The sequence below is a fragment of the Muntiacus reevesi genome, chromosome 19 (assembly GCF_963930625.1).
Source record: "Muntiacus reevesi chromosome 19, mMunRee1.1, whole genome shotgun sequence".
In the NCBI taxonomy this organism is placed as follows: domain Eukaryota; kingdom Metazoa; phylum Chordata; class Mammalia; order Artiodactyla; family Cervidae; genus Muntiacus; species Muntiacus reevesi.
In genome coordinates this window covers 30,255,946-30,387,864 of record NC_089267.1, presented here as the reverse complement: position 1 = coordinate 30,387,864, position 131,919 = coordinate 30,255,946, and the positions used below count along the sequence as shown (strand labels likewise).

Below are 131,919 nucleotides of genomic sequence, written 5' to 3'. Positions count from 1 at the left end.
GAAAGGTAAGTTGAGTAGCTGTTGTGAGTTTAATGTTGCTCTCACCAGGGGGGTGTCAGCTTCCCGGCTGTCTTTCCTCTTTCCTTGTTCCCGTCAAAGCAAGCAACAGGCCAGGGTGTGATGGGGCACGCCCTGAGTTCTGCAGGGCAGCGACTGCCTCTGTACACCAACCACTCCGCAATCCATGAATCTCTGTTTCTTACAACAGTTTTGAAAGTTAGGAACTGTGCCTGAACTGAAGCTGAGAAGGGTTAAGAAACTTGCCCACATGGTATTAGTGGTAAAGAACCCACCTGCCAATGCAAGAGATGCAGAGGACGCAGGTGCAATCCCTGGGTCGGGAAGATCCCCTGGAGGAGGAAATGGCAACTCACTCTAGAATTCTTGCCTGGAGAATCCCATGGGTAGAGGAGCCTGGCAGGCTGCAGTCCACGGGGTCACAAAGAGTCGGGCATGACTGAAGTGACTTATCACAGCCCAGTGATAGAGGCAGGGTGCCTACCTGTATTCCTACCCTTATGTCCCTGATGCTGTGATGGATTCCCTGATTATAAGAAAATATAGACAAGAATTATCTTCCCACAGGTGTTTTCAGTCTACTTAGAGAGGAGAGATTATGTAAACTGAAAGGTAAAGGGGCCCTCCCAGATTAAGAATTAAACAGTAGCAGAGCCAGGCAGTGACGTTCCCACTGCTGGGTGCAGTGAGCCATCCTGTGAGAGGCACACGGTCAGCAGGGTTAGGCTGGAGGAGCCCCGTGTCAGCTGGGACTGGACTCTGTGGCCTCCGGCACATCACAGAGCTCGATGATGTCCACACATCACCACCTCCACTCACTTCCTCTCGACATTTCCCCCTCCTTCTGTTGTCACTTTATTGTCTTCAGCAAGGCTGGTAGCAAAGTTCACATTCCTCCCACCACAACGCCTGCTGCCTCCGTGATGCAAATGAAGTTTCCAGGGAAAACAGAAAATGCTGCAGAGGTGATGTCGGCCAGTCTGCTTAACTTCCTCTCCTCAAGTGAATGCCACTACCCCATTTCCTGATTTGCCGCCCTATTTTATTTGACCTGTATTATTGCCAATCCATGGGCTTCCCGGGTGGTGCAATGGTAAAGAATTTGCCTGCCAGTGCAGGAGACACAGGAGATGCAGATTCGATCCCTGGGTCAAGAAATCCCCTGGAGTAGGACATAGCAACCCACTCCAGTATCCTTGCCTGGGAAATCCCATAGACAGAAGAGCCTGGTGGGCTACAGTCCATGGGGCCAAAAAGAGTTGGACGCAAGTTAGCGCAGGCACGCGAGCGTGCGCGCACACACACACACACACTCTGCCAATCCACAGCAGTTCCTTCGCCTTTTCCCATTAGCATCTCTTCTTGAATGTAGAGTTATTGACAGTATTTCTTCACAACTGACTTAGAAATCTCTGTGCGTAAATGGGCTGAGAAGGACTGAGTCATGCATGATCTAAGACAACAATGACAGGAAGTATAAGTTGAGCTGACCTTTGACAGCAATGAGAAAGTAATCCATGACCTCAGCTTCCAGTCTGAGGTGTTTAATATGCATCCACCGGAAGCCCCAGCTCACGTCTCTGCATCTTCTCCATGGGGGCTCATTCGAGGGATGGCAGCAGTCCAGCCCTGCGTTTCCAGGAAATGAGACTTTGATTCCTTACGGTGTTAATTTAAAGGAAAGGAATGTTGATGGTTCTTGAAAGGGGAAGAGCGTTTGGGGAAAAAAAAAAGCTGAATGAAAAGAGAGAAAAATCCATAACCCATTTTTATTTTTAGTCCTCTGGTACCCACCACTGCAAAACCAAAGCTGTGAAATTCTGTGTTCTTTGAGTGGGTGGCAGAACATCTATATTTCCGAGCTCCTCTGTTTCTCTTGAGTTCACCAAACTCTTTGGCCCTGGAAATGCCTTCAGGGCACAGATTTGAAAACAAAAGTGTGTTTACAAATTCACCCTCACCAGCAGTTGTATATTACTGTATTTTCCCAGGAGAATTTTTATTCATCGCTGCCTTTGGGATAGTGCCAAGGACAAACACACTCTAAAATGTATCGGGGTTCAGTAGCTTCCTGTTAATTTGAACTATCATCAGAGTAGAGTTGGAGAAAATTATATAGTTAAGCCATCTGGAGAGACAAGAGATGCAAAAGACCAAAGAATATAAGAAGAACAGAGAGATGGTTCTAAACGTTGGGAGAATGACAAGTATTGCTACATGGGAATAACTGGATTGATCCTAAGCATGGAGGCTAACCAGGAAGCCCTAGTGCTGGACAAGAAATTTGAAAATTCTTTTCTTTCTACTGCGATGTTTCTTCTTATTCAACTGTCCTCATTCTGTTCAGGATATGTAGCCTGGGTCTTTTGAAGAGTGAGGGAGTAAAACAAAGAGCAATGATGAGACGAAAGACAGGGGACAGGCTTGGTCAGGGAGGAGGCTCCTAAAATGAGAGAAGGAAAGTCAAGAATGAAGACATCTTAGAGTCTGTTTACCAATAGCCTTTGACTAATTCTGCTGCTGCTGCTAAGTCACTTCAATCATGTCCGACTCTGTGCGACCCAACAGATGGCAGCCCACCAGACTCCGTCGTCCCTGGGATTCTCCAGGCAAAAACAGTGGAGTGGGTTGCCATTTCCTTCTCCAATGCATGAAAGTGAAAAGTGAAAGGGAAGTCGCTCAGTGGTGTCTGACTCTTACCGACCCCATGGACCACAGCCTACCAGGCTCCTCCATCCATGGGATTTTCCAGGCAAGAGTACTGGAGTGGGGTGCCATTGCCTTCTCCGTTGGCTAATTCTAGAAATAGTCGAACCAACCACAGTTTGCAGCCGGTCAGCCCAGCCTGCTGCTGACCATGGTTTGGGCTGATGTTAATCACTACGATTGCACACCTCCTCTCTCTGAATGACTCTACTGAGTTGTACCCCTGGCAGAGTAGGAGATGATTTCAATATCCAAACTTGCCAAGTTTGTGTGCATGTGTGTGTGTGTGTGTGTGTGTGTGTGTGTGCACATGCACAGGCTCACATGTGGCAAAAACTGTAGGGGGGAGAAATTTTCAGCCCAGTCAGATTTGGCCTTCAGTATTATTCTATTTTGGCTTGTGGAACAAGCTTTATTTCTAGTTTATGTTTTAAATTCTTAAAAAAATATTTTTTTTTCCATTTTAATGTGGAAAATGTGACACACCCTTAAAGTAATAGTATCTTAAGATGAAGGAGGAGATGTCATGAAAGTTGCATATGATTTCAAAGGGATTCTGTGTAGTAACAGTACTAGTGTTAGTCGCTCAGCTCTGTCTGACTCTTTGAGACCTTATGGACTGTAGCCCGCCAGGCTTCTCTGTCCATGAGATTCTTCAGGCAGCAGTACTGGAGTGGGTAGCCATTTCCTTCTCCAGGGGCTCTTCCCGACCTAGGGACTGAACCTGGGTCTCCAGCATTGTAGGGAGATTCTTTACTGTTTAAGTCACCAGGGAAGCCCATGACTCTATGTATTAATTCTAATATGAGTCCTTCTGCCTGTGTCTCGGGCCTGGGCACAACTTTCTCTGCTTCTGTCCCTATATCACTTCCTTTAAACTGCCTATTTGTCTATTTCCATGTCTCCTCTGTTTTAGCCTGCTTTCCCACACTTTCCTTTTTTCCCATTCACTTTTTTTCAAAGTTAGATGGAACATCAACCACTGTGTTGTACTGTTTCTAAGAATTATAAAATTCTTCCTTCTCCCTGAATCCAGTAGTTTTTCATGCAGGCATTTCAGTTGAACTCTGAAATTTCAGGGCCCTTGAGAAAAAAAAAATGTGCTTGACTATTTCGCCATTCCAGATGAGTTTCCCAGAAATGTCCAACAGGTCACCCCTACATTCATCTACAGAAAATATTGATGCCCTTCAATGTTCAAGGCTAGAAAGAAAAAGTCAGTAAAAGGAGACTCCAGACTCTCAGGCGCATAGAGATATGAGACAATACTTAACAAAAAAATGAAACATTTCATTAAACTACTTGATTTTAAACCTTTCAAAACTAGAAAAATATGGCTCTGTAAAGTATGAATGGTTCAGCTGGTAAAGAATCTGCCTGCAACGTGGGAGACCAGCATTCCATCCCTGGGTTGGGAAGATCCCCTGGAGAAGGGAAAGGCTACCCACTCCAATATTCTGGCCTGGAGAATTCCATGGACTGTGTAGTCCATGGGGTCGTAAAGAGTCGGACCCTACTGAGCGACATTCACTTACTTACTTATTTACATGAAGTAGCAATGGAAAATGTGACAACTTGGTCAAAGTTTGAAAAATTTTCAAATCTACAAACAGAGTTTTTCAATCTTAAAACAATTTGGACCTTTGACTAGGATGCTTCCTAATTTATTTCTCAGAAAACATACCCCCGAAGAGCCTCAGGCTACACATTTTCCAGAATCCTGAACACAGTGAAACCACCAGAGCCGCCAGCTCACAGGTAGTCAGTACTAAATACATGTGGGTTGAAATTCATTAGAGAAAAAGTAAGTATGCTGGAAATTAGTTTTCCCTTGGAATGTACTATTACACTTTCTAAGAATCTCTCGATGGCCTATAATTGCTGGAAGGCCTCATGTTTCACACCAATAATTCCAGTATTAGTGGGAAACTCAGAAGACATGAGGAAAGACGGAATTCATTATTAATGAAGGACTGTCGCCCTCTAAGGAAACGCTGTGCACTTAACGCCCTGCTTACCTCATCGTCCATCAATAAATCCATGCTCTCTGTTTATGGCTCCCCTCCGTAGCCTCACTGGAGGGGATGACAGCCAATTAGCAAGCGCGCTTCGGCCTTAATTAAGCTGCCCTTCCCTGTCTGTGACACTACCTAATATGAATGGAGGCTGTGGCTGCTTTATTTTACTCCCATTATGAGAACGCCCATTTATTAACTTAATAAAATTACTTACTTTAAAACATGATCCAATTAAAGCTTTTCTTATCTAATGAAATGCATGTTCACTTAGAAGAGTTCCATTTTGCCTCCCCCTTCTCTCGCTTCTTTTTTTAAAAATTTTATTTATCCGTTTATTTTTGGCTGCGCTGGGTCCTTGTTGCTGCTCACGGGCTTTTCTCCAGCTGTGGTGAGCGGGGACTACTCCCTGTCACGGTGCGTGAGCTTCTCCACGCGGAGGCTCCTCCAGCTGGGAGCATGAGCTCCAGGCACGCGGCCTTCAGCAGTCGTGGCTCCCGGGCCCCGGAGCACAGGGTCAGTAGCTGCACGGGCTCTGTGGCATGTGGATCTTCCGGATCAGGGGTCGCATTCATGTCTCCTGCACTGGCAGGCCGATTCCTTATCACTCAGCCACCAGGGAAGCCCCTGAGCATCTTCTTACTCATGGTCTATGAGGGTGTTATTTGGCCAGGGCGGCTCTAAGGAGGGGAAGGCAATGGCACCCCACTCCAGTGTTCTTGCCTGGAAAATCCCATGGGCGGAGGAGCCTGGTGGGCTGCAGTCCATGGGGTCGCCAAGAGTCGGACACGACTGAAGCGACTTAGCAGCAGCAGCAGCAGCAGTAAGGAAGTGCCACCGACTGGGTGGCTGAAACCACAGAAATGCATTTTATTAAAATTCTGGGGACTAGAAATTTGAGATCGAGGTGTTGGTAGGATTGGTTTCCTCTAAGAGCTCTCGCCTCAGCTTTTAGATGGCGGTTGTCTCCCTGTGTCTTCATCCATGTGACCTCCGTGGTGGTGTCAGATTGCCCCCTTCTTAGGAGGACACCTGTCAGACTGGATTAGGGCCCACCCTAATGGACTCATCTTAGCATAATCACCTCTTAAAAGGCCCTTTTTCCAAATACCGTCACATTCCGAGGTACTCAGGGTTAGGACTTCGACATATAAAATTTGAGGGGACGCAATTCAGTCCCTGACTGTGAGGATGTGGTGACATTTGCGGGGAGAAGCATAGAGTGTATGGTTAAGGACACTGCTTCCAGAGCCAGACCATCTGGGTTCAGATTTTAGCTTTTCTACTTCCCCCTGTGTGACTTTGGGCAAGTCACTGAAATTCTCTGACCTTTAGTTCCTCTGTCTGTAAAATGGGCTAATAATGATGCCTACCTCAGGAGGCTGTCTATGAAGAGTAAATAGATGCTTTATACATAAGAAGCTCTTTATAAATGTTTGCTATAATTATTTCAAGCCTTTTCCTTAAAATGCTTAAAGACTGCTTGTATGTTTTTCTCATAAGGGAAATGAATGCTGGATAAACATACTATAAAGATGTGAAGAACATTTTGATCCCCACAGTGTCATGAATGGAGATGATTATTTTTTTTTAAATCACTTCTTGCTTCCAAGGTAACCCAGCTTGGAGATGGAAGAGGCCAGGAATCTCTCACCAGGAGAGTGGTGAGTGAGTGCCTGGCTATCCAGCTGTGCTGGATGCTGCTAAAGAAAATCTCCCCAGAGCAGCACCCGGAGTCCTGAGGCAGGAGCACCATGATCGGGGTGAGGCAGAGGGGTAAGGTTGGGAAAGAGGCAGATAAGAGTATCAGAGGGCGTTAAAGGGGCACGGTTCCTACTATGTTCTAGACTCTAGCAGGAAGCCTGCTCATGAGCTACCTTACCGGAGGCTCCCCCAACTGGCCTGCAAGCACTCCTAATACCCTGAGTGCTAAACCTATACCTACGGTAAAACTCCTACAAGAAAAGATTGGGCTTGGGCTTCCCAGTGGTAAAGAATATACCTGCTAATGCAGGAGACGCAAGAGATGCAGGTTCGATCCCTGGGTGGGGAAGATCCCCTGGAGGAGGAAATGGCAACCCATTCCAGTATTTTTGCCTGGAGAATTCCATGGACAGAGGAGATTGATGGGCTACAGTCCATGGGGTCACAAAGAGCTGGACACGACTGAGCGACTGAGCAAGCTTCTTGACATAGGCCTCTGTGATGATTATTTTTGGATTTGACACCAAAAGCAATAGCAACAAAATCAAAAATAAGCAAGCGGGACCACATCAAACTAAAGAGCTTCCACACAGCAAAAGAAACCATCAACAAAATGAAAAGGCCACCTGCCAAATGGGTAAAAATATTTGTAAGTCATATTCCAGATAAGGGATTAATATCCAAACTATATAAAGAATTCATACAACTCAATAGAAAAAAACAATTTGATTTAAAAATGGAGAAGCTGAATACACATTTCTCTAAAGAAGATATACAGATGGCCAGTAGGTACACGAACAGGTGCTCAACATCACCACTCATTAGGAAAATGCAAATCAAAACCACAGTGAACTATCACTTCACATCTATTTGAATGGCTATCATTAATTAAAACAAGAGATTAACAAGTGTTAATAGGGATTTGGAGAAAAAGGAACCAACTGTTGTGCACCATTGGTGGGAATGTAAATTGGTGCTGTCACAATGGAAAACAGTATGGAGTTTCCTCAAAACACTAAACATGGAACTACTGTATGATCCAGCAATTCCACTACTGGGTATATATCCAAAGGAAGTAAAAACAGGACCTGTACCACCATGTTCAAGGCAGCATTATTCACCGTGACTAAGATATGGAAAAAACTAGCATTTATCCATGGAAGAATAAAGATGTATACATATACAATGGAATATTATTCATCCAAGAGAAAAGACATCCTGCTGTTTCTGATTAACATGGATGAAACTCAAGGGTCTTATGCTAAGTGAAATAAGCCAGACTGAGAAAGACGAACATTGTAATGATATCACTTACATGTGGAATCTAAAAAAGCTGAACTCATAAAAAGAGAGTAGAAAGGTGGTTACCAGGGGCTGGGGAATCTAGGAAATGGGGAGATATTGGAGAAAGAAAAGAAGATGAACAAGCTCTGGAGAAGGCACAGCATAGTGACTACAATTAATAATATTGTTTTATGATCTATACAATGGAATATCACTCAGCCATAAAAATGAATGAAATAACACTATCTGCAGCACCATGGATGGACCTAGGGATTGTCATCCTGAGTGAAGTAAGACAAAGAAAGACAAATATCATATGATATCACTTATATGTGAGATCTAATAACAGGGTATAAAGGAACTTATCTATAAAACAGAGTTACAGATATATAAAACAAACTTATGGTTACAGAGGGTAAATTGAGGGAGGAATAAATTGGGAGACTGGAACTGACATATACATACTACTGTATATAAAACAGATAACTAACAATGACCTACTATATAGCACAGGGAACGCTACTCAGTACTCTGCACTGACCTATATGGGAAAAGGATCTAAAAAAGAGTGGATGTATGTTTCACTTTGCTGTACCCTTGAAACTAACACAACATTGTAAATCAACGATACTCCAATAAAAATATAATACAGTATTATATACTTGACAGATGTTAAGAGATTAGATCTTAATTGTTCTCACCACAAAAATAAAATAATTACGTGTCCAGCACAATGGTGGTAATCACACACTATATAAATGTATCAAGGCAACATTCTGTACACCTTAAACTAACCAGTATGCTATATGTTAATTATACCTCAACAATAAAAAAAATAATGCAGGCAATGGCTTGGGAGATTCTTGGTGTTTTTTTTTTAAGCTTCAGATTAACAAAAATCTGAGACCCTCTTGGATTAGAATCTGCCTGCCTGTCCCCACCTCCCAAAGGTAACACAGCAACAAACGTATATTCTTTCAGAGTATACACTTCTATAACATGAACTCTGACCTCATGGCTCGGCGGGTTTCAAAGCCCTGCTGTACCTCTTCAGGTTCATTTTTTCAGAAAATGGATCCTGTTCCATAATGATTGAATGGGGTGCACCCTGAGGCGCCCCCGTCCACTCTGGCCCACCTTTCAGCTGGGCTGTGCGTCGGCTGGAAGTGCCCGAGGAGGCTGATTTTGGAAGAGATGTTTTCATCAGGAGAGTTAAATGCAGGCAGGTCTCCGGCTTCTGCGGTTGAGTTTAGCATTCCAGCCTTTTTGGTTCCTCTGTCAGAGACTTCATGCCCCCTAGCGGTGAGAGCAGCGGAGAAAACCGACTGGCCTACATTCCCTTTCCAGGGGACTAGGCCTTGTCAGGGGCTTCCCTCTTAGCTCAGTGAGAGTTCTCACTGAAGCAAAAGAAGTGGGAGCTAAAGAATCTGCCTGCAATACAGGAGACCTGGGTTCGATCCCTGGGTTGGAAAGATCCCCCGGAGAAGGGAATGGCAACCCACCGCAGTATTCTTGCCTGAAGAATCCCATGGGCAGAGGAGCCTGGAAGGCTACAGGTCAGACATGGCTGAAGTAACTAACACACAGGGCTTGTCAGAGTCACCTTTGTTCAAAGCAAATAAGCACAGGAACAGATAAACAGTAACCCCTTGCGGATGGTTATCTAGGGTTGGGCGACTGGATTTGATGGAAAACAAAAAGGGACCTTTGGCCGGGCTGCACCTAACTGTCCTCCACGGCAGCTTCCTCGGCGCGTTCTCTGTGGCCCAGAGCCCAGCAACGTGTGGCCCCCTGGTTGTGCAGCCGCCCGCACTGTTCCTGCACTGCCTTGGGTGCTGACCGGGGCCGAGGCGTGGAGGAGTCCCCTGCCTTGGATATGGAGCAGCTGCCCAGGCCTGTCGGCTGAGGAAAGGACCTGCCCTCAGCCCAGCACTGCAGCCCTGGATCACCGCCCACAGAAGAGAGCTGCTGCTGCTGCTGCTAAGTCGCTTCAGTCATCTCCGCCTCTGTGCGACCCCATAGACGGCAGCCCACCAGGCTCCTCTGTCCCTGGGATTCTCCAGGCAAGAACACTGCAGTGGGTTGCCATTTCCTTCTCCAATGCGTGAAAGTGAAAAGTGAAAGTGAAATCACTCAGTCGTGTCCAACTCTCAGCAATCCCATGGACTGCAGCCCACAAGGCTCCCCTGTCCCTGGGATTCTCCAGGCAAGAACACTGGAGTGGGTTGCCACCTCCTTCTCCAATGCATGAAAGTGAAAAGTAAAAGTGAAGTCACTCAGTCGTGTCCGACTCGTAGCAACCCCATGGACTGCAGCCCACCAGGCTCCCCCGTCCCTGGGATTCTCCAGGCAAGAACACTGGAGTGGGGTCCCATTGCCTTCTCTGAGAAGAGGGTGGCCCACACTCTTTTTTCTGAAAGCCCGTGATGACTAAATGTGAAATGAACTAGACCCTTGTGACTGGCCTTGCCCTGATACAGTTACATTTCTTTGGGGAGCAGTCATGATACAGTTGATGGGACACAGGTTTTGAAATCAAACAGTTCCTCCCCCAGAAGCCATCTGTTGGCTGTGTGACCCTGAAAAATTAACACAGTCCCTCTGATCATGTCTATCTATAAATAGGGTTAATGACAGGGTCTACCCTCATGAGAATGTAAGGTGCATAAAGGCAAGGGTTTCTGTTTGTTTTCCTTACTGATGTACCCTCAGTTCCTAGAAGAGTTCCTGGCACATAGCTGATGCTCAATAAACATTTGTTGACTGAGATAAGACATCTGAGGGAAGGACGGCCATTTGTCCATCCTCCCCCATCTCTCTCTTCTTTTCTCAGTGGTTCTCAGTGACTTGACCAGACACAAAAGGCTGCTTCTCCTCAGAGCCTAGAGCCTTGGAGCGAGCTACGTGCCATGTGGGGAAAACCCAGAGCTCCTGGCAGCATTGCCCACATCCTCTTTCAGCATCATGGGCAAATACACTGCCCTCTGGGCCACACCTGGAAGGCAATCCCTCCATGTGCTGACATCAACCTGAGCGCTCCCCTCGGGATAATCATACATCTCAAGGACATAAAAAACGGGGGAGGAGAGCAGCCTGGTGACCTTTACACTCTCCACTTGGCATCAAGGTTTGCTGTTTCCCTTTTGACCCTGGAACAATTGAAACAGATAATACTTGGAAGTTGCCAGAACACCCACATATCCACGGTGGTTCCTTGGCCTGTGAATAAAAAGTGGGGGAGGGGGCTTCCCTGGAGGTCTAGTGGTGAAGAATCCACCTTGCAATGCAGGGGCCACAGGTGTGACCCCTGATCGGGGAGGATCTCACGTGCCACAGAGCAACTCAGCCTGCGTGCCACAGCTCCTGAGCCCCCAGAGCCCGTAAACCACAGCTGCTGACGCCTGGGTGCCTAGACCCAGTGCTCTGCATCGAGAGAGGGGCCCCCACTCGCTGCAACCAGAGAAAAGCCTGTACGCAGCAACAAACACTCAGCACGGCCAAAAACAAAAAAACATAATTTTTTAAAAAGTGGGGAAGGGTAAGCAAGTGTCTCTGGTGCTGCACTTCTACTCTGCCCCTAAGCCAGACTGCAAATTACAACCATCCCGAGGCAACAGCAGAAACTAGCGACAACCTTGAAGGCCTAAAGGAAGCAGAGTGGTGACCCCCGTTAATTTCCATCTCATTCATCCGTCTGGCCTCCACAAAAAAAAGAGGTCCGGGAGGATGTCAGCAGAGCACCCCAAGTCCATCAACCTTGGGGTAGCTGTTGTGCCAGATGTGGTACAAGCCACAGCCGCCCTCCACCCGCCCACCAGCTGGTCTGCAGGTAACAGATGATACTCACCGGCTTTCTCCTCTGCTCTCCATTCTTGATTGCCTTCCTCTGAGGTTAGCACCTGTGACAGACAGTAAATGAAACGAGCAAATGTCATGGTGGGTTAGAGGATAAAAACGCTATGGAAAAATCAAGGAAGGGGAAGCATGTTTTTGCAATGTGAACAGGTGGGTTTCACTGAAGTGGCATCTGAGCAGAATCCTGAATGAAGTGAGGAGTGAGTTCCTTCAGAGCAAAAGCACTCTGCAGAGAGAGGAGCAAGTGAAAAGGCCCTGGAGCTGCTTCATGTCTGGAAAATTACAGGAACCAGCAAGGTCAGTGACCCAATGTCGAAAAGGCAGCACGTGGCCAGGTGTGCAGGGCCTTAGAGGTCATTATTGTATTATAAACAGCTTGGCTTTTATCTGGGATGGGATGAGAGCTGCTGGAGGGTTTGAGATAAGTAATAGTATCTGACAGGTTCACTCTGGTTGCTGTGCTGAGGATAGCCTGTAGGGAGGCAGAGTGACAGAGTGGCTTGGGACTGGTGTGACAGCAGCCAATGTGGTGAGAAGTGTAGAGATTCTGATATGTATTTACAATAGATTGCATAGGATTTGCAACTGGATAAGCAACTGGAAGGATGGAGTCTCTAACTTACCAAGATGAATAAATCTGGGAAATGACCAAGTATGATGGGGACAAGATCAGGAGTATTATTGGAACTATATTGAGGTGGAGATACACTTACTAGGAGTTGGGTAGAGGAGTCTGGAGTTCAGGGAAGGAATCATTGGCTAATGGATAGGCATGGGGAGCCCTGACTCAATGAGGGTAACACAAGGGGTGGGGTGCAGATAGAAAAGAGCTCTGGGTCCCTTGAGCATTAAAAGTCGGAGTGAGAAGGAGAAATTAGGTAAGGAGCACAAAATTGAGGAGACCTGAAGAGGTTAGTAAGGAAAACCACAGGCATGTGATGTCCTGGCGGCCAAGTGACAAAGGATCTCAGGGAGGGGAGGCGAGTCAGCTATGACAAATCACGTGAGATAACTGCTGCTTAATGACCATTCAGTCCAAGAACCCAATTCACCAGATTCCCAATTTTGCTATGCAACCAGTCTCCTTGATGTATCAGCAGGCACTGAAAACTTAGACCTGAAATATTAAGCAGCCTTTCAACACAGGTTTATTATGGATGTCTTAAATTAAAACAAGTTTGTCCCCACACAGAAGTGTGCCTGATGCAAATACTTGCTTTCTGGTGGTTCAATTCAGTCAACTTAAGGTGTCAACCAAACATAAAATTGTTGTTGTTCAGTAGCTCAGTCATGTATGATTCTTTGCGACCCTATGGACTATAGACCTCCAGGCTCCTCTGTCCATGGGATTCTCCAGGAGAGAATATTGGAGTGGGTTGCCATTCCCTCTTCCAGGGGATCTTCCCGACCCAGGGATCAAAACTGCATCTCTTATGTCTCCTGCATTGGCAGGTGGGTTCTTTACGATTAGCACTGTCAGGTAAGACCAAAACATTAAAAAGAGTGGCCCAAAAAGTATTCACATTCAGAAGATAAGTGACTTACACCCCACTCCTTAGTGAGATCAGGCTGAGTGTGTATATCCTACGTCTGTCTCTTCTTGGTCGATATTTTGCATCTGGGTATTTACATAGACACATGAACTATTTATTAATACTTGAGTTTTTCTGTCAAGTTCACTTTTACAAATATTACTTTTAGATGCATTTTTAAGCCTCTAAGAGAGAAGAAAGACAGTGGAACTGATGTAAGAACAAGAGAAGAATGTGTCATGGGGGACAGTTATCACAGCTTCCCGTGTGTGTCCCCTGAGGACAGTGAAGGGAATGAATGGGGGTAACGCTCCCCAGTACACCCGGTGGGGGGGCGGGTCTTCACCATTTGCAAGATGGAACCTAGGCAGTGAAATCTCCACCAGAGAGAGAGTATTTAATGTGAATCAGTAGTCGTCTTTCACCTTTCTTGAATGTTAACAATATGGAAAGCAGACACGGAAAACGTAATTCTGAACACTGAGGAGTATGCACTGGTCTTGCCGTCCACATTTGGAGTTTTTTAGATTTGAAACTAGGGTGTCTGACAGGCTGCATCGGAAAGGTCAGCTTGGTCCCAGGTGGTCCCTATAGACTTAGACCTTTGGGTCGGTAGGTTCTGAACATCTGAATGCTGTGGATTGGCTAAAAGTGAGCTGTAGGGATCTTCCTTGTGGCTGACCTAAGATTTTTCTGTAGAATTGGTCTTCCAGCAATTCCACCAGCAGCTTGGCACTAGAAGAAGGCAGAGAAATCAAATACAGTAAACACATAAAGACGTGCGTGTGGTTCAACCGCTTCAGTCGTGTCCAACTCTTGGTGACCCTACGGACTGTAGCCTGCCAGGCTCCTCTGTCCATGGGATTTCCCAGGCAAGAAATACTGGGGTGGGTTGCCATGTCTTTCTCCAGATCTTCCCAATCCAGGGAATGAACTGGTGTCTCCTGCATCTCCTGCACTGCAGGCAGCTTCTTTATCACTGAGCCACCTGGGAAGCCCCAAAGAATACGTCAGAATTAACATTTGACAATCAAGAGTACATCTCTACTATTAAAGTTTGGCTATACCTTCAAAAAAAAGTGTAATGTTTCACTGAATTAAGCCGAAGAGTTAAATATACCAGAATAATATGCTTGTTTTGTCTATATTTCTAAGAAATGCTAAAAATTATAATAATGAAGTCCCTATTATAAATCTTAGAATACAACATACACACTGAAAAGTGCATCTTTAATATGTCAGAAAACTCATTCCTTTTATATAGTTATGATAGAATTAAGATTCTGGGTTAGTCTTCTCATAAAGAAAATTAGGTACAGCTTTTATTGTGTTTAAATAATTTTATATTATTAAAAATCTTTCTAAAGCGTCCACTGGCCTGAAAAAAAAATATAGCCTGACATATTGATCAGAATTAAAGGTTATTTTTACACTTTCCTTTATTTCCTTTATTGACTACAAATATGATTTTTGAGACTGTACATATTTCCCCAGAGACACCTATGTTTTTCCTTGGTACACACGTTAAATACCATATAAGAAAAAATATCATAGTTGTCGTGAAATCACACAGTATAAAAGAAGTAGGACACAGCAGCATAAAACATGGCCTCAGGACACTAAACATTTTCAGCTCTGAAACTAAAGGATCCCAGAGCAGTGGTAGTACTGAGTTCCCCATGCATCCCTGAAGCCCTGGGTTCGGCATTTAATATCCCTGGTCTCTAAGGAATAGTGCCTTGGGGCAGCAGATTCTATGAGCTGAGGTGGGAAAAGAACTAACGTGGGTCTGGAACACGCTGTTCTTTTCAAATAGCATAGATGCTTTTAGGAAAGTCAGAGTCCTAAAAGGACCTCAGGGTCAACATACAGGGACTTCCCATTGACCACGTTGTGAAGATCATAACACAAAAGTCAGCTGTGACAGAGTTAATTTTTTAATAAGTAGGGGAGCATTCATATTGAGTAGTTTATTTTTTCTAATAATAATGTCTGTTTGTAATATTTACATATATAGTTACTACTTTCTGCATAAGCACTGAAGAATAAACAATGGAACTTGTAACTAGACCAAATGTTCCCAGCAGAAGAAGGTACTAAAAAGAAGTAGGTTGGATTTATTATCACAAATAAGAGGATATATGGTGAGTACAGATAATAATCAGGCAGAAGATGGCATAGATGGTCATATACAGTAACTAAGGAAGACAGACAATTCAACACTGCATTTTAAAATAAGAATGACTGTGTCCTGAAGAGACAAGTTAACTACATGAAACTAAGTCCTCTAGAATCAAGACAGAAATGAAAGCTCTAGGATACAACCACATTAAATGACAAAAACAGAACAGATCAAAATACCCTAATGGCAGATCAATAGGTTAGGTACTATCAGTCATGTCCAGCTTAATACATTATTACTGCAAGAGATACCGTCTCAAAGACAAAAATTTATAAGAAAGGGACTTAAAAGTTTACCAAGAAAAAAACACGTCAGCTCATCATTATGGCTCGGGTTTGAATTGCCCTGTTTTCACAATCAGACCATGTCCTGGCTAAGAATCAACTACTTAACAACCCAGATCCTTTCCTTTTCCTTTAGTTCTAGTAAGAATGCTAAAGCCCAAAAAAGTACTAATACCGAGAGATGAGGAAGATATCACATTAAGAATCATACTACAAAAAAAAAAAAAAAAAAGAATCATACTACACTAGGAAGTCAGTAAAAGTACAGAAATAAGAAATTACCTAAACCATAGTCTTGATGTTTTAGGATAGGTTTAAGTGAATGTGCAATAACAACTTTTATAATCACTACTTAGGTATGTCTTTTATCAGCTGCTTAAGTTGTCTGATGATGTCAAAAGACTCACCCATACTAAATTTGCAGTCATTTTTAAAGTCTTTCAGAAAATTTAATTAGCCCATTTTGGAATTAATATTTAAATACTCAAGAAAAATTGAGATTCTTAAATTTTTTTCTCTATGAATTTAATGAAATGATCATTAAACTAAGTACATATAGCTTTCAGTACTCCTCATGCCGAAAGTCCCTCAGACAATGAAAGAATCTATTATCATTTTCCAAATTCAAACTCCAGGACAGAAAGCTTGTAATTATGGAATCCTTGCTAGAATCTAAAGCAAGAAGTTATTCTAAAAGCATTTAAGAAAGACAAAGCTTGAGTTGTCTGTTCCTACCAAACAGTCATTGCTTGGGTTTAAAGACAAATGAATCATAACTTAGTAGGAATCACGTTTCCATATTAACCACTTGGATGGGTGCCATGATATATGACTGAGATTACCATACTCCCTCTTCTTCCAACCGCAGGATTTAAATTGTGTTGAAGGTAAGTCCCCAAGACATAAAAAAGAATCTGAAGCATAAATTGTTGGCTCAAGAGAGAAAGGAAAACTCAGGTCAATATCCCAAGAAAGTGTCTCTTTGACCAGCTGCCAGATCTTTAAGTCTACCATGGAATTGTGAGAAGGCCTCTTGGAGAAACAAGAGCTTTAATAATATTTAATATGACACATGAGAATAAACATCAAAAAAAAATTCAGAAAAATCACATGATTCTGGCAAATCATAATAAATACTTGCCATACTCATCACATCTTGGGTGAAAAACAAAAAAAAACAACAGAAAAAGAGTTCATCGGACTTGTTAGCTTTATGAGCGTTACCTTCGTGGCATTTGTTCCTGAGGGAATGAAAGAAGGGGTCTCAGGAAAACCTACTCCCTTAAAAAAAATATATCAAACCCAAACAAAACAAACAAACATTTTAGGAGTACAAGTACAATGTTTGCAAAATCAAGGCACAGTTGTTAATTAATACAATTCATGTGCTGGTATCACCGTGACCTACAATAACTGTACAGCTTTTCACGTCATGAGGATAAACCTGAATTTACAAAACCTGATGGCGGGGGCGGGGGTGGCATTCAGCATGGTGTCCACATCTATAAATGCCACACTGACATCCTCGAGGCGCTGGCTTTGGTGGGGGAGGGTGAAACTTGACCAGAAACCTTTTCACGATTACGACTTTTTTCTCATTTCCTCATCCCAATCAAAATCCAGCGGTTCATCATCTAGTTCTGGTAAAGTGAAGAGAGATGTTTTGGAAAGACTTAGTTTCTGGGTGGATGTGTCCAGCTGAAAAGTTTTCCTCTTCCTGCCAAGCGCTGTGGCTGTGGCCCCACAGCTGGGGCCGCCCTCAGCCGGGTTCTTACTTACAGGAGGAGGGGGGGATTCTGATTTGGATTCAGAGGGGGAAGTAAAGGAGAAGTTTGCCAATCTGGCTAACGTGCAAGCATGAACCTTGCTGCTTTTATTACTGCACGAAACCTCTTCCTTTCTGACCCTTTCACTAGCAAGACGGAAACTCCCCGAGTGGTCACCAAGCTCTAACTCAGGGTGGACGGTGCCCTTTGCAGCGGCGCGTTCCCTCTTCTCTCCTGGTCTGTCTTTGTAGGGTGGCTGCCGTGACACCCCCCCTGTCTCATCCTGCGGCTGAGCTGAGCTTCCAATTCTGGAGGGGGAGGCCGGCTTTTCTGGACCCTTCCCAGGCAGGGCTGCTGCTCCTTTTGCCCTGCGCTGGGGAGTTTCAGGACTCTGAACTGCTGGTTTACTGGTGCCAGGAGACCCAGGGCCACGGTCCTCAGGGGAATGGGTCAGTTTTGACTTCTGTTTGAAAGTGAATTTTGCCAATTTGGCCACAGGGGCACCCAGACTGTCAGCACTTTCATGGTGGGGCTCTTGAGACTGAGCGCGTGACTTCTGCCTCTTCCTTTTGGGAGTTTCCAGCGCGCTCTCTGGGCTCTGGATAGGAGTGGGCTGAGGATGGGAAGGGCTTGTGGGCTGCGAGGGCGGCCTGGCGGGATTCCTGCACAACTCCCGGGCCCGCGCCCTGTGCAGCTTGTGCAGTTTCCTGGGGACGTGATGAGTCAGCACCAAGTCGGGTTCATCAGCACACACGGCCGACTCGGAAACCGTGGCGGCCTTTCTTGCCCTTTCACCCTCATGGCTGTCTGGCCTCAATGGAACTTCTGTCTCTCCTGCTGCTGGAGGTGGTTCAGTCTCCAATTTGCTCCTTTGGCCTGCCTCCCTTTCCTCCTTACCCTGAGATCTGTTGTTGCAGATTTTCAACCCCCTACTTGTTTTGGGACTAGGAGACACCGGAGCAGTGCTATTAGGTTCAATCGGATGAGTTGCCACAGAGTCAAACCAATTCAAACTATCATCCTGGCTATTTCTGTCCTCCTCTGAATGCTTTCTACTTGTTGGTCTTTTAGGCCCCAGATGGGAAGGGGGACCGAGAAGTGGGCTTCCCCCGAGACTGCCTCCAATAGAGAACTGAAGGGCGCTACAGTTTCCTTCCTGCTGCGTCGATGTTCTGAAGTTTGATTCTTTCTGGGTATCACCTCCCAGGGACCCTGGAGTCATCTCTGCTTCCACAGCCTGCGGCTGGAATTGATCCACACTCCGATTCTGTAACCTGCAGCATATAAGGAAAACATGTATTGCTTTAATCTTTTCCTTTCTTTATTCTCCGAGATGCCATCTAAGGGTTTAAGTCCACCATAATTCCAGGCCAATACCACATACCATCTCTTAGAGCAGCAGGAGGAAATTATCCTTTTTCATCAGGATAGAATACAAGTGCTCTGATAATCATACTAATTTAACCTAAAACTGTAGTAAAATAAAGAAAATGAAAGAGCAGGTTTGTCTATATTTTCAGATCTCTCTGGAAGTCTGTTTCCTTCATCAGATTGCTGGAAGGTCAGTCTTTTCTCCAGTGTTAAATGTTCACCTACAAGACAGCCTGGTGGCTACCTGAACAGTAGCTGACTACTGACTAAGAGAAGTGGCGCGAGCTATTTCGCAGCCAGTCTGCAGAGCTGAACCAAAGGGAAAGAACCAAAGGGAAAGAACCAAAGATTATGACCTCCTCAAACCTCTTTAATTAAATGAGGTACTGAATTTTAGTGCATCTAAAAAATGACCCTCCTCAAGAGTAAAGAGACTATGATTCCTCTGTGCTTGGCACCCCCTGCCCCCTCCAGCAGTCACCCTCGTGGCAGGCCTCCCCCAGGCAGCCATGACCTCTTTCCTGCCAAGCCTAGCACGTTTCAGCATCTGTTCTGGGCAGCCACTCTCCATCAGACTGACACAGAGTTGAAACCTACTGACCTACCGAGAATGACGGAGTTAACCTTGTGACATTCATTTTAAACCTTGGGCATATTAGAAACTGAAATATTGCCAGAGGACCGATTTCTAACAGGGATTACAGCAGCTTTTCAAAAAGACATCCCTTAGAAAGCTCTTCCTAACAACCTAAAAATGCCTTTTCAGTATAAGGAGCAATATGTCTCTGCTTCCAGGCACTAAATCTGAAAAGAACTACACCAAAAAGCTGATAAGTAAATTTTTCTGAAAATCATGTGTTATCATAGAAAAAGGAACAGAAGATATCAAAATTAAATGGATTTAAATTTAAATGTATTTAAATACATTAACACATTAATGATAGCTCTCTCTGGGAAATAACATTATGAGTGATTTTTTTTTCCCCTTATTAATTCATTATTGTTACTTTCAAAATACTTTATAAAGAATGTGTATTGGAACTTCCCTGGTGGTCCAGTGGCTAAGACTCTGTGCTCTCAAAGCAGGGGAGCAGAGTTCAATCCTTGGTCAGAGAACTAGATCTAATATGCAGCAAGCAACTAAAAATCCTATGTGCCGCAACGAAGACCTGGCACAGCCAAATAAATAGATAAATAATGACTTTTTTTTTTTTTTAAAAAGAATGTATTATTGATTACAACCAGGAAAAAAACACTAAAAATTTACTTTTAAAATTTGGGCTACAGTCACTCATAGTAGACTTGGGAACAATACAGAAAATCTGAATTCACTGTAATCACAGTCAGACCAAAAAAGACAAAAACAAAAACAAACCCAAATAGCTTTCAAAATTACTACTATCTAGTATGCTTTCGGTATCAAATTGAGGTCAGGGATACTCATAACTGTTAACACTCCACAACTTGAATAATTTATGGGAATTTTAAAGGTACTGCTATTTAAACTCTATACTTTACTATACCACCTAAAAGACATCTTCACACTCCATTTTGAGATGGGTAGGACAGCTGCCATTTGAGGCTGGCTGTCACTAGTAGAGGGGCTTCTCCAGTGGCTCAGGGGTAAAGAATCTGCCTGCAAAGTAGGAGGCACAGGAGATGCCCCCCTTTGCGGGGCGCCCGGTTTTGTTGCTGTGAGGATCAGCTCAGGAACTCTTGCATTACAAAGAAATATCAGAAGGGAAAAAAAAATTTTTTTTTTAAAGGCAGAATCCTATCTTTCAGACCATCACTTACTCTTTCTGTGTTTTCCTTCCTTCCCTCCAGGAGGGTCATCTTGAATCGGGTAAGTCCAATTGCCCTTTTTCTATCATACAACAGTGCTCTGAGACTCACAGTCCTTCCTTTCCTGAATCTGACATGTGTCAGCTTGGGGCACTCAAATGAGTTTCTGCTCACTCAAAATGTGAGAACCCTCTCCAAATGTAAAGCCAAGCCCAGGACAGGACTGAAAAGGATAGGCTACCTCAACCCATAAAAGAACCAAAGGAAGAGTACTGATCTTAACACTACGCTCTGGATCATGAAAAGGCCAGGAGACCAGAAGATAAAGAGGCTGATTTTAGACAAAGTGCAAGTTTACCGGGTATCAGCAGGACAAAACCATCTCCCACTTTTCCCCAGAAAGCTGTGCTTGGATTTTATAAATAGAACAAGAACACTGCTGGATGAAGGGAGTGAGCAAAATAGGAGAGAAATGCCAGGAAAAGAATTCTCAAGGTTTTGCTTCAACAGCTAATCATTCAGATGTGCACCCCAAATTCTCCCTGTGTAGCCACCAGGCTCTCACATGCTCTCTATTTCCCAGCGCCCAGCTTTGAGATCAACACCGCTAACACGCTCAGGTCAACGATTAACCCACATGCATCAGCAGGAAGAGGCCTGAGGACACACTTGCCATCCTTCACGCCCTCAACACAGGCACAGACTCAAAGTCTAGCTCTGTAATAGAAGCTCACGTATTTAGGGAGCAAGCAGGGCTCAGATGATAAAGAATCTGCCTGCAATACGGGAGACCCGGGTTCCATCCCTGGCTTGGGAAGATTCCCCTGGAGGAGGGCATGGCAACCCATTCCAGTATTCTTGCCTGGAAAATCCCAAAGACAGAGGTGCCTGGCGGGTTGCAAAGAATCGGACATGACTGAGCGGCTCTTTCTTTCAAGTGTAAAAGTTCAGGCAAAAATTCTTGAGGTGATGCGTGTGACATGTTCCTTCCCACATGTCCACAGTAACAAGTCACTAGAAAAGAGGGTTTTGAAACACTGTCATTCCTGCGTTGTTCCCCTGTAGGATGAAAAACAGATTTACCTCTTTAACATAAAATGTCATTCTTACTGAGAAATTTTTTCAGTCTGGCTGTTAAATTGTAAATTTTAAGTCACAGATTTGGAAGTGTAGTAGGGAAGGAAATCATGATGCTGAGGGAGGGTCAGAGCAGCTGCTAACAGACCAGAAGGGCCTTTTCCGGGTCAAGCCGTTGCTGTACTCTTCTCTCTGCTTCCAGAACCGTCCCGGCATTCTGGCACAGGGCTGGCCTGAAAGCAGCTTGTGCAGCTTGTGCCTCGGTCTCTACCTGCGATTTTCTTCCACCTGGGTCACATAAAGACTGTGTGTGTTCTTAGTCACTTAGTTCTCAGCCTGCGGAATTCTCCAGGCAAGAATACTGGAGTGGGTTGCCATTCCCTTCTCCAGGGGATCTTCCTGACCCAGGGGTTGAATCCAGGTCTCCTGCATTGTAGGCAAATTCTTTACCGTCTAAGCTACTAGGGAAGCTGCCATATAAAGACTAAAGATCAAGTATTTATTATGTTTGGAGGAAAGCTTCAGACAATAAGAAGTGAATTAAAACATTAATAAACATGAAGATTCTTTATGCAAATACCCTTGCACATGTCCTCTCCTGTGACACATGCTACAGCCCAGCTTATAAAAGACTTTGTGTCTGGGTCTGGCCTAGGATGAGAGAGACCACTCTCCTGGCGGCCAATTTCCTCCTCCTCAACAGCAGCCCCAGCCACCTCTCTGACAGCACCACCTCTTACACCAAGCCAAAGAAAGAGAAGAGGAAAAAAGCGGTGGTAGCAAACAGGATCCAGCCCATTCACCAAGGTTTCTCAGTGGAAACTGTGCGTTATACTGGGTGTAAACTGTAGGTGGCATACCTTGGTCCTTCTCATATAATCAGGACCCAGGTGATTATACACAGTAAAGGACCAGTCCATGTTCTCCATAAGGCTCACTAAACTAGCCAGCCAAGGGAACACAGCTGTGGAAGGTGGTCCCCCCAGAGGCTGCCATCAGTCCCCTCCTTTCCATATGTCTACACCACTTCTCCCATCAAGAGGTGGTGTCCATGTCCCTTCACCTTGCATGTGGGCTGACCCTGTGACTTGCTCTGACCTGTAAAATGTGGCAGAAGTGATGCCATGTCCGCTCTGGCCCAGCCCACGAGAGGCTAGCGGCTTCCACTTTTGCTCAGCTACTTGCGTCCTAAGCTACCATCTCAGAATTCCTACTACCTTACGGTAGAGACAGCTCCTGGCCAAGTAAGTCGCCCCAGCAAAGGCACCACACATGTGACGGAAGCTCCCTTCGAAGTTCCAATCCCAGCTGAGCTCCCAGCTAAATGCAGGTGTATGAGTGACCCCAGCTGGCACTATGTGAAACAGAAATAAACATCCCCACTGAACGCCCCTGAATCTGACTCCCAGAAAGTGAGCACTAAAAGGGTATGGCGGGTTTTTTTAATAAGCCACTGAGCTTTGATGGAGTAGATTATGTAGCACCAAGTAACTGCAATCTCCTACACAGATTTTCCACTTACTTTACACTTCTTTCGTTCCACTAAATGCCAAACAAGCACTTTCCATTACATGCCTTTCTTGGTTTTCTTTTCTCACCTTTCGAGTCTTCTCAGTTCTTCACTCAAGAGGTTGGGCAGCTCCAGCTTTTCCAGAATAAGTTCACACTGCCTCTGGTACTGCCCCAGAGGGTTTTCAGGAAAGGAAGTGTGGAGTGCGTTCACACCTCCTAGCAGCGCACCTCCCTGACAGGGCGAGAACACGGGAGACACCAGCAGAGTCACCAGGCCTGCACACAGAAGTGCACGCCGGGGACCACTGACCCCAGGCGGTAAGACCACCCCCTACGCCCCCGTCACGGCCATCAGAGCCACCTGGGAGCCCTGATTCAACTCTCAGGAGTCCTCTTCCCCACTGCCCAGCGGCACGCACTGCTCTGGGGAGCCACACTGTCTCAAGTAGAACCATGAGCATCTCAGGTGTGTTGAGGAGAAAAAGGATTAAGACCCACTACTTTACACCAGTGGGTAAAACAGTTCAGACTGTTTCCATGACAAATTTTTTCGCTTCTTTTAAATGATTCCCTTTGGATAAATTTCCAGGAATGAATAGGTCGAAAACATGGCCATTTTTATAACTCCAGATATGTTATAAACTGTCTTTTTTAAACAGTGCTTGCAATTAGGGTTCGAATATTAGGTACAAGATATGCTTACCTGCATGGAGGACTCCATTACTGACACCACTGTGACAGCATCTTCCAGAGTCACTCTATCACGGAACATCAGGCGAGCGTGAGCTATGGAAGGTGCATTTGAAATGATGAGGAAATTATTTTTATGAATATCTGAGGTGACAGATGTAATACTCTCTTTGGTGCTCCCTACTCCAAAACTGTATATTATTAATGTGCTTCTAATAACAAATACATTTTACTAGAACAAGCACAGAAGTCTAAGTTCAAGTAGCTTTAAGGTTCTTTCTCTAGTAGGGGGCCTAATTCTTCTGCACAGCCCATGACAATTCTGTGTATTCACATGAAAAAGTACTCTGGGCTCCAGCAAAGAAAGGGGCTATATAAGCATATACTTGATGTTTAGTAACTTTTAACTCTTACTCTCTAATTTATTATAATCTAAACAAAACTAAAATTCATTTCTCATTTCTGGTACATTTCTTTATCTGTCAGCTTTTCAAAACTACCAAACTTCCAAGTCTGAATCTTGGGTATTTCTTGCCTTAATATTAATTATAAATCCTTGACAAAGTGAAGCAGTTTTGTTTTATGGAACTTTTTAGTTAAGCATATATCATATCATACAGTTAACTCACGTGAAAAAAAAATTTTAGGATTATTTAAGTAAGTGCTAAATGTAAAAGCCAGTATTAAGGGAAAAAAAGTCTGGGGATGCACACGAGCTGCAAGCATGCATGCAAGTCTCATACGTCAGGGATGGGACAGAGGACGGCATTGTTAATTCAACGTTACTGTGTTAGTGGTGGCTGTGAGTGGCAACTGCTGAGAAATAACCCAGGATGCTATACAGAAAACAGTTCCCAACAAAGGCATATTCAAATAGAGGCCATCGATAAAGAAAACATACAGTAAATAAGACTTTCTAAATGAATGAGGTCTCAAGTTACAGGAAGTTATGAGATGTCACAAAGATTCCTTTTCCTTAATGCCACTACATTCCACTCAACATCTATAATCTGTGTAGGTTTCATAGCTTCAAGCTTTTACTTTTTAACCAATTGGGAGCAAGCATCTCAGAGATCATCCTTACTCATCTCTGAAGTCATGGTGCCAAGTCCCAAGCCTTGCTCACACTGTGTGTTTAGTCTCTTAGTCGTGTCGGACTCGTTGCGACTCCATGGACTGTAGCCCGCCAGGCTCCTCTGTCCATGGAATTCTCCAGGCAAGAATACTGGAGTGAGTTGTCATTCCCTTCTCCAGGGGATTTTCCCAACCCAGGAATCGAACCCAGGCTTTCTGCATTGCAGGTGGATTCTTTACAGGCGAAGGCACCAGGAAAGCCCTAGCTCACACTGGGCACCCAATACAAGTATTTGTTGAGTGAAATTAACCTTCTGCTAGTCGTATCAAGCTCTCCAGCAGGCGGATGGTGGTTCGGGCAGCGTTCCGGGAGTCACTCTGCCTTTGCATCTGATAGTACCGGAGCAGAACTTGATTACCCTCATCAGACAGTGTGGGCTGTAGTTTCCTAATGAGGCAGAAGTAGGATTTCATCTTTTCCATGCTCCAGAGCTTCTCTGACTTGTTCGGGTAACCTGTATATATCAGGTATTGGGTCAGTAGTTTCTAAAAACAGGCAAATATCTCATATTGAGGGTTTTGATAAAGTTCTTGTACTCGTTTTTAAAAGGATAACCTTCCGAGTTTCTGGCCACTGAAATCTAGACCTGTCTCTGCATATAGTTCTATAATAAACAGTCTTAGGCTCTAAGCTTAATAAAGGTAAGCCTCCTACAGGGGTTTAAATTATTCAGAATAATTGTTCTGCCATATAGAGTATAACTAGTACTTGATAAGCCTAATTTTTTGACAAAAGCTCCACGTTTAGAATTCTGTTTCATAAATTCAGTCCAGTTTTCTTTGTGTATAGGAGGTGAGCCACGTGGTCATTATACATAAAGCTGCCCCCTTTCACCACAAAGGACCTATGGCGAGCAAGCAAAGACCCGTTTCCTTCTGCGCACTGTTCTAGGCTCACTAACTAGGCTCACTGCTTTCGGTCTAAGCATCTCTCTATAGACTCTTGGGTGTGGGACCTTGGGTATTTATTTGATTTTCCTCAAGGAAAATTTCATTTATGTCTACTCTGTCAATTTGAATGATTTGATCGTTTCCACATACCTTTGTTTTCTAAGATAAAAGAGGAAATGATACGATCCCAGTCTTCATTCTTGGTATCAAGCAGAACCAGGATCAGGTCGAATCGACTTAAGAGCGGGCTGCTAAGGGCGATGTTCACTGACACAGACTCATGGGTGTCGTACTGGCCTTTGGGGTTAGTTGCTGCGAGGACGGTGGTCCTTGTGTTCAGTTTGCACACGAGGCTACCAAAAGAGAAGGCATAGTTCACTGACTGTTGAGATTCAAATGAAAAACAATATTAAAGTTATTAACAGAAAGGGGCTATTCCTGTACCTTAAAAATCTAGAGATGATCATGTCAAAGAGAATGTGGAATGATACAAACACCAAGTTCAAATGAAGGACATATTTATACTAGCCTATCTTGAAGAAAAGCAAGTGCTCAATACACATTTCTTATGCCCTGACTCTGAGCAGACCCCTCTAAGAGGTATACGAAGTTAAACCATACGTGGATACTGCTCTTAAGGAGCTTGCAATCCATTTGCTATAATGGTGAGACATGGCAGAAGACAGTAAGTTCTAGAAGCATAAACTTCCCAGGGGAAATAAAGATGGTGTGTATTCATCTATGTGGATGGAAGAGACACTCAGAGAAACATTATGAAGTGCTTTCTGAGCAAGGCCTTTTGTGACACATGGACTTGTTCCCTGAGTTCACTTACTTGTTTTGGTTCTTCTAAAAGTGAAAGAAACAGGCAGAAGGGAAAGGAAAGGAAGGAGCAAGGGACGGAGGGGAGGAGGGATAGAAAAAGAAGAAATCAGGAAAACTGAAGGTTGATTAGTATGGTGTTTTTGAGGAGCAACAGTGAAGGGAAGGCTGAAAAGGTCAGGGCATGGTGGACTGGTTAGACGGGGAAGGACCACAGATGGGACACGTTGGGGAGACGAGGGCAGTGGCCGAGGAAGAGGCACGCAAGTCCTCGGCAGGGCAGTGGTGGGACAGATGTGGAGATGACATAACTCAGATGTTGTTTTTAGACTTGTTTATGATGGGCATGTCCTCAAAATAATACGGCACATTCACTGACAGTAACAAGTATGGAATTCCTTCTCTGTAAAAGCTGTCCGCTCTCTAGTGATGGTGGTTTTCAGCCATAGCGCATAGCCCTGGGACTTCGGTGAACATGTGCTACATGTGTTAATCCTTGGTCTATTTCCAGTTGGCGTCAGCAGTGACCTCATGCCCGAGGACTGAAAAAGTCTGAGAATCTGTATTTGTGGTAAGTGGCACAAGCAGACACAGAAGAGAACAACAAACAAGGTACTTTCACTGAAAACTAAATCCTCTTTTAAAAAAATCACTGACAAGGAAAAATTCTGAACACAGAGTCCATGTCTTATTCATATACCAAAATGACTTTGTAAAGGCAGCTGTTTAGCACTCAGAATCAACTTGCCATAAAACCAATGTAATAAATGGTTCCTAACTAATCCCACAAAAAGCACATTTAATCTCATACCAAAGAGGCTATTTGCACTTATCAGAAAAAAATGAATATTGCTTCAATACTTCAACACAATACAAAACTGTTTATGAAATAATTGTTTAAAAATGATTTTCTGAGAGATAAAATTGGTTGTTCTTCCTCTCTCTGCTCAAGAGCTATTTACAAGTCACTTCCTGTGGGCAAAGGACTGTACTGAAAATTGAGAAAGGTACATAGCTGGTCCCCGCCTTCGATGAGTTCACAACAGAGCTGCTGGAGGATGGGGAGGCGCCCCACGGCGCCCACCAGATGGGACGTGTGCAACGGATGCTGGTGGCAGTCACCAGCGTTTGTGTCTGCAAAGAGAGAAGGACAATGGACATGCAGAGACAGAAAGAAGGTGGTGAGTTATTCCGAGGTAACTGGGGAAAAATGCAAAGCTGCAGCTTTGGGAAGAGAGCTAAGGAAGAACAGTCTTCCTGGGGGCGAGGGGGCAGCTTGTGGAGATTCGAGCAATGAAGTGAGAGCAGGAGGCAGGGGAAGAGGCGACGGTGTGGGACAGTAAGTCAGGCTGTGACCAGCAGCCAAGAGGAAGGTGGGGCGGCGCAGGGGGACAGAGTGGCCTCGGTCACTTGAAAGAGGGGAAGACAGCATGTAAAGCCGGTGGCTGCAAACCTGTGACACAAACATGACGCACATTATCACCTGAAGGGGGCTTTAGAGAACAAAGGCGCTCACACGCCTCATCCTAAGTACCATGTACGCAGCAGCAGCTCACTGCACACGACTGAACAAGGAACTCATGAATGCGTGTGAGGTCAGGGCCATTCCACCAACCCAGTGTGAGCTCCACCCTCCTAATAACAAGAGGACAACTATCACACATGTAGTACCAAGCACTGAGCCAGGCTTTATGTACACGTTACCCCGATCTTCACAACCACCTGAAAGGTAGACACTATCAGCAACTTGGAAATAAGGAAATTAGATGGTTCCAGATGGTAATAACGACAGTTAAGGTTACGAGCAGAGCAGAAGAACTGCGATTCAAATCCAGGTCAGCTTCACTCCAAAACCAACACTCCTGTACCTCCAGACTGTTACCCTGATGGTGAAATGTTTTAAGTGCTTCCCGTGGTCTTAAAGATTGGGCCTGAGGTTTTAGGTATTTATTTCCTTGCCTTATGTCTTTCCTACTTAATTTGACTCCCATTGGGGGCCTGTGACTTACTGTTATAGTGCTCATGCTACCTGTCACAAATTTAAATGCTCAATGAATAAGGGATAAATACAAAATCTTTATTTAGATCAGTATTGCTCAAATTCAGAGTCATTTTATACTCACAGGCTTCACCAGATATAAAATAATCACACTAAAGACTTTTTTTTTCTGCACTAACTTCAAAGAGTGACAACATTCCAGTTTCTGAAAAACCTGCTTCTCCATTGTTTAATCCACATGCTTAAACTTTCCTACATAAATTACATAAGTGATTTTTACCCTGGCAGTCCCTCCAGAAAGCACTCTTGTTTTGTGGCAGTCTTAATAGTCTCATCACATCTGTATGGGTGATCCCCATCTTTGCTGACGGCTTTAATCACTACCTACAGGCTGGCACTTCCAAATTTAGCTCCGGCTGGTGGCAACGGCTGCTCTGTGTGCAAACATGGTTTTCCTTTCTCCCTGGGGGCAGGGCAAGATTAAATTCCCATCTTCCTTTACAGTTACGCAGGGCCTCCCTGGTAGCTCAGTTGGTAAAGAATCTGCCTGCAATGCGGGAGACCTGGGTTCGATCCCCGTGTTGGGAAGATCCCCTGGAGAAGGGCATGGTAACCCACTCCAGTGTTCTTGCCTGGAGAATCCCATGGACAGAGGAGCCTGGTGGGCTACAGTCCACGGGGTCACAAAGGGTCACGACTTAAGCACAGCACAGCGGAGCAGCGCGGAGCTGTAAACACAAGTCCCGCCGGTGGGGCGGGGGAGAACATTTCTACTTCCAGGTCAGGCTCCTAAGAACCTTCCTGGGCAGCCTTCCCTGCTTTCCTCCCTCTCTGCTGGAACAGGTGAGGATAAGAGGCCCTGGAGTCAGACAGCCACCTGAGGGACTACACGGAGCAGAGCACCCCACCTTCCACCCACATCACACTGTGACTAAAGCAAGAAACACCCCCTCTGGCCAAACACTGCAGGGAAGACATGAGCACAGGAGTGATGAAAGAGCAGACAGCTCAGAAACCTGAGGCTTTGCAGGGCTGGAGAAAACAACTGCCTCTAGACCTCAGAGAGTAAAGGGGAAGACTGAAACAGGCTCTGAACAACAAAGGCCCAGTCAACTGTCTCAGCTGTAAAATGTGACCCAGATGAAGGGTGAAGCCGTCAGCTTAGATGGTCTTTTTATCAAGTTGAACAAAAGTGGTACGGAGACCCTCCAATGTTCGCAGCATGCTATTCATAATAGCCAAGAGGAGGGAGCAATACAAGTGTCCATGGGTGAATAAATGGATGAAGAATACACACACTCATACAATGAAATATTATTTAGCCTAAAATAAAGGAAATCAAGGGCTTCACTTGGGGCTCAGCTGGTAAAGAATCCGTCTGCAATGGGGGAAACCTGGGTTCGATCCCTGGGTTAGGAAGATGCCCTGGAGAAGGGAAAGGCTACCCACTCCAGTATTCTGGCCTGGAGAATTCCATGAACTGTATAGTCCATGGGGTCGCAAAGAGTCGGACACAACTGAGCAACTTTCACTTCACTTTAGTCCAAAGGAAATCTTGCCACATAATACAGTATGGATGAACCTTGAGGGCATTATGCTAATTAATTTCACAAAAGACAGATGTGGAACAGTCTTACCCTGGAGATCTGGTTCCCAAGCCTGGCTAGTCAGTGAGAATGCAGGTGGGTGTTAATAATACAGATTCCCAGGTCCCACCTCTGAGACTCTGACTGAGGACAGGTATGGGCTGGAAGACTGAAAATTAGCTCAGTGCGGACTGATGCCATGGCTCTTCTACGACTGTTAGAATCACAGTGTACAATAAATGGTTACTTGTCTGTCTTGCTGCAAGGCTGTGAGCATCTTGAGAACAAAAGCCTTGTCTTTTCCTTTTCCTGGTATTAGTAGCAATCAGAGACCATAACGCTTCTGAGCGTTCAAGACATGCTTACTGAGCAGAACAATCAACTGTCATTTTGTTGTTTTTAAGTTTCAGACTGTACTTCTACCCAGGTATGTGAGTATAATTTAGTAGCAGCAAATATATAATGGCAATGTCAAATTTTTTCCTAAAATGTGTCCTCAGCCAATAGTGAGGGCACCTTCTATTATTTAAGAATCAGATACTCTGCCCTTGAGGAGATGCTATCCTAGTTAAGATTGAAAAGAACCTGGAAAATACATGAAACGCTATCTTTCTCATAATTATTTTGTTGAGCATTCTACAGACTTAAAGATCATCACCATATAAAGCACTCTCAAATGACTTCACACAGCCGTGTGGCTCTGTACTGCTATTTGCAGGCGCAGAGACTGACTGGCACCGTTTCACAAGGTAAAGTACAGTACTGACACCCCTTTTATCTCATACTGCATCCTTTTCTTCGTGGCCTCCTCTTCCACTTCATTTAGCAGCCAGGACAAAATGTAAGATGTTAAACTCCCCAACTTTAACATTTTCAGATTTAAGTAACGTAAGCAGAGCACAATAAAACTACTGGTCTTTTCAACCACATATGGATTCAATCAGACTGATATCTTGGTTACTGACACTGTAAGTTACATCCTTAGTAGACATCCTGAGGGCTTCAGCATTTTTTTTTCCTATTCTGACTGCCTCTAACAAGTTTTTTATTGGAGAAGGCAATGGCACCCCACTCCAGTACTCTTGCCTGGAAAATCCCATGGACGGAGGAGCCTGGTAGGCTGCAGTCCATGTGGTCACAAAGAGTCCAACACGACAGAGCAACTTCACTTTCACTTTTCACTTTCATGCATTGGAGAAGAAAATGGCAACCCACTCCAGTGTTCTTGCCTGGAGAATCCCAGGGACGGGGGACCCTGGTGGGCTGCCATCTATGGGGTCACACAGAGTTGGACACAACTGAAGCGACTTAGCAGCAGCAGCAGCAACAAGCTTTTATACTGAAAAATCACACTGACTGGTTCTCTCCCAGGCCCTTGTACATATGAATACTGTGTGAACGGCTTATGATACACCTTTGCAGGTATCTGCCTACCACATGGAGAAACTTCAACCTCAACTCAAAAAACAGTTTGTAGAATTGGCACAGCTACATGAAACAATTAAGAATGTGATTCTTATTTTTTAGAACTCTTCACCTCTGTGCAGTGTATATAAAGTCACACACACACACACACACACACACACACACACACACACACACACACACACATTTCTGAGATTCCCTGAAGCCTTGGCAGCCAGCGAGACATTCTGATTCTGAGGTTCACATTAATACCCTTAAGAGAGATTAAAATTCAAATAGAAATTCCTTCACAAGTCAATCAGACTTTAGTCACTTGATATGTGAGAGAGACGACAGAGAAAAAACAAAAGCAGACCCATCCGAGTTCCCAAAAAGGATGTAGCAAAGTATCAAATATCTCAAAGAACATCTTTGGGCCCAGAGAATGGGCCCAAAAATTTGGATGATGATGGCTCAGTGAGGACTCCTACACTAAGGGACAAAAACCAGAGGATGAAAAGTCTTTGAGCTGGAGAGGGAAGAGTAGTAAGGTGTTTCAAAAGTAAAATTCAGAGTATCCTTATTTTATTTTAGTTGAATACATGATTAAGTACCTCCTTTTCATACTTATCTCATCTTACCTGCTTACTGATGAACAACATGACATGCTTTATGTCTCTAGAGACATTTTCTGAAAAAGTCCACATTTGGCAATTAACGTATACGTTCCATCAGGAGAATTAATGGGCTTCTAATGAGGGAGAGTGAACTTAAGGCTCTGAAAACTTCTGGCCAAAAAATTAGATGACCTACTGTTGGAGGGTGATCCGACTTTTTCATAAGTCATTGAGTGACCCAGAGTTAGTGCTATGAAAAATGAACACACACGCTAAGATGGAACTTGAAGAGTGTTTTCCTTTGTTCCTACCACCAAGGAGATGACGGATGGACAGTGGTGACTGAGGGCACACTTAACTACCAGGCCAAGAGTGAAGCCAACATTTGGCACATTCTTACACTTTTCTGTTGGGTGATAGTAATAGCTATTACAGTGATATCAAAATAAATGTAAAAAAAAAAAAAACCCTACAAGGACAACTTGAATGCAGGAAGAAAGATCACATAACTGGTGGTAACTATGATCTGGGGCGGAAAAGGCAATGGCACCCCACTCCAGTACTCTTGCCTGGGCTGGAGAATCCCATGGACGGAGGAGCTGCAGGGAATCCCTGGTAGGCTACAAACTATGGGGTCGCTGAGAGTCGGACATGACTGAGCGACTTCACTGTCACTTTCCACTTTCATGCATTGGAGAAGGAAATGGCAACCCACTCCAGTGTTCTTGCCTGGAGAATCCCAGGGGCAGGGGGAGCCTGGTGGGATGCTGTCTACGGGGTCGCACAGAGTTGGCCACGACTGAAGTGACTTAGCAGCAGCAGCATGATCTGGGGAGAAATTGTAAGAACTACAAAATACAGAGTTTGACCAAGAGTTTACAACTGACTAGGTACTTGTGACTAAGTAATGTCTTTTAAAACCCTGCCATTCTTTTCGTCCATCTCTTTGAAATCCTCTGAGTTCAAGACTTTTCTCAGAAAGAGCCACCTCCTATTTAAATCTATACAAAAAAGATAACCTGGATAACCACGATGGTGTGATCACTCACCTAGAGCCAGACATCCTGGAGTGCAAAGTCAAATGGGCCTTAGGAAGCATCACTATGAACAAAGCTAGTAGAGATGATAGAATTCCAGCTGAATTATTTCAAACCCTAAAAGATGAAGCTGTGAAAGTGCTGCACTTAATATGCCAGCAAATTTGGAAAACTCAACAGTGGCCACAGGACTTGAAAAAGTCAGTTTTTATTCCAATCCCAGAGAAGGGCAATGCCAAAGAATGTTCAAACTACTGCACAATTGCACTCATTTCACATGCTAGCAAGGTAACACTCAAAATCCTTCAGGCTAGGCTTAAACAGTACATGAACCGAGAACTTCCAGATGTATAAGCAGGATTTAGAAAAGGCAGAGGAACCAGAGATCAAATTGCCAACATCCACTGAATCACAGAAAAAACAAGAGAATTCCAGAAAAACATCTACTTCTGCTTCATTGACTACACTAAAGCCTTCTGACTTTGTGGATCACAACAAACTGTGAAAAATTCTGAAAGAGATGGGAATATCAGACCACCTTACCTGCCTCCTGAGAGATCAGTATGCAGGGCAAGAGCAACAGTTTGAACCAGACATGGAATGACAGACTTGTTCAAAACTGGGAAAGGAAAAGGTCAAGGTTGTATATTGTCACCCTGCTTATTTAACTTATTTACAGAATACATCATGTGAAATGCCAGGCTGGATGAAGCACAAATCAGGACTGGAATCAAGATTGCCAGGAGAAATATCAATAACCTCAGATATGCAGATGACGCCAGCTTTATGGTAGAAAACAAAGAGGAACTAAAGAGTTCTTGATGAAGGTGAAAGAGGAGAGTAAAAAAGCTCACTTAAAACTCAGCATTCCAAAAAACTAAGATCATGGCATCTGGTCCCATCATTTCATGGCAAATAGATGGGGAAACAGTGGAAACAGTGACAGACTACTTTCTTGGGCTTCACAATCACTGTGGATGGTGACTGCAGCCATGAAATTAAAAGATGCTTGCTCCTTGGAAGAAAAGCTATGACAAACCTAGACAGTGTATTAAAAAGCAGAGACATTACTTTGCCAAAATAAACTTTGGTCCATATAGTCAAAACTATGATCTTTCCAGTAGTCATGTACAGATGTGAGACCAAAAAGAAGGACCATAAAGAAGGCTGAGTGCCTAAGAATTGATGCTTTTGAACTGTGTTGTTGGAGAACACTCTTGAGAGGCCCTTGGACAACAAGGAAATCAAACCAGTCAATCCTAAAGGAATTCAGTCCTGAATATTCATTGGAAGGACTGATGCTGAAGCTGAAGCTCCAATATTTGGGCCACCTGAAGTGAAGAGCCAACTCACTGAAAAAGACTCTGATGCTAGGAAAGAGTAAAGGCAGGAGGAGAAGTGGATGACAGTGGATGAGATGGTTGAATGGCATCAGTGACTCAATGGACATGTGTTTGAGCAAACTCTGGAAGATGGTGAAAGACAGGGAAACTTGGCGTGCTATAGTCCATGGGGTCACAAAGAGATGGATACAACTGAACAACTGAATGACAACCTATTTAGATTGATTCACCAGGCTACTCTGGCTGCCTGTCTAAGTTATTGTTTCCCAGCTCAACAAATCTACTAGTACTTACAACTGAGGCATGACTTGTTCTTTGGTGTATTTCTTAAGTGATTCTTTTGTCCTCATTAGCCTGGACAGGCTAAGCACTAGAATGCCCACCAAGCACATAACTCCACAACCCCTTCTACAGAAACGGCCATAACATGGACAACTGGCTGGACCAGATATTGACCCAACAGTAGTCAAGCAATAAACTGCTTAACTAGCAATAAACTGGCCAGAGGCCTCTGAGCTGGTTTTGCACCAAGCTTCTAATAGGGATGATAATGTCTACCTGAGCCTCTCTTGAGGTTTGTTTGAAATGGACACAAGAGGGAGAGCCAAACTACTAAAGAGAGGTGGAAAAGCCTAAAAAATGCACAAACGCATAAACAAATCAAAGACAGAGGAAGCAGACCTTATAGATAAATAAGAGCAGCAGATAAGAGACACAGAAAACCAAAAACCGTGAAAGCGAGCTGAGGGAGAGAATACTACAAACTTCAACCTCCATGTAAACGGACATTAGAAACCAGCAAAGCTCATCGAGAGCCCATACTGGAATAGGAAGATCAGTGGAGACTGAATGAAAAGGGGGAGAGGGCAGTGGGTTCCTCATGATGGAGGAACACAGACAAAAACCATCCTCACAAAAAGGGAGCCCCCACAGAGCGGGGAAATACTGGGAACAGGGTTTCAGACCTCATCAAAGCAGGGACTCCTAGGGAATAGACAGAAGACCCTGAATGTTCCTGGGACCAGAGGAGGCAGGCCTGGAGTAGATGGAGGTGACTTGTAAGGGACAGGAGTCCCTTGGAGGCTTGAAGGAGACAAGCTGCAGATATTAAAGATCCTACAACACGAGAAACAAAATCAGAAGACACACCAACCTACACACATTGCCCCCTCTCACACCTTAGGAAAATACTCTATTAAGTAAAACGGACTGAGCTGAGATTACTCTGAACTAAAAACTAGTACACCATCCAAACCTCCGACTACCACCTTAGCAGAATAACTACTACTACTGATTCAGGAAAAGATAAGACATTTTAAAACGAATTGGAGTAATATTTATATAAGATGTAATAAGATTTATATAAGATGTAATAAGATGTAATAAGACTACCACAAGAATCAAAATACCTTAGTTGATAAAACCCCATTCCACCATTCCCTTAAAAAATCCACAGAAGAAATAAATCTGTATTTAATACCCTCACTTGAACATTCCTAAACAAACATTTGTACATATGAAAAATCATTCCAAATCAGAAATCAAAAACTCAGAACAGAAAAATATAAAAAAGAGGAAGATGAATATCCAGAAATGACTCAGGGAAGAAAATGGGTGAAGAGAGGGAGACAGTAATTTTAGAAATGAACATTTAAATCTAGGGTGCCAGAGAGAGGACAGACAGGAATGAAAGTATAAAAAAAGGGTGCTAAGGGGAGGAATTAAAATGCCAAGGCAATAAAAGTGAAATACAAAAGAGCTAAAAAGTCTAAGAAAAATATTGGTTGCTATAGAATCTAGGCAAAAAAGACCTAACATACGTAATTAGGATTTCTGAAAAATAAAAAACAAAACAAAGTATAGAATATGTGAAACTATAATTCAAGAAAAATTTCCAAAAAGAAATGAAGCCTTTTACATTTCAAAGAGCTCACCAACATCTAAAAAAAAAAATGACCAAGAATAATCAACTGAGACATAGCCTGGTAAAAGTATTATGCTTAAACCATAAAGACAAAAAATCCTTCTGGGCCTTCAATTGCCTACAAAGTAAAGGATATCAGAATGGCACTCGACCTGTCAATACAACATGCAAAGCAAGACTACAGGAAAGAAAGTGTAGTGCTACATCTTTATAACCAGTCATGTTGTTTTTCAAGTATCAAACCTATAAAAAATAGTTTTAAATATGCACGAAGTCAGTACAGAACTCAGGAACTCCTCCCAAGGAATCTGTTTGAGGAGAGCTTCATTCAACCAAGAGATGATGGTGCTACTCTGGCAAAAGGACTGATGGTGAGTCTTCAATATATTTAATTTTAGGTCTAAGAAAAAAACGAAGGCATAAAAGTAGAAGAGTATATATATATATATATATATACAAGTGTTATTTATCCTGACAAAGTATAAAGAATATAACCATTTTTTAACAGTAAAGAGAAGGGAGAAAAGGGAAAGTAGAACATGCTCAGAGGTTATCACATGGGTAATGAAGTACAGTCAAAGGATATTATTTAAAGCTCCCAAGGGAAGACAAAGGGGATGCAGGTATTATAAAAAGTATTAATAGGTAAGTCCTAGAATAGGTGTTGTCAACTACAGGTGGTGTCAAACTACAGCCAGCAGGTCAAATCTAGGTCTCCATTTATTTTTGTAAGTAAAATTCCACTGGAAAACAACTATACCTATTCATATACATATTGTCTACAGCTTCTTTATTCTGTATACAATATAGACATATTGATGCAGTCATATTGTCTGCATTAGCAAAGGTGAGTAAGACAGACAAGAGATAATATATAGCCCACAAAAGCCTAAAATAGTTTTCATCTGGACCTTTACACAAAAAATTTCCCAACCCCTAATGTATAACAAAAATACAAACCTTCCTAAATGTCAAACAAATAAAAAAAGAGAAACATAGCCAAGTTTTTTAAAAAATGAAGTACTTGCCATCAAGAATATTGCTAATACCAATATATGTAAATGTACTTAACTCATCTATTAAAAGATTTTCCAGTTACTTGTAAAACAAAGCAAAACACAATAAAATGAAACCAACTTTATGGTGTATACAAGAGAACAAATTACAATCAAAAGGCTAAACATGAAGAAGCAAAGATATATTCAGTTCAGTTCAGTCACTCAGTCGTGTCCGACTCTTTGCAACCCCATGAATCGCAGCATGCCAGGCCTCCCTGTCCATTACCAACTCCCGGAGTTTACTCAAACTCATGCCCATCAAGTCGGTGATGCCATCCAGCCATCTCATCCTCTATCGTCCCCTTCTCCTCCTGCCCGCAATCCCTCCCAGCATTAAGGTCTCTTCTAATGAGTCAGCTCTTCGCATGAGGTGGCCAGAGTATTGGGGTTTCAGCTTCAGCATCATTCTTTCATTAGGTAAATGTAAATAATATGAAATCAAGAGCTGTGATCTTGATATGAGGCAAAAAAGGTAAAATTCAGACCACACAGCATTAACACGAAGTGCAAAGCTAAAGCAACTACCTTGATAAAGCAGAATGTTATGCAAAATTTCTGATGTGAGAAATGCAAAGAGAAAACAACAGACATACAGTTATGGCAAGAGACCTTAACAAACCACTTTCAGCCTAAGACACATCAGGCAGACAAAAGATTAAGTAAAGATATAGAAGATCTTACAAGGTGCAGTTTAGATGTGTATTTATGTGTATTACATTCTGATAATAAAGAATACAACTTCTCAAGCACAGATGGGCCAGTCATGAAACTGTTCTAGCGTCAGGCCACAGAGAAAAAAGCCTCATGAAGTTCCTTAAAGTAGAAATAATACAAGTAGCTGTCTGACCAGAATGCAATGAAACCAGAAATTAATAGCACTATAAAAAAACAAGTAATTTTCCGAAGGTCCTTCTACATGGAGGTTAAAAAACTGTTTAAAACAAATCTTGAGAGAAAGGGGATGTAGAAACCAAAATTGCAGAATTTCTTAAAAAATATGAGAGATGATAATAAGCACACCACATATAATAATGCTCACTAAAGCAGGGCCAAAGCGCATTTATATTATGACAAGTTTTGCACAATAAGAGGGGAAATGCGCATGTGCACAGATTCATGTTTTTGCTTCTTCTTGCAAAAAAAAAAAAAAAGAAAGGATAAATCAGAAACCAGTGCAAAAGGTTTATGTAAAGGACAGGAGAAAATAGAATGGAAGAGGTAGGGACATGAGCGTAACCTCTTTGATATAAAAGTTTTGTTTCTGACTGCATCTCAAGGCATGTGGGATCTTAGTTCCCTGACCAGGGATCGAATCCATTCCTCATGCAATGGAAGCGCCAAGTTCTAGCCACTGGACCACCAGGGAGTTCCCTGATATAATAGTTTCGATTTTTGAAATATATTTTACAAATTCAGAAAACAAAATTAAACCAAAAAGAAGGAGGCAAACTCTAAAAGTGAATGCAAACATAGGTTTAAAAACACATTTCCTAACTGTATATCAAATCAGCAATGTGACCACACAAAGAAAAGAACTCAACTAACTTTTGAACATGTACCCTGATCACATATAACCATAGTGGAATATATTCTAAACTCAAAAAGACCACAAAGAAGGCCTGAATATTACTTACTTTCTTTGTGGTTGGTGTTATCGACAATGGTGTTGGTGTAGTAATTCTGAAACTAGCTTGGAGACTCCACTGAGTTCATAAACACAAGGTACCCCATGAACGCTTTATATACAAACGAAATAAAATAATTTTGGACAGTTGTAGGTGTCTTCTCGCCCTAACCTTGATGATATTGGCTAGAAAACTCTTTTTTAAAAGTACATAAATGAAAAAAAAAAAAAGTACATAAACGGTTGTATAACAATGTGAATGGGTGGTATTTTTTTTAAACTTGCATATTACATTTTATTGTGGCAAAAAATGCATATCATAAAATTCACCATCTTAACCATTTCTAAGGGTACATTCAATAGTGTTAAATACATTCACACTGTTGTGTGACAAGTCTTTGGAATTTTATCTTGCAAAACTGAAAATGAATTACAAAACCATTTTCCATAGTAGCTACACCATTCTATAATATATTTCATATTTCCATAATCCACAAGGGTTCCAATCGCTCCCCACCCTCACTAACACTTGTCCTTTTCTGTGTTTTTTACGATTGCCATCTGAACATTTCATTGTGTTTGACTTGCATTTTCCTAATGATCAATGATGCTGAGCATCTTCTCACGTGCTTGCCGGCCATGTATATATCATCTTTGGCTAAATGTGTATTCAAGTCCTTTGTCCAGTTTTTAACTTGATTGGTTTGTGCTGCTGAGTTGTAGGAATTCTTTATATATTCTGGTTATCAACTCCTTTTCAGATTTGCAAATATTTTCTCCAACTCAACGTATTAACTTTTCACTCTGTTGCATCCTTTCATACTCAGAAGTTTAGAATTTTGATGCAATCCAAGTAAATAAATAAGTCAATCTATCATCTTGCTAATTTGCTTTGTCTCATCTATTCCTGGTTCCCTTTTTCTTCTCCCCCCATCTTCTTTTGAATTATTTATGATGTCATTTCATCTCTACAACTCACTCATTAGTTTTAGTTTTCATCTCTTTTATTTTCCAGTGGTTGCTCTAGTGTTTGTATCTTTAATTGACTGTGGTCCACCCTGAATAATACCACCCCCTGCATGTATGGTGTAAGGCTGGCACAGCTGCTCTGAGCACTGGCACTGCGGCTACAATCTTTGCCCTCAGCGCACCACAGACTTCCAGTTCTTTCGCTGTTGAATTACTGCAGCTATTACTCTGCTTACCGTGGAGGCTGTGGTGCAAATCTGGAAGATTATTCTCTGAGTTTCTTCTCTGCTTTCCGCTTCCAGGAGTCACTGCACATCTGCACCAGAGGGGTCTCTTTCCTCACTTCCTCACTGGGGACGGCCCCTTCCCCAGCGGCAGACTGCTCCTGCTCGTTACTGGTGTTAGACTTATTTGGAGGCCAGCTGCTTCCCGGTCTCCGGGTCTTTGGCAGGCGCTGTGTACCTGCTCTTGGAGGGGACAGGCGGGGCAGTGGTAAGGCCTCCTGTCTGTCCCACTGCGGCAGCTCAACCCTGCCATGTATCTGTGATGCTTCTCGAGCAGAAGGGGTCTTTCTCTCCTTTCCCAGTGGTCAGACCTCCCTGCTGTGTATTGGGTGAGAATCCTCCGAGCGGTACACACCTCTGCTTTGTACTGGGTAAGAATCCTGGACCCGAGAGATCTGCCTGCCCTCCCCTTAAGGAGAAGATGGCTTATGCTTCTGCCCTTCTCCCCAAAGCAGCATCTTTTTGCCCGGTTCCTTTGAGAGTGAAGGAAGGAAGAGTCTCTAAACTCCTCCCGAGGCAGAAGGGGTTTTTGCTTCTAGCCCTCCTCCAGGGGCCCCGGCGATGAGAGGGTTTGTTGCCCCGGCCTCAGTGAGTTAAAGGCTTTGGTTTATATGAGAGGTGTGCCTGGGTAAGCAGCAGGGCTCCGTGCCTAGTCCCCGGCAACAAGCAGGCCTGCTGAGTGATGAGCAAAGGGGAGGGTCTCTGCAGTCTCTGCCCTGTTCGGTTTTTCCTGGGAGCATCTGTGGAGTCCTGTGGAGAAGGGCTTACACGTGAGAACTCCCCTTGGCTTGGGGCCCAGAGTTATTCTAAACTGATACGCTATGCCACACTTGGACTTCAGGACATTTAAAATTTTGTAGCTATTTCTTCTTATTTGCTTCTATGGCCGCCACCAGTTTCTCTCCTGCTCTGTCAAAGGTGATCTCAGTCTGTGTGCCTCAGCTCTCCTAGGAGGAGCTTATCCCATTTTGGAATTGAGTTTCCATGATTTCCTTGTAAATCAGCTCTCAGGTATGGTTGGAAAGTCACGAGTTTTGTGGGCTATCTGGATTTTTCTCGTTAAGAGCAGAGTGATATAGCTTTCCATAGAAGTGGAAGAAGAACTTAGGTTTATGTTTTGTAAGTCTCTGCAAAAATAATTTTATTGCATTTTATAAAAATATTGCTCTGTGATAGACTGAAAAATAAACAATAAAACCAGTCCGTCAACCACAAATAGTGTGAAAAGCACTGTCCCGGTGCATGAAGTAGTTCTGCTTATGATAAGACTGTCCAATCTGTGGGGGTACTAATGAGTTACAAGAACTTACAATGTACTTATGGAGATAGCACAAAAAGTTCATACTAATTCACACTTAGCAGAGGTAAGGCAGTAGGAGTGGGTAATAAAACACTTTCTCTTCCACAGATTTTTTTCTGTGGCCTATCCTAGAGCACTGCTAATTTTCTCCCTTTGTAAAACAGTTTCATAGCACTTGTTCCAACTTTCCCTGATGGTAGGAGTTAATTGTGGCTTCCCTGGTGGCTCAGATGGTAAAGAATCTGCCTGCTATGCAGGAGACCTGGGTTCAAACCCTGGGTCGGGAAGATCCCCTAGAGAAGGGAATGGCAACCCACTCCAGTATTCTTGCCTGGAGAATTCCATGGACAGAGAAGCCTGGCAGGCTACAGGAATCTTTCAAAATATGCCAGATTGACTCTGGAAAAGGCATATCAAAACAAACCACAGATTCCATCAACCAGCAAACATGCTAACTAAAGAGAGGCATAATGAGAAAAGAAAGGAGTCTTGAAGACACTTAGTAAACTCTATCTCGAATTTCCCTGATAAAGAGTTTGGAAACAATAATTCTTCTACAGTATCTCCCTTATAGCACTTTCATTACGGACTTACCCCTTTGCTGCTCTTCCACCCTTCCCAACAAAACAGTGAGTGCCTCAAGGATGGTGTCGTAGTCATCTCTGTGCTTCTCAGTGTCTAGCCCGGTGCCCGGCAAACGGCAGGCTCTGAATGATCATTCATTGAATGAAGCAAATAGATTTGGTAATGGTTCTGCCTAGCTTTTTCCTGAATCTTTTTCTTTTGAGCACATCTTTCTCTTGCCCCCCTTCCCCTTTCCTCTTCTGTGAGTGTATATGAATCGGTTTCACAGAATCCCTACCCACCAGGGTCTGTCTGGCTCCCAAGTACCCACTACTGTTTGAAGACTGTGCTGCCGGCCCTCCCTGCCTGGTCAGCTGGCCTCACATCTCTAATAGGGCTGAGATGGTTCTGGCTCTGTTCTTTGCTTGGATGACCTGGCAGCCTGCTTGATGGTCAGCCTTTGTAGCCAGATGTGTTTCCTACAACCACCTCAGGGCCTGGGCAAATGGATCCTATCTGAACCTGCCTATTATCTTCCTCATTGGTCACGTGCAGTCAGGGGCTTACATACCTCAACCTCTGAGCCTCCTTGAGTCATAGTAGGTATTTCATCTTATGCTAATATACATTATTAGTTTTCCATACGCTGTGATAAATCTTCCATTTGGATATATAAGGAGAATGCCATCAAAAGCAGAAATTACAGTTTCTTCCCCCCTTTTTGAACCTTTCAAAATTCCTAACATAGTACTGTGCCCAGAGTAGACAGACACACAATTATTGAAAGACAGAATGAGTTGAATGCTGCATTGGAAGTTCTTCATAGGCTCCCTCCAAGAATTAAGTCAATTTACATTTACAGTGGTCCCTTTCTTTTTGTCAACAGCTCGTCTTTACTTCTTCACATATCACAGGGAAAACTACTGTGGCTGTTAACTGATAAATCTCTAACAGGACCAAACATATACCTTGCAGTTCAATATGGTTCACATTTTCCCATAATCATGTATGAACTAATCTCACTATTCCCATAAATTCTAGAGAAAAGAAACACTTACCCAGCCTTAGCAACACTAATGGTTTGCTGCTCCATTGCTTCGTGGATACTAGTTCTGTCATGCTCCTTAAGGCTATTAAATTCATCAATACAGCAGAGGCCGGCATCTGCAAGGACTAATGCTCCCGCCTCCAAATTCCATTCTCCTGAGTCTTTTACAGCAGTTACTGTCAGACCTAAGGAAATGAGCAAGCGATGTTAGCTTTTATTTGGAAAGCATGTCTTATAACTATGAAGCTTATATCCTATAAACTTTTTCATGATTATTACATTTCTTATGGTGATGTATGATCAGTGATCTTTGCTGTTACTATTGTAACTGCAGATATGGTGGAAATAGTAAGAAAACTACAATTAGAACAGAGCCTGGAGATGTGCCTGAATTGCTACAATCTGATGATAAAACTTTATGAAGAGTTGCTTCTTATGATGGGCAAAGAGAGTGGTTTCTTGGGATGGAATCTACTGCTGAAGATGCTATGAAGATTACTGAAAGAACAACAAAGGATTTAGAATATTACATAGACTTAATTGATAAACAGCAGCAAGGATTTCAGAGGATTGACCCCAATTTGAACGAAGCCCTAGTGTGGGCAGATATTATTGCCTGCTACAAAAAAATCACAGGTGAAAGGAAGAGCCAACTGGTGCGGCAAACTTCATCAATGTCTTATTTAAGACATTGGCATAGCCACCGCAGCCTTCAGCAACCATTACTCAGATCAGGCAGCAGCCATCAACATCAAGACAAGAGCCTCCACCAGCAAAAAGATCATGACTTACTCAAGATCATGACTTACTCAGATGATCTGCATGTTTTAGCAATAAAGTACTTTATTTCTAAAAGTACTTTAGCAATAAAGTATTCTAGTTAAGTATGTACGTTTTTTCACATGTAATGCTACTGTATATCTAATAGACTACATTATAGTATAAATATAACTTTTATATGAATTGGGAACGCAAAAAATTTCCTGTAGACTTGCTTTACTGCAGTGGTATAGAACTTGCAGTATCTCTGAGGTCTCAGTTTACTTATCTACAAAAAAAAGGGTATATTATTTATTCAGGCCTCAGTTTACTTATCAATAAAAAAAAGGATAGTGATAGAAATGTTACTTAAAGATTCTTGGATATTCAAATAGAATACAAATAAAGCTTTTTAAAAGATGTAAGATACACAGTGAGTAATTATAATAATTATTGTTGATAAAAATTGATAAACCTCTGGCTAGACTGATGGAGGGAAAAGAAGAAAAGTTATAAATAGAAGACACAGTTATAAGTATCAGGAATGAAAGAGGGGACATCACTATAGACGCTAAGGACATTAATATTAAGAAAATACAATGAACAACTCTATGTTCTAACTTAGATGAAATAGACACATTCTCTGAAATACACAAAATGACAAAGTTTATCTAAAAAGGAATAGATATCTTGCAAAATCCTGTATCTACTTTGAAAACTGACTCTGTAGTTAAAAATGGTGCAACATACAGGCTGAGATGACTTCAGGGTGTATCCTACCATACATTTATGAAAGAAATAACACCGATTCTACACAAAACTTTCAAAAATATACAGAAACAAGGAACATTTCCTAACTCATTTAATGAAGCTGGCATTATCATGATTACTAAGAACAGATAAAGATACACTAAATCTACACATCAGTATCCCTCATTAACACAGATGCAAAAAACCCTTAAAAAATAAAAGCAAATAAAAGGATATATAAAATGATAACAAATCATAACTAAGTGAAGTTTATCTTGAGAATGCAAGGCTAACACAACATTCAACTATTAATCATAGCAATTTATTGGCAAACTAAGGAAGAAAAAGCAAACAACAACCTCAATGATACAGAAAAAAAACATTTGATAAAACTCAACAAACAATTGTTCATAAATTTTTTAAAAAGTGCTCAGAAACAAAGGAACAGAGGTAATTTCTTCAGCCTGATAATGAGTATTTATAAAAAATAAAGAGTATTTATAAAAAAAATCCTACAGCTAACATACTGAATGTTTACCCCAGCCCAACCCTTGCCCCCAAGATCAGAACATGGCATGGAGATTTGCTCTCATCACTTATTTAAAATCATACTGGAGGTTCTTGCCAGTGAATTAAAGCAAATGTCCCCTCCCTCCTGAACCTCCCTCCTACCCCAAATATGGTTTTCTCAGGGTGTATGCCCAGTAGTGGGTTGTTGGATCTTATGGTAGTTTTAGTCCTAGTTTTTAAAGAAATCTCCATACTGTTCTTCACAGTGGCTGTATCAATTTACGTTCCCACCAACAGTGCAAGACAGTTCCCTTTTCTCCACATCCTCGCCAGCATTTATTGTTTGTAGATTTTTTGATGATGGCCATTCTGACTGGTGTGAGGTGATACCTCATTGTAGTTTTGATTTATATTTCTCTAATTAGTGATGTTGTGCATTTTTTCAAGGGTTTGTTGGTCATCTGTATGTCTTCTTTGGAGAAATGCCTGTTTAAGTCTTCTGTCCAGTGTTTGACTGGGTTGTTTGTTTTTCTGATATTGAGCTGTATGAGCTGCTTATACATTTTGGAGATGAAGCCTTTGTCAGTTGCTTCATTTGCAATTAATTTCTCCCATTCCGAGAGCTGTCTTTTCATCTTGTTTATGATTTCCTTTGCCATGCAAAAGCTTTTAATTTTAATTAGGTCCCATTTATTTTTGTTTTTGTTTCCACTACTCTAGGAGGTGGGTCATAAATCTTGCTGTGATTTATGTCAGTGTTCTGTCTATGCTCTCCTCTAAAAGGAGTTTTATAGTTTCTGGTCTTATACTTAGGTCTTTAATCCATTTTGAGCTTATCCTTATGTATGGTGTTAGCAAGTGTTTTTAATTTCATTCTTTTACTTGGAGCTGTCCAGTTTTTCCAGCACTACTTATTGAAGAGGGTGTCTTTCTCCATTGTGTATCACTGCCTCCTTTGTCAAAGATAAGGTGCCCACAGGTGTGTGGCTTTATCTCTGGGCTTTCTGTCTTGTTCCATTGGTCTATATTTCTGTTTTTGTGCCAGCAGTATGACTGTCTTAATGACTGTGGTTTTGTGGTGTAGTGTGAAGTCAGGAAGGTTGATTCCTCCAGCTCCATTCTTCTTTCTCAAGTTGCTTTGGCTATTTGGGGTCTCTTGTGTTTCCACAGAAATTTTTTGTTCTGGTTCTGTGGAAAATGCCATTGATAATTTGATAGGGGTTGCACTGAATCTATAAATGGCTTTGGGCAGTAGTGTGATTCCAATATGGAATCATTTTCGCAACACTGATTCTTCTGATCTAAGAACATGGTATAATCTATCTGTTTATATTGTTTTTGGTTTCTTTCATCAGTGTCTTATAGTTTTCTTACAGTGTCTTACAGTTTTTTGTATATATCTCTCATTTCTTTTTTGTATATAGTTCTCTTTTGTCTCCTTAGGTTTATTTCTAGGTATTTTACTCTTTTTGTTGCAATGGTGAATGTGATTGATTCCTTAATTTCTCTTTGTGATTTTTCATTGTTAATGCATACGAATGCAAGGGATTTCTGTGTATTGATTTTGTATTTTGTGACTTTATTAAATTCACTGATTAGCTCTAGTAACTTTCTGATAGAATCTTTAGGGCTTTTTTCTGTAGTATCAAGTAATTTACAAACAGTGAGAGTTTTACTTCTTTTCCAACATGGGTTCCTTTCATTTCTTTTTCTTCCCTAATTGCTGTGGCTAGAACTTCTAAAACTACGTTGAACAATAGTGCCAAGAGTGGGCACTCCTGTCTTATTTCTGATCTCACAGGAAATGCTTTCAATTTTTCACCATTGAGAATAATGTTTGCTGTGGGTTTATCATATATGGGCTTTATTATGTTGAGGTAGGTTCCTTCTGTGCCAATTTCTGGAGAGTTTGTATCATAAATGGGTCTTGAATTTTGTCTAAAGTTTTTTCTACATATATTGAGACTATCATGATCTTTATTTTTTGTTAATATGGTGTATCACATTGACTTTGCATATATTGAAGAATCTTTGCATTCCTTAGATAAACCTGACTTGATCATGGTATATGATCCTTTTAACGTGTTGTTGGATTCCGTTTGTTAGAATTTTGTTGAGGATTTTTGTGTCTATATTCATCAGTAACACTGGCCCATAATTTTCTTTTTATGTGATGTCTTTGCCTGGCTTTGGAATCAGGGTGACGATGGCCTTGTAGAATGAAAATCTCAATACTTTTAAGATGTTTCTCCAAACTGCTCTATAGATTCAATGTAAGTCCAAACAAAATTCCAGTGGGGTTTTTCTCATTATAGAAATTGAAAAGGTGATTCTAAAATTTATATAGAGAAGAAAATAGAAGACTCAAACAAGAAACTAAGTAGGAAGTCTCACATGACTCAATTTCCAGATTTATTACAAAGCTGCAGTAATCAGTTATGTGTGGTACTGGACAAAAGATATACACAGAACAGTGGACCAGAACAGAGTCCAAAGACAGCCCCACGATGGATGGTCAAGTGATTTCTGATAAAAATGGAAAAGCAATTTGATGGAGGAAGGATAATCTGATATCCTTGTGTTACAGAAAAACAGAAAAACACTAAATGAAACTCCCTGGTGGCTCAGATGGTAAAGAATCTGCCTGCAATGCAGGAGACGGGTGTTTGATTCCTAGGTTGGGAGTATCCCCTGGAGGAGGAAATGGCAACCCACTCCAGTAATCTTGCCTGAAGAAGCCCGTGTACAGAGGAGCCTGGTGGGCTACAGTCCACGGGATTGCAAAGAGTCGGACACGACTAAGCTACTAACACTTCGTGCTACAGAAAAACAGGAAAACACTAAATGAACCTATATCCAAGCATACAATTTAAACTTAAGAAAATCAAAAGTAAAGAAAAAAAATCTTGAAAAAAAGCCATAGGGGAAATAAACCACCTTACCTATGGTGCTGTAACAACTGGATATCCTTATGCAAAAAGAAAAAAAGAAACCAGTATTTCTCAATACTTCATATTTAATACAAAATTTAACTCATAATGAATGAAAGACCTAAATAAAAAAAATATAAAACTTATGGAAGAAAACATAGGGAAAAAAGCTATGTGAGCTCCTCCAATTTCTGGCCCAGTACTTAAGGGGCTTAGAAATTGCTAATCTACTCTAATAAGTGAAAACCTAAGCAAACTGAAAAATCAACAACTGTTCTATGATCCATCAAAGGAATGAAGTCAAGGGGCAAACTGCTGCCCCCGAAATTGGAAAGATGGAGAACTTCCCAGAGCAGAAGCTTCCATGGGCACCAGTGCTGGAATAGAAAACCCTGAACTGACAAACTTCTGGAGGTTCAATGAGACCAACTCTGAAAATTAAAAATTCCTTAGGAACCCAGTCATGGAGGGCATGGGTACACATACTTTTGTGAATTTTACCTCCAGGAGCTCTACCAAGCTCTCACATTGAACATCGAGTTTGTCTCTGACATTGTAAATAGAAAGGTTAAAAGTCTAAGAAAAAATGAAAGTGAAATTCTAGAGATCAAAATCACTAGAGATGAAGAATGCCTTTGATGGGCTCATTTGTAGAAGGGACATGGCTAAGGAAAAAACCTCTGAGAACAAGAAGGACCTTATGTGTGTGTGTGTGCGCGCACACTCAGTCTTGTCTGACTCTTTGCAACCTCAAGGACTGTAGCCTGCCAGGCTCCTATGGTCATGGAATTTTCCAGGTAAGAATACAGGAGTGGGTTGCCATTTCCTACTCCAGGGGATCTCCCTGACCCAGAGAGAGTCAACAGAAATTTCTAAAACTGAAAAGTAAAGGAAAAAATTTGGAAAATAACAGAACAGAATATCCAAGAAGTATGGAACAGCTACAGAATGTGTAACATACATGTAATGGATAGAGTGGGAATATTATAAGAAAGAGAGAAATTACAGAAGCAACATTTGAAGCAATAATGAAAAATTCTCTAATGTCAGACACCACACTATGGATCCAAAAAAACTCAGCGACATAAAGCAGGAAAAACACTAAACTAAACTATACCTAGGCATATGACTTAAACTTTAGAAAATCAAAGGTAAAGAAAAAACTGCTGAAAAAAGTAGAGGAAACAAACCGCCTTACCTATGTGTGTGCGCATGCTAAATCACTCAGTTGGGTTCAACTCTTCGCGACCCCATGGACTGTAGCCCGCCAGGCTCCTCTGTCCATGGGATTCTCCAGCCAAGGATACTGGAGTGGGTTGCCATTCCCTTCTCCAGGGGATCTTCTCAACCCAGGGATCAAACCCGGGTCTCCCGCATTGTGGACCGGTTCTTTACTGAGCCATTAGGGAAGTCCCCACTTTACCTTGGAGGAGCATAAATGAAAATTATATCCAACTTTCCCTCAGAATATTTCAATACTGTCTAAAAAATGCATTAAGGCAAGACTAGCATTTAAAAATGAAGATAAAATCACACCAAGTTCTGCACTGGTTAGATAATATCCAGAGAGGAGTCAGCAAACTATGATCTGTGGGCAAGATCTGGCCCAACCACCTGTTTTTGCAAAAACAGGTTTTTGGAACACAGTCACGTTCATCATTTACATACTGTCTATGGCTGCTTTCACACTACAATGGCAGAGTCAAATAATTATGACAGACACTGAATGGCCTTCAAAAATCTAAAATATTTATACCTAGACCTTTACAGAAAAAAAGTTGCTGACTCCTGATGTAGAGTATTAATATCTACTTTGAGATATCAAATTTTAAAAGAAATATTAAAAAAAAAGTAAACAAATAATGAAGGACATGGAAAATAATGCCACTGAAAGAACAGTTTGTAGCAAAGGTCTGCTGGTTAGCCAGAAACAAAGATTTAGAGAAGACAAGGTAATTATTAAGTACTTAAAGACCTATCCTATGGAAGATCAATTAGACTAAATTAGGGTGACTTCAAAAGAATTAACAGACCAATACGTAGAATTTTACAGGGAAGTGCTGGAAATCTCAAGTGTTTAAAAAGGAATGAGCTACCTTGTGAAGTAAGAAATCAAAATAATCTTTAAGCAAAAGTGGAAAGTCCACTTGTCAGAGATAACATAGAAAGGTATTCATGCAACGAATAGGTGGCTGGACAACAAGAAATCAGAAAAAACTGAGATGAAGGAAAATGAAGACACAACAGTTACTAATAGGATGCAGCTAAAGCAGTGTTTACAAAGTAACTTACAGCTATAAATGTCCACATTAAAAAAGAAGAAAGAGCTCAAGTCAAAAATCTGTGCTGCCACCTTAAGACACTGGAAAAAAGGAAGAGCAAACTAAACCCAAATTTAGCAGAAGGAAGGAGGTAATGTATACTGTAACAGAAATCACTGAAACAGAATATAAAAATAGAAAAAATTCATGAATCCCAAAATTGATACATTTTAGCTACATTGGCCAAGCCAAAAAGAGAGGAAGAAAATTATACTAAAATCAGGAATCAAAGATGGGACATCATCAATGACTTTACAGAAATAAAAAGGATTACAAAGAGAAACAACAAATAACTTTATGTTAACCAATCAGATAATTTAGGTGAAATTAACAAATTTCTAAATAGACACTACCAAAACTGACTCAAGAAGAAAAAGAAAATCTGAACAGATGTATAGTAAGGAGGGATTGAATTAGTAATTTAAAAACTACCCACAAAGAAAAACCCACACACAGATGGCTTCAACACTAGAAGAATCTAGTATGAATTCTTCACAAACTCTTTACAAGTAGAAAAAGAGGAAATACTTCCTAACTTGTTCTATGAGAACAGTATTACCTATGTACCAAAAATCAAAACCATCACAAGAATATTAAAGACCAATATTTCTTACGACTATATATATACGAAAATCCTCAACTACGGAACCAAATCCAACAATATATAAAAAGGACTATATAACCATGATCCAGTGAGATAAATCTCTGGAATTCAAGATTGGTAGTACAACATCTAGAAATCAATTAATGTAATATTCTCACATTAACAGAATAAGGGACAAAAAACATATGATCATATCAGTAGAGGCAGAAAAAGTATTTGACAAAATTCAACAACACTTCATGAAAAAATGCTCAAACCAGGAACAGAAGAGAACTTCAATCTGATAAGGACATCTACAAAAAACCCGGAACTAACATCGTTCTTGATGTAAGACTGAATGTATTCGTATTAAGATCAGAAACAAGACAGGGATGTTCACTCTCATTACTTCTGTTCAACACTGTACTGGAGGTTCTTGGAAGGGCAATTAGACAAAAAATGAAATAACAGGCATCCAGAAGGGAAAGCAAACAGTAAAAATATCCTTGTGTGCAGATGGCATGATCTTACAGATAGAAAATCCTAAGAATTACAATTAAATTACAGCTAACTAATGAGTTCATCAAGGTTGAAGGATACAAAATAAAATTTTTAAAATACATTGTGTCTATATACTTGCAAGGTGAAGAATATGAAAATATAACTAATAAAGTAATTCCATTTATAATAGCATTAAAAAGAATAAAATACTTAGAAATAAATTTAACAAAAGAAGTATATAAAACTTATGCTGTAAAAAGTACAGAATGTTGTTAAAAGAAATTAAAGATGCCTTAGGTAAATGAAAAAACACCTCACGTACATCCAATGACTTTTTCTGCTTGTGTTTTTTTATCATTTCTCAAAAAAACACTGCCTAATCAAAGGCCAGAAGATTGATGCCTTTGATGTGTTTTCTTCTAAGAGTTTTATACTTTTAGCACCTTACACTTAAGTCTTTGATTCAGTTTAAATTATTATTTGCATATTGTGTGAATAGGGGTCCAAACTTGTATTTTTGCATTTGGATGTCCAATTTCCCAGCAGGGAGTTTTGAAAAGACAATTTCTTCCCCTAATGAAGTGTTCTGGAACCCTTATAAAAAATGAATTGACCATAAATGTATGGATTTATTTCTGGACAATCAATTCTGTTCTATTGGTTTATATCTTTATGCCACTACCACACTGGACTTTATCAAAAAGCTTTTGTAGTGCAAAAGACACCCACAAGAAAATGAAAAGATAATTCACACGATGGGAGAAAATTTTTCCAAACCTGGTAAGTACAAGTCTCTGATAAGTCTCAGATAAGAGACTTGTATTTAGAATATATAAAGAACTCACAACCCAATAATAAAGAAAATTCAGTTTTTTTAAATGGCCAAAAGAGCTGAACAGACATTTCTCTACAGTAGATACACAAATGGCCAACAAGCAAATGAAAAATGTTCAACTCCTCTTTAGCCATCAGAGAAATGTAAATCAAAACCACAATGAGATACCACTTTGCACATCACCCACAGCTATAATCAGAAAGACAAAATAACAGGGAAAAAAAGAAAGACAGACATAATAAGAAGTGTTAGTGGGAATGTGGAGAATTGGAAAGCTTATACATTGCTGGTGGGAACATAAAATAGTGCAGATACTTTGGAAAACAGTCTAGTAGTTCCTCATAAGGAGTTATCGTATGACTTAACAACTCCACTCTTTAAGTATATACCCAGAAAAATGAAATTTGTATATAAATGTTGACAGCAATATAGTTTTTATTAAAAAGATCACTGGGGTTATCCTGCTGGTCCAGTGGATAGGACTCTGTGCTCCCAATGTAGGTGGGAGGAGAGCGAATGGGGGGCAGTGAGGGCATGAATTCGATCCCTGGTCAGGGAACTGGATCTCACATATCACAACCAAAGATTCGCATGCTGCAACGAAGACCTGGTGCAGCGAAATAAATAAGTAAATAGTTTTTTAAAAATCACTGTGTAATCATACTGGGGATACATGGAGATACATTCTATGTATGCTGGATGCAAGGCCTTAACAAGCACAAGTTCTACTGATAAAATCTACCAATTAATCACCTATTGGTTCATTTGTGAAACCTTTCCCCTTCCTATCCTTTCTAGTCTTCTACCTTTTCAAACAACCCCGTGTATAAGGTCTCCAATCTCAGGAAGAGTACTTGCCTAGATTACTTCTGTCAAGCGTGACTCCATCTTATGTCATTTGTCTCTATAGTAACCAACTAAAAAAGCTGCTATGCTGAGCAGTGGCTTTGTGCAAACGGTGGTCTAGTGTGAAGATGTTTTAAAGATTTGAGTCCTCTCTCTACTTATCACCGAATTCTTCCTGGTACCAGGAAAAGGAGAAAGCTTCTAACAAATGGGAGAGGTGGAGAGTGAAAGAGAAAAGGATGAAATGCAAAACATGAAGGACAGTGGACTCCAAGTAGAGACTGAGTTTAGAAGGAAATGAGTTTAGGAGCTTCATTTACAGAAGGACTAAGAACACAAGGTTATAAACGAGATACAAGAAACAAGAAAATTATCAAGCATTTCCATCCATATTCTTCTGGTCAGAAACAATACCATGATGTTAGCATCAAAAGATTGTCCACAAGAAACGTAACTATGGTGCTTCAGAAAGCTGACTAATATGGATGAGCTCCAAAAGGCATTTAACAGTATAGCCCAGCTTGGGTAAGGGGCCAGACACAGCTTCTCTCTTCAACAAACTTGTAACCTAATGGTGGGTAGCACTGAATACAAAACAGGGAAACTGTTGTTAATGAGGTGGAGCAGAGAATGGAGGAAGGGGATGTACTTTATGAAACGAACATGAAAACCTTATTAAAAGCATAAAGATGTAATCCGGGATCCATCGTCCCCCACCTCCCAGTCACTCCTGCAACAGGAAGCCTGGCATCTGCAGCTTCAATGGGGCGCTCCCACAGCTCTGCCTCAGCTGCAGCCTCCTTTCATTCCCAGTATCTACCTGGGCAAACCTCATTCATGGAGCTTCGTTCCTCAAGAGTTCATTAATCAAGTCATTACTACAGTGTCTGCCAGCCTGTGGGTTCTTCCAGGAAATTATACCAATTGCTTTTCTACCCATACAGTCCACTTTAAACATTATCCAACACAGTGGAGAGAAAATAGAGAAACACTAAGTCAGCAATTAAGGGAGCAGGATCCTGAGTGGCAGAGTCCTCATTTGTTATATGGGGCTAATCTTACCTTGCTACCATACCAGAGTGTTGCCAAGAATCAAAACGGGTTATTTAAAAGCTTTTTACAAATAGTAAAGAAAACATCACACCATATCTATATACATATGTACCACATATCTGTATACATATCACACACACACACACACACACACACACACACACATAGCCTTTCTTGTGACATCAAAATTTAGTTCCCATACAACTTTAACCATTACTGTTTAAGGTGCATCTAATGCTTTCTAGTCTATACCACACTTATGTGATTACATAGTCACCTTTCCTACTGGACCAAACGATCTTTGAGGATAATATCCATGTACATTTTTGTCTTTGAATATTCCACAGTGTAGCACAATAATTTCACATAATAAATGTGAAATTTATTTCTCTCTCTACATGTATAATGAGTTACTATTATTCAAATCATTACTGTAGGAGCTATTCCTTCTAGAAACATCTGTAAACTACAGAAAATCTCTACATTCTACATTCATAGAGAAATTTCTCTTTAAAACTATCGTTAGTGCTTCCTCAGTGGCCTAGTGGTTAAGAATTCACCTGCTAATTAATGCAGGTGACATGGTTTTGACCCCTGGTCTGGGAAGATCCCACATGCAACTAAGTCAGTGAGCCATTAACTACTAAGTCAGCGCGCTAGAGCCCGATAGCCACAACTACTGAAGCCCCCCGCCCGAGAGGCCATGCTCCGCAACACGAGAAGGCACTGCATTGACAAACCTCTGTGCCACAGCTAGAGAGGAGCCCCCACTCACCGCAGCTAGAGGAAGCCTGCACACAGCAATGATGATCCCGGGCTGCCAAAATAAATATACCTTAAAAAAAATCATTAAATTGTGACATCCTAAGACCCTGATGCTGGGAGGGATTGGGGGCAGGAGGAGAAGGGGACGAAAGAGATAGCTGGATGGCATCACTGACTCACTTGGACATGAGTTTGGGTAAACTCCGGGAGTTGGTAATGGACAGAGAGGCCTGGCATGCTGCGGTTCATGGGGTCACAAAGAGTCAGACACGACGGAGCGACTGAACTGAACTGAAATAATAAAAGGGAGCTCTTTTAACTAAAGATCATATTACAACCAGCCTTAAATGAGAATTTTTTTTAAAAGATGGGGACAATAACACAAATGTGTTCTCAAAGAGAATTCAGTACAGTGACAAATAATTACCACTTATATTAATTGATATTAATATACCAATATATAGAGAGAAATCATTTATTATGACAAATCATTGTGCCAGGTGAAATTTAGGAATTAAACAAAGGCAAAAGGTCAACATTTCCATACCTATGATAACTTCTGCAGCAGGCAGCATCTGAGATTTGACTTAATTCTCAGTTCTAATACATTTTAATTCAGGGTATTTTAACTTTGCAGATCATAACAAACTGTGGAAAGCTGTTAAAGAGATGGGAATACCAGACCACCTTATCTGTCTCCTGAGAATCCAGTATGCAGGTCAAGAAGCAACAGTTACAATCCTGGTTGACTGGTTCAAGACTGAGAAAGGAGTATGACAGGGCTGTCTACTGTGATCTTGTTTGTTTAGTCTATACTCTGAGCACATCATGAGAAATACCGGGCTGGATGAGTTACAAGCTGGAATCAAGACAGGCGGGAGAAACATCAACAACTGAGATATGTGGATGATACCACTCTAATGGCAGAAAGCGAATAGGAACTAAAGAGCTTGTTGATGAGGGTGAAGGAGGAGAGTGAAAGAGCTGGTTTAAAGCTAAATATTGAAAAAAATTAAGATCATGGCATCCAGTCCCATTACCGCATGGCAAATAGAAGGGAAAAAGGTGGAAGCAGTGACAGATTTCTTCTTCTTGGACTTCACAATCACTGTGGATGGTGACTGCAGTCATGAAATCAGAAGATGTTTGCTTCTTCACAGGAAAGCTATGACAAACCTAGACAGTGTTTTGAAAAGCAGAGACATTACTCTGCCAACAAAGGTCTGTATAGTCAAGGCTATGGTTTTCCCAGTGGTCACATATGGTTGTGAGAGCTGGACCATAAAGAAGGCAGAATGCCAAAGAACTGATGTCTTCAAACTGGTGCTGGAGAAGACTCCTGAAAGTCCCTTGGACAGCAAGGAGATTAAACCAGTCAATCTTAAGGGAAATCAACCCTGAAAACTCTTTGGAGCTGAAACTCCAGTATTCTGGTCATCTGATGCGAACAGCCGATTCATTGGAAAAGTCCCTGATGCTGGGAAAGATTGAGGGCAGAAGGAGAAGAGGGCATCAGAGGATGAGATGGGTTGAATGGCATCACGGATGCAATGTACAAAAACTTGGGCAAACTTCAGGAGATAGTGAGGGACAGGGAGTCCTGGAGTGCTGCAGTCCATGGGGTCGCAAGAGTCGGACACCACTGGGTGACTGAACAACAATCTCAATTCAGTTTGATTCTAGTACATTTAACTCACTCTTCCAAGTAGCTTTGTGTGGGACCTCAATTAACTAACAGTCTGAAAAGCCCTCTGTACATGAGCTTTGAAACTCAGAAGCAAGCTGCATCTAGTCTGTTCAGAATTTAAGGTGTGTATGCACAACAGCAGGTACTTCCTCTGAGAAATGTCTGCAGCACACACCCCACACTACAACCTACAACCTAAATGACCACATCATTTCACTCCATAGAACCCCCTTGTTAAATGAACAACAAGCGGATTACATACATAGATTGCTAGGGCTGCCACAACAAAACACCAGACTAGGTGGCTTAAACAATAGAAACCTGTTTTTTCACAGTTCTGTTCTGAAGGTTAAAAGTAAAGGATCAGATGTCAGCAAGGTTGGTTTCATTTGACCTACAAATGGCCACTTTCTTGTGTCCTCAAGTGGTCCTTCTTCTGCACATGAGTGTCCCTGGCGTCTCTTTATGTCCAAACTTCCTCCTCGTATAAAGAAGCCAGTTAGAATGGATTAGGGCCCACTCTAACGGACTCACTTTAACTTAAACACCTCTTTTTAAGGACCTGTCAGCAACTACAGTCAGTCTGAGGTACTGGGGGCATACACATAAATTTGGGGGTAGAGAGAACGGCACAATTCAGCCCATAGCAATAGCTAACTAGGTTCATTTATCTCTGTCCTAGGCATTAACCTAGTCTTTGCTCGTTTTAGAGCCAGAGCAACCTTTTTCAGCCGTCCTTGCCCCAAGCCGGCTATACAGAGAGACATGATTGAGGGTTACACTGCATGTAGCCCTCTAAGTGTCACGTGGGTCCCCGTGGGTACTTCACATATGACAGCATTCATGGCAACCCATCTGCCGCAATGTGGTGAACTGTTTGAGTCACCAAAAAGTTGTTCAGCAACAAATCTTACAGACTGCCTCTGAAACCAGAATAACGCTTTTACAATCTTTCCCCCATAAGGCATGCCATTTAATTGAGAAGTACACAAGGGCACATCAGGAAATCCCTATGGTCTTCCTGGAAGGTATTCTCATTGGTGAGCAAACTACCAGAGCCAGTACCCAAAGGCTCTTTAATACTTTTGAGGACCAGTAACAATGCGAGTTAAGATAGGAAAGGCAACAGTAAAGGCCTGGAGCCAATGCTTGAGGCTTCCAGTGAGCTATTAGGAAGGGCTTCCCCCGCCCCTTAAATACTCTTATATATGACATGTTATACAAAAGAGTTTAAGAAAATAAGCCAAAAATACTGGGTTGGCAAAAAGGGTTTTGGGTTTTTCCATAACACCTTACGGAAAAACTCCAACAAACTTCTCAGCCAACCCAGTAGTACTATCCAGGTAAATCTCATTCTTGACACTGAGAACAAATCTTACACGCTTTATAATGACACACCTGTGAGCCGTGGACAGAGGAGCCTGGCGGGATACAATCCATAGGGTCGCAAGGAGTCAGATATGCTAAAGGGACTTAGAGCATGAGCAGATTAAAAATGCACTTGATTTTTACCAAGCTTATAAAGTAATTTTTATACAGCAAATGGACTTCAGTCTCCTCATAACAATGCCTGCAATAATGAGGAAACCGTGTATATACCAGTCTCAGGGGAACCTTGTTTTCTACTTCAAATGGTTCTCTTCTAGGTTCTGTGCGTCTTAGGGCAATTTACACTTCATCTGAGGCAGCCTGAGGCCCACACTAATAACAATGAAGAGAATACAGTTCATCAGTGAACGTGATTTGCACCTGTCACCACAGTATGACTCTTGCTCTCTAATTTGTACAGGTAACTGGGCTTGAGGAAACCCTTTCCAGTAGATTGTGGTATTTGTTAATCCATCTATGATAAAATGGGACCCTCACTCTAAGTAGTTTCCCTAAATGTAGGAGGCCTGGGATTCACTGTCCCCGTTGTTGCTCTGTAGCTGAATTGTGTCTGACTTTTTGTGACTCCATGGACTGCAGCATGCCAGGCCTCCCTAGCTGTCTCTTATCAACTTTCAAAAGACCATCAGATGCAGAAGTCTCATTAAAAGCAACCTGCAATGAACAATGTCCAAAGAATGTTAACTGAAAAATTCTCAGCACCATACTAAGAGAAAACTTTCAGCATAGACGACACTTAAATAATTTTCTGAATTTAATTAGCCAAGTTTAGTGGTTTCATTCAAAATACTTTAAAAAATGATGCTTTATGCAGCACGAAAAAAATCCCTTTATATTGCTCTCATTTAGAAAATAGAAACAGCTCAACAACCTTACAAATGTGTTACAAGCTCTCCCTTTCCCTACAAGGGTAGTCAAGCAGAACAAATAAAGTGACACTGAATATGGAATAATAAAGTAAAGATTCCTTTGAACTTGTTCGTGGTGCCATACATTTTTACTTACTAACGGTTTAGGCCATGAATTTTTGGAAAATCGCATGTCTTTGTATGCTTTCGTGTTATCTACTCGCCTTTTCCCTTTTCTGCTTGTATCTGTTGCCTTTTGGTCTTCTGACACTTGGATTTCCTCCTTTTTATGTTCCTGCTGTGTCCACCGAACAGGAGAAATATGGGGTGTAAGTGATCCAACCTCAAGTCATCTTTTTATTCTAGACTTTCCAGATTGGAACGGGAGGAAGAAGACCCTTGGGCAGCCCGAATATTACCTATTCCACAAAGTGTGGATGGAAAAGCGTTTCCTCGCCCTTCCTTTTCTATCTATTTAACTAACGGCGCTGTCGGGCCCAAACGTAGATATTGGCCAAGAACCAGATTTCCAAAATGGCTTTGTTCCTTTTGAGCTGACATCAGTCTATAAAATGCAATTTACTTCCACTGCAACCAATCCTTCCCTCTAACCCAAATATTACCCAGTATACAGACAACTGAACCTAACCTAGTGTAGACAACGGATTCGCATCTCCTAAATTCAGTAGAGAGACGACACAGCCGTCGGACTGATGTGAAGAAAGCGTCAGAAGGAGGAAAAAAAAAGAGACACAAAACCAACCCACTACACAAACCCGAGGGGCGGGCGTCGCCAGGATCGCGCCCTCCCGCCGCCGTGCCCACGGCGAGCACGCCTCCCCGCCGTGGCCACGCCTCCTGCCGCCTAGCCGTGGCCACGCCCCCGCGACCCCGCCCCGCTGCGGCCACGCCCGACGTGAGGCGCGGGAGCCGCCGGGCCGGGGGCGGGGCTTGCGCCGCCCCTCCCCCCGCCGCCACTGCCGCCGCCGCCGCCGGCGGCCTCCGCGCGGGCCTCCCAGCCCGTATTCCACTCACTTTGTTCTCCGCCTTTGTCCTAATCCACACCAGCAGGTGGAGCCGCAGTTAAAGTTTCCGAGTCCATTCCGGGAGCGGGAGCCCATCTTGCTCGCCGCGGAGGCCCTCGCTGGAGGAGGAGGGTCAGAGCTCGGGTGCAGCCAATCGCGGGCAACGCTGCTAGTTATCAGAGCAGAATGGGCTGTAGTTTAGTGAAATAGGAAAGCTGCAAAACACTGTGGAGTGTTCCCGTGTAAATAAAAAGAGGAAAAAAAAGTTTCTCAAGTCGCCGCTGCACGACGTCGGGCCAGCGCCGGGGCGGGGGTCTGCGCTCTCCCGAGCGGCCGCGCGCTGGACTTTATTGTGCCGCAACGAGCCCCCCGTCCCCATTGTTTGTGTTTTTTTCAAAATATGGCAAAGGTTCAGGTGAACAATGTAGTGGTGCTGGATAACCCTTCTCCTTTCTACAACCCATTCCAGTTCGAGATCACCTTCGAGTGCATCGAGGACCTGTCTGAAGGTGAGTCGGGCGCCCGCCCGCCGCCGGGCTGTCAGTTGCGGGCTGCAGACGTTGAAAGTTTCCCGGGCCCGGCCTCGCGCGGGCGGCCGGGGCTCGGCGCCGAGCGGGCTGCGGGCTCGGCTCTGCGGAGGGAAACTTGAAGTTGATGGACGACGGCCGGCCAGGCGCGCGCGGCGTTTGGCCGCCGCCGGGGCTCTTGCCGCGGCTCAACTTGCGAGGAACTTGTTCGAGCGGAGGTAGCCATGTTGTCAGCTTTGTCTGGCGGGCGGGCGCTTTGCGAGACCCGCACTCGCGCCCGCGGCGCCGGCCGGGGGTCGCGCCGGGCTGGCCCCGGGCACCCAACAGCCTCCGCGGCCCCGGCGAGGAGGTGGGAAGGCAGAGGCATGTGTGTGGTCGGCGCCGGCGAGTTCGCAGCGGAGCCATCTTACCGAGAGTAGAGAATTGGGCCACCGACCCCGGCGTCACGACGCCTCCTCTCCGCGGGTGACGAGCGCGGCGCCCCGCCTGCCCACCTTCCTGCCCCCGAGCAAGAGGCACATCCATTTTTAGCGCTTACGCTGGAGTTACCGGACTCCGGGGTGGCCATGCCCGGCCGCTTCGGGGAGGGGAGCGAGGCTGTCCTCGCGCTGATTTCTGGCTCCCTGGACCAACCAGCGGGGGAGGCGGGCGCAGGCTCGGCCCCTCGGCGCTCTCCGGGGGCCGCGGGTGCTCCCGGGCCGGCGCTCCCCGGCCGGCACCCAGGATGCTCGGGGCGCCCGGGGATGCTGGCGCGCAGGCTCGCCCCGAGTAACGTGGGCTCCTCACCCTTAGTTACTGAAATCTTCTCTCCTCTCTCTCAGGAAGAAACATATTGCTAAGCTAGCAAGTTACATTTAACCTAAGAGGAGAAATAAGTAAAATATTTAAATAATTTCCAGGACTTAATCACTGGCTTCTAAGTCTGAGAGACTTCTTTCAAGAACATGTTGAAATCCAATTACAGCAACTCCACATCCAAATACCCTGAACATAAAACACAAAAGTGGGCTAGGAAATAAAGCCCTGATGGCAACGCAAAATTTAGTATTTTTTTTGTAAGTACGTTTTACGGTCCTGAGAAAGACATAACAGCATCTGCAGTAAAAAATTTAGAAAGCTAAAATTTGCCAAGGTCTTTACGATTTTATTAAAACCATCCAGAGCTCCATTTTCAAAATTTCAAGGGGAAAAAAAAAGTTTAACTTCACCGATGGTAATTTTACAGCTAAATAGGGGACAGACTTTTTTTGAACTTACAATTATGTTTAGCAAAATGCATCTTAAATTACATGCTAATCAAAGCATGTAAAAGCATTTTCACTTTAAAAATTAGCCTTTAATTCCTGTATAATGTATTTTAGGTAGCGTGTAAACTATTTCAATTACAAAACCAACATATGCTCATTATAATAAACTTTTTAAAAGTTGTTCATACATATATAAAGTAACAGTCTTCTGTACTCAATACCTTCCACCGCCATGTCATTCAGAAGTAACATAATTAGCACTTTAGTGTGTGCTGTTCCGCACATTGCAGTTTTACTACAAATATAAAGCACATATGCACATACAAAAGTAGGCACATTTTGAAAGACGATTCATTTATTAAACTAATTCTTAAATGGGCCGTTGCTAATAAAAATTAAAGGGGATTTTCCTTATTACTGAACTTTGAAACTATTTGGTTACTAAAGTACTGCCATAAGCATTTCAGCCACTAGGTCCATTTTCATGCCCATTAGACTACTTTTTTTAGTTTTACTATCAGTTGCATATAAAAATGGACAAATGCAAGAGAAATAAAATAAGTGAGTCCCTTCCAGTTTATACTACAGTGTTTTAGGCATTAGAACTTCTTGAAATTACTGGTATTTCTCAAGTGGTATCTTCCATTTTAGGAGCCAGTTCTCAACAAGGAAGTTAAGATGATTCAGGATGTTGTTACAGGGCTTTGACAATGGATGGTTGAAACCTGCCATTGATGTGTTCCATTGTAATGGGATCGTTTCAGAACCAAGCTGAATCCTATCAGAATTTTTACAGTACTAATGTCAGGAATACACCTTACTTTGACATGTCTGCTTCACTTCCCAGGGCACTTATACTGGGCATTTATTTAGTACTTTTGTAAGAGTTTAAGCTGAGTCATACTGAAGCTGCAAAGGAATCTTTCAAAAAGCTGCCATGCTTATGTACTCCACCTAGAGGCTGTGTGGATTAAGGAAACCGAGTTTACTTAGCAAAGGCTTCTTATAGTCCCATCTTTTATGCTACAGTTCTTTAAAATATTTGTTACTGAAAGTGAACTATAGAATATTCCGATGAGAAATTTTCACTGTATAATTTTGTTTCAAGTCCCAAAGCTTGGCCGCCATTTTTCATACTTTAAATTGTCAATAGCCCTCACATATTTTGACTTTCCTTTAAAAGCTGCCCTGTAGCTTTGCTTCAGAAAAAGTCTGAGTACTTAAGAGAATTTAGTTGTTTCTACTATAAGACCTATGCAGGGGTAGGAGAGCAATCCACAGATGTAAGGAGAGGTTCTCCTGTTAAGTCCGAGAGAGAGGAGACCTTGGGTGTGTGTGATCTGATGGTCACCAAGCCTGTACACATTTTCATTGACTTGACTGCTGACTTTGTTACACCTTCTGTGGATTTCTGATTTCTCTGCTGCTTTACTGAATGGAGCCTTTTTAAAAAAATGTTGATCAATATCAATACTTAGAGCTGCCAGTTGAATACATACTTAAAACATATCAGAACTGAATGAAGCTTCATACTTTAAAACCTCAGGTTTGTACTATTTCACAAAGACTACATACTTTCCCCTAGATCACAGGTCTTCCCAAATAGTGTAATTAGTTTGAAATTTACTTGGTGACTTCCCTCACTCCCACCTCAAATGGAGACACTTGCAGACTCAAGTTACCATGATTAAATGAAACAGTTAACTTAAACTCCTTCACACTATCACCTGTGTAAAGCATTTCATCCTATCCCTTCTTGTTTCAAATACAGGGGGCAAGGGAATGAAGCTGGGTTCAAAAAAAAGATTAAGAACAAAACAACTGAGGCTAATTTATAAATAAGTATTGAGCGTTTTTAAACTCAGTAGCTATAGCAAGCGTCCATAGCATAAAAATTAAGGTACCCTGAGTTACAGCCTATACTTCTTAAGGCTAGATTATCTCCCCCCCTGGCCTCTGCCCTCAGCCATGCCTTCCCACCTCCTGCAGTTAAATTCCTTTATTTGACTGTTCATTTGAGAGCTAAAAAGGGAAGAATTTATCTCCCTTAGATTTTTGGAAAGAGCCCAGGCTTTGGAGTCACAGAGACAGAGCTTGGATTCTGATTTTTCCATTTACTAGCTGTGTGAATTTGGGCATATTACTTGACCTATCAAGAGTCTCAACTTTCTTATTTGTGTAACAGGTATAATTAAATCCATGTGATACCTACAAAGCTGTTGAGGTTTTGAATAACAGGTGTGAGGTGGCAAGACCAATGCCCAGGTATTTTATAAAGGGAGGTTTATAAGTCATAACCACGTTCCTGCACCTGACCACAAATGCCAGCTTATACCAATTAAGGCAAGAGCACGATCCATAGTAGTACAAATACTTATGAAATGAACACAGAATTATGGAAACCTTTGTGTGACAATTCCCAGTCTTCTCTTTACTCAGCTAGTTGAGTAGGTTCCATACCCCTTTCTTCTTAAAACCATTTCTCCACTTGACTTTTGGGTTACCTGCTTCACTGGCCCCTAACTGGTAACTTTAATTGATGCTGTCTCCCTGACTTCTTAACTTTGGAGAGCCCCCTGGGCTCACTCCCTTGGAATCCCACCTATTTTCAAAGTTTCACATATGGACAGTTTCTAAATTTTTACCAGACATATGATCTCCACTTACTCACTACCTTCTTTATCCCTGGAACTCCTGATAGTTTCCCTTCCCTGCCCCGGGAAAAATAAGTGGCTCTTGCTGGCTCTACCTTCAGGATATATCCACAATGTTACTACTTCTCCCTTCTATGGCTATATGTGTTCCAAGACACCATAATTTCTTGCCTCAATTGAACTATCCTCCTGTTTCTTCCCTTGCCATCTTACAATCTGTACTAAACACAGCAACTAAAATGATTCTCCTAAAATGAAAGTCACCCACTCCAGTATTCTTGCCTGGAAAATTCCATGGACAGAGGAGCCTGGTGGGCTACAGTCCACAGGGTCGCAAAGAGTCAGGCATGACTGAGCGACATGCTTTTTCTCAAGCATGTGCCTGCCGTCTGGCCTTAGTACTTGCTGTTCCTTCTGACTAGATACTCATACTGCTTGGTCCCTCTCTTAATCTTCATCAGCAAATAGATAATCTCACGAGATGTCAGATGTAGGACCCTGCATCTAGAGATGTACTAGAAACTGAAGATAAAGTGGCCGAGGTCTGGGACAGAACCATAACATAGTAAGAAAAAGAAGAAACCTAAAGGATCTTTCACTTCAGTAAACTGCAGTTTATAACACACTGTGAATAAGTAGTACCTAGCCTACTCCTGTTACCTATTTAAGGAACAAAAAGAGCTACAACGTTACACCAGAATGACAACACATGATGGAGTCAGATTCTCCACAGGTGACCCAGAAACATCGCACCCCCACCCCCCCACCCCACAAGTGCTGCCTTGGCCTCTGTGGAATGGATCCAAGAGGCAGGCCACACAGTGCCGAACATCCTGAGGACCGGGAGGTCTCAGAGCTCATCTGTATTTGTAGAATGGTGTTCCTCCCCTACTGACGAGGAGGCCTCTTGCAGAGAGCAGTCACTGTACTTATCTGGGTTCTTCTCACAAACACACTGTAAAGGGTGCTCAGTAAAGACTGAATGACATAGAGCGACTTGGGTTGTACTTTATTCTTTCTTGTTCCTCATGCCTGTTCCCACCGTATATACTCTGACATATCCAGTGGTATAAGGAACCTTTGTTTCCTCTTCCCAGTGGAAAGAATGGATGACAGGAAGGGGTGCCATGAGGGAGAAACCCCACTGTGAACCTTTAACAGTTGAGTTGAAGCCCTAAGGGGCTTCTGAGCCACAGAAGAAGTTAGCAAATAGTGGTTTTTCCACTTTGGAGCTCTTTGATCTGGATCTATGCATAATATGGGGTAGCCCTTCCAAAGTGGGTTTAGCAGGTTGTTAAATGATGACAAACAAAAAGGGTGAGGGATTCCTTAGCCAAATAAATTTAGGAAACACTGGATTAATAGTACTGGTGTTCTTTACTGAAGGATTTCTCAGACCCTTTGCTCTGCCAGTGTGCTTTATAAATCCTCAAGAGACGGTTGTAGCATTTCCTAAGCTTTTGGCCATGTTGTTTCATTCGTGAGAAGCCTTGCCCAGGAACCAGTATTTCACACAACAGCATTGTGAGAAACTGGTATGAAATGTATGAATTTTATAAGGAGCACTTAGGTGTGTTTCTGGATTTTCTGCTATGAAAAGCCAATTTTAGCAGCCAGTAAATGGTATAAGTGGACATTCAAAGGGTCTTTGATGTCATCTTGTAATTACTGAATATGAAATAATATTTTGGTTTTTTAATCCTAGACCTGGAATGGAAAATTATCTATGTGGGCTCTGCAGAAAGTGAAGAATACGATCAAGTTTTAGACTCTGTTTTAGTGGGCCCTGTTCCTGCAGGAAGGCATATGTTTGTATTTCAGGTAAGATTATTCTTGGTATATTTGTATGCCAAATACATTTCTAAATGGTCCTTAGCCCTTTCCTTTTGGGCTACATCATTCTGGTTCTGCTGCATTCACTTTTTATCTGCTTCTTTCATGTTTTAACAAGTTTAGGTGTCATGAAGGAATGCCACCTCCTGGTTACTTCTGCTGAGAGTGTTACTGTGATTTTTACTTCAGGGTTTGCCCAGCATGCAGTTAACTTTATAATGTGTCAGCACACACGTGATGGTTAATTTTGCACTCTTCCTGTGAATAGCGCCTTAGTATGAAAACTTTAGGGTGACTAGCTGTCCAGCAGCCCAAAACAGGGTTCAAAATGGTTACTACTAACTGGGATTGTCAGTAACATGCATTTTCAGATTATAGTTTCAGACACTAGGAATGATATAACAAAACAACTTTATTTCAGCATTATCAGTAATTCAGCTAGGTTACCAGGTATGTTAGAAGATGAGAGATCTGTGAGATCTTAGGTCACTGGAACTACATGAAGCCCAGTGGTCTACTAAAGCATCTACCCTCACTTGGTAAAGAGGATTAGTACTACACATCCACAGCTCTAGCATTTATAAGGAGAAACTCTACTCATAGATAACTATGGTCTCAGATCCCACTGATAGTATTTAGGTCTGTGCCAAGGTTTCAGACATTGTCTTCTGTGTGGAAAAATATCACTCCTTTCAGTGCCCATCAAATTGTTGTATACAGCTATCTAGTCACTTCTCGAAAGTTATCCATGTTTATTAGAGGAAGATGTTTATAATAGTCCAAAGAGTAACTAGCCATAGTTTTTTTTTAAAAAAAAAACTATTATTAATTTTGTTACAAGTTTTGCTACCCAACAGAGTTCTATTATTTAAGTAGAACTCACTGAAAAAGACGTCAACCAGAAAAAAAGCTAATTCTTCTATCCCTGAGCGCTCACTTCTTTCACTTCACAGAGGAGGCCAATTTAAATGAACACTGTTGGTCAAATAATCCCAGCAGACATGGGCTAAGAATCACTCACACATCTCTCGAGCCACCACTGCTCCCTCCTTTTTCCTCAGTTTGAATTCAGAATCTTGGTCTTCTAGCCTTAGTGCTTTTTATTAAAAAGCAACAAGTATTGTATCTAAATAAATGGTTAAGAAAAGCTTAAATATACTGATTGAAAGGCTCAAATATATTAGTTAAAAGTACTGTTAGGGACTTCCCTGGTAGTCCTGTGGTTAGGACTTTGACTTCCAATGCAGGGAGTACAGGTTCAATCCCTGGTCAGGGAACTACATGCCCACAAGCCTCCTGGCCAAAAAAAGAACCAGAACATAAAACAGAAGCAATTTTGCAACAAATTCACTAAAGACTTTAAAAATGGTTCACATAAAAAAAAAATCTTAAAAAAAAAAAAAGTGCTGTTAAGCTGAGTTCAGTGACTGATCATCTTGGTGGAGGACGAGGGTATCAGAGATGCCTGTGTGGGGAACCCCTGCATTGAAAACTTGGTTTGGTCCCACTCTGCTGCTTATAGCCATGTGTGACTTCATTCCGGCTCCTAGCCTCTCCTGGTCATGCCAGTCATCTCTGAAGTGTGAATAATAGCCTGCCTCATAAGAATATCATGAGGAGTAACGCAGTTTAATCACTGACAGACCATGCCCTATTTCTGTAATGAGAACTAAGTTTTTATTCTCTTAGCTTCTTGAAATTGTTATATAAAGAAGCAGTATTTGCTTTGATCCACAAGCCTGGAGAACCTATACTTCAAATATGTGCTGTGCTTAGTCATGTCTGACTCTTCTGCGACCCCATGGACTGTAGCCCGCCAGGCTCCTCTGTCCATGGAATTTCTCAGGCCAGAATACTGGAGTGGGTTGCCATTCCCTTCTCCAGGGGATCTTCCCAACCCAGGGATCGAACCCAGGTCTTCTGCATTGCAGGCAGATTCTTTACCCTCTGAACCACCAGGGAGGACTGCTTCAAAGATGATAATTCGTAATTCAAATCAAGAAACGTGAGGTGTAGTGATAGACCTTTCAATGCTGATTAAAAAAAAAAAAAAAAACTTGCAAATAAATGCCATAGTTTTGAAACAAACTTTTAAAAATTTACTTTTCTATGTGTTTATGTTGGTTAAGAATATCCCTCAACTTTGGGCTTTAAGTGCTATAGAAAAAGTTATTAAAAACTACTTCCCTCTAGTGATTTTCACTTTGGTATGTGTGCACGTTGCCAAAAGTACAAAGGAAGTACAGTGTGACTTAGATCATGTGTTCAGGCTGTGCATTTTGTCGAATTCACTGTTATCAGCAGGAAGGTACTAAAATAGTTTTGTGTTTTATGTTTGAGACAAGTTACCGTAGTATTCTCCTGGCCGGCCATGATTTTGCCTCTTTGAATAAACATGCCTTCCTCTTAAGTGTGTCAAAGGCTAGCAGGAAGGTGCCCAGACATCTGCCTCCTATTGCTTGTTGGAGTCAAAGATCTCTGCTTATCACTTCTCCATCCTAAATCACCTGAGAGGCCTGCAGGCTTCTCTCATTGATTTTGCTCAAGCTGAATCCTTTAGCAAACAAATTTTAAAACACAAACATGCCTAGAACCAATTTGCTAAGGGGATGGGAAGCAGTAGTGGGAGAGGTTCCCATAGTTCTGAACCACCTCTCTTTCCCATCTCCACCCAAAGGCAAACAGCATATTCTCAGGACTGGCCCCCTGTTCCTATTCTGGTATTTCTCCAAAGAGACCATGAACCACGTCAGGGCAGGAACTGAGTTTTGAATAAATTTCAAAATACTCAGTATATACTGTGCCTAGAACCATGCCAGATTTGAGATCACAAAGATGAGTTGGATGGGACTCCTGCCTAAGATAAAGCTTAGAATCTCAGGGAAGGTTGAAGGGTAAACATATTTAGATTGTTGGAATACATTAATAGAGACATTGTGTCAAATAATATGAGTGCATAAAGAGTGCTATTAATTATATGTTTGGATTAGAATGTGCTTTACTAAGAAGGATACATTTGACACAAGCTTCAAAGATGAATTTTTCAGCAAGTTAGGGAAGGAATATATGCAAGGCACAAAGGCATGACGAATTATTACTATTTTTTAAAGAAACTACATTTCTAGATCAAGAGGTAGGGTTAAAGAGATTGTAATGTTGATTGAGACCAATTTGAAAGGCCTTGTAAAGTGAGTGTTTTTTTTTTCTTCATGTCAGAAATTAGGGTAATCACCTGAGGTTTTTAAAACCCAGTGAAGGGATAGGAATAGATCTGCGCTTAGATAGCATGAGCATGTTGGCCACAGTGCAAATAGACTACCACTGGGGGAGACCAGTAGGGGAGTTTTAGCAATATTCCAGATGAGAGATGAAGACCTGAAGACCTTCTGCTTTCAGACATGGTAGACATTGAGACTGACTAGATGTGGGAGGTAGGGAAGCTGAGGGTGACAGGTTTCTAGTCTAGGTGACGAGGTGCGTCCTCTGTGCCTTTCTGTGTCACCTACATGTGGCAGGTATAGAGTAATCGTGAGTCTTCTATGATAAGGGCCTGAGAACACCAGTCAGCAGTCCTCCCAAGCTGAGGCATGAGCTGAAGTTTCACACAGGCCCAGGGATGGTCCTTCATGTCATAGCAAGAGTAAGCCAATCTGTGGGACTTCATGTACTTCATACCGCTCAGAATGGCTGCTTTCGGTCATGCTCACTGCCTGTCACTGCCTGTCCCCAGCTGTGATTCCTTCCAGCTAAGTCCTTCCTGTCTTCCACGTGGCTGTGGACAGGGCCCGAGCCTTCACTCATGCTCTCAGCCCCCTCTAGCTCACCTGCCTCGGGTTTCAGCTTACAGCAGTTTGATTCAAAGCCTCAGACAATCTCTGCCTTCACTAAATTTCCATAGTATGTGGGACTATTTGTATTTTTTGAAATTCTGCTATAAAACTTATTTCCATTCCACTTTCAGTTTTATATTAATTTCCTATTAGGATATCTGTGAAGGGGGGGGTGACTGGATATGAGAATATGGGTCCTAGGAAACTGGATAATAAACATTTGCTGCCAAAAGGCTGTATGGGATAATTAAATGTTTACTAATTTTTAAGGTCTGAAATTATGACTTGGGAAGGTTGGACTCAGTAAGACTATTGATTTGTTTACTCTGTTTTATAAAAGGTTTTATAATTGGATATTGCATAATCCGTCATGAACCAGCACATGCGGTAGCCACATGTATTTTCCTCTGTAGATGCGGTATGTTTTCAGGTACCCAGGGTACTTAGGCATGCCGTGGAGAAACATATGAACTATATTTTCTGGCTATAAATCAGTTGCAAAAATGAGCATTTGCCTTCCCAGTATGATTTCCAAGTTTTGGTTGCTGTGCCCTTGACTGAAGGTGCTCAGTGTAACCAAAACTCCGGTTTTGCTTATGGTTAACAACACTTTGTGCTGTTTCTTTTTTTTACATGATTCTAGGCGGATGCACCTAACCCGGGACTCATTCCAGATGCAGATGCCGTAGGTGTAACAGTTGTGCTAATTACGTGCACCTATCGAGGTCAAGAGTTTATTAGAGTTGGTTATTATGTAAATAATGAATATACCGAGACAGAATTAAGGGAAAATCCGCCAGTAAAACCAGACTTTTCTAAGGTAATACTCCTTTTCATTATTCCTTTTTCATTCATTTTACTATACAATTTCTTAAGCAGTTGCCATTTCATAGTACACTATGAAAGTGTCTTTGAGACAAAATAAATTTGAGGTCCTTGTGCCAACTAAGCAAGCCAGTCATTGTTCCCTTACCATGGATGACTTCAAAGCTACCTCCAGGTTAGTTATTAGAGGTTAATGTTGGTCAGACACCTTGAGAGTCTGATGATTTAGAAAACTGAAAGTGCCTCCAACAGGTCTCTGTTAATGGCTCCCTGTATGGCATTCCCTATATATCATGATTCTATCTATTTCCGTCTTTAGGACATTCAAATTCCTGTTTGTTGTACTGATTATTCCATAGTATTTTTGTCTGTAACTTCTCAAAATTGTAGGGGGACATCTTGTTTTTCATAGGAACATTGTTATCTCAAAATTTCCATATGCCTTGCTTCATCAGCTATTCTCAGAGGTTAAACTACAGGTCTTAAATATTATCTGGTGGTGAAAACAGCTTAGCTTCTGAGTGAGAACCTGCAATCTGTGATTTTATATTCTCAGAAATACCAAGTACTTTATGATTTTCCATTGGGAACTATATTAGTTTAGTAACTAGTGATTTTTGTGAGATTAAACATAACACTATCTGACAGACCATGCAAGAAACATGACATGGGAGTGGAATGGAATGTTCTTTCTGATAATAAGGCTAGAATGTCTTATTCTGATGTGGAACCTTCCCTTTCTAATTTATTAGTTACCTGTATGGCTACTTGTATAGCAAAATGAGGAGGAACTAGAACATTGATCTAAGAATGAGCAATAATAATTAAAAAATAGGGAACCATTAATAATGAGAGGTCCTATTTGGGGATACTTTGCATTTTACTTGAAAATATTACTGAAGAAAGACCACATCAAAATCTAGAAAGCACGTTAATTTGTTAAATGAAGCATCCTCTGATGCATTCAAGAGATTCCCTTTTAGGAAATAAGGATAGAGTTAGATGTTTTGGATAGTAAAAGATCTCAATGATTCCCTCAGGCTCCCCACATCTTGTTTCCATTAGGCTAAAATAATTTCTTTACTGAGGCCCTGTTGTTTATTAGTTATGTTTAGTGTATTTTATTTGACTTATACCTTTGTATATGAATTAGCCCTTTAGGGAGTGCAAATATAAAGAACCATTCTATTAAGGTCTATCTGTATACAGTGATCGAACTTTCTTAGTGTTTACCATTTATATATTTCCTTTATCCTCTAGCTTCAAAGGAATATTTTGGCATCCAATCCCAGAGTCACAAGATTCCACATTAATTGGGAAGATAACACAGAAAAACTGGAAGATGCAGAGAGCAGTAATCCAAATCTACAGTCACTTCTTTCAACAGATGCATTACCTTCGGCATCAAAGGGATGGTCCACATCAGAAAACTCACTAAATGTCATGTTAGAATCCCACATGGACTGCATGTGACCACCTGCCATCCCTTTAGTACAAATTAAGCTATAAAAACACACAGAACTATTTCCCTGAAATTCCGTAAGTACATAGTCAAGATACAATGTGAAGAATTTGTTTAAAAAACATCCTGTAGAAAGTTTATAAGAAAACCAGTATTTGAGCAAATTGTGGAATATAAATACAACTATTTTTAAGTAAGTTTTTCTCTAATGTGTTATTTTATTTGTTCTGAAACTAATCTGATTAAAACATATATATTATTTTCTTCTCCTCTATATGTAATTAAAGCACTTAAAAAGAAAAATGAATCATTAGACCAGGTTGTAAAGATGTCTTAGCCTCCTGGATAATAATCTTTGGACCACTATCTTAACCTTTGAAAGAACAAAGTGCACTTCAACTAAATGTGTCTTCCTGTGATAACATATAATTTGGTTTGATTTAAGGGGCAAATTTCCATTCTTTTCCCGGCATACCCTTAAAGAAGGGATTTGAAGTAAACTATATGTCACCAAGAATTTCAGGATCTAGTTTTCCAGGCCACTTTGAAGCCTCTTATGTCTACTATTCAGTTCATATAATGTTAGACAGCATTCAGTTTGGTTCTAAGATAACAAATGTGGTTAATTGTTTATAAGGTCCTCTGGCTATGATTCTTGTTTTTATAACAGTTTAGGACATCACAACACTTCCTGAATCATACATCATCATTACCCAGTGAATTCAACATGTCAGAAGCAGATACAAACTCCCTAAGTTTAAGAATGGGAGAGTATAATGACTTTGTTCTGTTCATTAGATTTGTAAAAAATACTATGAACATAACCCTTTAAAACTGTTTTGACAAGTCATCTGTTGTTGGCAGCATTTATATAAAAACAGCAGATTTGGAAAGATATATTTAGCTTTATCATATGAAACTATATATATTTCCACATAAAGTACTTTTCTCCATATCTGACACTCATGTACAATATTTGTGGTAGACATACTCCAGATAGCTTTTTCAGATGAGGTTTTTTAAAAGCAATCTTGAAAAGGAATGCATTAAATGGGTCAAAAGGTTCTTTTTCTTTGATGAGAGCTAAGTCCTTCCTCAGAAAGTTTCTTATGTTCCAGTAAATTAAATGTAGAACACCCTCATCACTCTTGCTGCTAATCAAGACATTAGCCATATAATACAGAATTATGCAGTGCCTTCATAGCTAAAACTTTTATACTGCACTTTTTAAAAGCATTTATTTTGAGGAAGGGAAAGGGGCATTTGTCTGAATATGGATTCGAAGCTGTATCTATTTCCTGTCATTCTACAAAGTGACTTTGTGAAGCAAAATTTTGCTAAATGTTAAACTTGAAAGTTTAGTATACCAGATAATTAAAATACTGTCCACTAACTAGTTCATAGACTTTAAAAGTAAAATACGTTAAAACTGTTAAAACAACATGAAGAAAATTTCATTTTTGTCTAATTGCAATTAAAAGAAAATGTTAAAATATTAAAATGAAAATAAAACTAATACTTTCCAACCAAGAGCTCAGTGATTAATATAACAGGAACACAATACATGCTTATTAGAAATAAAGCATATATAAGCCAAATTACCAAATCAATTCACAGCCAAGTTTTTATCCTGATTAATTATGATTGATTTGTACTGACATCAAACAGTTAGGTTTTTACATCAATTTGTAAACTGACAGCCAATTTTCACAGAAATTTGAGACTTAAAAACTATTATCTCTTATTTAACATGTTGATGGTTCTATAATTTTAAAAATTAAAGACTGAGTATTCAAACATTAGGAACTAAGAAACTAGAATGCATAGGTTGTTTTTTATTTTTTCTTTTTAGCTAGACACTGCCTGAAATAACAGCTAGAAAGTTTGGAAATGTTTTTTCCCTTTCTGTTCATAGTGAATAGCTGTGTCCTGAGAAGATAAACATGAACAAATTACTTATGCCACAAAGGAAATGGGCGAGTAGGCCAGAGGGAGGGCGGCTATCATTGGAGCTGAGAGAACAAGCCGAAGTCTGAGAAACATGCATGCATTCGTTCATTTATAATCTTATACAGCCTTAGGCTTTCATTTGGTCTTAACCGTCAGGTTTGAGGTTTTCTAGTTACCAAGAAAGTGGCAACAGTTTTCAAAACATTTTACTGTAATCTATGGTAAAAAAAGAAATTTCAGTATGACCCGCATAACACAAGTATGTACATTAACAATTTCACATAGTACACCCGGAATAGTGCACCTTTACTCTGGGCACTAGTGTCCTGTAGCAGCTGTTACTGTATTTTGTTTTGAAAGTGCTGGTTCTGACCCATGAATAACTTTCTATGACCCTCTAATGGGTTGTGATACAGTTTAAATAAAGGGTAGTCTGGCCCTTTGGGTGGATTAGAAGTAGCAATAACTTATCTACAGTTCTAAAATTTATATTCCTTCTACCTGCCATTTCTTTCATATCTGGATTATGACCTTGGCAATAAGACAGAAAAGTGCTAATTCAGTGAATTCAGCAGCCATTCAGTTTAAAACTGTCCGAAGACGCTGAAATTACTAGTAGTCCACAAATTAGCCTGGTCTTGTTTCTTGACACTCCATATAATTAACTTAGGAAACATTCCCCATCATTACTCGGGAAACTCTTTTATTCGTTCATTGTTAATATCATTTAATACAGAACTCTAGAATACTGAGCCATAAGATTTTGAAATGCACATGAAGTGTTCTTCATATATTCCCGCCTTCTTCCCTTCCACTACCCTAAAGCTTGTCTACTCTTCTCAATCCATAGATCCCTTCTTGCCAGTGCTTAATACACTGTTCAGTTATATTTCAAAGCTGAGATCCCTTAAAACAGGGACCTTGTTACCAGGGACCATTAATGGAGCACTTCCTGTTTTAAGCTTCTAAGAAATCTGAGGACAGGCCATGGATAGTAGACATCCCTAACAAGGAACAACATTTGTAAAATGTATGAAACCAAAGGCCTACTATAGGAGAACAGGAGAAATATTTTCCCAGTCAAAACAGTTTAGAAATTTTAAATGGCATCAAAAGGTGTTTTAAAATAATTTTTTCCTAAAGTCACTTTATTATCAAATCTTAACATTCTATCAGCAAAGGCTTTAAATATACTGTACTTATTGAAGAATCATTGCAATGTATGAATGAAGCTCCACGTTTCAGTGATAAAATTACACTTTCCACATACTAAGACACATTTTCTACCTAAGAATTTTTAGCAGGAATCACTGTTGCCTGTGAGATCCATAAGCATGAAAATGCCTTAAGCTTTACGCCATCTGTTTACTTTGTAAAGTTGAGATTTTACCCCTATTTAGTTAGTTTCAGCACTGTTTGCTGGGTCTTCACAGAATTACAGACGCTGCCTAGGCATGTACAAAGGTAATCACTAGAGAATGAGAAATTGAACACAATCATTCAAAACTAAGATACAAAAAAGACACATGGAGTAAGCTTTTGGAAAATAAGTGAAGGTGGAGCTTTTGAAATATTTTCTTAGAGCTACAAAAGTAATGCTGAATATTTACTTAAGTTTTTGGCAGTAACTCAAAAATCTTGAAATATATCCTATTATAGGTACTTTTTCACAAGAAAATAACCATTGTGTTAGAGTCTGAAGTAACATTAAACTAATTGAAATTATCACATAAAATACCTGCGCTAGTAGATCCAATTCCTGTGGTGAGCACAGATCTTGGTGTAATCTTTGCTGCATATTTGAGGAATTGAGACTTCCCTGTGCCAGGATCCCCAACCAATAAAAGATGAGATTCACCTAGAAAAGCGTAAATAAAGTTACTAATTGCTATGAAAAGACTCATAAGTGTAATTAGTCAAAAATGGTCCATTTGAAATGCTCACACAATTTTTATTTTATATAGTATTTTAGTTTAAAGTCATTCAAGGAAGACTTTATCCAGAATGTCCTTAGAAAAGTTAACTTTTAAAATAAATAATAATCTTTGCATTTCTGAATACAGCATTTAAAATTAAAAACTTGTAAGAGATTTTTGTTCTAGTTCCAGATGTTTAGGGACTGTATTTAACATTTAAAAAACTTTTGGCTTATAGAGTTTCCAATTTTATTTAATTTATTTAAATGACTGATTAATTCTTTCCATCCATCCATACAAGTATTTTTATTTAAGTACTTTCAAGTGTTTGCAACTTTGTACATGCTTTATAAACACCAAATCACTTATGATTCTAACAGTTAAGTGAAAATCTTTTCATTCTACGAAAATTTTAGTAGTTTAATGAAACATCTATCTTAAAAGTTCTTTTCAAATGTAACAGAAAAACATGTGAATATCCTGTGGCAGATGTTATCTCACTGACCAAGCAAATTTATTCAGTCATATTCAAGAATTTTCTGAAAATATTAATAAGGAAATACTATTTAAGTTCAACATTTAGCAGTATGCCTTGCAACAGTAGGTAATCAAAACATACAATATGCATAAACCTTATTATACTTACTATTCTATACTGTACAGTATGGTTTTTGAGTCCTTACTAACACCTGGCTTATAACAATGTCCTTTTAGTCTTTTGGTTAAGACTTTGGTTATTATGGCCCTACCTATATGAGGGCCATAATAAACCTAATTTATGCCATTCAGGTCAGTTAAGTGTGTTAACCACAAAAGAGCTCCCTGCCATTTGGAAATGACTTAAGAGTCATTTTGGCTTGAATGCCTGACCTGGAGCAACACCTCTCAGCAGATGGCATATTTGCTATCACCAGCAGAAGGGGAACCAGCAGGCAGAGGATTGAGAGCCGCAGTCTAAGAGAAACACTTTGACAGTCACAGATGGAGAGACACTGACCTGGAGACATTGAAAAGCACTATTTCTAATCTTTTCTTCTTGGAGAAAGACTGGAAAGCCAATGAAAAACACAGACAGTAAAAGAAACAGATTTTATATTGTGGCTCCCTTATAGGAGCGAAAATAACATACTCATTGAAAAAGTCTTTGGAAAGACTGGAATTCTACAAAGTAGTTCCTGATGTTGGACTGAGTATCAGTGAACAACTGTCAGTTTTTAAAAAGGTTGCATTTGGAAAATAAAGCTCAACAAGCAATTTTTTATTGAGCAAAGGGAAATCGTAGCTTGTCTTCTTACTGTATGTGTTAGTATTTCTCAGAAATCTTAATGGGTACCAACCTCTGACCCGTGTTCCTGCAGCATCGGTTCTTTGAATCCCACCAGCCAGCACCATGGCCACAGCAAGCTTTACTAGGTACATTCCAAAAACTTGAGGGCACAAGCTGGCCAGTATTTCATTCCTTCCTGGGAAAGGCAGAAAGATGAGTTATGTAATTTTTCAAGAAATACTTAACTGAAATTTCCCTCTCTATCCTATCTTCTTATAAACACTCTAAAATGATCTAACTAAAAGGAGTGAATAATGTTGTTTTGTTCCTAAAAGTCCTTTTCTTATTAATGCCTTGAGATGAAAAGCTCTGGCTGCCACCTGTTTTAAGTTTCTATAAATTTAGCATATTTACAAGGGACAGAAAAAAATCTCTTTTCTCCCTTATGGGCCAACATTATCTCTTAAAAATAATACCAGCTGCACTTCCTGTGCAATAATTTCAGTAAAATACTCCACTGCCTAAATAATAGGGAGGTGTTTGATCTCAGAAACAATGAGTCAGACTGTAGAAAACTAAGTAAGGTACTTGGAGCTTCTTCAGGGGTATAGGAGGTAAAATCAACCCATCCTGTGAGTCAATTCAACATTTGCTCTGAGCAGTGTGGTAAATTCTGTTTTATCTAGACCGAGTATCGGTGTTATCAGGATATTTAGAAGATCATTACAAACAACAACTCTAGCAGTCCAAGCTGGAGTTCTTAGATTCTTCCAATCACATGCTTTAAATAAGAAGCTATCATTGTCTTAGGTTCTGTTTCTAGAAAGGTCAGACACTAAATCTGAGAATCTGCCTCTCCCATCCATGAATAATTTAGATATTTCATTCTGTCATTGGCCAGTCAACCAATGAGACTCATAGATTCTAACAAGCCTTTTCCTGCGGTCGTCTTATTTGGAATTCACTACTGTGATGGCACTCTCTGTCTACATTCATGTTAGCAGAAATTAATGTCCGTATGTGTGTGCCTAGTCACTCAGTCATGTCCGACTTTTTGTGACCCCATGGACTGCAGCCTGCCAGGCTCCTCTGCCCATGGGATTCTCCAGGCAAGAATACTGGAGTGGGTTGCCATGCCCTCCTCCAGGGGACCCTTTCAACCCAGGGATTGAACTCAGGCCTCCGGCATTGCATACAGATTCCTTATCTGAGCCACCAGGGAAACCCAATGTCCTCGTGCTGGTAACTAATTTGCACATCTGAGGGCTTTTATAGTTAACTGAGTTTGTACACGTTTCAGTGGTAACTCTTTTGAGGAGGAAGATAATCATACAAGTACTGCTTTAGCTGATGACACCAGTCCCAGAAGCTTTTCCACCAAGATAAAGGAAAGCGGTTCCTCCATAATTTATGGCTCTATGCACAAGGGCTACTCTTGTTAATGAATCAAAATTGACTCAGTGGCAATTAAGCTCTGGTGATGTGACCTGGGATGGCAGAAGTGGCGAAGAAAGAAAAGATTCTAGTATAAATAAAATGGGAACCAAAAAAAGAATTAGTCAACCCTGGAAGGAATTTCATTAACTACTAAAGGGAATCCCTCCCTTTTCCAAGGTAGAAAGCCCAGAGAAAAAGACGAAATGTCTGAGATCTACATAGTTAAGACCTGACAGCAGGTACATAAATTCTGACCAGAATCTAAAAATTACACATACAAAAAAAATAATAGCTTCAGTAAGCAGGGAACAAGTAGACAAATTGGCCTGGGAGACACTCAAGTCAAAGCTGTGAAAGAGCCTCTGAGTAAAGGATTCCCTGACTGACGTGCTGACAGGAAGCACCTCCTCTGGGCGCTCAGGTCAGAGCCCCGTGTTACTTACTAGCTGGTGACCTCGGACAGGGTTCTTACTCTCTCCGCCTCCCATCTCCTCATCTGTGCGATGGAGATGATAATGGTATTGCACAGAGAGCTCTTTGGGAGTTAATTATTGCACAGCGCACAGAACAGTACCTGGCACATAGGAGCCACTGAAACTATTATACCTGTATTACTTGCCTCTATTTCTTATCTCACCATTTCCTCACACTGTGGTCAACATAAAAGATAAACTGAAGTCAGGTCTGAGGTACCAGGGAAAGGCAAAGGGGAAGGTCCATTCCCTAAATTTGTATCTAAAGTTGAAAAACTTAATTCCTTAGGTCATGGCAATAGAAGCTCTCATGACTGTACCACAGAAGAGAATTCATTAGGGAGAATAATACCTCAACACTTTCCTTCCTCTCCCCACCCTGGGCAAATTTCTGGTTCTAGACCGTGTTAATAGTGTGCCCATGTAATCCACTCTTGTGGCATGGCCATCATTTACCCCAATGAAGAGAACTTAGGTCTAAGATGACAAGTCACCCTGGAGTGGGTTCAGATGGCCCAACAGAACCCAACCCCTTTGGGTTTCTAGCCACCCTCTAAGCATCAGGGTCAGGGGATTCCTGAGATCACAAGAAAATCTTCAGCTCCTTGTCAGCACTCACAGTATCAGATCTTAATGAAGCAAGCCAGCCTCCTAGAGCTAGCAGTAATGTAGTAATGTAGCGTAGTAATGTCTTTACACAAGCAAAATGAAGACACACTTTGGATATAGCTCCCCACCTCCACACCCCTCCCCCTGCATCCCCCCCACACACTGAAACGGTAAGATATGGCTGATAATAGGTACTCGGGAAACTAACAAAGCAGAATCTTCATACTGAAAAGAAAAATGTTGCCTCATTTACTCCCTGTCTTCCTACTTATATTTCTCACAGGTTATTATCTTTATTTCTTCATATGGTAAAAAAGATGTATAGCTCTAGCCTTCTATTTAGAACAAGATAGACTCTTTGATCAGCACTTCTGATAGCCCTGTATGATGCCCTTCCTAACACTGTTACAGATTTTTGTAGGGAATTGATCTGGAGAAACTGTTAAGTAAAAAAACTTATTTAAAAATATATATGGTTCATAGAGTCAAAGCACTTAAAAATTGATGCTATCGAATTGTGCTGGACAAGACTCTTGCATGTCCCCTGGACAGCAAGAAGATCAAACCAATCAATCCTAAAGGAAGTCAACTCTGAATATTCACTGGAAGGACTGATGTTGAAGCTCCAATACTTTGGCCACCTGATGCGAAGGGCCAACTCACATGAAAAGACCCTGATGCTGGGAAAGATGGAAGGCAGGAGAAGGAGGGGGCAACAGCAGGTGAGATGGTTGGATGGCATCACTGACTTAACGGACTTGACTTTGAGCAAACTCCAGGAGATGAAGGGCAGGGAAGCCAGGTGTGCTGTAGTCCATGGGGTCGTAAAATCAGAGACGACTTAGGCAAATGAACAACAAGATGATTTGTAAAAGGTTTGCTTAATGAAGCTATAATATAGAGAACTTTGGTTCTTTCTGTATGGATCAGATAAAAGAATGATTGATAACCACTATATATGTGTTACACACATAAGCAAAAGAAAAAAAAAATCCAACAAAATAAAAGCCAACTGCTTGTATTTAAAGCAAATTAAAGTCTTATTTTGTGGAATGATATCTGTCCAATTCAATACATGATTTAAGATACATAATCACTACGTATTAGATGTGAGGTGAAGCTTCTCAGAAATAAGTCTATTTACTGGGTTCCATTAATTTTTCTCAGAAGATGCCTCCAAGAAAGAATGAAAACAGACACTAGAAGATTTAATTGGTGTTTTATATAGTTGGGGTTTTTTAATAAAAAATACTCTAGAAACCCAAAGGTTATAATGTTTTCATCTGTGTAATTATATCTTAAGTGTCACAGTCAGAAATTTTTGCTGTGATGACAAAGATTTTTTGCATCTCTCTTATCATCTTTCTTACCATTCCATATTTTTAAATCTTCAGCAAGAGTGTGAAGCTGTCTTAATGATACAAGATGAATCAGAAGAGAAATTAACAGAATAAAGTTTCATAACAGAATGAATTTTACTTGTTTAAGGAAGAACTATATGTTTAATTGGTAAAGAAGGTAGAAAACTCTGAAACTATTTTGGCAAGATAAGAGATATTAAAATAATAGTTGGAAATGGAGAATCTCTTGGGATTTCCAGTAAGATCAGTAAACAGAGAGGATTACGCCAGAAAAGGGCTTTAAAGGGAAGACTACAGCTAGAGGCACTGGCTAAAGCTACTCCCTCAGAACACAGCCACTGATGCACAGCATGTAAATCACAAACATCACGAATGAAATGCCATTAATAAATATCAGCTCCATACCCTGAATCACAAACCTGCAAAAGGATCGCTCTTATAGTGTTCCCAAAAGTCTTCAAATTCTTTTCGGACCTCCCCATCCATGTTGACCCCTGCAGACTGTTCATTATTTACTTGGACATAATTGGCCTTCAGGACTATCTCCACTTCACAGCGCACATCTTGCTTAAAGGGCTTCCACCGCTGCATTACAACTCCATAAATAGTGATGTTATCACCTGGAAAAAAGCACTGAGTGAATCCGCAGTAGCATCCTGCCTGCTTGGGCACAAACTCAACAAAGGACCAGAACCAAGAAGTCAGCCACTGCCCACCAGGGTTTACAGTGGCATCAGTCAGTCAGTTCAGCCGCTCAGGCGTGTCCAACTCTTTGCGACCCCATGAACCACAGCACGCCAGGCCTCCCTGTCCATCACCAACTCCTGGAGTCCAGCCATACCCATGTCCATTGAGTTGGTGATGCCATCCAACCATCTCATCCTGTTGTCCCCTTCTCCTCCTGCCCTCAATCTTTCCCAGCATCAGGGTCTTTTCCAATGAGTCAGCTCTTTGCATCAGGTGGCCAAAGTATTGGAATTTCAGCTTCAACATCACTCCTTGCAATGAATACCCAGGACTGATCTCCTTTAGGATGGACTGGTTGGATCTCCTTGCAGTCCAAGGGACTCTCAAGAGTCCTCTCCAAAAGCATCAATTCTTCGGTGCTCAGCTTTCTTTATAGTCCCAACTCTCACATCCGTACATGACCACTGGAAAAACCATAGCCTTGACTAAATGGACCTTTGCTGACAAAGTCATGTCTCTGCTTTATAATATGCTGTCTAGGTTGGTCACAACTTTCCTTTCAAGGAGTAAGCGTCTTTTAATTTCATGGCTGACACTCCTCTAGAAACCATTTGGGCAAAAAAACACAGTGTCCCGATTTATTTATTTTTTTAATCAGGCACTTGTATTTGCACAGCTAAAAGCTAAAGCCAGCATTTTAATTTTTATTAATCTGCCATATGATAATCACACCAAATTCTAACCTGTCCCTGGGAAAATACTGGATGATATATTCACTGTGATTCTACTGCGTGAAATGTTCATCCTCTCAGAATCAGTAACCATGTAGTTCTCACTTTATCAAGAGGTGGGGACTGCAGCCAGAAGGATAAAGTGCAGTCTGTCCTTCAATATTCCCAGGGGATTGGTTCCGGAATCAACCTCATATATCAAAATCCGGGGATGCTCAAGTCCCACAGTCAGCCCTCCAAATCTGCGGTTCCACATCTGTGGATTCAACCAACCATGCGTCATGTAGTACTCTAGTATTTACTATTGAAAAAAATGTGTGTATATGTGGACCCATGTTGTTCAAAGCCCTGTTGTTCAAGGGTCAGCTGCACAATCAACCGGTGTCAGGAAAGGAGACAATACTGCGATGATGGGTACAATGATACGACTACTAGTTCCCAGTGTATTCATTTTTACTCAAGTACACTTATTAACATTCACTCACCTTTTTTGCTTTTTAAAGGACAAAAGAATGAGTGCACCAAGAAATGAATGAATACTTGTTTATTTCAAAGCTCCTCTCCACAAGCTATGAAAGTAAAAATCCCATTTGATTCTTCTTGGTTGGTTCCTTCCCACCTAAGGACACTCTCCCATTCTTGATTAATGAGTAGAATATTAAACTTCTACAGATTTTTCCTAAGAGGCCTTGGATAGTTTATAGGAATATTCTCCAAATATCAACATATTTTTTATCATTACATACAATTCAATAAACCCATTAACAAGTATAGGTGAATGCTTGGCATTCAATATTTTGGTGCTACAGAAAAGGGGGCCAAAAGAAAAAAAAAATAATAATCCTAGTCCCCAAGATTTCAATCTTGTTGCACACAGGATGCTGGACATACCTTAAGCCAATACTGGAATTTATACTTCGCAAAATAAACTTAACTGACAAGTCTTCATTTCCAAGCCTGTGTCAAATATTAATGTTTGATATTTGTTGATGCAAAATGCCTTTCACTCTCTTAACATCAGTGTGTGATTTGTAGTCTGGAGTGATTTTGCTTTCTTAAAGAGAAGTCTTCTGTGAATGCTAAGTTAATGGAACTGGTGCTAGCAATTCACCGAGTAGAAGGCATATTTCTAGCCTTGGGCAACTTGATAGTAAATGGTGACAAAGACATTAAATAGGTTCTTCATACACTTTCAAGATCCTTCCTAAACCACTGCTGGATGGTTTTCAAATCCCATCAGGAAGAGTGATCATTTACTATATTGACTGTATCCAATTTTTTTTTTTAGATGAACATAACCAGGGCAACATTATATGAGCACTTTGATGAGTTCTCTACTATGGTCAATTAAATGGGTCATTTTATAGATGCTGTTTCTCTGTTAAGCCAAATGAGAAACTTATGTTTCAGATATTGTACCCACTAGAAATACCCTGACTCCACTAAGAGGCAACAATGTGTAAAATGTGGAGTACTCCAACTGTGAGGTTTCTGAGATAGTCCAAGGCAATAAGAAACTTACGTGATTTTCTATAGTAAATTACTGGAAACCATAATATTTTCAGGAAACTAAAATTCTCACTTTTACACAATCCCATCTCTCTGTGCCCCTCTCTCTTCTGCAGCATATTTACCACTGCAACCACCTGTGGTCAGACCTATCTTTGATCTCCTGCCACAATGACAGTTATCAGTACATAACCTTCAACCTCACTACTCTGCGGCGTCAGACTGGAGTTCCTAACTAGACTGTGAATTCCCGAAGGGCAAGGATTATGCTACTTATGTCTTCTGATTCTCAAAAAGGTTTGTAGCAGTGGATAAATGAAAAAATAGCTGTTGACAGACTGCTGCCATCCATTCTTTATTGTAAAGACATGTGAAGAAAAATATATCTTAAGATTTTTTTTTTTAAGTGCAGAAAGAATTCAGTTCAGACAAACTGGATGAAAACATCTTAATCTCTATCAAAAGACAGTTTCATGTTCTAGCTAAGCTCATACAAGCACTGCTTTGCTGATCCAGGCATTAAAGATTCTGGTTAAAATCTAGAGTCTTATATGAACAAGGTACTCTGACATAGTCTTGTCCATTTAGTAGGCAATCCATGATCAAAGCTATTATTTACTTCAAATATTATTTGGAGAACTATAAACTGTTACTATATTTGATATAAATGTCAAAGAATGAGTTGGTGATTCTTGGTGGAAGGGGAAAGCCTTTAAACAAGGAATCATTCTTAACTCTAGATACTGAACTCATGTTTTCATAGAGCCTTTGCCTCATCATTTTAATGAAATGTCAGCTCAGTAAATATTTTTTAAATAAGGCATTTGGAGAAGTCAAGGGTTAAGAAAAGGGAAATGATGGAATTTAGAGGAATGAAACATTCTTGATTTGTCCAAGTAGGGGAGCACTGGGATATGAAATAAGAGATCAAACATACCTGTTACACCTCAGGGGTCACACTGGTACTATTTGTCTTTTATAGAGATTAAGGTCTTTTATGTGAGGGATGGGAAATATTTAAAGCAGGAAATGTTGAAATAAATTGAAAGGCAGTCATCGATAATAATCATTTCCATTTTCTGACCCAACTTCAATTCAAATTAAATGTTAAACAGCCAGTGAAAATCACTAAGCAAACATATAGAACCAAGTTTTTAAGGTTTTTGGAATAAGAAAAACAGAAAGATTACGCTCTCATGGGCAAGTCAGGTTCTTCATCTATTAAACAAACAGCTAGACTAGATCACTAAACTCCAGCCCAGCTTCTTTCCTGCTATCACCTCCCACCTCATGCTGGTCTCTGTTCTCAAGTTCCCCACACTCACTTGCAGTTGATCTCAGGAAAATAAAAAGTGGTTTTTCCTAATCAATACTTTTGTTGTTGTTGTTTAGTCACTAAGTCATGTCTTGACTCTTTTGGGACCCCATGGACTGTAGCATGCGAGGCTCATCTGTCCATGGGATTTCCTAGGCAAGAATGCAGGAGTGGGTTGCCATTTCCTTCTCCAGGGGATTTTCCCCACTCAGGGATCGAACACACATCTCCTGCATTGGCAGGTTCTTTACAACTGTGCCACCTGGGAAGCCCAATCAATACTTTAGGACCTACTATATAAACTAACAAAATTTCATTCTTACCAGATTTGCAACTGTCTACTAAATCATCTTCCAGGACAACCTGCATCGATCGTGGAATACTTCCAACAGAGAGCCTTTGAACCTAGCAAGGAAAAGAAAGCAGATATTGAGTACATGTAGATATATACTAAGTATTCAGAAGCCTAGCAGTTCTTGAAATTACTGTCTCTGTTTCTCTGGTATTATCATGGGGATTTATGGAATTTTCTTGAAACTTGTGCCTACTATCAACAGAAGAATTTACTAAAACTAGAATAAAATAAAAACATCCAGATGGAAATAGCTCAACATACAGTCTACCTGGTGCATGGTCAAAATAAAACATGCTCCAACTACTAAACACAATAATAAAGTTACTTAACTAGAAAAGAGAGGCAGTTCTTCCCTGATCTCTATTCATAAGACCTGGGACAAATCACTCAGTTCCTTTGATTATTCGTTAGTAAGAGAACTCTAGCTTTATTCTTATTATATTTGTGTCTTTATTCCTTCCTTTATAGAAGACTAATTTCTCAGGTTCCCTTGCAGCTAAGTATGGTCATATGACTAAGTTCTGACCAATGAGATACAAGTAAACTTGTTGCAGAAGACTTTGAGGGAGTCTGTTTAAATGGATACTTGGTTTAGATGACAGGTGCTTTTGCTTCCTTTTTCCTATTCCTTGACTGGGATACAGATGTTACAGAATTGTAGCCACCATTCTAAACCATCCACCACCATAAGAATAGAAGCCATTTATTAAGAATGGTGTAGATATTAAGAATGGTGTAGAAAGACAGAAGGGGTCTGAGTCTTTGACAATGAATAAAGCCTTTGTGTTTAAGTTGCAAGTAAAGGAAACTAAGGCTCATGCACACATGTTTAAAAATGTTTATGTATGCCTCATTTGGCACAGCAAGTAAATTGCACCTAAACCCCAAATCCTGCCCACTCCGGTGTTTAACCACCAATTAAACCTATTTAATTTTTTCCTATCACTTAGGTAAACTTCTGAAAAATTCACTTTTTCAATTTAAAATAATTATTAAGTCACTTCATAACCTTCCTGCCAACGCTCACTATAAAAAGATGACCATTTTATGGTCTCTAAATTCTATACTCTATGGGAAAAAATTTCCTGCTTGATCTTCTACTAAGTGATGACCCAAGTTCCATATGTAATCCGTTACATGTTCCTAGTCCTGGCAATTTACCCAAAGCTGAAGAACACATCTTCAAATTAATTTTTCTCATGTATTTGATCATTTACCTGTTCCTGAATTTTGATTTCCTGATAATCTCTACACCTAGTTGGAGATGACAAGTCTGAGAGGCAAGTGAATTTTGAAGAATCACAGTTCTCCAAGCTGGGACATGAGGATGGCCGGAAGAAAGTATAATACTGCTCAAAGTCGGCCTGGACCACAAATACATGCTTGCACTTGTTACACATGTAATCCCGCTCAAACTCCAGGATCTTCACCAGACTTGTTCGAATTACTGTCCCAGTGACAGACAAGAAGTGTCCCACATCCTTGGTTTTAGGGATGTGCTCCCTCACCAGCTCAGGACAAACAGGCAATCCTGATGGAGAAACAAAACAAAAACACATCAACTTATATCTTGAGATATGATTCCATGCAATATATTTTTCTTGTATTTCCTAAAGGAGTATAATTTCAGGAAAAAAGAAAAAACTTCTGTGTTTTACTTAAGAAAAAGGTCAAATCAACTCAATTAAGAAAATAGAAAAGACACAACAGTCAGAATGGCCATCATCAGAAAATCTACAAATGATAAAGGCTGGAGAGGATATGGAGAGAAGAAAACCCTCCTACACTGTTGATGGTAATGTAAATTGGCACAGTCACTATGGAGAACAGTATGGAGATTCCTTAAAAAACTAAAACTACAGCTTCCATATGTTCCAGCAATCCCATTCCTGGGAGAAAAACATGGTTGGAAAGAATACATGCAGCCCAATGTGAACTGCAGGGCTGTTTACAACAGCCAAGATATGGAAGCAACCTAAATATCCATCAACAGAGGAGTGGATAAAGAAGATATACATATATACAATGGGATATTACTCAGTCACTAAAAAGAATGAAATAATGCCATTTGCAGCAATAGGGATGGACCTAGAAACTGTCATACGGAGTGAAGCAAGTCAGAGGAGGAGAAACATCATGTGATATCCCTTACATGTGAAATCTGAAAAGAAATGATACAAATGAATTTACTTACAAGAGAGTAAGAAAGTAAGAAAGAGACTCACAGGCTTAGAGAACAAACCTCTGGTTGCCGGGGGAGTAGAGGAAAGGATGAGGGGAAGGGTTAGGGAGGTTGAGATGGACAGATACACACCGCTATATTTAAAAGAGATAATCAACAAAGATCTACCGTATAGCACATGGAAATTTGCTCAATGTTATGTGGCAACCTGGTTGAAAGGGGAGTTTGAGGGAGAATGGATATATGTATATGTATGGCTGAGTCCCTTTGCTGATAGTTTCCCTGAAACTATCACAACATTGTTAATTGGCTATACCCCAATATATAAAAAAAAGAAGATGCAGCACATATACTTTAATACAATGGAATATTACTCAGTCATTAAAATGAATAAAATAATGCCATTTACAACAACATGGATGAACCTGGAGATTATCATACTAAGTGAAATAAGTCAGATATAGACAAATATCATATGATACTGCTTACACGTGGAATCTAAAAAAAAAAAAAATGATGTACACACTACTATATTTAAAATAGATAACCAGTAAGGACCTACTACATAGCACAGGGAACTCTGCTCAATATTCTGTAATAATTTAAATGGGAAAAGAACTTGAAAAAGAACAGATACACATGTATGTGTAACTGAATCACTTTATTGTATGCCTGAAACTAACATGACATTGCTAATCAACTATGCTCCAATATATAATAAACATTTTTAAAAAAACTAGAAAAGAATTATTCCAAATAACAATTGTCAATAGACTCGCTTTAGAAGTATATAACTAGATGATAAAATAACCTGGATTTTAAAAAGAATTGATCCTCTTAAGACAGCTATCTGTTGAGTAGAATGTAAATACAGTATATTCAGTGTCTTACATTCTATCTCAGTCTTACATTCTATCTCTATCTATTCTATCTCAGAATGTAAATAGAGTTCATAAATTTAACCTCACTCAATCATGAATACACTGCCACAAGCCACACATAAAATCAGTTGATGACTCTGAGTAAATCACAGAACTAAGAAATGGCAGCAGAATGACCAAAGGCTAGTGCTTTCTCTAGTTAGGTTTAGGATTTATTAATACATAAATCTGACAGTGTTTTCAAGCCTTGTAACTTGCCCTCTCTCTCTAGTCTTGCCTTTCTCATGACTTCCAATCTCCTAGTCCAGACAAAAAGCACGAATCTCTCTGTGCAAATCATGGTACCTCTGCAGCTTTCCTAGGCTACTTTGGAGAACTCTTCCCAATTCACTCAGTAAGGTAGAGTACCTCCAGATTTACCCTTGTGCAAGAAAACTTCCCTAAGTCGAGGCTAGCACCCTCACACATACAAAAATAAAACAGCTAAGCAAAACGGTCAGATGAATGCACCAATGCATAAAAGACGTCCTTTATATCTGGAGGAAACTTCTGCCAGGAAGAGTGTGAAAGAAGGTTCTCCTGGGGTCCAGAGACACCTTCCTTTCCTTGCAAATGAGGACCCAGACCTGGGCATGCTGGGTCATGACAAGACTATGCAATGCTGGTTTTACTTCCGTCAGCATAAGGAGTTGCGCCAGAGAGATAGTCCACACTCAGGAAGAAAGCAGGTAGGAGGTGGAGGATTTTAGGCTCAGCCACAAAGGTCCCTCTTATGCTCATCAACCCTCTCTGTGTTCCTTCTGCAGTGTGGCCAGGGTGAGTGAATTCCCTGCTGTCCAGACCCACCAAGGGGCCTGTGGCTAGACGCAATTATAGCATCTCCAAAGAAAAAAACCAGATGAACAATTACAACCGATTTTTCTAAGAAAATCAGCTTTTCATTATCTCCTACACTTTAACAATACAGGGCAATATGACATCTTAATGTTGTTATCTCACTGAATGGAATCATGTATATGATACATGTGAAAATAAACTTTTTTTTTAGAATCAAACAAATTAGTCTGGAGCATGATATCATTACCATTAAGTGGTTTATTTTTATTCTAAAGTAACTGCATTATTTTAAGAAAAGGGTAGTAGAGGTGAGTATATTTTTGGATCTTCACACTCTTTCATATTATTGCAATTTTTAAGCAAATTTAAAATATAAAGATAGAGCTAAAAGTAACAGCAAAACTGACCACAAAAATCAAAATTTTAGAACTAAAGAGTAAGGGACGATAGAAATGTCAATTTATTTTAATCTTTTTGTGTTACTATATATTAGTAAGTGTGTTTTTCACCTTATCCCAAGTGAAGCAGCAGGTACAGCAGGAATTAAGCCACCATTAACACTAAACAACAAAAACTTCTAGCGTTCTCTGACTCATTCACTGAGAAAAATTATTACTTAGACACATGTCCAGATCTGTGTTAGAGGTTATGTCCAGATCAGTTACTTCAGGTATGTGGTTGCCGGCAGGCAGCCCCTGGAAACTGGCATCAGCCTCAGAGCTTTTGAGAAATGCAGAGTCTTGGGCAGGAGGTCAGATCTCTCCAATGAGAAACTCCGGGGGTGGGGCCCAGCAATCAGCACTTTAACAAGTCCTGCAGGTGATTCTGATGCCCGCTGATGTTTGAGAAACACTGCTTTAAATAACATGTGAGGGGCTTCCCTGGTGGCTCAATGGTAAGCAATCTGCCTGCCAATGCAGGAGACATGAGTTCAATCCCGGATCCTAGAGGATACCACCTGCCACGGAGCAACTTAAGCCTCTGCTTAAGCCTCTCAGAGCAATTACTGAGCCTGTGCTCCACAAGAGAAGCCACGGCAGTGGGAAGCCTGTGCAACGCAGCTGCAGAGTAGCAGCCACTCTCTGCAACTAGAGAAAAGCCCACACAGCATCCAAGACCCGGGACAGCCAAAAATAAATAAATAATGTTTAAAAAAAAAAAAAAAAACCCATGTGAGTGCTATTTTTTTCTTTCTCACTTACTTTGATGCTGTGTATTTGAATACCTTTCATCAGAACCACTGGGAATAGCAAGTAAATTTTCAGCGTCTAAGCTCAGTCCCTCAGTGGTGTCTGACTATTTGTGACCCCATGGACTGCAGCCCGCCAGGCTCCTCTGCCCATGGAGTTTTCCAGGCAAGAATACTGGAGTAGGTTGCCATTTCCTTCTCTATGGGATCTTCTCAATCCAGGGATCGAACTTGTGGCTCTTGCATGGGCAGGCGATTCTTTACCACTGCACCACCTGGGAAGCCCAAGTAAACTTCAGACCAATAAAAATCCCAGAAGACAAAGAGCAGTGCATATTCTAGAAAAACAAACCAGAAAAATGTCTTATGTTCCTAAGGAGATTGAACCACAGAGACATCCTGTGTGTGTGTGTGTTCAGTCACTTGGTCATGTCCAACTCTATGAGACTCCATGGATGGTAGCCCACCAGACTCCTCTGTCCCTGGGATTTACACCTGGCGAGAATACTAGAGTGGGTTGCCATTTCCTCCTCCAGGGAATCTTCCAGACCCAGGGGTCGAACCCATGTTCCCCACATCCCCTGCATTGGCAGGTGGATTCTTTACCACTGAGCCACTGCGGAAGCCCACAGAGGCATCCTCGGTTTTACTAATTCAAGGCCTTGCCTGAGTCCGAAATGGAGGTGCCATGTACCTAAAACCAGACCGATCCCACTCCTGGTTCATCCTGCCTGGGACACCCGCATTCCTCCCTGATCTCATCTTCTAGTCTAGAGTCCCTGGGTGACTCATCGGGACAATTCACTCCCTGCTCAGTGAGCTAATGTATCTTCTAAATATCCTCAGTGACACATGTGTCTGATGCCAGTGATTCCTTTACAATTATGTTCAATACGGACACACGCATGGATCTGTGGGCATACATACACGAATTGGGAAATAAATTTGACTATACAGCTGTCTCCCTTATAGCTTTGAAGCCCTTTAGATGAGGGACTATAACATATTCATTTTGGTTTCCCAAGGGTCTAGCAAATCCCCACATGGGATATGTTTGTAGAATGATGTTATTTTGGTAGTACAATTCGCAAGTCACTTTCTCAGAGGATAATGAAGAAACAGGCTAAACAGGATCACTTGGGCAGACAGAATTTTAGTATTTAAACTGAGCATCAAAAAGTGTCTAAACATAAAGACAGCCTAAAGTCATTTGTTAAATACCATTTCAATAACATCAACTAAAGTCCCTTTTAACAACCTTTCTGAAACATCATCAGAACAGAACATTTTTTCTTGATCCTAGCAAGATATTACCTAGTGTCTGATACATAAAGATTAAGAATATTCATAATTTTATTCCAGTAAATGCAACTGCAGATACTATTTTTTCACCTAAATCAAATATCTGGTATTTTTTGAATTTTAATTTATCTCCAAGGAATTCTAAAGTGACTCCTAATCTTTCTGAAATCACAGCATTTATTTTTGGGTTTTGGTTTTTTTTTTAGGTTTTTCTTTTTTTTTTTTTTTCGGCCAGGCAGCATTTGGGATCTTAGTTCCCTGCCCAGGGATTGAACCTGCATTCCCTTATTGGAAGCACAGAGTCTTAACCACTGGACCACTAGGGAAGTCCCATAGCAATCAATTTTGTTGTTTATAAATCCCCATCTTTCTGAAATGTACTATAAAGTAAATACTTATTTTCAAACAAAATGGCACACTTGTTCTCTAATCAATTCAAAGACAGAGCTTTAACACCACAAGTTGCTGACTGCTCCACTGCAATTTCTTAAGCTTAAGAGGCTTTGTCTGTTATTCACTCCAAAAAAGTTACTGAGGGCCTAATAGGTGGTCAGCACAATGCTAATCTTGATATATAAAAATAATGAATTTTCTCACTGGGTAGCATCTACCAAATTTTCTTATTCTTTGTATTACCTATACTTTTATTGTCAGTAGTCACAAAAGCTCAGAAGGCTGTATTAGTTTTGTACACACATACATATGTGTATATATGCACACAAATATACTGCCTCCATACATTCTCCCTCCTCTCAGTTGGTATGGCTAAGAGCCAGCCTTGCCTTCCAAATGTCCAGAGAAAACAGTATAGAATCATGATTCTTCTCCAAAACTGACCATCAGTTACACAATGGATATGTTTTTAAGTATGGTGGCTTAGTTGCTAAATCGTGTCTGACTCTTGAGACTCTGTAGACTGTAGCCCTCCAGGCTCCTCTATCCATGGGATTTTCCCAAGCAAGAATACTGAAGTGGGTTACCATTTCTTTCTCTCGGGGATCTTTCTGACCTGGGGGTCAAACCTAGGTCTTCTACATTGCAGGCTGATTCTTTACTATCTGAGTCACCAGGAAAGCCCATTTTAAGTATAAAAATCAATTATTAGTGCCTGAACTCAATATATGTTGGGATTTCTCAAAATCTTCCTAAAAAACAATATGGCAGTAAAATTCACCTGATATCCTGGCATGAAGATTCTGCTTCATGGAGAGACCTTCAGGCTGAGAAAGGGACTGGAGAATCGTCAAGGCTGATCTTCTCAGTGCATTATCAAAAATAGTTAGCACTTCATTAGGGAATGCATTGAAATATTCCCCAATTTCCATGTTGGTCTCAAAAAGGGTCATGGCATTAACCACAACTGGGTAATGAGCATCTTCATCTCTTTCCTTCAAGATGAGAAGTATGTCGTTCTTATGGTACTCCGAAACATAGGACTCGAACACTTGGCCAACCAATGTAACTTGATCACTATTCATCTTGATCTGGGTAACTAAAGAAAGAGAAAGGACTGTGTTATACCTTTGATTGTCTAGACTTATACACACGTTTACAAAAAAGACTGTTGGGCTGTAAATCATTCTGACTTTGGGCCAGACTCTAATTTGATCTGAATTATCTGTTATAGTCACTTGCCTGGAAAATTCCATTGGACAGAGGATCCTGGTAGGCTACAGTCCGTGGTGTAGCAAAGACTTGGACAACTTAGCAACTGAGCACAATTATTAAGCACATAAAATCTTAAATGCCAGTCTTTTGGTTTAAGTTCCTCCTAGAAGAGTTCTTTGCAAGCATCTTGGTTCTAAGTTTTATTCACATAAAAAACATTTTCCTCTCTCCCCAGCAAACCTAGTCACATACACACACACACACACACACACACACACACACATACACATATTCATTCGTATTCTGCTACATACTACTATTCAGACTGGTAGCCAATTCTGACTTAGTAGTTAACAAATTGGCTTTAGAAATTTACATTTGGAGGTGAAAGTGTTCCTATTTTCTTTTTCTAACCTTGTTGTTTTAGTCTCTAAGTCATGTCTGACTTTTTGAGACCCCCCCATGGACTGTAACCCATCAGGCTCCTCTGTCCCTGGGATTTTCCAGGCAAGAATACTGGAGTAGGCTGCCATTTCCTTCTCCAAAAGATCTTCCCAAACCAGGGATCGAACCCAAGTTTTCCATGTCTCCTGCATTGGCAGGTGGATTCTTAACCACTGAGCCTCCTAGGAAGCTCCACCCTAGAAATTAGCTGGCAGGGAAAAATGGCTTTTTAAAAATAATTTTACTTCTTACCCAATTTGTTCTTTCAGTGCTTATGACTGGAAGGGGCTCAGTTGGCTTCAGCAAAAATAGTTGTGAAGAGTATAAAAAAAAAACTAGGAAATTAAATTGAGGAAACTGGTCTCTAAATGAGAAATCACTATGATTAAAAGTAAACATATTACATTTTAATTTATATCTACAGATTAAAAAGGGCCTGCTGCTATTCTATTTTCATGAATATATGTAGATAACATGTACAAGGCACTATTCTGGGAAATGAAAAAAGCACAATAAAAGGTCCTCTATGCCTCAGAGAACCAAAGAACAGATCAAATGAAGTGATGTTCTAACAGTGGTAAAAATGCAATACAAATGGGAGCACAAAGAGAGACAAGAATTAAATTTAAATGGAGTGACAACCTCAGACGTGCAAAAGGACAGTTACAAATAAACTGCCCAAATTGATCATTTAAGAAATTCACATTTGGTTTGGAAACAGACCACTGGCGGACAAACGTCCTTTGATTTATTTCATTCAATCAACATCTGTTGTACTAGAAATAGATGAAAGAAGACTGTTATGGCATTCACAGTTTAGCATCCTAAATATGTGTTACACATGCTACTAGCAATATTTTGCTTTCTCTGGGAAACTACTCAAAGGTGTGAAAGGAGTAAAGGGGAGTATACCACAGTTATGTTAAGAATCCTGACACTTACAGGATGCCAGTGTGAGATTAAGAGATGTATAGGCCACTACACTGATAAGGATTTTGTGTGGGTTAGGCATAAATTCAGCGAAGGGTAAAGGAGAAAAGCACTTGGGAAGGAACAACTGATCATACGGTATTTTCATCATTTGGCCTTTGCTGAAAAAAAAAAAACAAAAAACAAACTGGGACTCCAAGAGTGGCTATAAGATAAGGTCTCAGTTCAGTTCAGTTGCTCAGTCGTGTCTGGACTCTTTGCAACCCCATGGACTGCAGCATGCCAGGCTTCCCTGTCCATCACCAACTCCAGGAGCATGCTCAAACTCATGTCCATCGAATCAGTGATGCCATCCAACCATCTCATCCTCTGTCCTTCCCTTAGATAACCTCTAAGATTCTATAAATGCATATTAAATTTGGAGCCAAAAACTTAGCAACTTAAAAGGCAGTTCCACATAAAGCTGGAAGGGGGCAGTCTCAGAATTCATGGTTCATATTAAGATCAGTTTAAATTTCGCCTAGTCTTTTTGAAACAGCATCCCTCCACCCCCCAAAAAAAGCATTCACTTTCAATATCTGGGCACAATTGACTAAGCAAATGTTTCTAAGCAGCTTGCTAACCCTAAAAACATGCTCACCCATACTTGAGCAGCGTTTTACAACTTTCAAGTTCCTTTTCCTTTTTCTTATGGAATATTTGAAGACAAAATAAATAAACCCGGGTTGTGCTACTTTATAGTAAACCGTCACCTAGAATTACCCAGGGGGATGCAAAGGCTGTAACTTCCAGGTGGGTCCCTGGCAATCAGCCCGCGCACCCGCCGCACCGCCCCTCCGGGGCCACGCCCCCACGCCCTAAGACCCGCCCCCTTCGGCACCGCCCCCTTCCCGCCCCCCAGCTTCATTCAGCTCACCGCCTCCTCCCCGCGGGCGCCCGGCAAACGTGGAGCCCAGTTGTGCCGGGAGAACAGCTTTCCACACTTCCGTCTCTGGACACTGCCCGTGCCAGACAACACTTCTAGGCTCGGCTGCGGGCAGCTCCGTCGCCGGCCCGGTCCCGAAGTTGAATAGTTTTGGAATTAACCAGGTGTGGGCAAGACTTGGGACGCACTGAGGCAGAAATAAAGAATGCTGAAACGAGGCGGCGGCTTTCACTTACTGGCGGTTACGCGGTGTCAGAAGTCACCGGGGGCGCGCTGCTCCCGACGCCGAGGGGCACGAAGGGCTCAGGCCGGGCGGCGGGGTCGTGCGGGGAGCCCGCCAGGCGGGAGGAGGCCCCGGGTGGAGGCGGGGCGGATGGCGCGCGCAGGGCCGCTCGAGGCGCCGTCGGCCCCGGGGACGCGCAGGCTCCCGCGGGTCCGCCTGGCGCCCGGGCGAGATAGGCGCCAAGCGGGCGGCTCGGTCGGGCCCGCGCTCCCGAGGGACGCCGGGCCGCGCACTGCCTCAAGTTGGCGGCTCAGGTGCCTCTTCCGGGTGGAGAAGCGGGCGGGCGCGCGCCCCGCCGGGCGCCGCTGGACGAGAGAGGCGGGGCGGGGTGGGGCGGGGCGAGGCGGGGCGAGGCGGGTCCCGGCTCGGGCGCCAGGAGCCCCGGGGCGGGCTGGAAGGAGCGGTAGCGGGTTTTGCACGCGCCTGGCTTTCCTTCTGCCTTAAGACCTCTGCCAGACCCAAGGCCTCCAAGATTTTTCTGTTTTCTTCTACAAGTTTTAGAATGAAGGTTTTAAGTTTAGGTTTATGATTCATTTTGAGCTGATTTTTGCATATGGTGCGAAATACGGATTTTTTTTTTCGAAATATGGATCTTGGGATAACTTTATTAATAGAAAGCTTCCCTGGTGGCTCAGAGGGTAAAGTGTCTGCCTGCAATGCCGGAGATCCAGGTTCGATCCCTGGGTTGGGAAGATCCCCTGGAGAAGGAAATGGCAACCCACTCCAGTACTCTTGCCTGGAGAATCCCATGGACAGAGGAGCCTGGTGGGCTACAGTCCACGGGGTCGGAAAGAGTTGGACACGACTGAGCGACTTCACTGTACTGTACTGTACTGTCCCACTATTAAAAGAGTTGTATTTTTTCCACTCAATAGCCTTTGGACTTACCTGCATTATCAGTTGTCCTTATGTGTGTGGGCCTAAGACTTAATATTCTGTTCCCTGATGTATTTGTCTAGCTTTATAAAAATACGGTCATAAACAGGGTCGTTTGAAAAGACCCTGATGTTGGGAAAGATAGAAGGCGGGAGGAGAAGGGGAGGACAGAGGATAAGATGGTTGGATGGCATCACCTACTCAATGGACGTGAGTTTGCAAACTCTGAGAGCTGGCGATGGACAAGGAGGCCTGGCGTGCTACAGTTCACCGGGTCGCAAACAGCTAGACAGGACTGAGCGACTGAACTAAACTAATAAAAACACTAGGTTGTCTTAATTACTGTAACTATAATGAGTCTTGAAATCGGGTAGATCGTTTGGCCTCCAGTTTTGTTCTTTTTCAAAGTTGTTTGGGCTCTTCTGTTTCCATGTGAATTTTAAAGCCAGCCTGTCGTTTTCTGTGAAGAAGCTGGAATTTTTGTTGGGGTTGCCTAGAATCTGTAGGTCAGTATGGGAAGAATTTACTTGTTATTAGTATTTTATGACCCTTGAATAAAGTAAACCTCCCCATCTATTTAGGGGTTATGTAATCTCAAAAATTTTTGCTGTTTTGTCGAATTTATCTGTCAAATTTATCCCTAAAATCATGGGAAAGAAGGGACCATACTTTTTGATTACATATAAATGTTATCAGTTTCAATTTCTGGTTGTTCTTTGCATACAGTTGATTTTTAACATTATTAGAATTTTTAAAGCAGTTTTAGGTTCATAGCAATATTGAGTCTGAAGTACAAAAATTGCCCATATAATCCTTGTCTCCACACAGCTGCAACCTCCCTATTAGTATCCTTTTACCAAAGTGGAGTACTGGTTAAAACTGATGAACTGACATTAACACATCATCATCACTCAAAGTCCATGGCTTATAGTAGGGTTCACTCTCGGTGTACATTCTGTTTTGACAGAAGTATGATAAAAGGCATCCATCACTGTATGTCACACAGAATAGTTTCACTGGCCTAAAAATCTAAAAATCATCCCTCCTTCCCCTCTAACTCCTAGCAATAACTGATCTTTTTACCCTCTCTGTAGTTTTCCAGGATATTGTGTAGTTGAAATCATACAGTATGTTGTCTTTTCAGATTGGCTTTTTCACTTAGTAGTACACATTTAAATTTCTTTCATGCCTATTCATGGTTTGGGCAGCTCATTTCTTTTTGGTGCTGAATGATACTGCATTATCTGTACATACCACACTATCCGCTCACCCACAGAAAGACCAATTTTGGTTGCTTCCAAGTTTAGCCAATTATGGATAAAGCTGCCATAAACAACCACGTGCAGATTTTTGTGTGAACACAGTTTTCAGCTCCTTAGGGTAAATACAAAGGAGCATGACTGCTGCATAATATGGTTAAGAGTAGTTTTGTAGGAAACAACCAAAATGTCTTCCAAAATAGCTATACCATTTTGGATTCCCATCCATCATGAATGAAAGTTGCTTTTGTTTCACATCCTCTCCAGCATTTTGTGTTTTTAGTGTTTTGAATTTTAGCCATTCTATAGGTATGTAGTATCTCATTGCTATTTTGCTTCGCATTTCCCTGTTGACATGATATTGAATATCTTTTCATACACTTAACTTTTATCTGTATATCTTGGGTGTCTTCAGGTCTTTTGCCCGTTTTTAGTAACATTGCTTGTTTTCTTATTGTTGAGTTTATTTTTCTCAGAAAATGCCTCCAAGGAAGAATGAAAACAGACATTTGAAGATTTAATTGTTGCTTTATACATTTGGCATTTTTTAGATAAAAAACACTCTACAAATCCAAAGGCTATAATGTTTTAATATGTGTAATTACATTTTATATGATTCCATTTTCTCTCCATTCTTAGCATTCAGTTATGCTTTTTAAAAAAATCGATTGCCTACTAGAATTTGCAGTATACATTATAATTAAGTCCACTTTCAAGTAACACTATACTACTCCAAGTATTTTATAGTAGCAAAGTAATCCTGAATCTTTCCTCCCATCCCTTGTATCATTGCACTCATCCACTTCACTTATATAAGCTTGTAAGACTTAGCTATGCATAATGAATATATTGTTGCTATTATAATGTGGAACACACTGTTGTCTGTTAGATCAATAAGTTTTTATTTTCATTTAGTTTTTCTTCAATACTCTTCCTTAGTTTATGTAGATCTGAGTTTCTGACATATTATTTCCTTTCTCTTCAAAGAACTTTTAGCTTTTCTTGCAAGGCAGATCTGCAGGCAACAAACTCCCTACATTTTTGTCTGAGAAAAATATTTTTACTTCGCTTTTGAAGGATAATTTTGCAGGGTATAAATGATAGGTTGGTGGGATTTTTCTCTCAACACTAAATATTTAACTCTACTTTCTTGTTGCTTGCATAGTTTCTGTGGAGAAGTTGAATATAATATATATATATGTATAGTTTTCCCTCACAAGTGTTTCCCCAACCCCAACTTCTTTCAGGATTTTTCTTTATCTTTAACATTCAGTTCAGTTCAGTTGCTCAGTCGTGTCCCACTCTTTGCAGCCCCATTAACCACAGCACGCCAGGCCTCCCTGTCCATCACCAACTCCCGGAGTCCACCCAAACCCATGTCCATTGAGTCAGTGATGCCATCCAACCATCTCATCCTCTGTCGTCACCTTCTCCTCCTGCCCTCAATTTTTCCCAGCATCAGGGTCTTTTCCAATGAGTCAGCTCTTTGCATCAGGTGGCCAAAGTATTGGAGTTTCAGCTTCAACATCACTCCTTGCAATGAACACCCAGGACTGATCTCTTTAGGATGGACTGGTTAAATCTCCTTGCAGTCCAAGGGACTCTCAAGAGTCTTCTCCAGCACCACAGTTCAAAAGCATCAATTCTTCGGTGCTCAGCTTCACAGTCCAACTCTCACAACCATACATGACCACCAGAAAAACCATAGCCTTAACTAGATGGACCTTTGTTGGCAAAGTAATGTCTCTGCCTTTTAATATGCTATCTAGGTTGGTCATAACTTTCCTTTCAAGGAGTAAGCGTCTTTTAATTTCATGGCTACAATCACCATCTCCAGTGATTTTGGAGCCCAAAAAAATAAAGTCAGTCACTGTTTCCACTGTTTCCCCATCTATTTGCCATGAAGTGATGAGACTGGATGCCATAGTCTTAGTTTTCTGAATGTTGAGCTTTAAGCCAACTTTTTCACGCTCCTCTTTCACTTTCATCAAGAAGCTCTTTAGTTCTTCCCTTTCTGCCATTAGGGTGGTGTCATCTGCATATCTGAGGTTATTGATATTTCTCCCGGCAATCTTGATTCCAGCTTGTGCTTCCTCCAGCCCAGCATTTCTCATGATGTACCCTGCATATAAGTTAAATAAGTAGGGTGACAATATACAGCCTTGACATATTCCTTTTCCTATTTGGAACCAGTCTGTTGTTCCATGTCCAGTTCTAACTGTTGCTTCCTGACCTGCATATAGATTTCTCAAGAGGCAGGTCAGGTGGTCTGGTATTCCCATCTCTTTCAGAATTTCCCACAGTTTATTGTGATCCACACAAAGGCTTTGGCATAGTCAATAAAGCAGAAATAGGTGTTTTTCTGGAACTCTCTTGCATTTTCGATGATCCAATGGATGTTGGCAATTTGATCTCTGGTTCCTCTGCCTTTTCTAAAACCAGCTTGAACATCTGGAAATTGATGGTTCATGTATTGCTGAAGCCTGGCTTGGAGAATTTTAAGCATTACTTTACTAGTGAGTGAGATGAGTGCAATTGTGCGGTAGTTTGAGGATTCTTTGCCATTGCCTTTCTTTGGGATTGGAATGAAAACTGACATTTTACATTAATTTGACATTAATTTTTGTAAGTCCTCAGTCATTATTACTTTAAATATTTCTTCTGTTCCTTTTTCTTACTCCTTTGGGAATTCCCATTATGTGTATGTTTTGTAATTGTATATGTTTTGACAGTTGTACTTGTCTTGGATATTCCAGTGGGTTTTGTTTTGTTTTCCTGTCTTTTTTGTCTTTGCTTCTCAGTTTTGGAGGTTTCTACTGACATATCCTAAAGCTTGGATATTCTGTTTTCAGCTGTATGCAATCCACTGAGCCCATCAAAGGCATTCCTTATTTCGGCTATAGAGTTTTCGACCTCTAGTATTTCTTTTTGCTTCTTTCTTAGAATTTCTCTCTCTCTGCATACATTGCCCATCTGTTATTGCATTCTGTCTATTTTAACCATTATCCTTTGCCTAATAATCATGGTTTTTTTTAAAATTTTCAGTCTGATAATTCCAACATCCCTGCCATGTGAAAGCCTGGTTCTGATGCTTGCTCTGTTGCTTCAAATTGTGTTGGTGTGTGTGTTTTTTTTTTGTTTATCTTATAAATTTTTTGTTGAAAGATGATGTGCTGGGTAAAAGTGCTATAAATAGGCCTTTGGTAACATAGTGATAAGGTGTGGAGTGGGAAGAAGTCTATCTAGTCTTATGATTAGGTCTCAATCTTGTAGTTAGTTTTTGTCTCTGGATTATGAACTTTGCATAATCTTCTCAGTCCCTTCCCTGCTTAGGTGGCACAGGATGGTTAGAACGGGCTGGAACGGGTGTTTTCCTTAACCCAGGCAGAAGGCTAAAAGAGATTGAAGTTGTGTATTTCCCTTCCTTCTTGTGGAAGGCTGGAGCCAGGTGGAAATAGTTATTTCTCTTCCCCCAAGGTCAGTTAGTCTCTGATAGACCCTAGGAGGTTAGGCTCTGGTTAAATAGTTTCAGCTGAGAGCAGAGCTTACTATGAACAGAATGCTCTGGTGTATTTTAGAATAGTTCCCTTTCTCCACCTCCTGCCAGAGCAGGAAGGGATTTTTCTCCAGTATTTACTGTGAAGAATTGATGAACTCCTGCAGGTAAAACCCACAAAAGTGTGAGTGGGTCCCTCTGGAGTTTTTAATTTCTCTGACTTGCCTGCAATTAGCCTCCAGTGATTTGTCAATTACAGGTAAAGTTTCCATATCCCAGCACTGGTTCCTCTGGACGATTTCAGCTCCTGAGTTCCTACGCTGGTAAGTTCTGATTCTCTGTTGTCTCTTCAGTTTTGGGGGCAACGGTTTGGGCTGTGACCGCACTCTTACGGATTTAAGAAGAGATATTGATTTTTCAGTGTTTCTGGTTTTCACTTGTTAGAATTGAGTGGTGATTTTCTGGTTTCTTATATGCTGGATAATCTCAATCATCTTTTAAGGAAATTTAAACAATAAGAAAATAATTGTGTATATTTATACATGTAGTCATAATTTCCAGACTGAGATAGTTGGATGGCATCACCGACTCAATGGACATGAGTTTGAGTAAACTCCTGGAGTTGGTGATGGAAAGGGAGGCCTGGCGTGCTGCATCCATGGGGTCGCAAAGAGTGGGACATGACTGAGCTACTGACCTGAACTGAGCCATAATTTCCAGGGCTCTTCCATGGTTTCTTCAAGTATTTTATTTACCTCTTCCTTTTTGCTTCTTTGCAAATTTTTTATTTATCATTGGGTTCAGTAGTTTGTGATTTGCCTTGTTTTTTCCTTCATTTTCTTATTAAAAATTAAAAAACTCAGTTTTTCCCTGTGCTCTTTTCCTGGGTAGGAAAAAGCTGTTTCTTCCTATTGTGTGTTTCTTCTCTGTGAGTCTCCTTTAGTCGTCGCAAAAAACGCTTCACTTCTGACACTTCTGAATACCAGAAGTGGGTCGTTTAAAAAGTATTTTCTATCATGTCTCTACCTAACATGATCCTCTACCACTTATTTTCCATATTGTTAATTATGTAGTTTTAAATCATTTATCTTGTTTCTGTAAATTTTTAGTTGTGTACTTTAAATTATTATACTGCATTACAAGAATTCTTCATTTCTATTTTTGTCCTACTATATTTTATTTTCTTTTATTCTACTTGCTTACAATTTACATTCTGCTAAAATGTGAGCAGGATGAAGGTCCTACAACAGGGCCTTTCACATAGCAGATTCTGAATACCCTTTGTTGAATTCTTCTCATACTACTGGAATTTTTTTTTCAATTATTTTTATTAATTGGAGGCTAATTATTTCACAACATTGCAGTAGGTTTTGTCATACATTGACATGAATCAGCCATAGAGTTACACGTATTCCCCATCCCAATCCCCCCTCCCACCTCCCTCTCCACCCGATTCCTCTGGGTCTTCCCAGTGCACCAGGCCCGAGCACTTGTCTCATGCATCCCACCTGGGCTGGTGATCTGTTTCACTATAGATAATATACATGCTGTTCTCTCGAAACATCCCACCCTCGCCTTCTCCCAGAGTCCAAAAGTCTGTTCTGTACATCTGTGTCTCTTTTTCCATTTTGCATATAGGGTTATCATTACCATCTTTCTAAATTCCATATATATGTGTTAGTATGCTGTAATGGTCTTTATCTTTCTGGCTTACTTCACTCTGTATAATGGGCTCCAGTTTCATCCATCTCATTAGAACTGATTCAAATGAATTCTTTTTAACGGCTGAGTAATATTCCATGGTGTATATGTACCACAGCTTCCTTATCCATTCGTCTGCTGATGGGCATCTAGGTTGCTTCCATGTCCTGGCTATTATAAACAGTGCTGCGATGAACATTGGGATACACGTGTCTCTTTCAGATCTGGTTTCCTCAGTGTGTATGCCCAGGAGTGGGATTGCTGGGTCATATGGCAGTTCTATTTCCAGTTTTTTAAGAAATCTCCACACTGTTCTCCATAGCGGCTGTACTAGTTTGCATTCCCACCAGCAGTGTAAGAGGGTTCCCTTTTCTCCACAGCCTCTCCAGCATTTATTGCTTGTAGACTTTTGGATAGCAGCCATCCTGACTGGCGTGTAATGGTACCTCATTGTGGTTTTGATTTGCATTTCTCTGATAATGAGTGATGTTGAGCATCTTACTGGAATGTTTTTATGACTCATTTCTTGTCTTTGATTGTGTTTTTAAGTTTTTAAAATTTTCATCAGTTTATTGCATATCCACTACCTTCTTCCTCTCCTCACTCCAATACAGCGTCAAGGCTGTTGCTCAGACATTCCTACTTCTCCTAACACTTTACGTTTCCTGTTATTCTCACTTGGAATGCTCACCCCCATTACCTACCTGGTTCAGTCCCCTCATAACCTACTCCATATCCCCACTCCTTGCCTCACACTCCTTGTTTTCTCTTCCTTGTTTTTCTCCATTTTACGTATCATTACCAACTGAGAGTACCCACAACTCAGTTTGAACTCAGATTCATTCGGTCTAGATTTGGCTTCCTTACAAAGATATTGAATAGGCTTTTTTTTTTTTTTTTAACACCCCTCGTTTGAGAGGGCACATTTATTGTTTTGCTGCCTGCTCTCAACCAATAAAATACATACTTGTCTCTGACCATTTCAGTGTCGCTGTAGGTGATTCGTACTGCTTAATCCTTCACAGAGAGAATATAGATTGGAAGAATATTTTCTCGTGGATCTCTTCTCCATGAATCAAAGAGAAAATTTCAGGCTCCAATAGTTTATAATGTATTATTTGGAAGGGCAAGCTGTAGGAGAATGGTTTCCTAGAGAAACATTTGTGCTTCAAACATTCAGTCCCAAGGGGTGTGCAAGATGAACAACTGTGATGCAAAGACATTTACAGGAACTTCTATTTATATCTTTTCTGACTCTAAAAATAAGACTTAAGTATTTACTGTAAAAATTGAAGTGGACCCTTGTTAAGTTTATATCAGATGCTTTTCAGGTAAAGTTATTGTATTCTGAGGGCCAAGGGGGAGTCTGCACCTATAGGGTTGGACAGTAACACTAACTGAATTTCTTTGTCTATTGTGACTATTGCAGTTTGTGTATACCCCTACAGGTTATATATTGTTCATATTATATATTTAATATAATTATAGAATATGACATTGAGGTATTATATTCATAACTATTATTTAGATACATGTTGTCACCCTACAAATTATATTTCTCTAAATTTCACTAAATTAACTTTGGAAAAACTTTGATCCATATCATCTATTATCATAAGCCATGGACTATGCCTGGGTGCTTGGGCTGCATGTGTGATGTTTGTTTCATTGCAAGCCGAGCAGTATTAAGGTCCATCCACCATGTGCTGTGTGTGGCTCAGAAAGGCCGTCTTATGACCTCTGTGTTCTGAATCATGAGGGCGGGGAGGCAGCTGTTCCATCCAGGGTGGGAGGACTCGATGACCCTCTTGGAAATGGAATTCTGCCTCTTTGAGAGTGCAGTGTGAAGTTCCCTGCATGTATTGGTAATACAAGGATTTGGTGTGTTTTTTTTAGTAAGATAGCATATGTATGTAAGTTTTTAGAATTGGTACCAGAAGTTGAAGGGCTTCCCAGTTTTTGCTACTGGTAAAGAATCTACCTGCCAATGCAGGAGATGCAAGAGACGCAGCTTCGATCCCTGGGTCAGGAAGATCCCCTGGAGGAAAAAATGGCAATCCACTCCAGTATTCTTGCCTGGAAAATTCAATGGACAGAGGAGTCTGGTGGGCTACAGTCCAAGGGGTTGCAGAGTCGGGCATGACTTAGCAACAGAGTCCACACACATATGCCTGAAGGGACCTTGAAATATAAATGCCGTCAGCATACTGATGGGGTTATTTTTTTATATAATGTATATGTCAATACAATAATATGTTCATTACATAAATTAGTTACGTCTTAGGAGTTATGTGCCCACACACATTTTACTATAGGTTGGTGACAAACATTGCTTTAGGGTTATGGTGAAGGTTTATCAAAAAGCCTCTCCTTACTTGTTTACCATCTTTGCAGACTACCATGTGAATCAAATTCTCCTTATTAAACACTGACTCCTTGGCTCACTTGAGACTTACACACTAAGAATTTCTGGAAATGGACACTGAGTCAGTATTTTAAGCAAGAAACTGAGGTGACTCATACACACCAAAATGTAAGAACTACTGTGTTAGATGATGTTTAAATATTTGTCTTCAATCTTAATTTTCAAAACAACTAGGCCCATTGGTAACTGTACTGTTGAAATTAGACTCTTATAAAAAAATAAAATGAGGGCAGCTAACTGAAGATCTTTTTGAACACTCCTGATTTCCTTCCTGAAAAGTTGGCTTAAAACTTTCTTGGGTGCAGCCTCACAAATGGCAGAATGATCTCTGATCGTTTCCAAGGCAAACAATTCAAGATCACAGTAATCCAAGTCTATGCCCCGACCAGTGATGCTGAAGAAGGTGAAGTTGAATGGCTCTAATGAAGACATACAAGACCTTCTAGAACTAACACACAAAAAAGATGTTCTTGTCATTATAGGGGACTGGAATGCAAAAGTAGGAAGTCAAGAGATACCTGGAGTAACAGGCAAATTTGGCCTTGGAGTACAGAATGAAGCAGGGCAAAGGTTAACAAGAGTTTTTGCCAAGAGAATCCACTGGCCATAGCACACTCTTCCAACAACACAATAGAAGACTCTACACATGCACATCACCAGATCATCAACACTGAAATCAGATTGATTATATTCTTTGCAGCCAAAGATGGAAAAGCTCTATACAGTCAGCAAAAACAAGACTGGGAGCTGACTTGTGGCTCAGATCACGAACTCCATATTGTCAAATTCAGACTAAAATTGAAGAAAGGGAAAACCACTAGACCATTCAAGTATGACCTAAATCAAATCCCTTATGATTATACAGTGGAAGTGACAAATAGATTCAAGGGATTAGATCTGATAGACAGAGTCCCTGAAGAACTATGGACAGACGTTCATAACATTGTACATGAGGCAGTGATCAAGACCATTTCCAAGAAAAAGAAAGGCAAAATGGTTATCTGAGTAGGCCTTACAAATATCTGAGAAAAGAAGAAAAGCTAAAGGCAAAGGAGAAAAGGAAAGATATACCCGTTTGCATGCAGAGTTCCAAAGAATAACAAGGAGAGTTAAGAAAGCCTTCCTCAGTGATGAATGCAAAGAAATAGAGGAAAACAATAGAATGGGAAAGACTACAGATCTCTTGAAGAAAATTAGACACACCAAGGGAACATTTCATGCAAAGATGGGCACAATAAAGGATAGAAATGGTATAGACCTAACAGAAGCAGAAGATATTAAGAAGGGATGGCAAGAATACACAGAACTATACAAAAAGATCTTCAGGACCCAGATAACCACAATGATGTGATCACCCACCTAGAGCCAGACATCCTGGAATGTGAAGTCAAGTGGCTTTAGGAAACATTACTGCGAACAAAGCTAGCAGAGGTGATGGAATTCCAGTTGAGCTATTTCAAATCCTAAAAGATGATGCTGTGAAAGTGCTGCACTCAATATGCCAGCAAATTTGGAAAACTCAGCAGTGGCCATAGGACTGGAAAAGATCAGTTTTCATTCCAATCCCAAAGAAAGGCAATGCCAGAGAATGTTCAAACTACCACACAATTGCACTCATCTCACACACTAGCAAAGTAATGCTCAAAATTCTCCAAGCCAGTCTTCAATAGTATGTGAACTGTGAACTTCCAGATTTTCAAGCTGGATTTAGGAAAAAGAAGGCAGAGGAACCAGAGATCAAATTGCCAACATTTGTTGGATCAACAAAAAAGCACGAGTTCCAGAAAAACATCTACTCATCTACTTCTGCTTTATTGACTATGCCAAAGCCTTTGACTGTGTGGATTACAACAAACTGTGGAAAATTCTTAAAGAAATGTGAATACCAGACCACCTGACCTGCCTCTTGAGAAATCTGTATGCAGGTCAAGAAGCAACAGTTAGAACTGGACATGGAACAACAGACTGGTTCCATTTAGGAAAAGGAGTACATCAAGGATATATATTGTCACCTTGCTTATTTAACTTATATGCAGAATACATCACGCAAAATGCCGGGCTGGATGAAGCACAAGCTGGAATCAAGATTGCTGGGAGAAATATCAATAATCTCAGATATGCAGGTGACACCACCCTTATGGCAGAAAGCAAAGAACTAAAGAGCCTCTTGATGAAAGTGAGAGGAGAGTGTAAAAGCTGGCTTAAATCTTAGCATTCAAAAAATGAAGATCATGGCATCCAGTCCAAACACTTCATGGCAAATAGATGGGGAAACAATGGAAACAGTGAGAGACTTTATTTTGGGGGGCTCAAAAATCACTGCAGAATGTAATTAAAAGACGCTTGCTTGCTCCTTGGAAGAAAAGCTATGAGCAACCTAGACAGCATATTAAAAAGCAGAGACATGACTTTGCCAACAAAGGTCCATCTAGTCAAAGCTATGGTTTTTCCAGTAGTCATATATGGATGTGAGAGTTGGACTATAAAGAAAGCTGAGTGTCAAAGAATTGATACTTTTGAACTGTGGTGTTGGAGAAGCCTCTCAAGAGTCCCTTGGACTGCAAGGAGATCTAATCAGTCCATCCTAAAGGAAATCAGTCCTGAATATTCATTGCAAGGACTGATGTTGAAGCTGAAACTCCAATACTTTGGCCACCTGATGCAAAGAGCTGACTCATTGGAAAAGACTCTGATGCTGGGAAAGATTGAGGGCAGGAGGAGAAGGGGACGACAGAGGATGAGATGGTTGGATGGCATCACTGACTCAATGGACATGGGTTTGGGTGGACTCCGTGAGTTGGTGATGGACAGGGATGCCTGGCGTGCTGCAGTTCATGGGTTCGCAGAGTGGGACACGACTGAGCGACTTAACTGAACTGAACTGAATGAAGTTCTATGAGGAATTCCTCCCAGAATTTGACATTAGGAGAGCTTTTTATTCTCATTTAAACCATTCCCCTTTTCTAAGAATCATATAATCATACATCTTTTCACCCTAGCTCAAAGGCATATCAGGCAAATGCTGAGGTTTAAGTCCAGTTACGTTACCCTTCAATGCTGTTTGTATTCTTTCATTAGTCCTGACTTCCTTCACCATTTAATTAGTTGCTTGATAAAGACTTTTTATTGCATTTCTTTTATGTAGTCACTTCTAATCCTTTTTGAATGGAACAGTGTCTATATTTTTAAAGTATATCTGCATATGTAAATTAAACAAATAATAGTGAATTTAGAATGTAAAAGAATTTGTGTATATGGACAACCACACATGTATGTACATGAACACAAGGACACACACCAAGTCATTCCCTCTTGAAAATACATTTTTTATTCTATTCTTCTAGTAACCTACTAAGTGTTGGGCACTGTACTAGAAGGGAAAGCCAAAAGATAATTGACCATTTGGGGAGGCGTGAAACAAGCTGTTGCTCCTGTATCACTTTTTGATAAGGCTAACCTGGACCTTTCTATTTAATACGGCATCATCCCCATTCCTTCTCACCCCGTGCACCCTTACTCATCCTTCCCTTTTGTCCATAGCACTTACCACTTTCTAACATTAAATGTATTTATGATGTTTATTGTCTACATCCCCTACTTCAAAGTTCTGTTGAGGACAGGATTTATCAGACTTTTCCCATGATTTATTCATCCCAACCACCTTGAGTAATACCTGGCATATAGTAGGTACTTCATATTTGTTGAATGATTGGATAATTTTAATAGAATTGCTGTAGGTACACCTACAAAGGAATGTTTGATTCACTGTGAGGGTGTGGAAAAGGCTTTCACAGAGGAGGTTACAAGAGAGCACACAGTGGCAACAGAAAGATAATTCAGACACAAGACCAGATTACTCAGAAATAAGAAGGGTAAATTCTGTTATTGTGAGATAGCATATAATACATAAATTGGCCTAAAACAAGACTGTAGAAAAAGCATTTTAATGATGTGACAAAAATTCAACAAACATTATCCAGCAGCTACTGTTAAAAGACACTAATTTAGGAGCTTCAAAACCAACAAAAATTCACATTTTAACACATGAAGATTGTGAAGTACAATAGAATAAAAGAATACAAAAGAGTAGGACAAAAATAGAAATTAAGAATTCTTGTAATACAGTATAATAACTTTAAACTACACAACTAAAATTTTATAAAAATAAAATGATACATGTTTTAAAATTACATAATTAACAACATGAAAGATTAAGTAGTAGAGGAACATGTTAGGTAGAGACATGATAAAACTTTTTAAAGACCCAAGTTTTGTTTTTGGAAATGAAAACTACAGTGGCTGAGACGTTTAGCACACATTGAATAGGATTAACAGCAGATTTGACAGTGCAGAAGAAAAGATCAGTGAATTTATAGACATAACAATAGAAACTATCCAAAATGAACAAGAGAAAAAAGCTCCCCAAATTCAGCAGCGTGTTGATGAATTTTGTAGGACAATGTTAAATAGCATAATATATATATAATTGGAGTCCCCAAAGGCCAGGAGCAAGGTAAGTAGAAAAAAATATAAGAAATAATAAAAGCCAAAATATTTTCAAAATTTGATAAAAACTATAAACCCACAGATATAAGGAATGCAGCAAATCCAAAGCATATGTGTAGGAGAATAAAAAATAAGTGTTGTTTTCTGTCATCAGTTTCTGGCACAAAGCTTGAAATCCTTTCCTAAATGATAAAAAAAATTCTCTTGTTCTGTCTTTGATCGACTCTGACACAGTGCTCCAAAAACCCTTATAAATTCCCAAGTGGTAGAAGCACTAAAGAGCATCTTTTGTTCTATTTAAATGACTCTGTGTGGGCTTCTGGATGGAACTGGTCACCAGAAAAACTAAACCTTGATTAAAAGCTTAGAATTTTTTCAGCACTGTCTCCTCCATTTCTCCAGAGTGGGGAGAAGGGCTGGAAACAGTTGCCTGACCATGCCTATGTGAGGAATCTTCCATCAAACCTCTAGGATGGCATTTAGGGAATTTCCAGGTTGGCGAACACACACCCACCCCGGGAGGGTGACACCCCATCTCCTTGGGGACAGAAGCTGCAGCCCTCAGGCCACTCTCAGACTTGGCCCTGTTTCTCTTCATCTGGCTGTTCATCTGGATCCTTTATCGTATCCTTTAATAAACTGGTAAATGTGTTTCCCTGAGTTCGGTGAGCCACTCTAGCAAATTAATCAAATCTAAGAGGGGGTCATTAGAATCTCTAGTTGGTTGGGAGCACCTGAGCTTGGGACGGACATCCGAAGCACGTGTGTGTGGCCTGGAGTTACACTGTAGGACACCCAGCTGGTGGCATGTTGTGGAAAAAATCCACACATTCCGTGACCTGAAACAGTGTTTTGTATATGGAGTAAAGAAGACCCACAGGAGACTGAACCAAAGATATTCCCTACGACAGGAGGGAAAGGCTGTATTTAGCTATCCACTCATCTGTTAATGGACACGTGGATTACTTCAACTTTTTGGCTATTGTGAATAATGCTGCTATGGCCATTGGTATGCAGGTATATGTTTGAGGTCCTGCTTTCAATTCTGCTTTTGGGAATACACCTAGTAGTGGAATTGTTGGACCATATGATAATTTTGTTTAAATTTTTGAGGAACTCGTGGACTATTTTCCACAGCAACGCTACCATTTTACATTCCCACTAGCAGTGCAGAAGGGCTTCAATTTTTCCACATTTTTGACTTTTCTCCCCTTTTAAAAAAAATTAATAAAAAGCCATCCTAATAGGCATGAAGTAGTATCTCATTTGGTTTTTGACTTACATTTTTCTAATGACTAGTGATGTTGAGCATCAAGTACTTATTGGCCATTTGTATATCTTCTTTGAAGAAATGTCTATTTATGTCTGTTATCCACTTTTGTTCTTTGGTTGAGTTTTAGTTAATTCTTTATGTAGTCTGGGTATTAATCCCTTACAGGTATATGCTTTATAATTATTCTCTCCTATTTTGGGGGTTGTGTTTTTTCACTGTTAGTAGTGTCCTTTGCTGCACAAATGCTAATTTTGATGAAGTTCAATTTATCTTTGTGCATTGGTTATCTGAACTTTTGCTGTCGTATCAAATAAATCATTGCCAAATCCAAGGTCATGAAGGTTTACCCTACCTGTTTTCTCCTAAGAGATTTAGTTTTATTTTTCATTTGGGTCTTTGATCCACTTAAGGTGTAATCAGGTCTAAGAGTTCATGTTCACTCTTTATGTGGATATCCAGTTTTCCTAGCACCATTTATTGAAAGACTGTACTTTCTCAATTGAATGATCTTAGCATCCTTGTCAAAAATCATTTGACCACAAATGTGAGAGTTTGCTTCTGGATATCTATTCTATTTCAAAGAGATTTTGACTAGGCTCAGAGCGCTTCCAGGTTGGGGAATCAGAACTCTTTCGTGGGCCCACCATGCTGGGCCCTTAACTCCACTGGGACAGAAGCTCCTTTGTTTGGGACCTCACACACACACTATATATATATATAACATATATAATATATTACTATATATATATAATATATATAATATATTACTATATACATAGTAATATAATATATATTAATATATAATTAATATAATATATATTATATATAATATATTATATATTATTTTATATATATTATAATATATATTATATATATAGTAATATAATACTATATAATATATATTATATATTATATAAATATATAAATATATATTTTAAATATATATTAAATATTTAAATTAAATATTTAAATATATTTTAAATATATTATATAAATATAAATATTTATATAAATATTTAAATTAAATAAAATATTTAAATTAAATATGTAAATTAAATATGTAAATATATATTAAATATATATTATATAAATATAAATATAAAATTATATAATATATATTATAATATATATAGTAATATAATACTATATAATATATATATTTTAAATTTGGTGGTTGATTTATGTCCTTTAATATCCTTTGTAATAAATCAGTAATCTAGTGAGTAAACAGGTTTCGTAAGTTCTGTGAGCCTCTCTAGCAAATTAATCAAACCCAAGGAAGGGATCATGAAACCTCTGGTTTATAGTCAGTAATAACCAGGGCTTTATGACTGGCAAGTGAAGTGGAGGGTAGTCTTATAGGATTGAGCCCTTAATGTGTGGAATCTGATGTCATCTCTGGGTAAGTAGTGTCAGAATTGAGTTGAATCATAAGACACCCAGCTGGTGTCAGAGAATAGCTTGGATGTGCAGGGAAATACCCCCGACACACATTGGAAATTGGTGACCAGACCCTTTGGCAAGGCAATTGATAATATTTGTCCACTGTGGCTTTACTTCTAAAATTCTAGCATAACAGTCTTGTTCCTCTTTCTTCCTTCTGTTGTACATACTGAACAAAACCCTAATCCTGGTTATGTGTAACTACTGTAAACCTGTATCCAAGTAGCTGGTCAAAGAGCACAATCATGCTGCTGGGTGTCATTGTAAATACATAGCCTCTGAGCTCACCCACTGCCTGACAATCCTTTTACACTTCTCTAGTATGCCTGCTCTACTCCCAGACAACTGATGACTCACCCATGGTAATTTATACCTTTCTCAAACTCTCTCATTATGTTTGTAGGAAGGTAAAGAGTATGCATCTTACTAAGAGCCCAGGAGAATGAGTCACAGACATACTTGACACTTGTTGCTGGCAGAGCCAGTGGGGAGGGAGGGAGCCTCAGAGGTGAGCCTCCTATCACTGAAGTATGCAAGTTCACTCGGGGATGTTACAGGGAAGATTCAAGCATTCTACTGGACAGCAGAAGAGAATGGCCTCTTCTAACTCCAGGATTCTAGGATTCCATGTTGCTTCTCATATTCTATCAAAATGTCTTGCTGAAACTTTTGTTCCATCACAGTGTTAACAATGTTACGAGACTTCTCTGGCCATCTCTTTAATGTTACAAGTAACTCAGTGACACAGTTGAAGGTTGTTACAAAATTGCTGCTTGTCTCTTCTCTCTCCTCTCCCTCTCCAGTACCAAAATATGACAAAATGCATCTGCCCCCACATTTCCTTTTCCTTATCACCTTCTCCTTACCTGTATAGCCAAATTTCTTCAAAGAGCGGTTTTCACTCACTCTCTAAATTTCCTTTCACCTCACTTCTCTGGAATTTAGCTTTTGTTGCCACCATTTTACCCTATTTTTGCTAAGACCATTTTGTAGTTGTTGGAGCCAATGGGCACTTCTCATTATTTCCCTTTCCTGATCTCTATAGCACTTGGCACTGTTGGTTGGCTGTGCTCTCTCTGAACATCCTTCTTCCACAATATCATGCTTTTTGGGGTCTGTAACTCTGCTTCTCATTCTGCCCTCTAAGTGTTGGTGTCCCCCAAAGTTCTGTGCCCAACTCTATTCCCTGTTGTTTTCGTCCACATACCTTTGGCTTTATCGAGCTCACACTTGCCATACCCCAGACCCTTGTGTTTAACTGCTTGTATTATTCCAGAGAAACTTTCAGTACACCTGAAATCATACTGCATCTTTAGCCCACACTTCATTTTCTTTCATGTGCCACAAACATTTATCACGAATTCCCACCAGTTCTACATTTTCACTCTTCAGTCCCTCATTTCCACGCCCATTAACAATTCTTCCTTTCAGTCTTCATCTGAACCAATTTAATACATTTTGGATCAGTCGTACTGTTAGTCAGGGCCCCATCTTTTCTGAACAAATTGCAGCCCATATGCTTTTGGCTGATTTTGAAGTGCTTTTCAACAATTAAAAGCCTAAACGTGCTATTTATTACCTGCTTAAAATCTAGAGGATGAAGTTGAATTTCTAACGAAGCATTGCAGGACATCTGCAGCATAGGGTCAAGGTTTCAGCCTTTCCTAGTTCTCTCTGTGTAAGGTGTGGGGAGGACTCAAAGAGGGGGAGTTCAGGTTCTTCATCTGGGTGGCTGAAGGGTTAAAAATGTTACAATTATACTCTCTAATACAAGGTAGATGCCAAGAAATGGCTACGCTTGTTATGTTCCATGGTCCTACAGGATTATACTGAGTTCTCTGGATGCAGCTGGCCTGCTCTTTCCTGTCGTTTCAGCTTGGACCTTAAACAGCCTCACCTTTGGTCTTTCTGGTTAACTGCTGCTCACTCTTAAATATTATACTTGGGTACCCCTCGCATATCCAGCTTAGTTAGCGTGACACCACAGGCAAGTAGTCACCACTTAGGTAGAACTCACTTCCTCCTCCCTGCTCCCATTATATACTGATTTGTGGCCCTTCTGACGCTGCTATTAAAAAAAGAAAGGTTTGGTTTTAGGCTGTATCAGCAAGTGTATGATTAGCTCCTCGTGGACAGGTGTTCATCATCTTTGTATGTCCATATCTAGCATAGCCACCTGCAGGAGTTCTAATCATCAAATCCTTGACAAGTAAATGTCCAAATTATGAGATATGCATAAACAAGAGGCAAGAAAAATGAGCTTATAACTATTTTCTGAAATAAGCATTAACATTTTTTGTTGGAAAATTCAGTCTCTTAGTTAAAGAAAAAAATCCAAGCATTTGGTAAAAGCTTTTTTTCAGGATAAACAACACACTACCAGCTCTACATACTCAAATGCAATGGTTTATTCCTTGAAGATCGTGTGAGGATTAAATGATAATCTTTCTTCTGGCCTCTCAGCACAGTGCCTGACATGTAGCAGTCATTTAAAAAGTTGGTCTTTAACATTATTATAATTATTCATAGATGTTTATATGACTGTTCACCCAGGCTCTTCTAAAATCTACATTACTGAATCAACTAAATTTAGCACCCTTAGAAATGGATACACTCTTTCAGGCCACAGGATACAATGTACTAGCCTGCCAAGGTGTACTGAAAACTTTAAAAAGGTGTCATTAACATGTGATAATGCTTACTTGTCCATGTTCATGTGTCAATACTAAATTGCCTATGTAGAAAACTAACAAGCTGGCTTCTTAATACTGAGCACGGATGCTGTACTACAAACTCTAGGTCCTTAACTATCAGAATAACTTCAAAAACATAAGTTGGCAGTATTTTATACACTTGGAAGTCCATAACTTCCACAAGTGTTTTCATTCTAGCCTTCTATATTTAGAGAACACACTTTAGTTTTACATGGTAATGCAACAAATGAATAGGTTATAACATTTATCTCCCTATCCCGACTTTGCTATTATTGAAGTAAAATAATATCTATGATTACTATGCAGTGAAACTTTCTGGCAAGCCTTACCTGGAATTTAAAAGTATTTAAAAATTACCAAGAAACTTACTAGAAAAAAGAAAAACATAGTTTGTTCTAACAAAATTTATTATGCAGTAATTACAAAGGTTAAAGATTCTTCCATCTCAAATAAAAATAACTGTTATGCACACATAATATAGTACCTTAGAGTGAGTCCAATAAATATCACAGGACGTACAGGGCATTTTCAACTGGAGAGACACATACTTTCTCACAGTGTGTGAACACAGGAGCCTGCTCACATAATGATCTGCATAAGGCCATGCTCTTAGTCAGAGTCCACACAGAACGTGCCAAGCCGGTTCTTTCAGAATGTGAAGTACCGGGCAAACCACTCCTGGCGCTGGGGGTCTGGAGAAGCCACGGGGGAAGCTTCACTCTGAGGAGGACTGGATTCATAAAGAGAGAGACATGTAACCCAGCGTTAAGCTGTTTTGCAAAAGGAAGGGAAAAGCACATAAAACATCAGGGCAGACGAGCACAACTAGTTCCCAAGTTAGGAGGTGCGTTTTAAAGCCTGGCTATTTCCTCTATACTAGGTGGTGGTCCCCACTGCAGGAGAGTGCAGAGCAGCTCAGATGAAGTCCGTTAAGGAGAAGCCACGTTACACAACAATTACCAAAAAAACCCAAAAAATCAGACAGTTGAGAAAAGTAACGTGACCTTCTTTGAACAAAAAAGTTCAGGAGGAACTGCGGGAAGTAAGAATAAGATAACATTCTTCTCGTTCAGCACCTTTTTGCTCTTCATTAATTAGAAATTTTTTTAGAATCTGAGACAAGTATTTCTTACAGATGTGTCCTTAAGTATAACTAATTTAAGTGACTAAACCATGGTATAATATTTTTCTGTACGTATATTTAAACTTTCATAATTCCACAAGCAGATACTCTAGGGGAAAGGAGTGTGTTAAAAAGCCAATTTCCCCTCCATCTTCAAAGTTATATACTTTATACTTATCTTAACTCTAACTAAAGATTCTTTGGGCTAGTTAAGAAAATAAAAGCATCCCTACCGTCTCTGGGGGAAATTACAAGGCACGCAACAATGTGTAATGGAAACTCCAGTAGTCATGTTCCTTGAGCCCATGCACATGCATCTTAATGATACCTGAAGGTACCCATGCACGAGGGAAAATAAGCAACACAAAGTATTTAGCAGGAGACACATTCAAACGTGTATGTAACTATTTTTCATTCTTGCTATCTTCTTTTCTATTTGAAATAATGTCACTAACTAGTCATTAATCAGTTTAGAAAAAAAAGTAGTTTACCTGTAAGATTATTACTAGTGACACAGAGATTTAGTAAGAACAAGTCAAAAAATTTTAAAACAGCACAAAATCAGTAATAGCATAAAATGACAGTATTTTCTGACTTTAATTATTTCATGAGTAAACAAATAATTTCATTCTAATTTTACTTGTTAATACATTTACTTGAGAACTCTGAGATAAAATTGAAATGGTAATTACAAAACTTTTCTTCTCAATTTCCTACTTTTATCATTAAGTTCCCAGAGCTTATATTTTTTTTATTTTGGCAAGAAGCATATGTTTATAAATAAGCAAGGGGAAGATAAACAGATAAGAAACAAAAGCCACTTAATAAAAAATATTTTGAATTTCTGTAATAAGGATGGGTTGTTAATGAAAAATTGGTGATAATTCTAAAAATGAAGCAACGGTCCATACATATTAAAATTCTAAGCATATAATTACATTAGCACCTCTTTAAGCATTTAGAAAATTGACTGACAACAAAATAGAAAAAATCTTTTTAAACAGTCAAAAAGGAGTTCTCTAAAGAGGTGATAAATATATTTTGAAAATATTTCACAATAAAATTTCTTTTGCTAGGCTGTTCTTAAAGTAGTAGATTTCTGCAATGTAAGAAGGTAAATTTCTCAAGTTAAAAAAGAAAAAATGGCACTGGTGAGACGGGGCTCACCTCAGAAATGTCTTGGGCTCTTTGGGTGGCACGGGCTGAGGAAGTGGTTTGCTGCTGTTGAACTCAATATCATGGACGGGAGAGTTAGGAATGGGATCCAGGCGGTTAGGATGTCCATTGCCCACTCCACCAGATTCCAGAGCACTTAGATTGGGGACACTCACAAACCTGTTTGTGGGTGACTTATCGTTCTTCTTCTTTTGCTGCATTAAAAATAACACATGTGAGGACAGTGCTTGTATCAGGACGAATGAGAAAACAGGAAGAGTAGAAGATATAAATTTGGCATGGGAAAAGTTTGGAAGCTGGATGTTAAAATGACCCAGTGTTACCCAAAGTGTGGCCTGGGGATCTTTGGAGGTGATCTTTATCTACTTGGAACCCTCACAGACAGACACACTGCTCGGACAGAAAGAATGAGGAAGAAGTGTTTAGGAACGGCTCATGGGGAGGAGGGTGGGTATAGAGAAGGCCGAGGGGTAAAAACTACCGGGAGGAAAGGGGGAAGAGGACATCTCATGGGTCTCACGAGGTTGAATGGGGTTAGGCTAAAATGAGGAAAAGGTGAAAAGTTAACGTAATCTTAAAAGAGAGGTCCGTGAACTTTAGCCATCTGTCAAAGGGAGGCAGTCCTTGCCTGGAAAATAAAAGGAATGAGAAAATGCTTGGCAAAGTTAGTTTGAAACAAGTCTCACATCTCTACCTAGGACTTAGAGCTGACCTAGAGAAATAATTTGGTTTTAAATTCACTATACCATCTTTCTGAAGAGGGAAAATGAAATCTGTATACTTTAGTCTCATTTACCAATTCATTGGTAGTTATCATAATTAGCTCATAATCTTTTAAGAAATTTAAGAGTTATAAGACAAAAGTGATCAGTGTCATCTTTTAACTGGCCTTTAAAACTGACAGATGAAAACAGCAATACAACTGTGGATTATTAAAATCTATTGGCTTTCAAATCATTAGCTTTAAGCTCTATTCATTTGTAGAATCAATGAACATCATCTTGCTATGTGGAATAAAAATTAACATGTATGATATTTTGAATATTCCCATCTTTTACTGACTAAAAGTATGCTAATTAAACGTATGAAATAATTTTTTTGTAAGATGACTCCAGAATTTAAAAAGAAGACAATAGACAAGATGGTCCTTTTCCTTACGTATAATGATCTCATTACCTAGACACTGTCCTCTATGTCATAAACTCTCAGGAAAGAAGCCTATTTTAGCATAATGGCAAAAATAAAGGGTGATACCATCTTCAGAATTTGTGAAAACTGAGTCACTATTAGGAGTCAAAATTTATGAAGATGTATCTTTGCATTTTCTTGTTCTAGTCATAAGAGGGCATAATCAAAACTACTTAAGTTTTTTATTTTAAGAAATCAAAAGTATCATTGGCAACATTCTACAATAATGATTTTGTGACTAAAAATGTAATTCTCACAAAATAAGAAAATATTTCTAATCTTGTTTTAACAAGTCTCCTAACCTAGCTTTTTAATTAAAAGCTAATGTCACCCTAAATAATGAATTTAAAAACTGAAACTAACTATATTCATTCATTCACCAATTATTTTTTTGAGAAGGCTCTATATGCCATTCCATTTTACAAATCATTTAAGTTATTTTAGAAAACAGTTTAAAGTTTGAAGCAGTTTAACTTGTGAAGGAAGGATAAATCCCATCTTCTTCACAGAAGTTTTATGAACTTGAAAAGCAGAAGTTTTTCTGGCTAAGGGCCTAAGAGAAATTAGGTATGATGTGAAAATTAATGAAATCTGAATTGGAAAAAAAAACAGCTTTAGCACTGGCATTTTTATTTCTACTACTGATTTATGCTAAAAGATATGTAATCCCTATAAAGCCAACATACACAGCTGTTTGTTATTACTTGCTTTATTCACTAGAGTGGTTTGTTCTAGCTTATAAGAAAATATGACACTTTGCTACTGAACAAATATTTACTAAATACCCACTATACCTACAGCACCATGACAGGAGCCAGAGTAGGCTGGGGTACCAAGAGGTACAAGGCTTAGCCATGTCCATTTCATTTGTCTACAAGGCTCTTCTATCTGTCCTAAGACAGCAACAGAATGTTAGAACAGGTCATTTTCAACTTTAATTGTCAAAAAAGGTGATAAGACCATGAGAAATAAGGCCATTCTCTGAAGACGAGTAGGTAACAAAACACAAGTCCAACCCAAGGCCCATTATGGCAGGGAGAGCTGTTGGGGATACACTGCTTGGAGTACTTTTCAAGATTCCACAGAGGATAGTGAACACTAAGGAAGTGACGGAAGTTATCTTGAAAAGACTCAGAAGTTAGCCTTTAAAAAAAAAAATAGATATGAAAAATGAAATGGTATAACCAAGGTTTTACAATGTTAATAAAACATTGTTTCAAGGAATATGAATTTTCAGCAAATGAATATTATTAGCATCTCATTCTGAAAATTAGTACACAAAGAATTCATAGATTTAGTCCTAGATTATTAAATTTAAGGAAACACTTTTTGGAAGCTTTATCCTATGCTGCTCTAAATATTTTATAAAAATTTTAATCAAGTTTTAAACCACATTCCTATTTTGCAATGTTTATAGCACATACCTTCATCAGTGGATTAATAACACCAACCGTAGGACTTGAATTAAACACTTTGTTGAAGTTAGTTTCTCGATTGACTAATTCCAGCTGATAAAATTTATTATCCTCCTATGCAAAAGAATTACAAACATTTCTTAAACATTTTCTACTGACTATTTAAATCTTAACTATATAAATGCCATTTCATTCAAAATTTAATATAAAACCTGAATGAAAATTTATATACATTATTCAAAGATTTCTAGACCTAATTGCCAGGGTTTTAAAGTCAGCTGGTTGGTTAAGTTCTCAGCACCTTTAAAACCTTATGCTCTGGGACTCCTCTCTTACTTTCATACCTCCCCTCCAAGGCTAGAGCTAAATGCTCTATTTGGCCCATCTCTTTTCCAGAGGGCTGACTGTGTGTTTTGATTAGGCTTAACTTGTATTCATGGAGCTGTGTGCAGGCTGAGTTGTTTCCGTCTATGAAGATGACACTATGGTGTATCATTATTTGTGAGTCCTAATCTGCTCTCTGAGACAGCAATATATTTAAGCAGTGGTAACCCCAGAATAGAGAAAAAGTGAATCGTCCAGAGATAAGCCCTTTGCCTTTCATTTCACCAAGTGCTTCCTACAATCAGACTGTAGGAAGTAAACACATAAGTAAATGGATCACTGTGTTGTGAAAGGCAGGCCTATGCTCTAGTAGAACTAGATTATTCAGCCCCCTTCTAGTTATGACCGACTATAATTAGCATCGTTAATCTTAGCCCACGTGCCTCACAGTTCATAGAATCGGGGAGTAGTGAAAAGACTGTACACCACTCTGTGGCTAGAACTGGAAAGTCAACAGCTATTTCTACTACAGACAAAAAATAGTAATACATTTGCTGGTTTCATAGATGGAACATGAGGTAATTTTTCATGAATCTACTGCTATCAGAGCAAGCTATGATGCATGTGCTCATGTTCACAAAGCTTGGGAAAATGGGTGGTTAGTGGGTTGAAATAGCTCATACTCTGTCTTTCCAATGCCTGCTTCTGGGTTCCATTTATGAACCCCAGTCAACTATCTGTTGCTTTTGGCAGGAACTTCTAACCCCATGAAACAGGATGGCTTTCCTAAATGCTTTAAGAAACATGTTAAGAAAAAAAAAAAAAAAGAAAAAAAAAAAAAAAAAAGAAACATGTTAAGGAACAAGGACTTCAATATAAATGTTCTTAGACTCTCTTTGCATGCTAATATCCAAAGCTGTTATGAAGAGATCAATGAGCAAATAGAATGGTTAGCATTCTATTTCTAGTTATACTCTGATTTCTATTTGTCAGTGGCAGTAAAAAGCAATATTTTACTTACTGATCAGGTCATATAATTTTAGAAGATTCTGAAATGTTTTATGAATTTTAAAACATTTGTGTATTTTTATTCTTGAAGAATAATGACTCTAATGAAGGCAGTATATTTATTGTTAAATCTGTATTTTCTTCCCCGATGGACTTCTCAGAGCCCCTAACACCTCAGTGTGCATTGAGACTCTCAACAGAGAGCCAGTAGCTTTTCTTAGGGAAACGCTAAGAAAAAGGAATCCTTTTTCCATGAAGTATGTCTTTGGATCAGGTTTTGGTGGAATACACTTTAGGAAGCTGACATGACTAATTGGAGGTATACACTGCAGGCTAATGCATGTATGTGTTGAATGTTCTTTCCTATCCAATTCTAATTCTACATGTACAATACACACACACACACTTCAATAGTTTACTAACTATACACTGGCAGTGACATATTACTGAACATTCAATATGTACTCAAAAGCATTTTTTAAAAAAAATTACTGATAACAACAATCTCTTTACCCTAATACCAAGTTTAAATTTTAAAATTGTATTTATGGAGCCCATTATACAGAGTGAAGTAAGCCAGAAAGATAAAGACCAATACAGTATACTAATATGGAATTTAGAAAGATGATAACGATAACCCTACATGCAAAACAGAAAAAGAGACACAGATGTACAGAACAGACTTTTGGACTCTGTGGGAGAAGCAGAGGGTGGGATGTTTCGACAGAACAGCATCGAAACATATGTATTATCAAGAGTGAAAGAGATCACCAGCCCAGGTTGGATGCATGAGACAAGTGCTCAGGGCTGGTGCACTGGGAGGACCCAGAGGGATCGGGTGGAGAGGGAGGTGGGAGGGGGGATCGGGATGGGGAACACATGTAAATCCATGGCTGATTCATGTCAATGTATGACAAAAACCACTACAATATTGTAAAGTAATTAGCCTCCAACTATTAAAAATAAATGGAAAAAATAAATAAATAAAATTGTATTTATCCTTGTTCATAAACATTTTAACAAATGTTCAATCATAATACATATTTTGTACTTTTTCAACTTTTGTTTAGCATTACTTAAAAATATTTTCCCATTCAACAGTCTATTAATTATTAAGATAGTTACAGCATAACCCCCCACTTTGCAAAACCAAAACAATTTACCATTAGCTTCTTTATGACCTGGTCTCTTTCTGTAAGCATGGCTTTTAATTCTGCAATCATCTGTACATCTTCTGGTTTTGATTCTCTCATTAGATACTTTTCTTCCATCTCTTCTAGTCTAAAAACAAGAAAACCTTTAGCTCATTGAAATGAAGAAGACATTATTTTGTAATGCCTATATTTTTCAAATTAGTCCAGCTGAACACACAAAATCTACATAGTCAAACATTTTTGCTAAAACCTCTAAGCGTCATGACATGACTACCTCAACAGTTAGTGTTATTTTATGGAACTCTGCTCAATGTTATGTGACAGCCTGGATGGGGAGGGGAGTTTAGGGGAGAATGAGTATATGTTTAAGTATGGCTGAGTCCCTTCGCTGTTCTCCTGAAACTATCACAACATTGTTAATTGGCTATAACCCAATACAAAATGAAAAGTTAAAAAATAGAGAGGTAGTGTTATTAAAGGCTCTTTAAGGGTAGATGGTGTTATTAGAGACTTTGTAGATTACTTTTGGAAGAATTCACTCATTTTTAAGTTATTCAAGTGTACATGGGAATAAGGTGAGGTATGTGCTGTAGAAGAAATAATATACTGAATAATACTAACCTAGCAATGCTGGCTTGATGCTGGACATGTAGGCTTACTACTGACAGAATTTACCACACATACAATATTGTGTGATGACATAAGGTCTGGTAACATATATAAAAAGGACAAAAGATACAGATGAAAGGGCAACAAAAGCACACACAAATGACATCATTCTTTCCTGGGTTATGGGAAATGCAGCTTACAAATTCCATGTATCAGCTGGTACATATAAACCGGAAAAAAAATGGTTCACTGGATAAAAAAAAGAATTATATTTCCTTCTGGGCCTGTTCATCTGCCCTGGAGGAAATGAGAAGGTAACAGAACTAAATGTCACTGAAGATTCTAGAACAGAAGTCACTTTTATGAGCAGAGGTGCCACAGACCCTGCAGAGTCTAAGGATATAGGACAGGGCACAGTGAAGAGGATGCAAATAGAAACTGCTACCTTAGCCTGAGAAAAAAGCACTCTGAATTTTAGAATATTCAAATAATTAGAATACTTTAAAAACTTGTTTTCAAAATACAAACAATAAACTTAACCTCAATAAAATTATAGTTAATGAAGATTCACAGAAAAATTTATTCATTCAATATTGAGAAACTTCTAGATGATCTATCCTCTAGGATTTGATAAGCCATTCCCACCACCCCGCACACACAATACCAGAGGGGTGCCAGAATCTGTGCATTTTAGTACTTTGAGTAAAGTCCACTGACTCAGCTCAAGGCAAAGACTTGGAGATAACATTTCTGGCTCCCTATCTAGCCCCGAGGCTAAAGTTCTACCCTGGGAAGTAGGGAAGTATGAGGGGGAGAAATGTGGAGCTAGAGAGCAACTATCTCAGGATCGGCTGGGACTTTGTCAGTCCAGTGTGAGGCTAGTTTCACTAACTTCACTTCTTTTCTGCTGTGACAAGTCACTGAGCTCATATACAGTAACCTTGCATTTTATCATGACATGGCACTGTATTGGCAAAGGTTTATATATTTTACAGGTAATGGTTTTGAGAAGCTTGAGAAACGGAAAAAGGCATTTGTGTTTGACACCAGAGTAGCCACAAGGTGTCACTGGAGTACTTTATCAGTTAAAAGTAAGGTACAAGATTTTTGAGCTGTTTACTGAGACTGAACAAAAATACCTGGTAATAAATGGTCGTTAAAAAAAATCTTAATTTAAAGCCTTATTTTAAACCATTATGTTGATCTTTTTGTACCAGTACAATGAGAAGTCAAGGTAAAGTGAGTCTAAAACAGTTAAGATCCCTGAACCACCTTTCTGCATAATAAAGGTCACTGTACTTAAAATTCCAGTGTTATGTTTTTGTTTTAACATTCTTTACCTACAGAATTATCAGTTAATCTTCTCCACAAAATATCTTTACAGCACCAAATTTTTTTTAAAGATACCTGGATATTAAATGGAAAAAATAATTGACTAAATTGAAGAAACATTCATATAAACACAAATGAGAAAGCATTAAAGGAGAGAACAAGTAATATGATGAAGATTTAATTTGCAAACGTGTTTCAAGAATTACTAGTCTTTCAAACTCCTGATGGGGGGAGTACACTTGGTACTCTTCTGATATTCACTCAAGTCAGCACCCATCAACCTTTCCTCAGTTGCCCCACACAATTCTCTAAGCCACCTGCTTCCCAAAGACTAGCAGTGAACAACTAGTAATACAGTAGATGGTTTTTAGTTTGTTCTCCTTTAATCATTCTGATTATGAGGAGAAAAGTCTGTTTGGTTCTGTGTATCTTGACTGGCCTTCATAACATATATGCTTATTACACTGTTTCACAACTCTCAGGCAGGCCTCGGGTATCAGTGCTAGCCAGGATCTAATAATATTGTATTTTCACAGAAACTATGTAATTATGGCTTTGCTTCTATTTAGAATAATGAAAAATATTTTTCAGTAGTAATAATGGTTTAACTGCAGAGTTAAAAGTTTAATAGGAAAAGCTGATTAATAAAATGAGTCAATTAAAAATATTAAGAAAATAGTATCATACGTGGACAGAAATGACCAAATTCCCAAAGGCTTTATAGGAAAGCTTAAAGCCTAGCGAACACTGCCTTAAGGGAACCACGCCAAGTACATGCAGCCTTTTACTCAAACTACAGATTCCCATTAGAAGTAACACAAAGAATGAACAGACAGAAGTAGAGCATACAAAATTATTAATTAGGGTCACCAGGCATACATGCCCCCTTTTTTTTTCCGCTCTGAGAGTATGTAGGTCAGTGTCTATGGTTCCTGGACAACAATAACCAAAAAATGAATGCTTTTAAAAAGCTGCATAAAAATTTTCCAAGTTGATAGTCCTACGTTTTTAAAATAACTGACCAAAAAAAAAAAAAAATCAGTAAGTTGAGCTTTTAGAGCCAAACAACAATAGTCACGTATCTATTTTAGAATTTTAATTGTATAAGATGAAAGAACTCTATTATATCACCTTTCTTCTATAGCCTTAAGGAAAGGAAATAGAGTTAATTCAAGGAGTATAACATTAAACTTTTCTTTTCACGTAAATTATAGGCACAGACTCAACCTCGTGACAAGAGAACCTACATCCTGACCTCATAAAGATTATGAAAATGACATTACGGCAATTTAAAAATCAAACAACAATGAACTGTTAGGGCATTATATTAAAAACTCAAACAACTTTTAAAGAGTAAGTAATTCTAATGTGGTGGAGAACTTCTTTTTAATTAGAGATTACTGACTCAGTGGTAAAGAATCTGCCTGCCCGTGCAGGAGAAGCAAGAAACAGGTTCAATCCCTGGGTCGGGAAGATCCCTGGAGGAGGAAATGGCAACCCAGTCCAGTATTTTTGCCTGGAGAATCCCATGGACAGAAGAGCCTAGAGGGCTAAAGTACAAGGGGTCGCAAAGAGTCAGACGCAACTGAGCACAGCGACACAGCACAGACCTACTTAAAGTCCAAGTGCAGAAGCAGTGACAGACTTTATTTTCTTGGCTCCAAAATCACTGCAGGTGGTGACTGCAGCCATGAAATTAAAAGACGCCTACTCCTTGGAAGAAAAGCTGAGCGCCGAAGAATTGATGCTTTTGAACTGTGGTGCTGGAGAAGACTCTTGAGAGTCCCTTGGACTGCAAGGAGATCCAACCAGTCCATCCTAAAGGAGATCAGTCCTGAATATTCATTGGAAGGACTGATGCTGAAGCTGAGACTCCAGCACTTTGGCCACCTGATGCAAAGAGCTGACTCATTGGAAAAGACCCTGATGCTGGGAAAGATTGAGGGCAGGAGGAGAAGGGGACGACAGGATGAGATGGTTAAATGGCATCACCGACTCAATGGACATGGGTATGGGTGGACTCTGGGAGTTGGTGATGGACAGGGAGGCCTGGCGAGCTGTAGTACATGGGGTCGCAAAGAGTGGGACACGACTGAGCGACTGAACTGAACAGAAACTCAGTGTTTCCCCCAAGAAGAAATTATCTTTTGGCTTCAGTACAGTGCTGCAGTGCTAAGTTGCTTCAGTCGTGTCCAACTCTTTGTGACCCCATGGACTGTAGCCCGCCCAACTCCTCTGAACATGGAATTTTTCAGGCAAGAATACTGGAAAGGTTTGCCATGCCCTCCTCCAGGGGACTTTCCCGACCCAGGGATAGGACCTGTGTCTCATACTTCTCCTGCATTGGCAGGCGGGTTCTTTACCACTAGCGCCACCTGGGAAGCCCTCAGTACAGTGAGAAGTTAAGGTAAAATAAACTAAATCATCATCATCTCTGAGGCAAATCACCTTTTTTTGCATAATATAGATCTGCCATGACTCCAAGTTCTGTGTATATTTACATTTAGCACAAACACAATTCTTTAAAAATTAGCCCATTCTCTCATCTATTTCTAAAACAAAAACCATGACATATTTCTTAGATACAATGTTTTTACTAAGACACTATACCATAAAAAAAAAAAAAAAAAAATGATTTCGATAGAATATCCAAAAACCTAAGAAGGCTTTAACACCCAGCACTAGAGAAGATTGCTGGCAATTTATTCTGTAACAGATACAGAAATCTTATCATCATTTCTACAATGTTCCCCATTTCATTTCCCTGGAGTCCAAACAAGGGCTTGGGACAGGAACAGAAACAAGAAATGTCCAGCTGCTTCAGAGGCCCCTCAGCTCCCAGTTGCAACCTTGCAGGTGGACCCATGTTCCTCTGGTCCCTCCACCACACCCACTGCCGAGGATCCACAGGGCTTTCCTGATTTTGAAGCTTTAAAGTCAGCATGTAGTTGACTAGGAACTTTAATAGGGTGTCCTTAATTCTCTGAAACAGGCTGAAAGTAGTCCAAAAGTTATCTCCCAGTTCCTTAAACCAAGATGGACTCTCCCTGCATTCCACCTCTGTCTAAATCCATTCAGCAGATCCCAGCAGGCTGCATTTGAGGATATGCGTCAGAAATATCCAACTGTCTAAAATTCTTCTTTTCAATATGGAAGCCACTAGCCCATATGTGGCTATTAACATTTATATTAGTTAAAATTAAATGAAGTTAAAAATTCAGTTCCTTGGTTTCACCAGCCACTGTCTGAAGTGCTCAACAGCCTTTGTGGCTAGCATTTACTATATTGGACATTTTTGCTGTTACAGAAAAATCTGTTAGACATTGCTGGTCTAAATACATTTGTATGTGTGTTTGTTTTTAACTAAATGAGTAGATACCTAAAACCAGAGGCTAATTTCATGAAGATAGCAGGTGAAAAAAGAAATATGGTTGGTTTAGCATAGACCTACTTGAAGCAGAAAAAAATGGTAGATCTAGAAAATCAGATAAAATACTTGACTTATGAGTAATACTAATTCTTTGATTAAAACTGAATATTAAACTAAATTATTTACTATCTACTGAAAATTTATAATGTTCAAAACCATAAAAAACAGAATGAAGTAAAACGATATAACCTTTACTCTTTGTAAATTAACATTCCTAAGGAGACAGGACACACGGACAGAGGTTATTGTTACTGTGAGCATGTTTTTTCAGAGTATGAAGTGGGAGATTTTGCAGCCTCTGCCTGACAAATAACACAGAGGTCAGAGAAAGGGAAAGCCCAGCCCTGGGGTTTACTGTAACTCATTTCTGCAAAATGCCTGAGGATATAAGCGCTTCTACACAGCAGGTATCCGAGCTCTTAACAGCAGCTCAAAAGGATTTAAAAAGTATCTCTGGTAACCACAAACACCAAAAACCACTATGAGGAAATTATCTCATGAGTCTCTACCACTTCAATGGTAACTTTATGAAGTAGTAAATATTACAGGGAATCCTCAAAATTTTTACTTGTAAAATATTCCCTGAGTGCCTACTGATGGGAAAATTCCATGTAGGTCCATCAGAAAGAATACCTCACCTCAGAGGCCACTGAAGTAAATGCCAATGGCCGGGATGGGGGATGCTGTTTTCTGTTTCAGCTGTAGTGAAAGTGGGCATATATGGTACATATGTAACAATATTTACTATGAGACTTAGCTGGTTAAATGCAGGAAATGAGAGATGATTGGAAGAAGGTAATAGGTAGGAATGACAGAGAAGTTATTCTAGACTGTAGAGGACAACACAGGAGACTCTTAGAAGGAACTGAGAGGGTCAGTGTGGCTGACACGCAAGAAGCAGACAGGGAATACGGATGGGTGGGATGGGGCAGGAGAAGGCACGCTGGAGCCCAAAGTTTGACTTTGACGGTAATGGAATTAAGTCACTATTTTGACTTTATCAAGGTATGTGGAAATACTTACATTTTTTAATGAAGCCTTTTTAACTGATTGGAAAAAGAGAGACTGAAGGTGAATAAACCATATGATGCAGCTCAGAGTAAATTATTTCTGAGATAACTTAAATTGGACCACAGTTTAGGCCACAGAGACGGAGTGAATGCCAGGTGCATTGGCTATAGAAGTTTACAAATAAGTGTAAAAAAGAGAGGACGAGTAAGTTAAAAAAAAAAAAAAAAACAACAACAAAAACATAAACCAGTAATTAGAACTTCGGGTTTTAACTATATAGGAGCCACTAGGTATAAGTAGTAATTTTGTGATATTTTACCTTTATTGATTTTTAAAATCATAAAACAATCAAATGTTTGTTGTAGGAATTCAAACAATGTGTCAACAGAGTAATACAAGATAAGATGGAAGTGTTTGCTCTTCTCTATCCCCAGTATCTCCTGATCTAGTTCTTACAAGAATCACTACCATTAAGAGGCATATTTGTTTCTTTAAGATATTTTGGTATTTTTGCAAAATATGTATTACTACTAATATATATAGGATCATAATAATCCCACTGGTCACAATATGGATATCTCTTGAGTTTTCACCATGGCATGATAGTTCATGATCCCTGAGGGACAGTCTTTGGACAAGTATTGTTCTAGTACAATTGTAGCAGCAGCAGCCTTCTTCTAATTAAATAATATATTGCAATTACTATCTGTAATATGGCATTAAATTTTCTTTTTAAAATATCAATTTGATTCAAGACTAGCTAACCTGAGGTGAGACACAGTGCTCCTCAATTTATTTATTCTCCACATGTGAATTGTCTTTAACATAAGGTGACTTACGACACTTGTAAAGCTGCATTTATTTCCTTGAGTAGCTCGTTAGTCTTATTAAAATCTGCCCGCATGATATTTTTCTCTCTGAGGTGGTCTGCTGTCATGACATCCAGCTCTTTTTCAAGTCTCTTGTTTAAATCTTGTTCATGCAACCTGTTTAATTTATTTTTAGTTAAGAGAATGTTATTCTGAAGTCAAGCTTTCAAAACTTTCTATATTCTACCAGATTTGAAATGGTTTTTAAGTATAATATACAGAAAATTAGAAAATCATTGGTAACAGTCTAAAGTACTTACTTTGCTCTAATCTTCTAGCTTGTTAAAGTTGTCTCCTTTAATGCTTTTTTAAATAACATTTTTAAGGGATTTTAGTTACTTATATATAATTTGAAAAGTTAGTAAATGCATATACATCATTCAGAATATAAACATTTCTTCTACAGTCAAATGATAACATAATCAACAAAGTAAAAACTGGTCTTCAGTATCTTACTGGAAGGCTATCTAGTCATAAAAATAGGCATGTATTGTTAAATACCATTGCAATAGTCTTTCAGGTAACATTGCAAATTCCTTCTGCAGTAATTAATGGCATACCTCATCTGTTGGTTGGATTCACTTCGTATTCTGAGAATTTCTTTTCCCTTAAATTCCAGTTCTTTGGTTAGGGCATTTATATTTTCATGAAGGTGCTGTACCTCCTTATCCAAGTCTGAGATGTGATGCTCTCTGTGTCTTACTTCATCTTGTAGATCTGTTATTCTGCACATGTGCTCCTTACTCTGGAAAATAAATAGTTCTGAAAAGTTTTCTACCTATATTCACTTTCTCTGTTTAAGAGGAAGAAAATGACATACTGGAATGTCAA

The 131,919-nt window shown here is 40.2% G+C and overlaps 3 protein-coding genes across 9 annotated transcripts in view; 1 reads left to right on the top strand and 2 right to left on the bottom strand.

The window, feature by feature from the left end:
• Positions 1-12,734: 12,734 nt before the first annotated feature.
• MCM9 (minichromosome maintenance 9 homologous recombination repair factor) lies at positions 12,735-97,047 on the bottom strand. 6 transcript variants are annotated; one of them, XM_065911244.1, is made up of 13 exons: positions 96,710-97,047; positions 93,741-94,058; positions 87,393-87,706; positions 86,144-86,225; positions 81,998-82,198; positions 77,769-77,894; positions 76,254-76,373; positions 43,396-43,570; positions 25,957-26,159; positions 25,167-25,370; positions 23,795-23,877; positions 23,178-23,323; positions 12,735-14,102 (listed from the first exon to the last, which is right to left on the bottom strand). In XM_065911244.1, the coding sequence occupies exons 2-13, from the start codon at positions 94,042-94,044 to the stop codon at positions 13,940-13,942; spliced, it is 2,121 nt and encodes a 706-aa protein (XP_065767316.1). In that variant the 5' UTR covers positions 94,045-94,058; positions 96,710-97,047; the 3' UTR covers positions 12,735-13,939. The 6 variants fall into 6 exon arrangements, with proteins under 6 accessions (XP_065767316.1, XP_065767314.1, XP_065767315.1 ...); XM_065911242.1 differs by having other exon boundaries at positions 13,992-18,620; XM_065911243.1 differs by lacking the exon at positions 96,710-97,047 and adding an exon at positions 96,465-96,690 and having other exon boundaries at positions 13,992-18,620.
• On the top strand, positions 60,232-72,762 carry ASF1A (anti-silencing function 1A histone chaperone). The gene is made up of 4 exons (XM_065911249.1): positions 60,232-60,696; positions 66,321-66,436; positions 70,922-71,098; positions 72,364-72,762. The coding sequence occupies exons 1-4, from the start codon at positions 60,588-60,590 to the stop codon at positions 72,574-72,576; spliced, it is 615 nt and encodes a 204-aa protein (XP_065767321.1). The 5' UTR covers positions 60,232-60,587; the 3' UTR covers positions 72,577-72,762.
• Positions 97,048-116,866: 19,819 nt separating the features above from the next.
• FAM184A (family with sequence similarity 184 member A) overlaps positions 116,867-131,919 on the bottom strand; it is a 120,147-nt gene continuing 105,094 nt past the window's right edge. The window contains exons 13-18 of one of the 2 annotated variants that reach the window (XM_065911416.1): positions 131,649-131,833; positions 131,059-131,205; positions 123,847-123,964; positions 121,361-121,465; positions 118,740-118,942; positions 116,867-117,179 (exon numbers count right to left, since the gene is read on the bottom strand). In XM_065911416.1, coding sequence (XP_065767488.1) covers positions 117,098-117,179; positions 118,740-118,942; positions 121,361-121,465; positions 123,847-123,964; positions 131,059-131,205; positions 131,649-131,833 — 840 coding nt within the window. In that variant the 3' untranslated portion in view covers positions 116,867-117,097. The remainder of the gene's footprint in view (positions 117,180-118,739; positions 118,943-121,360; positions 121,466-123,846; positions 123,965-131,058; positions 131,206-131,648; positions 131,834-131,919) is intronic. The other variant, XM_065911419.1, reaches the window with a different exon arrangement.

What these genes read in the sequence shown, in the direction of transcription:
- ASF1A (XM_065911249.1), top strand. Translation starts at nt 60,588, where the DNA reads ATGGCAAAGGTTCAGGTGAACAATGTAGTGGTGCTGGATAACCCTTCT. An exon ending in CATCGAGGACCTGTCTGAAG is followed by an intron (nt 60,697 to 66,320) that starts GTGAGTCGGGCG and finishes TTTTAATCCTAG; the next exon opens with ACCTGGAATGGAAAATTATC. An exon ending in GGCATATGTTTGTATTTCAG is followed by an intron (nt 66,437 to 70,921) that starts GTAAGATTATTC and finishes ACATGATTCTAG; the next exon opens with GCGGATGCACCTAACCCGGG.
- MCM9 (XM_065911242.1), bottom strand. Translation starts at nt 94,044, where the DNA reads ATGAATAGTGATCAAGTTACATTGGTTGGCCAAGTGTTCGAGTCCTAT. An exon ending in TGCAGGAACACGGGTCAGAG is followed by an intron (nt 76,374 to 77,768) that starts GTTGGTACCCAT and finishes ACGCTTTTCTAG; the next exon opens with GTGAATCTCATCTTTTATTG. An exon ending in ATTAGTGTTGCTAAGGCTGG is followed by an intron (nt 26,160 to 43,395) that starts GTAAGTGTTTCT and finishes CTCTTTTGGTAG; the next exon opens with CCTCGTGTGCAAACTGAACA.